General features: G+C 44.9%; 1 protein-coding gene across 1 annotated transcript; it reads right to left on the bottom strand.

Moving 5' to 3' along the window:
• Positions 1–8325: 8325 nt before the first annotated feature.
• SLC14A2 (solute carrier family 14 member 2) lies at positions 8326–64287 on the bottom strand (the record flags this gene model as incomplete). The annotated part of the gene is made up of 19 exons (XM_080919782.1): positions 8326–8526; positions 12358–12407; positions 16279–16413; positions 16997–17144; positions 18678–18870; positions 19877–20005; positions 20280–20469; positions 20929–21088; positions 21829–21911; positions 24492–24617; positions 43079–43253; positions 43664–43713; positions 44071–44205; positions 45227–45374; positions 52130–52322; positions 56151–56279; positions 60985–61174; positions 62114–62294; positions 64114–64287. 19 exons carry the CDS (start codon positions 64285–64287, stop codon positions 8326–8328), a joined length of 2790 nt encoding a protein of 929 aa, XP_080775908.1.
• Between the last annotated feature and the right edge of the window lie 79892 nt (positions 64288–144179).

The following is a 144179-nucleotide window of genomic DNA, read 5'->3' on the forward strand; positions in this document are numbered from 1 at the left end:
CCACCTCCTTCACCACCACCTCATCACCTGTTGTCATACAGCATTAAGGAATCGATAATGAACATGCTAACACTGCTTTGTGACTCAGGGTGTCAGGCTCTCAGCAGTGCAAACTGCTGCTTCCTCGTGGCAGCTCCTCAGGGAGCTTGAGCTTATTTCGCTGTGAAGATAAAGTCGGTCTGTTCATTCCTTCTGAGAGGAGAAAAATCTGCTTCACAGGACAGACTCCTCAGCCCCAGAGATAATAGGTGTGTTCTCTACAGCTGCACACTTGCTGTACCCGGTGTCCCTTTGAGAATCACTCTATCAGTGAAGTGGGGACAGACAAGCTCTTGAACAGGGACCTGGAAATGGCTTTTGGAGGTACTTTGGCGCCCTCTAGTGCACGGCTGCATGTCTGAGCCCAGTGATTGTAGGTAGCTTCTTAGGATGTAGAAGCCTTTGCTTCCAGTCTTGGGCAGTGCAGAGGCAGGTTTGGTAAAATAAAAGGTTTCTTGGTCCCCAGCATCTGACACCTCTGTCCCCACCTCTTTACAGACACTGGGATCCTTCTGGATGGTAGGAGAAACACCGTTCTTGAACTTCGATACACAGAGCACTCATTGGGGACTTTAGGGTCCAGTTTAGAGTGGGTTCTAGCCCCAGAGTTCATGTTCCTTGGTCTGAAGGGGCTACAGGAATTTATATATTTTTTAGGAATTTGTATTTCTGATCATATTAATTATGGCAGTTACAGGGGGAGTTGATGTAACTGGAGGTGATTGTGCTACATGAATGAAATAAACACTCGGAAAAATACCACTTTCCCACCCATACGTGGATTGTAGATAGACGTGCATGGAGTGTGTGTGTGTGTGTGTGTGTGTGTGTGTGTGTGTGTGTGTGTGTGTGTGTGTTTAGAAAGAGGTGTAAAGGGTTTGAGGAGGAAGAGGGAACACTGATATTTATATGTGGAAGCAGAAAGAGAATTGTTGAGACTGGAGAGGTGGCGTGTCGTCAAGAGTGCTTGCTGCTCTTCTCCAGGACTTGTTTGGTCCAGCACCCGTGTCAGCTCACAGGCATCCGTAGCTCCACTTCCAAGGGATCCAAGAGTCCCATCCTGGCCCCCTGTAGTCAGGTGCCTACACCCTCACAGAGGTAAGCATCATACACACACAGCAAAAATAAGAAGAGAGGGCTGTTGGTTGGGGGAAGATAAGGGTGAGATGGATCAAGAACGGCAGCAAGAAGTCAAATAAAAACAAAATATAGTGATAATATAAAATACAACTTTAGTATGAAGATGTCTGTCATAAGGAAACCCATGCCTTTGCTGACTGAAAAATTAACACCAGCAAATGCTAGTGAACAGCACCACACACTGCTTACTTAACACTTAGCCTCTAAATAATAATAATATTAATAAAGCAGGATTACTACATAAAACAGGACCCCTGCCTTTTGGAGAGGAAGGAGACTGAGATAGCTTGTAGGGGCACTGACTGCTCTTCCAGAGGACCTGAGTTACCAGCAACCATCTGTAATGGAATCCAACACCCTCTTCTGGATCCTCCCGGTCCATCTGTGCCCAGAACTAAGGCTGTCCATACCCAAATCCTGCCTGGAGAGAGCTGGTCTCCCAGGAGTGCTCTCCTAAGGTCACAGGCTCACAGGCCCACAGGAGTTACACCAACACCAGAGATGCTGAGAGGAAAGCGCAAGAACAGAAGCAACAGAAACCGAGGCTCTTCGGTATCGTCCGCACCCAGTTCCACCACAGCAAATCCTGGATACCACAACACACCAGAAAAGCAAGATTTAGATTTAAAATCACATCTCATGATGATAATAAAGAACTTTGAGAAGGGCATAAATAATTTCCTCAAAGAATTAGAGGAAAACACAACTGAACTGGTGAAGAAATTTAACAAGGCCTTCCAGGGTCTAAAAATGGAAATAGAAACAGTAAAGGAAACACAAAATGAGATAACCCTGGAGATAGAGACCTACGGAAGAGATCAGGAGTCGTAGGCTCAAGCATCACCAACAAGGGACAGAAGAGAATAAAATAAACATTTTAAAATAAGTTTGCTTGAGGCTGCTTCTGTTCTGATGCCTGACTTGGGTCTGCAGCCAACCCCATTCGTTAGGAAGGCAGAGGAATGCTCTTCTGTATTGGCTGCATTCATGCCTAGGTAACAGTTAGTGCCTACTGGAGTGGAAACCACCACAGCAGAGAAGTGGACACCACGATGTTCTCTGTAGTGTCCACCATGAGTGAGCGCGAATAAACCTTCAAGATTACCACTATTCTAAAACTGACATCATCAGAATGGATTTATTGTATTCTTGTTATTGTAGAGGATATTTTGTTATGGCAGTGAAATCTGTGGATGGGGATACCTTTAATTTTTCAAATTGTATTTTTTTCTCACCTAGTGTTTTTGTAAGAACTAAGGAAAGTACTGGTGAGTGTCACTTGATTTTGCTATTTTATATTTTATAGGATATATTTGAAAGATACCTTTTGGACTCTCAAGGGTCTTAATGATATAACTTAGACCTGATATTGTACAAAATTATGTAAAATACATTAATGTAGTATAAACTGTTGAACAGATAAGGTTCAAGTTTTATTTTTCTTTCTTAACGGTTACTACACACTAGATAGTAAGATTTTTATTGAATGGATTTGTGTGTGAAAAGCCATACCTCTTTATAAGATTGCTTCTATACAGATGAAAATTTTATACCCACACTTAGAGGTGCAAAAGCAATCTAGGAAAATAATTGTTCTTAGCCTGACCTGACTACAGAGCCCACTAAACAACACATCCAAATGTGAACATTTCAATATTTTTGGAAGAAAAATAAAACCTTACTTGCCCACAAAAACTACTCATTTATGTCTGTGTTAATCCTGGCAGGTCTAACAAGTCTGCTGTTCAGATAATCATTTGGTAGGGACAGCTGCTTTATTACCAAAGGCATCTACAACGAATCCATTTGCTATTTCCCTGTCACTGTTCTTTGGCAGAATGCTTGCACTGAGGAGGAAAGTGAGTTGGGTTTTCTAATTTCCACCCAGCAGTCATTCCTCTGTGACCAGCTGTCTGAGGACCTGGGATTGAAGGTTGGCTTCTAACAGATACGGCATCTTCCTAATTCACCCCAGAGAGAGGAACCACTTTCTCCTGACAAAAATCATGCTGCCCACATAAGGCTGCACCAGTGTGAGCCAGACTTGGTCCCAGTGCAGGAGAAGCAGAGACGAACTTCCATCCCTAACCCGTATCTCCAGCTGACAGCCACTTGCAAGGGTAAAATTAGTTTCTTTAAGGGAGTTTCGCTGGACACACAAACCACACTAAAACGCCCCATAGTAAATGGCCAACACAAAACAACTCGGTGTTTTGGATATTTTTTTCTAATAAAGCTTTGGGCATTTTTTTTTTCCTCCAAACTTACTGGTCTTTTGCTTCTATGTTAAGGTGGGGGAGAATTTGGGTAAAAACGAAGGAGGGGAAACGGCAAAATCAAGTTACCTGGGTTCGTCCCACTTGTCAACTCCCTCCCACTGTTGATAACAGAGAGAGGTTCCTTCTCACATTCCAAAGGCATGTGGCAACCTGATTGCACAGGGACACACTCTGGGAGCTTTGAAAACCATTCCCACCTGGGTACACCCTAGAGTTCAGGTGGGGGCCAGGTTGGGATGTGAACACCAGGACTTTTACATGCTCCCCACAAGCGCTGCCCGTCTGTGCATGACAAACTGTCTCGGTAGCACTCATGATTCGGACAGACCCTTCAAGAAGTTAAGTGCAGGGGAAGGGACTGAGAACCACCACCCTCTCTCTTCTCTGCAGCTGTCTGTGAAACAGGCAGCTCTCAGGAGGACTGGAACTCCTCACTCTCACATCAGAACAATCCGCCCCCTCCCAACCCTCCCCCTGCTTTTTCTCTGTTCTGGTCCCTGTCTCCTGTGTCCTGCCTGTTTCTCTCTTTTTCCCTTCTTATCTCAGACAATAGCACTCGAGACTTCCATGCTTGTCTTCCTGCGGCAGGCTCCCTTTCCTAGAGCAGCTGCCATCATCCACCTCTACAACCCTCTGGTCTTCAAGCCCCACCCTTGGGACAACCCTCCATTCCTACCTGCTCACAGGTGCTCCTGCTGTATCTCAGGGGCAGCCACGCCCTCCTTTGGCTCCCACTGTACCCCTGCACTGTGGCTGGAGGGACTTCTGACCACCCCACGGGTATACTTTTCTTTAGGTTCACTCGGCACACTCATCAGGCTTCTGGGGCCAATGTTAAACTTTGTTTCTTTTTTGAGCCGGATGTTTCTGGTTAGTGGTTTCTTTCTTCTTCTTCTTCTTCTTTTTTTTTTCTTACTTTTTTTTTTTTCTGGTTTCCGTTAGAGTTCAGAGTTAGCCCCCAACTATTACTGAGAAACTTCATTTTGGAAGTTTCTCGCTTCCTCCTACCTGTTAATGCCCAGTGTTCCTCATCATGACCCATGAGGGTGGGAACCGAGGGCTTAATGTTCTCCAGGAATGATTCTTTTAGGAGCAGATTAGGGACCAGGAAACAGAACCCAAGTTACTCGTAAGCCTGGGCACATACCGGAAGATACCTTGGGGAAATTCAAAACATGCCATGCTCTTGCCTGCTGCTGGCTTGCTTGGTTCAGGATGAGGCTTTGTGTTGGAGCTGAATGGTGCTCAGTGTATCTGACAAACCTATGCAGTGACCTCAAGGGCTGGACCTTGATCCAGCATCGTGATCTGTGCCATTCGAGAGTTTATGGGAGAGTTCAGATTCTTGGCTCCACCTGGATCTGCCGAACCCACATCTTTGGAGCTGGGGCTCACGGAAGCTCCGCAGAGAATTCCTACATACACAACAACACACAGCTAACACGTCACAGTGTGCCGCAGAAAGGGCTTATTGGAGGCAGGATCTCATTTGTAATCTTACACTAGAGTTTCTCAAAGTGTGGCTCTAGAGACAAAACATCCAAGACTGAGAATGTAAGAGAGAGACACCTATTCTCACCTCTGCCACCACACCCACATCGAATCCTGGGAGGCAGCCTAGTCATCTATTAGATGTGCAGTTCCAAACCAATCCCAGCACACACTGCATTTCAACTGGCCCCGGCCATCTACCTGTCTACCCAAGACTATCATATGACTCAGGGGTCCAAGGCATGGGGGACCTGGTGCCTTACCACCCGCCTGTAAGGGTAGGATGGTTGTGGAAGGCGCGGTACAGGGCTCACAGTTGTTGTGTGTGAACTGATGAGTTTGGGGTTGGTTGGTATGGAATGGTCTGAAGGTTGTTCTCTGAACACACACATATGTGTTAAGGAGGGTCTGGGCAGTAAGTTCCAAGCATGAGATTCAGTGGGGGCTGGGCCATTGGAAAGCCTTGTGTGTGCACTATGTATTTCTTACGAGTAAAACTGAGTTCAGATTCTACCCTGGATAGGTAAACAAACAGATGCTGTCAAAGGCAAGGGGGTGGAGACATGTGTCAGCCAGTCATGATGCAGAGTTACCACATGACATCAGCAGGCTAGTTTGAGGAATGAAAGCCACAAATAACAAAAAGAACAGTGTCTGTCCTGAGTGGCTTTTTTTTTTTTTTTTTTTTTTTTTTTTTTTTTTTTTTTTCTGAGAGAGCAGAATTAATCCCATGTCTCAGCCTTGGGTAAATCAACTTCATTGTTCCTACAAGGATTTTTTTTTTCATGAATGAATGGAAGTGTGCATATTTTTTATTTTATACCTTATTCTGTTGCATATGTTTCATGGTCTAATACGATGTTTTGTTTGTTTTACATGTGCTTACAAAATGGCACACACACACACACACACACACACACACACACACACACACATATATATATATATATATATATATATATATATATATATATATATATTCTCCATCTTCCATGGTATAAAACTTTCACCAGAGCTGCTTGCCAGTGATCAGGATGACTTGATGGCTTGTTGAAGGGCCACTCACCCGCAAAGCTACTCTTACTACTTGGTGGAGCAGGCTCCAGCTCCCGTGCGTTAGTGGACTGCTCAGCTTGACAGTCTGAGTTGGGATCTTATAACCATCGTATATTTCCATGGGCGTTTCGCCCCATCTGTCTCCACCTTGCTTACTGGGTGACGTCAGCGAAACACTCAGAACAGCTGACAGATTTTATTAGTGGTCAGTAATCAAAATGGCACAGGCACGGGAGGGCCCCTACTCTTAATAAAATCAGATTATAAAACTTTGGTGGAAATACACAAGGACCCGGTCTTTAATGGTTAGATGTCATCAGATCGTGGTCGAGGGGGCAGCTGAGTAAGCTTTGAGCATAAACAGCCTTTCGGTGAAATTCCTGAATGCTTGATCCTTGGAGAACCATAATTCTGTGGTCATTAAAACACAGCCTGGGACCTTCTTGGCCTCAAGGTGTGATCGAAAACTCAGAGGCAGCTCTGGAGTGTGAGTCATTTCCTTTTCCTATGTGGAGAACTTTTCTGCTTGGAGAAGGGCTCTATTTTCCTGGGAATGTCATAAGGGATTGGATGGGATCTGGAGGAGAAATAGATGTCTCTGTGCTCTTGGGCTGGTGGTAAAAACTGCCAGGGATCTCTGGCATCCAGAGGAATAAAAATACCAATGCAGAAACTAGCTTATTATATTTTTTGGATTTTGGTAAAATGTAGATTTTTTTTCTTAAACATACATTTATAGTTTGTTTTCTTGTTCTCACCTACCCTCTCAACCATATATGCATGCATATTTTCATGTGTGTGTGTGTGTGTGTGTGTGTGTGTGTGTGTGTAGGGGGAGGTTGCAGGTGAAGGCCGGAAATCAACTTTGGCTCTCTGTCTTAATCATTCTGTGTGGAATCGGGGGCTCACCGATTTGGCAAGATGAACTGGACAGCCAACTTCAGGAGTCGGCCTGCCTCGCCCCAGTTAGGATTACAGGTGCATGCCGCCATGCCTAACGTTCTCTGTGTGCCTGGGAATCTAAGCTCAGGTCCTCATGCTGGAGTAGTAAGCACTTTACTGACTGAGCCGTCTCCCCAGCCCCTGGTTACATCAGCACCTCATCATGCTTGACTGGAAGTGTGTGCTGAGGTCCCACTGTTGTTGGAAGAGCTTCACGATCCTCCGGAGAAGGGCTGCAATGCTGGGCCAAGTGGCTTTCTATGAAGGATGACGGAAACTCAGGAACACAGCGGGAGACACACCCAGAGTAACTAAGCGACAAGTGACTGGCCATTCACCAAGGGTTCAGTTAGTAATCTTGGTGCACAAGGCTGTATGCTGGAGACTATGCTGAAAGGCTGTGTGAGTTTAATCCTCCCAGCAAAATGGGAAGCAACGTGCATGGCCACATCTGCACAACTCTCCACAAGAAAACGGACGTCTTTTCTGATCACCCTTCTCCCCATTTTCTCTTTCCAGACACACACTTGGGTGTGAAACCCACCCCAACACTCTATCTGAATGGGTAGGAAGGTCCCGTTTTAAGAAAACCCAGATACCAACTTGCAAATTTCAAGTTTAATGACAGTATTGATTTTGAATATTACACAAGCAAAGACATTGGTTTACACTGTGATTGGATGGTGGAAAAGATCAGTCCTTACCATATAATGTTTCCGGAAGTGTTTCCATGGTGCAAAGAAGGTACATTGGCATTTTCACTTAATTCAGGTGTCTAGTCCCAAGTCTGGAGAGCATCTGCCATGTCTAAGAATAAACTCCCACGGACACTAACATTTTCCTCTCTCTGAGAACCATCCCATAAGTAACTCAAGTCAGGATAATTGCCTTCTGGTCATGCTAAGTTGATTAGTTTACAGAAGATGTAAAGGAATAAATGTTTCTGAGGTGGAAGGATTTTGGAGTCCCTCCTCATGGTAAAGAAATCTTTGGCAACAAAATCTCAGGCTTTGATGGGGTGTTGGGTAGGGAGAGGAGTGGCCTGACACAGTTGGAACTCAGTGGCAAAGCAGGGTAGGGACCCGGCCCTCTTGCCTAGCAGGCTAATGAGCATTTCCTGGCTTCATGCTTTGCTCCACTAAACAATTGAGAGGGGTGACTAGCAAGTTCCCCCAAAGAGAGTTCCCAAAGAGCCATCAGTGGGTCTTTAGTCTACACTGGCATGGCTTTGATGAGTCCTACACATCTTACCAAGGGTCCCAACTAGCAGCCACACACACATTAGAAAGAAGGGAGGTCAAGTGACCTTGGCTTCAGGTTGGGGTGCAGACAGTGTCCCTGAAGCTGCATTTACATGATGTGCTTTAGAAAGGGCAGCTTAGGAGACGTCGTAGGCCTGGTACTTTGTTATTGTTGATGCCCTTCTGTTTTTCTCCTGGGACAGGAAGTAGATGCGGTTGGCCTCTGGGTAGGTGACTTTGCTCAGTGGGAGCTTGTAGATGCCAGGGTTGTTGGTTGTGAGGAGGAGGAAGGTGAGAGCTGAGAGGCAGAAGGGCCAGGTGCAGGGTGGTAATCCAAACTGGAGGGAGAGGGGATAAGAGAAATTTATGTCACATCAGCTGTGAATGTTTAACTAGCCCTTGTCACCTATAGCTCCAGTTACAGGAAGGGCTGACTAGTGAGGGTCGCACTTAACTGAGAGCCGACAGAAATGAAATCCGGTTTTTAGTGTATACTGTGGCAGATATGCACACACCTTCCAAAACACGGCTATTGGAACCTTCATAGTTGTTTACACGTTTTTATGTATACGACTTGTTTTGTCTTGGGGAACCTGGTCAGTCTGTACTTCCAGTTCCAGGAACTGTGGGCATCCTCTGCCTTCTTCCATCAGCCTCCTCTGAAGGAACGCCTTTGGCAGCTACTTGAGAGCTGAAACCACATGGCTGGAGTTGACTGAACTAAAGAGAGGCACCTGATTCAAACAGGCTCCTGGCAGGAGGCAGTAGAATGCTTCTTTTGAGAATGTGAACTGAGGCAGAGGAGTGGTAGGCTTGTCCTTGCAGGGGGGAGGGGAAGGTTAGCTACCCATCTTAAGGGCTCTCCCACCTTCCCACCTACGCCTCACCATGCTGACCTGCCTTGCATTTCCCGAGGTGCTCTGCAACATTTACTACTTCTCCCCATCCTTCCCCCAGGTAGCTGAGCTGACAAATTCAATGATGAGGCAGATCACAGCATCCTCCCGCCCCCAAGCCTTAGTCCTAGTCACGTGATAGTCCAAAGCGCACACTGTTAGAAAGACTTGGAACCACCAGAGTAGCACTGGAATGGAGGCTGTAAGGGATATCCGTGAGTGATGGATTCCACTCAACAAGTCTTCCCAGAGCTCTAATAAGAGGCAATAGAGTGTTTTGGGAAGTACCCATCGAAGCCCCACTGTAGACAAATCTCCGCTCTGATTACCTTATAGTTTTTTAATCTTCCTGAGACATTTTCCCTCACCAGTGTTCTGTTACCCTCTACTCAGAGAGCTGTTGTTTAGCGCATGCCAAGTACCCAATAAATGGTCCTCAGGGCACAGTCATTATTATCAAGTAGATAGCGGCATTGTTGGGGGCCAGGACTTGCATGCTCATATGCTGGTTAGGAAGGCAAGAAATAACGGCTCACAGGGCATTTCTGAGGAGGCGCTGGATGGTTTTATAAATGTAGTTCAGTGCTTTTATATTGTGTTCCTCAGTGAAGCTGGAAATTTCTTCTGGGTTAGTTGATGGCTTTTTTTTTTTTTTTTTTTTTTAAAGTTTTTTAGAGTCCTTGACAATCATCAGCAGAGCAAGTCAACTTTCTTTTCTTTGGAAGAATGCCTACATGGAATTGAGCAGTCCTTAGCCTCTCAGTGCTGAGAGGAAGGCCATTCAGCACCATTCACCCCTAGAGCTGGGAAATGAAGTTTTCTGGATCCCTTCTAGGGCCTTGTCTGAGGCAGACAGCACATGGTGTGTTTAGTGAATGCTGGCTCGGAAGAATTGGCTCCAGAAATAATGGAGAGAGCCTAGGGTGGATGGGCCCCTGAGAGCTCACAATCTACCCTCTTGTCTCCATTCAGGGTTTCTGAGGGCCCTTCACCCCAGTTCCAGCATCCCTTGGTGTGCCTGCTCACTCCCTCAGAGCTCCATTCCCTCATTATCTCTTCCTTCTGTGTCCTCCTCCTGCTGTAAAACTCCAAGACTAAGACAAAAATACGGAGGATCCCAGCTCTGGTGTAGCACACAGGCTAAGTGGAAAGAGAACCGATGAGTACAAAGTTGTAATGCTGTGTGTTAAGTTGTTGTGAAGGCACACACAACATCACAGGAAGCATGGGGGGGGGGGGACTCAGTCCACTTAGAGAGATAGGATGGTATCAGGAAAGGCTAATTCAGCTTTCTCTCTTTTGCTAGAGGTAAGGGATGAATTTACACAGGTATTTTATGGAATATCTATACTGCCTCCAGATGTTGAATTTGTGACACATATTCTTGTGTAACCAGCCTGGTAGTATTAAATATATTTTTCTTTTTTTTTTAAAGATTTGTTTATTTATTATTTATAAGTACACTGTAGCTGTCTTCAGACACACCAGAAGAGGGTATCAGATCCCATTACAGATGGTTGTGAGCTACCATGTGGTTGCTAAGATTTGAACTCAGGACCTCTGGAAGAGCAGCCAGTGCTCTTAACTACTAAGCCATCTCTCCAGCCCAACTAAATATATTCTAAAGAGACACTTATGTCTCCCAATGTATTAGGATAGTGAAGGAATGGACCTCAAGAAATAGAAAATTCACATGAGTCTCATGACGGAAAAGATGCCAGGCTGGGCATGGGGATGGTGTCTTGTCTCCAGGAGAGAGATTTACAACTCGTTAGACCACCGTATGAGATGAGGCTAAGGCCCGGACAATAATGGGCCAATATTTGGGAGGACCACACCTTGGCGAGGACTGCTTAGATGTGTATATTACTGACCCTCTTACCTCAGGACCCTCAGAAGATGGGCTTGAGAGAGGGTCACTGGATCTCTTTCCCCTTCTTCCCGGTGTAGCCACATTGAACACATCTCTCTTCCTACCTTTTTACTATTTGGCTTTTAAAATTCAATTCTCAAGGATGGGTGACTGAACTCGACTTTTTGGGGTATACAGATTGTGACCCTGTAGATTGTCCTGAAGCTGTTTGTATTTTAATGTTAATTTCACGTCCCCAAGAAGGGCTGCCTAGTCATATGACTCCAACTGAACCTTCCCATTTTAATTAGTAAAATAAAGGAAAGCCAGTGACTGGGCGGGGTGAGGGAAGTAGAGAGGGCTGAGAGGTCGGAGGAGAGGAGAGGACAGTGGTTAGAGGTCATGGCAACAACATAGAGTTTCCCAAGGACCAGCTGGACCCAGGTGGGACTTATTGGTGTTAAAAAGCTATAAACATTAAGGATTTTACAGGTCTAATATCTCATATAGAAGGGAGGTTTGTATCTTTGTCTATTTGATGCAATCTTGTTGTGTAGAGGGTTTGTGGATTGAGAGTTGAATATATAAACCTGTATGAAAAGCTATTGGGCTGTAGAGTTGTGTTTGTGTGGGATTTTGGGGTACAGAAATACCCCATGACAGAGGCGGAGAACAGGTGGTAGAAAACCACCCAGGGAAGGGAGTTGCGTGGATGAGTTGGGCCGTGGTGTCGGCTTGGGCCCGGCTCCAGAGGTTCGTGGGGCTCCGAACTAAAACTGGGCCTGAGGAGTGAGACCTCAGGACTGGTAAAGAGATAAACCATTTATATTTTTTAAATATTTACTGCAACATAGCCTCACGTTAAATAACCCTTCTCTGTGTGAAATTTTGTTTTCACTGTTAGGTAGAGCAAGATAGATTGATGTGTTAGGTGAACCCTGAACACCGTGTACTGGGATTCTACTTTGCACATCATCCCAAACTGTGCCCAAGGCAAAGAAGAGGTCCTGGGACTATGTGTCCTCATAACCCCAAGCTTAGGATTCTCTTTGCATGACTGCCCATAGCTCTCTGTTCCCTGAAACCATTGCCAACAAATGTCCTGTGAACCATGTTAGCTGCTATGGGGTAAAATCCACAAGGCAGGTGAGCAGATAATTTATGTATGTGCACAGATTAAATAATAAAGATTTTAAATTAGTTCTATAGGACACTGCATTATAATGGAATTATATTTGAAAGATTTACTCTTCAAAGTGACCCACTGGCCACTGGTGATGGATTTGATTCACCCAAAGTTGGGGTCTAAGTTTTTGAGACCCACTTCCTTCCCAGCAGAATGTGAGCCAAAGAGCAAATGCGTGTGATGCAGCATTTGGGAGGTAGAGGGGGACATGTGGTTTGTAGCCTGTGTAACTTACCACAGACAGCATGTTGGCCAGGGCAGCACCCAGGTAGGCTGCGAACAGGGCTAGAAAAAGACACAAACGCAAACAGCTCAGGAAGGTTCAGAGCAGCTCAGCTTATTCTCCACACCCCCTCTGCATTAATGTTATGCCCCTAATGGTATCTCTCACCAGAACTGAGGTCCATTCTCAGTGCCTTGTAGCTTTAAAAGTGTTAAATTCCATGAAAATGCCAGCCCAGCTAAGACAGCAGATGAACTTTGTTTAGAAAACGGGGGTGGGGGAAGAATTTAATGGTGACAGTTCTCTTGGGTCCCACCACCATGCTTCCCAGTAAAGGAACATTTAATAGCATAAACCATAAATGAAAATTTTACAATAAAGCAAAGGCAAGTGAGTCTCAGAATTCCCTGTTGCATTATTCCATCAGGAGCTATTAGCATAAGTTGGGTTTCCAGGGAGAACAGCATCCTGTATGTTTCTGGGAGACCAAGCCTGCCTACTGCTTTGTGTTTTAGGCTGTGCAGAGAAGGCCATGAACAAGTTGACTCCTGGGAAGAACCAAGAACCAGGAGGAAGTGGGAGGCAGTAGAAATGGGCCATCAGAATTGGGCTTTGCATTCTCACAAGAGACTGTCCCAATTGGCCCAAGAATATTAAGGAGAGCTAACCTTTATTAGAGTTACTATATGCCCAGTCATTGACAACACCAGCCATGCTGTTCAGCCAGCATTCCTTCTAGGTAAGCAGTGGTTTTACACACACACACACACACACACACACACACACACACACACACTCACACACTCACACACCAAACAACCCCAACCCAACCCAACCCAAATGCCAGAACCAAAACAAAGAAACTCTAATAACAAAATACACACACACACACACACACACACACACACACACACACACACACCAAACAACCCCAACCCAACCCAAATCAAACCCCAAAACCAAAACAAATAACCCTAACAAACAACACCCTTCTCTCTTTCTCTCTCTCTCTCTCTCTCTCTCTCTCTCTCTCTCTCTCTCTCACACACACACACACACACACACACACACACACACAACCAAAACAGGTCCAGACAGAGTCCATTGTTAGAGGTGTGAGACGGCAATGTAGAACAGGTTAAGGTACAGATTATATGGTGCAGAGTTTGAAGCAGGGAACAGCTTCCGGTGTCCCTTCCACCTTGGCCGCTTGCTTCTGCTAGAGGACTTGGAGTCCCTGACACCTTTCCTTGTCAAAAGAACCAGAAGTAAACCTTCCAGGATCTTCCTACCTATCACTACTGCTCTTGCATTAGCCATTCATTTGACGTCATTGTGACAATGGTCAAACAGAGGGAGCACTATTTGCATCAGACACTGAGATTTGAGGTGACTTCCTAGGACTATGCATATGACAGAGGCAGAGTCCTGATTTTCTATCTGGCTATTGCGGGGAGCTTGAAACACTGTGGACTGCAGCTTCTCGGGATGCTTTGCCGTTAGAAAGATGAGAGTAGGGGGAACAACCAAGTACCACAGACACCCTAGAATGTGGAGAGGATGTGAGATCCACAGGGCAGTTCCAGTTTTGGCCCTTCCTGAGCCCAACCCGATCTGATTGATCCGTCATCCCCAGGGTAGATTTGCTCGTACACTCCCTTGGCCCTAATCTTATTTTGTTTTTACTCAAACTTGATCTGTCATATCAAGATCTCCGAAAGGCCCTGTGTGTGCTCATGTATGGACACGGGATGACAGAACAGGAAGGATGATGAATCAGAGAGTGTGCCTGTCAGGATTGTGGGGAGGGGGATCATCCATCCTGGGGTGGGGGGGTATATAGAATGGACCGAGGTGGAATGAGTCTTCCACTTTGCCCATCTACTCCTCCCCCAATGGGTCTGTCATTGTGGAAAGGGCTTTTCTTCTCTGTGCCTTTCACCTCAAGAGGGAGAAGGGTCTGTGGGAAAGAGTGGAACAGATTGTATGCTGTGCAGAGAGCACACTTTTACAAGTCTGGCTGGGCGGTCTGCTCTGTTCACGTTAGCTTTAGTTATCTACCTGTGAAATGGGCACAGGGAGAGGATCCACACACCGAGGGCTGCTGTGGAGAGTAAATGAGGAACATGTACCACGCTTGCTGCTCTGGTGCCAGTGGCAATCGGCTGTGGGTCTGGTTTGTGCTGTGCATTATGGGAGATTCAACATGATTACAGATAAGATGCCAAGGGCACTCTTCCCCTAGGTGTGGCAAATAAAGAAATGTCATCAGTTACTGCTAAATGTCCCTGGCTGAGGACACTGGGGCACGTATGACACAGAGCTACTTAATCTCTTTGGCAAGATTGGCACTGGACATGGAGAGGAGGCCCCTGGGACTTGTCAGTCCTCACCTGTATGACCCTGGCCGCGGGCACCATTCAAGCTGCCTCGCCTCTGTCACCCTGTCCTAGCCCTGCTCATCAGCATGTCCCTTGCAGAGCAGAATAATAACAGATTTTGGGGGACAGAATGAGATAAAGTGTTGACTTTGTGTTTTATGTAAGTACTTTGTGAATGACTACCTTTATTTTGTTGGTATTACAATTTCTTAAGCCAACCCTTTATTGATATTTTTGCTACAGCAGAAAAATGACTCTTAAGAAGACAGAAAGAAAAACTTCAGCTTTCCCCGTCACATCTCCTTTAGAATACATTTTCCCCATCCTTGCGGTGGTGGTCATAAGATGAGAAGAGAAGTATCTCTTCAAACTATCTTAAAGAAACAAATGAATACATGGGTCAGAAAGTTTCTCTGCATTAAAACAATTCTGGAATTTTTTATTGGAAATGATTTTTAAAAAAATCTTAATTTCAGCATTGGCTGTACTGAAATAGAAACTTTGTTTCAAATATTTTGGTCGGAAAGAGTTTTATTTTGTTTCCATTAGTAGAACATGAAAACAAAAGATGTTCCAGGTTGAGAATACATAAATCTGCCAAGTTACCATCAGTCATCTAACTTCCTGTGATGTTGAACAAATATGCAAGAGGCCACATCTGCAGGGTGTGTGCTCAGTGACTGATATTTAGCCCTGGTCACTGTGCATGCTGTGTGTAGCCCAATCCTACATATAACAGCTAATACTGGAGAGCTTCTCTCCCAGCATCATAACCAGCCAGGAGAGCAGCAATCCCAGGAGACAGCCTCTGAGCAACGAGGAAATAATATCATCTAAAAATACCTGTCCCCAAGTGGCTAAGTAGCGTGTGTGCAACTAACATAGCTGGGGACAGAAAGGACAGTGTCAACGCTTTTATGGGAACACAACTGCCCGTTATCTTTGGGGGGATATCGACTAGTAGGACCATCAGGAGTGGTTTTCTTGGCAGGGAACTACGCAGGTCTTCTCTGTGGTCAGGAGGGTGTGGCTGATGTCTATATGCACGTGAGGGCAGGCACAAGATAAGGCAAAGCCTGTGATTGGACAGAGAATAAAGTAAGGCAGGCACAGAGTTTTGGGAAGACGGGAGAGATAGGAGATGGGGAGATAGAAGAAGAGATGAGTGAAGTGGATGATCCGGACCTGCGTGACTTTAACTAGCCACAGGTAGCTATGACTATCTTATAAGGGATGGATTATTAACGGACAATCATCTTATCTAGGTGAGCAGTCCTAATCAATATCAATTGGCTCTGAGTTTATTGTGTGGACGCTTTGTGGTGTGAGAATTCCCTGATATAAATCTGATTGATAAATCACAAGCTTCTAGAGCTTTGGTCTTGCCGGGTTACCGGGAACTGTGACAGCTAACCACAGGGGCAGATGGTGGGAATGGAGGGAGAGAGTCACAGGAGGGTGGCTGTTGCTGGAGAGAGACCACTGGGGACAGCTTGGCGTGGTGCCCTGAAACCAAATGGCCCTTTCCACTGTTCACCACTACGGTACCTACCACAGGCGATGGCGAGCAGGTGGGTCTGCCAGGTGATGACATAGAACATGCCGCCGATGGCGATGCAGGCCAGAGTGCTATTGAAGCCACACAGGCCAAAGTAGATGGAGTCAAATGGCGTGGCAATGCTGAGTGCTGAGGGGAAAAAAGTAAAGGTTGTACAGGGCTCATCTGCCTTTCTGAAACACACCCATCCTCAGGCCAGAGTCAGATACCCTCATGGGCAGGTATGCCTAAAAAAGAACTTCAGTGCCATTCAATGGCAATCCATTTAAAGGAAACAAATGCACAGGACCATAGGAGTGGTAGTGGCTAATGATCGTTTAGAGTTGAAGAGACCCTTGGGGTATGGCTCCAATTTAAACAGTACAGAGAATGTCTTTTCTTTGCCGTATACCTAAAACTCCTCCACACAAAACCTTGACTGTGAACAGCGCCTCCTCTTTCATCACTGGAGAGCACCCCTAAATATCCTTGAACAAACCTCTCCCAGACTTCGCATTTAAACTTCAGGTTACATGCCTCACACCGCAGTCTTTCCCGAGGATGGCTTTTGCTTAGAGGAACAGAACGGCCCTAGCTCCGAAACCGCACAAAGCGGGCGGGAGGGGGAGGAATGAGCTTCCAGGATTCTCCTCTGTCTTCTTCTGAAGCTGACCAGGCTCTAACGCCCCCATAGCTCATTAAGGTGGGGTCCATGTAAAGAGATGACACACACCTGCTAACATCCCTATGGTGGATCCAATGGCAGCGTGCAGGCAAATGAGCGGCGAGGAGATGAACAGGGCGGCGAGGAAGATGCCGCCAGTCCAGGGGTTGTCACAGCCGTACACTTGGCCGATTCCCACGGGGATGGCTCTCAGAAGCTGTAGAAAGAGTCACGTGCTTGTAATGGAAGTCGGAAACGCTCACCTCTGCATTGAGACCCTGTACTAACTCCTTTTGGATAGGGGTTTATACACAGGCAGTGACGCTTGGCTGTTCCATCCACGCCTAGAGGAACCCTCTGGGGAGTCTCCTCAGTTGTCACCCAATATTATCGGGACCGCTAGACCCCTCTACGTGACATCCATCACTCGCTTTTTTGAAAGGTAAGTACAAGTTTTAGTTGGAAGACTCAACACACAAGTCCTGGTCATAGTCCAGCAAGTTATTCCTTCAAGAACAACTACCAAAATAACTGATTATTTTTCTGAATCTTTGCATGGGGAGTGTGGGTGGTCTATGTTTATTTGTATAGGATTATTAAAAATATTTCATTTCTATAAAAGTTTGAGATATTTCTTAATTGGGAGTATAATGAGACGTAGCTTCCGAGTTCTCACATTATCTCTCTGTATCGTACTAAGGGGAACAATTTTGCCTCCAAAAGATGGGGACTGGATAAACACCATCTGTGGGAAAGTGAGTCACCAAGGTGGCTTTTTTTCTTGCCTCTGGCTTTCCAAAGGCCCTCACACAACAATGGCCCAGGATAAAGCTGACAGAAAAGTTCTCTTTTCTAAATAATGGTGCTTCTCAGTGTATTCTGAGTCTGTCAACAGCCCCTGGGAATTCTGAGAGGCACCTGGTGTCCTTATGTCTGCAAATTTCTTTTAAAGCCCAAACAATCGGCTTTGTGGTGGGCAGTCAGCAATACCTGACAAGCTACGGAATGGAACCGGAAATCCTTTAATGTAATGGAAGGTAGGAACTCTTTGGGGGGGGGGGGGCGTTCCTAGTTCGATAAAAAGCCTCGTGGCCACATTTCCCCATCCGGTTTAATACTTTTAATATTGCTTCTTATTCACTGTCTTGGCAGGCTCCCAGAGTTCAGCATCATACATAAAACACTTATAAAAAGATAAGAGTCTCTGCTGCCCGAGCTTCTTAATGGAGGAAAACGTGCGCTTCAAAGCACACGCACAGCTCACGGAGAGATGGAGAGACGGGATAAGCTACGGGAACTTCTTAAGTAGGCGGGTAGAGGCTTGGTGTGTGTCCTTTAATGAGTCAGGGCGATGAATGAAGGGGAACACACAGGGTAATTATCTTAAAATGGGGCTTAAGCAGCCAAAGGGCTTTCAAACAAAAAAAAGCAACCAAGAGCCCGGGACCCATAACCAGGGTCAGAGTTGTAGGCTTGACTTCACTACCCATTAATTGACTGTGGAGCCTTGGACGGGCCTTTTTAACTTGGCTTTGGTTGCTTCCTCTGTGTGATTCCAGGGTGGGACCAGAAACAGAACTTTTAGCTCCGAGGAGACAAGGATGGTAACTCCCAGGCTATGTCTGCAGCGTCCCAAGTGCCACGCGATTGTGAATAATCACCGTTTGCTGATTTTTCGGATGTGTAAACTGAGCACCTTCAGTTTGACACTGAGTCTGTACACTGTCAACCCTTCCTTCGTGACACCTACCAAAGGCACTTGGACATCTGACCAGGTGATGTTGGGCGTGGCGGCCGCAGGCTGCAGAAGCTTCGTGGGGAAGAAGAGGTTGTGGTGGCCCGTGGCTGCCAGGTACAGGGTCACGGCGATGTTGAAGGGCAGTGTGAAGACCGGGAGGTCCCACTTGCTGAAGATGGTGCTCAGGGCACTGGAGAGGATGGGGCTGATGGAGGGAACAGGAGAAGCACCCGTCAGACACTGCTTGCCTTGGCACCGGGCCACACGGCAGCGGACAACCCCACTTTCTCCAGAGAAAAGCAGCTTGCTGGCTGCCGTTCCTTGGGTCTCTTTCTTGAGCAGGGCACAGACACGGGGAAGGGTTACGCTCAGCCTCAGAAGGCTGGTTTTAGGAGAGCCTTGGGCTTCCTCAAAGAGTCATAGAACTCCATTCCCTGGGCAGGAGGAATGGGGAAAGGTTTGGGAGAAGAATGGGAGGGAGTTAAAGTCATTAATATATTTTGAGTGTCTGAGTATTCTGACTTCATGGACAGACTACCCTTCATTTTCTGGAAACAAGGGAGAAGCCTGGTACTTTGAGGGTTCAGTCGCATGGCTGGCCTTCAGTCCACGCTGAGTAGTTGTCTCAGTCTGAGCATCAGACAACCGGATGGAGACACACTTGGTGGAGCAGAAGGGATACGATTTCCACACACTGGTGGGACTCTACACAGCTCTTAGCTTATGCAGCCAGCAGCTTCTTGCTTTGTACTCTGATGGGGCAAGACTAGAAACCCTTTGAGATTTGGCTGGTAGCTGACAAGATGCTGCACACAGATGACTTGGCACGATGCTCTCAGTTGCTTAGTAACTGCCTCCAGTCGGCATTCCTGACATTCAAGCTAAACAAACACTTTAGAATGGAAGTAAAAAATAATCACAGGGTCAGGTCAAGAAGGATGTTAATTGGGGTGGGAGGCTGGCTCAGTGGATAAAGCACTTGTCCTGCAAATATTAGGACCCGAGTTTGTATTCCCTATAATGTGAGTGAGTGCACATCACACACACCCACACACACACCCCTACACACACACACACCCCCCTACACACACACCCATACACCCCACACCCACCCCTACACACACCCACCCACACACCCCCCACCCCCCACATGTATACACACACACACACACACACACACACACACACACACACACACACGGTAAACTTACCAAGTCATAGACATGATGATGACAGGGAGCAGCAGCCACCAGTAGTAATTGCCCTTGTCTGAGAACACAGCCATCAGGAGCCCCACGAGCACCCCATTGTAACCATGGAGTCCTGCCGCAATGGCTGACCTGGGGGCACAAGGATGTGCTGGTGGAGTGGTGGCCTCTCTGTGAGTTTAACTGCTTTTTTCAGAGTCATAGTTCCCTAACAAGCCATCTTCGAGCAGGGTACCCTTCTGGGGAAAGAACCCGTCTGCCCTTCACCATCCAAAGAGGAGTGGTATTTAATTACCAGTGCCCTTGATTTGATGGGTTTGGGGTTAGAGGGTAGGAAGGAGACAATGGTCCTCCTAGGGAGGGGCCTTCTGGCCTTACACTAGAATGCTGGGCCTTGGGGACTTACTTGTCCTGGCTCAGGATGAGGGCCGTCAAGGTAGACACAATAGTGCCCAGGCAACCGGAGATGGCCCACCAGGGATTCTGCACGAAGAGGCCCAGAATGATGAGGATGCCGCTGAGAGGGTTGTTCACAAACATCACCTGAGACACGCCTCGGAGCACCCAGTCAAGGAACTGGAGCACTGGAGATTTGTCTGGAACGATAGTTGGAAACTCAGCAAATGCCCAGAGCGGGTTGGGCCTGGCCCAGGTCCCTGGTGGCAGTTGGAGTGAAGGTCTTTGGGGGATGAATTTTCATCTGTCAGAGAGGAGGCTAAACAAAGAGCCCAGGGGGTGCATTTGAATGTCTGGAGCACTTGTCAGCCATTGCTAGCCGGATGCAGCCTCTACTGGTCCCTAAGGCTCTTGGTGGGAATTAGGTACCCACTGTGAGTTCAGTTTTGCTTCCCATGAGAATGGTATACAACTTCCAGAAAATTCTCTCGATGCCCAGAGGGTAAGGAACCCATGAGCCATGAAACGAGGAGATTCTAGAGAGAACCCCCGGCTAGGTAGACACAGTTCCTCTAAACCACCCAGCACATGTTTGTCTAGAATGCTCACAGTATGTTTCCAGAGGGTGAAGGAGGAGACAGGGGGTTGAAGGAATGTACCTTTAAGTCCTTCGCCGCATTCCTTCATCTCTCCTGTGATGTAGCTGAGGGCTTTGCTGACCCTCTTCCCCCCAGTGACCATGGCGCTCTGGATCCAGGAAGTCCTGGCTGTGCTGGCTTCGACCTTTATCTCAGAGCTCTCTTCCATGGTATCCAGGTCCTGACAGGGGCCAGAAAGAGGTAAAAATCTTCCACCTTTAAGGTTGTCATGCCAGGTGACATTTGAAGTCTCTTGGTGGTGGAGGGGTTTCTATTTGGGATTTTGTCAAACTGCTATTTAGCCATCTCCTGTTTGCTATACCTGACCTCAGGGAGGCGGACTGAGGTGGTATCTCCGCCTCGGTCTGTGTGAGGACTCAGGCAGGCAGAGGCTCCGCCCTCGGTCTGTGTGAGGACTCAGGCAGGCAGAGACTCCGCCCTCGGTCTGTGTGAGGACTCAGGCAGGCAGAGGCTCTCATTTGCCAGGGTCAACGTCAGATGCTGGAGTGAAGATTTAGCTACCGGCGTCTAGATTTTCTTACAAAGCAACCGAAAGCTACTGTCTTCCACTCTTTCTGAAAGAAATTATTTTCCCCTGGCACGCTAAGTTTTCGAATTTTAAATGTGAGATCAAATTACAAAGGTTTTCTTAAAAAAAAAAAAAAAAAAACAACAAAAAAGGGCAAATCCTATTTCCTAAATGCAAACTGATGTTAGGTAATCCAGATGAAAAGGTATGACTTTCAACTAAGCAAACTGAGGAAAGTAGACATTTTAATCCAGGTCACTGCAGCCCTCAGAAGGAGCTCGAGAGATGTCTCCCTAAATCAGAGCCTCCTTGATGAGCTACGTTTCTCCCCCGTCCTGCTGTGGGCTCTGGGTTGCAGGCTGCTGTCTCTGGTCTGGAAGCCCCATACTCACAAAGAGTTCCACTGCGGGCTTCCGATATGGGTAGGGAGGCGGCTCTTTGGTTTGTCTCTCTTGGTGTTCACCTTTTCCAAACACTGGGGTTGGAAGGAAGGAGAGAACTGTTACTTCACACACAGTGACAGTAATGTCTCAAAAGTCTTGGATTAGACCATTTGGTATCTTGTGTGGGAAGCATAAAACCATGGAGTCTAATGGCTAAGAGCCTTCTTTTCTTTATCGATCAGGCCCTTCAGGAGGCGTCTGTTCAGGGAAGAATGCATATCTCCCTGTAAACAGGGCATGAAGGAATCCAGGATATTCAGAGACCACCGGTTCTTAGTCAAGATGCCCTGTTTTAGCCTGGCCCCAGTGTTCTGTATGAGGAAGTAGCAGCCTAGAGGGTTGGTGGCTTCCCTATGATCTCAGTGCCACATGAAGACCTGTAGGATGGACCAGCACAGAGAGTATCAGAGGAGTGCCTCCCCATAAGTGGGGCATCTGTATTCCACACCATCCCCCAAGGCTTGGAGACTTCAGGCACAAGCAAGTGGTTGGTCAAATATTAATTTATACGTGTGAGTGTTATTATTATTATTATTATTATTATTATTATTATTATTATTATTATTATTATTATTAAGGCAAGGTCTCCCTATGTAGCCTTGGGTGGCTTGGAACTTGCTATAAAGACCAAGCTGGCCTTGAACTCATAGAGATTCATCCACTCTTTGTCTAGAGCTGGGATTAAAGGTGAGTACAACCACTCCCAGCTATGAAGACATTTATTTTATTTTTAACCTAAGGGTAGCCACACATACTTTGTGACCTAACCACAAACTTCCTGTTTCTCTAGTAAATAACCTCCCACCATGCTTGGGCAGGAAGCGCTAATTAAACCCAGAAAATACAGAAAATTCTCTAATAATTTTTAAAAAAATCTTTAAATGTTAGCATTTTAATAACTGGGTCAGGGTAGATTATAACCATGTAGTCACATGCGATAGGTTTTGAGATGCCCTTTTGCCCTTGGAATTCTACAGAACTCTTGAAACGTGGCTCTAAGCATCCTCCATCATTAGGCTGGCTCGTTTTTAAGTTTTTAAAGATGATCCTTTCAGGTTCCTAGAAAATAGCAGGTCTTAGACACGTTGGAGTTAGTACTCTTTCGCCCTCTTGTGGCCAAATGTGAGAATGGCAGGCTGGGCTTGCCTTCCTCTTTAGTGTTATTCCCTTGGCATTTAAAGGTGTTTAAGCACTAGAAGGGACTTACCAAAGGCACCCTGCTCCCACTTGTGAAGAAGTAGAAACCCCAAACACTGGTGTGGCTTGGAAGCTCTTCAGCTGTTCTCAATCTGTGGGTTGCGACCCATTTTGGGGGTGGAAAGACCCTTTTTGCAGGGGTTGCTTAAGACCATTGGCAAAACCAAATTATGATTCATAACAGTAGCAAAATTACAGTTTATGAAGTGGCAAGAAAAATAGTTTTATGGTTGGGGGTCACCACAACATGAAGAGCTGTGTTAAAGGGTCGCAGCATTAGGAAGGCTGAGAACCACTGACTTACGGGAAATGAATAAAATGTGGAAGCTTTGGAAAGAGGAAACAGAGAGGGTGCCTCTGAACTTGAGGCTTGCACCTCCCTTCTGAGCCACCTCTGACCCCCTGCTTCTGTCTGGAACAGGCTGCCAGGCTTCAGCCGTCCCTATGGACTTCTCCATCCCAGACCCCTTTTCATGGGCTGCACTCCCTGCCCCTGCCCCCAACTCCTGGACCTCTCTCAGAGAACTGCACTGCCCTCTTCACCTTCAAGTTTTCCCCATAACCACTCCAGGCCTTTGATCATTGGCTTCGGACAGGCACCAGGGCAGCTTCCGGGAGGCATGGGACGTGAGGGGCACTACCCCAGGGGTCCCAGTGTCTGCACAACCAGCCAGTCAGCTTTGTAACAGCGCCATTTTTGCTTCCACCCTGAGGGCTGCGGTGGGACTGAGCTCTGTCCTATCTGATTAGGGGCTTCTCCACCCTTCAGCTGACTGGTCCTACCTCCCCAGGATCCTTGGTATTGGCTAGAATCTGACCTTGGTTTCTAAGTTCAAGTATCTGGTATTTGCGCAGCCCTGGCTGACTTCTCGGGTCCCTTTTTCTCCCCACCATCTCCTTCTGGTTTGGCTCTCTGGTCACTGCCACAGTGAGAATATTTCATCAGCCTTCTGAACAGGTAGATTTTTGAGAGTTTGTTTTGGGAGGGATTCCTTCTGGCTGTCCTCCTGCCTCAGCCTCCTGAATGCTGAGGTTAGAGGCAGTTGCACTGTGTATGACATGCCCAGGGTTTTATAAACTGGTGGCTAATTTGAATCTCATGAAGAGCTCAGAAAGATCTGGCTGCTAGCCCAGGCTGTTCTCCCAAAAGGTTAAATTTGAATCTTTGTGAATGGGATGTAGGTAATCCAGAGCCAAACAGAGACCCCTCACTGGCTCTGCAGAAGCCTGTCACTTGTTCTGGGTTCCCCATCAGCTGGGTGTGTCCAGATACAAGCGACCCATGGCTCTGGACAGTGGTCATGTGTTTGAAGGACTACTGTGTAGTGGGTGCTGCCACTGTGTGGTGGGTACCTCTGTTGTCTGCTGTGAGATAGGAGGCTGGGGCCTGGGTTCGAGGGGGAGGATGCACACACCTTTGCTCCTCCTCCGGATGGAAGACCACTCGATGTGGAACACGCTCCTCCGTCTGGGGAGCACGGTCTCAGAGCCCTCCTCTGCCTTCCACTGGCCTGCTCCTTGTGACTGTTCTCCACTGCCACCTAGCCAGGGGCAAGAAGAGACAAGTCAGTATGCCACCTGGGTTTCATCTGTAAGAGACAAGCTTTGGAACCGAGAAGAGCAACACCCAGAAGCTAGAGAGGAGGGAGCGAGGCAGCTCGATGCTGGGGGTGTGTGTGTGGGGGTAACTGCGTTAGTCTTTGTTGGAAATGCCCAGCGGCCCTGCTCTTCCCTTTTCAATTCACTTCCTTCCACACAGAAACCCAAGTTACGTCTGGCTCAAGAGATGGCTGCACCAAGCGTAGGTCTTTTCCCCACAGTCAAGTGGATGAGGCAGACTCTAGGCTGAGGATCACTCATGATATAGATTCTTCTGAAAGTCATAATTTCAGGTAGAACCAGAGTCCGAATTTCAATAGGTTCCGATTTGAGTTATCTTCATATTAAAGATTTGCATGTCCATCATAGGAGGGACCAAATGTCTGGAACACATTGAGAGCACCTTTCTAGGACCACACCGTCTTCAGTTGCCGCAGTCTGGGGAAAGCATTCTTGCATTAGGAACAAGACTTCTCATGGTGTAGCTTTAGAACAGACAGGATTGAATCACGCAGGCTCCTAGGCCTGCCTACCCAAGGTCTGTTAATGGGAGGCTTTGGAAGTCTCAGGGTATGAAGATTAGGGATGCTCTGTTTGGCCACTGTTGGTGCACTGGCCTGAAAAGTGGAATGTCCACACCATAACATCTGTATACTCGCCCTGTTCAGAATCATCTCAACATGCAAAGGGTGAGCATTGTTCCTGCAGAAAGCTGGAAATCACGGCTCACAGTGAATTCTGTAGCATTTTACAAAGTAAACTATGGGCCGTTTGGCTTTCAATCCTTTACTCTGTGTCTTTTCTACTTACGACTCAGTGTGTGGACTAGCTTCACGGATTCCACCAGAGAGCTTGCTAGGAACACAGGATGTCAGGTAAAAATCTGCATTTCAACAAACCCCTCTGTGAATTCGCATGAACATAAAACTTTGGAGGTACAGACTTAGGTCACACCACTGCTCACGCAGACAGGAGCAGGAATTGTGGGGCATGTGTGAGCAAGGAAGAACCTTTGTCTACACCCTCACCTCAAAAGGGAACTTACAGGGGTGGCTCCCCCTAGTTCAGATGGAAGAGCAGCCAATGAGCTAGCGTTGTGTCCCTGGCTCAGCCTTGGTTCCTAACTCCTAAGGTTGAGAAATTCCTATTATTCTGCCCTGCAGAGATTCCTGGTATGTTAGCCCTGGGACATCTAGGAAGACTCACAGTGTGAGTCCAGAGGGGATGTCTTTTTGCCACTTGATGAAGCAAGGTTTATCTATCCACAGCGCACGTTTATCCCCAGAAGAGCACCACTGTCAAGGCTGCTTCTGTTTCCTCATAGAGCTGGTACCACAATCCTTCCCTTGGCCAAGGTTTATATCGACTTCAGCATCATAAACTCAGAACCGGATGAGAACATCAAGATCATGCCGCCTCTCCTGTCTAGAGGGATCAACTCACCAAGACTGCTCATGAACCTCAGAAAACCCAGGGACTATAACAAGCTTCACAGATGCTAGTTGACTATACCCACCCCCACTGCACTGTACTGAACAGTGCAAGCCTGCTGGGTACAAGAAAAGGGCTTTCCCTTTAGCTTGGCCCTCATCGTGGATATCAGAGCTCACGACAAATGCTGTGTGCAAACCTGTCCTATTTTTCCGTATGAACAAAGACAGCGTATAAGCCAAAGGAACGTCCGTCTGGGACCAGCCATAGGAACAGAAATGTTTTTGTTTAGATGTTCTTTGTGTGTGTGTGTGTGCGTGTGGTTAAACAGCCAGAGAAATAGAGGTAGATGTTTATATAGGTTTTGGGTTGTGTAGCTGAGGGATGCCTGTTAAGAATGGGGTCTTTCATCAGGCAGAGCCTAAGATGACCTGGGCTCCTTGGGTTTAGGAACAGATTCTGCACTGGCTCAGAGACTGGAAAGTGAGTGAGTCAGGGTCACCTGTCACTATGTGTAATAGAGTTGATGGCCAGATGACAACAAAGAAAAAGTAACAAGTACTTCTCACCTGGGCTGCTGGAGGACCGCCCTGCAGCCCACAGCTGTGACAGCTGCTAGGCAGAAGACTTGCTACAAAGTAACAAGTACCTGCCACATAAGACCACCCTGCAGTCCACAGCTGTGGCAGCCGGACAGTTGAGAGGTTGAGTTGCTACAACAAAGACCTAACAGGAAGCAACCAACTTCCAAAGGCTTGAAAACAGCAAAAGTGAGAACAAACTACTCCTGGCTCCCGGGGAGCATCTTAGAATATTCCGGGCAGATGAAGGGATTACCAAGAGCAGCACATGTATTGTTATTGAAGAAACCAGACGTCCCATTTCTGTCACAGAAGTGAAGGCACAGAAGCACAGTCTGGAATTCGGAGACCATTACTTTCTGCTTGGCATTTTTCAAATCATGTACCCTCATTGACACTTTCCTTAATGGCAGGATGTAATTCTTCCAGAAAGAAATACAGAGTCCCGGTAGGGCTGCCCTTCTCAACCCGACACGTAAATGATGACGGATATCTCGAGTCTGTCTCCTACTTCTCCGTGATACTATGACAAAACCAGATAACGCATGAAACACTCTGGAAGAAACTGCAGCTGTTCACACAAGGCATATCCGCAGGGAGGCCACTTCTTTCTGATGGTACCAGGCTCCTCTTTTTCAGGATAGTTTCTTCTCCTTGGGGAACAGCTGCAGTTTTGCGCCCACCTGCACAGACTTTTGCCTAGCTGTGCCTTAATCATATGTCCTTGACTGGAGAGGGACTTGATTTCCTCCAGCACCTCCAGCATCTACCATACATCTGGTAGGTTGATGGTAGGCACTCGGAATGTTGTTAAATAAGTTAACGAGGGATTGTTATCCTATGCATTTTAACTTCTGAATGACATAAAGAAACAATGGCTAGATTGGGGTATATAATATTTGTGTGTGTGTTTGTTTATTTGTAGGTACTCATGTATATGTGTATGTGTGTGTGTATGTGTGCATGTGTGTGTCTAGAGACCAGGGATTGTCATTAGGGTTCTTCCTCATTACACTTCCCCAAAGTTTTTGAGACAGGGTATTTTCTGAACCCATAGCTTGCCTGTTTGACTGGACTGGGTGACCAGAGAGTCCGAGAGATTCTCTGTTCATGGCTGCACCATCCCCCAGTGCTGGGATATAGGAGCAAGTCCTGTACATGCTTCCTTGAACACGGGTGCTAAGGATCAAACTCAGGTTCTCACGTTTACATGACAAGCATTTTACTGAGCCGGGTCATCTCCACAACCCACAACTAACTTAAAAAATGTGTCTTATGTCGACTGTTAAATGCTTTATAAATGTTGAACTGGAACTGACAGGTTTTTTTATTGCCTGACAAACGCTACAGCTGGGCTGTGTGAGGTTTGGACATTAAAGAACATTAGGTGATCATTTCCATAATCGTCTGGATCAAATAGTAGTTTACAAACGGTTATATCATTGTTCGGCAATAGATGACCAATGTACCAGGAACCCAGAAGTCCTACAGAAGTGGCCAAAGACCTCTGTTAACAAGAGAAAGAGAACAGGCCACTGCAGACAGAGCTCTGACAGGACGTGATCTGACCATTAGATGTTATCTAGATCCGTCCTAGCTCAACGTGAAGCCCAGGTTGCTTGGAGATGAGACCCCACCTACTATAACGCAACAGTACATTATATGTCTCCATCCCTGTCCCCCACACCCCAGCATCATGGTGTAGTACACAGAGACTGAGCCCAGGGGCTCCAATGACCATGCCCACACCCTCAAGGACAGCTACCAACTATTTCATGTTTTAGAAGGTAAAACTTTAGTGGCACTTTCTTCCTGGTGGCGTTGAAGGAGACCAGTTTGGAGTTAGCTTTCATTATTTGTTTTGAAGCACTCTTTCTTGGGTACTAGTGACCTTAGAGTTCTCATGCCTCTGAAGACACCATATGATTCGCAGTGACAAAGATTTTTGTAGAAGAGCTTGGCTATGAAATGAAACTTTTAGCTTATCGAAATTTCTTTGAGGTATCTAAAACCCCACTTTAAGAAAAAAAAAAATCTCAAACCAAATTTGATATTTTTCCAGAGAGGAAAATTCATCTAGTGTGTCTTTTTAAAAGGCAGCCCACAGTGGCTCATGCCTTTAAAATCAGCCTGTGGCGGCCATGCCTGTGTTCCTCCACAAGCTGGCCTCTTCAGGATTGAACCCGTTTTCCTGTCTCCTGGAGGTGGGTTGATGCTGTCTATGGATGCTCACAATGTCCGTTGTACGGAGCATCTGAACCGCCAAAGTGAACCACTCGTCATTCCCCCCAGGTTCCTGGCTCTCACGCCGTGCCCAATGCACTATGGGCAATTCTCTAGACAGAATGGCAGGATGGCTGTTTTTGTAGTGCTATAGCATAAACAATGAGTTTGTTTATTTACTGCTGGTTACACTTTGGTTATAATTTGGGCAGATGCTTTCCCATGTTGAGCTTTGTGATAGGACTTTTCATTGCTAGATCTCTCTCTCTCTCTCTCTCTCTCTCTCTCTCTCTCTCTCTCTGTGTGTGTGTGTGTGTGTGTGTGTGGTGGGCAGGGGAGGCTTCTGAGTGCTAAGTGAGATGATTGTTTTCTTTTTAAAATTATTTTTTTGTATAGCTAATATTTGCTACCTCTGTGTCCGTGTGTCATGGAGGTCAGGGAGTTGGAGTTATGGGCACTGAGAACCACCTCACATGAGGACAAGGAACCAAACTCAGGTCCTCTGGGAGAGCAGAAAGCACCCTTATTGTTATAAAGAAAGCATCTTCTCTTTAAACATTGTGTCACACCGGGTCTCCCGCATGGTCACTTTCATACATGTGTCATACTGTGAACTTATTCTCTTCCCTACACCACCATCCTTTCTCCTCCTGCCTCAATCTCCCCAAATCCACTTTGGTTTTCTAGATGGCTTCTTTTGTATGTTTACATCATCTGTACACAGATGATTTTTGCAGATCTATAAAGTCTAGGAACAAATGAGAGAGTGTGGAATATCTGTCTTTCCAAAAATAATGTAATTTTCTTAGTATGATTATATGTAGTTGCATCTATTTTCCTGTAAGTAACATTACTTTATGCTTCATTATGTCAATGCATATATATATTTGGTACAATGTATACATATGGTAAGTGTGTGTATATGAGAATACACATCACATTTTCTGTACCATTCCTCTGCTGATGCTTACAGCATCTCTCTTGTGAGCAGCACTTTAACAATGGTGCGGTGACTTACGTTAGGAATTCTAAAGTCTGTTGCTCTTTCAACTGTTCCTTCCCTTGTCTCAAGAAAGTGCCTTCTTAAATCTTCCTGATATTTCTGGACTGGGCAGTGGGCTGAGAGACAGACTGAATAAAGAAGATTTGGTTGACGAGAATACTCTAATACATCAGCCAATGGTCCATCATTAAGGAATGTGGGGCACGGCTCTTTGTAACCACGAGATAAGTGAGTCTCCTATTAATAGCTGGTGCTCTGAGCATGATCGCTTTTTCCATTCGTATAGCTCATTAGTTAGCCAATGGACTCCCCTAAATTTTGATTTCTTCTGATCCTCTTGTGTCACGCCACAAGGAAGATATTAGTAAGTATAAATGAGCTGATATCTCATTTAGACTCATGAAATCTTACGACAATCTCGTCCATGAGACTAGCGAGTCAAAGGCCTGCTGTAACTTAGGTAATTCTTGGCTCGTTTCTTTCAGAGTGACATTGTACTGTCTCCTGTCCCCTCTACACCCCAGAACTGTGTGTCAGCACTGCCAGTTTTTCTGAGTTCAGTTTGTCTTTTCCCATTCCCTTTTATATTCCAACTATAAAACTATATTTTGATTTCACGTTGGTACCCAACAATCCGCCTAGCTCCACAGTGCCCAGATCCTCTGCCTGCTTCCTAGATGCTCCATTACAGGACAAGTGTTTTGATCTAGCATCCTAAGTTTTTCTTCTAACACATGCTCTGCTATGGAACTCTAGCTTGTCATTGCTTCTTCTCAGTGTCCCCCCCCCCCCGCTTGCCTTGAGATCACAGGCACATGTCACACATGTCACCCCAGTTCATAGGAGAACTGTAGTAGTTGTTACAGTTGCAACGCATGTGAACTATATTTGATAAATATTTTCCAACCCAATGAAACTACTTGGAGTGATCAATTCTTCCATAACCGAGTGACCTTTGACTCCAGGCGTTGGCAGAAAGAAACCGAGGCCCAGAGAGAAGGGTCTTACCTGGGCCACACGAAGGTCAGTTACAAAGCCAGGTATGGACTGACATCTTGTTTTGGATTTTGTTCCTGCAGTGGAGACGTTTTATAGTTAGCTGGAACTTTCCCCATGAAATCAATGGGCGTGTGACTTTTAAATGAAGGCACACTTTGTTTCATCTATCAAAAAGAGTGACAACAGGTTACAAAGATGAACCTCCTCGTTGGGAACAAATTGTCCTGGGTCACTGTTGTGGGTCCTTCCCTTACAGCGATATTCCCATACCCCTCTCCACACACCCCTTTACATGCTTTCCCCATATTATCTATGACACGTGTAGCTCATTGATGGTAGACAATTACCAGTAAGTTTAGATCCAGCCTCAGGATTCTTAACAACACAATGACTCAAACATCTAACACCAGTCAGTGAGACATGGCCCTTGAGGGCAAAATTGTTTTCATTCCTACCATTAGGTAAGTATGTGGGTTTTGTATACATTTGGGGGAGGTACCTCGAGGTACATGGTTGATATGAGGCAGAGGCCATGGGTAGATAGATCTATCTAAGTCTCAAGGGTGTCTTTTCTCCAGCATAGAGATAAAAAAGCTGCCCCCCCCAGGACAGAAAAAACCCCCAAACCCTACACTGTCTAATAAGACTCTAACCACCTGCAGCTAGACCCAGTAAACTTGTGATATTTTTATATAAACAATTCCAACCTATTTCCTAATGACGGCCGGAGCTTCTCTATAAATGGCTGGTCTCAGGAAGGACAAATTACATTATAAAATTTACTACCAAACAATATAATGAGCTGCCCACCTTTTATCTACTCAGATATGACTTGTGAGACCAATGACCCACAAGGAAAGGCCAAGTAAATTCCCTTAACTGTCCTTAAAGTGCCCCACTGTCCTGTAGGGAGAGGTTCTCTCTTAGAATTTGCCTGCTGGGTTCCTGTCTACAGTGTATGCTCTTTGTTAAAACTTTTCTCTCAGTTTGGTCTGGTGAACGCTTTTCACCCTTGAGCCTTGGGTTTGCCTTTCCTGGCTGGATGCTTTGGTGACTCAGCCAGGGAGTTCTTCCCTCATTTTCCTACGTCTCTCTTGACCCGGAGGCTTACGGTGGTTGGTAGAGTGACCCCACAGCACCCGGAAATCTCTGTCTGCAGATATTCTTCAGACTTTACGCTGCTGTCACCCACTAAGGTGTGAACTAAGGAGATCCTGTTAGCCACTCTTCAAGGGTTGGGGGGGGGGCTGCTTCTCTTCCTTTTCAGATCTCCCTCACTCTCAGGGTGTGATTTGGGGATGGTGGCAACTTGTTTGGCATGAGTTTACATGTGTGGGGAGGATGCCTTCATTCCTGTCTCCTGTCACCCTGTTTCGCGTCTGTCACTCACCACCATGGAGCTGGAGGGCAGCCATGTGTGGTGATGAAGGCGTTTGCACCTGCAGTTTTCCTTCCAAGACAGACTTCCTGCTCTGAGAGGCCAGTGGGCAGCCATGCTTTCTTACACTAGTTGGCTCAGTGGCTGGCTTGTCTGCTCCCTACAGCCACACCCCTGCTTAGTAGCTGCTTCAGATGCCTCCTCTGACATTTCCTCCCCGCACTGTTCCTCCTCTTTTCCAGTAGCACCCCTATGCGGCTATACCCACAGTCCCTTTGTACAGGGAATGTAATGTGGGGAGTTCAGAGAGCATTTAAGAGCAAGTCCTTCTCCATGGAGAACACCCTTCTCCAAGGGGCAGCTGATGGGAACTCTTGTACCTCTGAGGATGTAGTTCCTTCTCCATGCCTGACTTTTCCTAGATAGAATCCAAGTTAGGCTCTGTTAGCCAGGATCCCAAAGGCTCACCGTGGCCTGTGACAAAGCTGGCAGACCATCTATACCATCTTGATTGCAGGATACATACATGAAGGAGGAAAGATGCCATGTCTTGTCTGTAGCAAGCACCGGAGTAGCTAAAGTTCATGCTTGTAAGCAAATAGAGCCTGGTTAGGCTCTGTTACTGTGCCTGACACAGAGTCCCATTGCTCTTATTGGACCATTAGTGTAGGAGATGGAAGAGAGGGACCGAATGAAACCTGTAATTGTTTACCTATTGAAAAAGATGAAAAAGACATGTGTGTATGTGTGTGTGTTGTGTATGTTTGTATGTATGTGTGTGTGTGTGTGTGTGTGTGTGTGTGTGTGTGTGTCTGTGTGTGTTGAGAGAGAGGAGGACCCATGTGGGTGTGTGTTCCTCTATCACTTTCCACCTTATTCTCTTGAAACAGGGTCTCTCAGTGAACCTAGAGCTCACCTTTTTTGAGGGGCAGCAGGTTGGTTGGCTAGCAAAGCTCCATCTTTGTTCCTGCCTCCCACCAAGTACTGGGGTTACTTGCATGCACAACCATGCCCACTTTTACATAGGTTCTGGGACCCTGGACTCAGATCCTCATGCGTGCATAGCAAGTGCTCTTACCCTGAGCCATATAGCCATCCTGGGAAGGACCATGGTTACAATGGTTAACTATAAGCTATGGGAAATAACAACACAGGGGCTTCTGAGCACCCTGCTCTCTTTGAGTCCTATAACAACTGAAACTCGTGTGAAAGTAAACCAGTCTTAATCCCCAGAGCCCAGAGGGCCAAGCTACCCTGATGTAGCTTTATAAACTAAGACTCTCCAAGCGTGAACACAAAACTTCAGACAACCCATAGACTCCATCCTCTAGCGGTTACACACACACACACACACACACACACACACACACACACACACACACACACACACACACAGACTTTAAGTTCTTTAATAACTGGGACCTCTGACCAAAAGGGTCAAACTAGAAGAAGCAAGGGACAAGAGGAGGGTACACAGAAAGGCAATAGTGGTGACAGCCTCCTCCTTGCCTAATCTCAGGGAATCGTAGGGCTCCATCTAGAAGCAATGTGACCTAGTCTCAGTTCAAGAGCCTCTGTCCTGCTGGGACATTTTATGACTGGCCTAAGGCTGCCAAGGTCTCACCCTAAAGTCATGTCCAATCCACAAAGTAGAGGTCTGTTGGATACAAGATCGTCCCTTCCCCTAGTGAGAGATCAAAGCCAAAGAAGGACAAATGCCTCCAACTCTGTTCCTTGAGGAGCCCAACATGGAAGGAGGGAAGGAGGGAAGGAGGGAAGGAGGGAAGGAGGGAAGGAGGGAAGGAGGGAAGGAGGGAAGGAGAGAAGGAGGGAAGGAGGGAAGGAGATTCACGCTCCTTTGAGGGGGTATTCAGCTCTGAGTTTATACAAGCTCTTGTCTTCTCTAGCTCTGTGGATGGTCCTCAAATAACCCTATACATGGCAGGGAGAGAGACCACATTCCTCTCTGATACTGGGGCTATGTTTTCAGCCCTGACCATCTTCTCCAGTTTGACCTTCCTGTCTTCCAACCAGCTTTGTTTTCATCTCCTTTAACTTGCACGATAAACATGTCTTCCATTCATTCCTTATGATCCGCCCTAGTCGCCCCTTTCCTTCCCTAGATAGAGCTACCATGCCAGCATTTGGGGCTCTTCTAAGTTTCTGGAATTATAACTACTCTATAGCCTTTCTATCTGTCCCTGTCCCATAATGGTCCAGAATCATCTGGAGCCTTAAAGACTGTACCTGCAGACACCACCCAATGAATTCCTCTTAAAGTATGGAATACTTTCATTCCTGCCTACTGTTTGAAGCTGTGACAACTAACATTCAATCTTGCCACAAAGTTCTTAAAGACCCTGACAATTTTTAGAGCAAGAAACAGAAGGAATATGAATACAGATTTGCTTTGCTCTTACCATGATACCCACAGCCATGCCGCCATCTAGAAAGAAAGAGACGTGCTCACTGCTGATAATATTCGGTTAAACATGTCCTGAAGTCTTGGCCTTACTCACGGAGATCTGGCCTCCAACAAAGATGACCACTGTGTATACTGAATTGCAAAGTCCACCATAAAGACCACATTGACACTTCTCTGGGCAAAAGCTGAGTTGAGTAATAAGCCAAACAAGAGAATCAGCTTCCACTCAAGCCTGCCTTGGGTTTCAGTATTCTTCCTTCCATTAAATATATCACCTCAGTGAACTTTAGATCAGGGCATTATAGCCACTCCAGAGAGATGGTTACAGATTCCCAGAAAATAAACCGTGGCTCCCTCAATCCCCCCAATGGAAAAGATGTAACCGTCATCAGATTCCACACTCGAGGGCTAAAGCTCTCTGAATTCTAGCCTCCTTTTGTTGGCACAGACATTCTTTACGTAGTCAATTTCCAAAGTTTGGTCCACTTGTCAGGGAAATCCCAGAGGCTCCGTAAGGCTCCATCTCCTTGTGTAACATGTCCAGAGTAGGAGAACGATGCTGGTAGACTTGCAAACACACTTCACTGAAGTCTTTCCTCATGCAAGGAACTGAAGTATCTACTAGCTCCAATGCACACCTTAACTGGGTGGATGGAGTACTCCTCACAAGAGTAGAAAGGGCTCCAGAGGTGAGCAGCCATCACGGAACACAGTGGGTTCACTCTGGGTTCACTTGGTCCCTGCAGTCTGCCCTGACTTTCATTTCCAATATCACTCAGGGAAAGAGGGAGGCTCTCAAAATTAAGTATTAATTATGCAGGTTATTATCTTCCATCTTCTGGCAAGGTCAAAGGGCTACTCTAACATTTACTGCAGGTTCTTCCTCTCAACAGCCCTCATAATAGATCCAGAGGGTCATGACCTTCATCACCGTGTTAATATCACCAAAGACAGACAATCAAGGATGTCACTGAGACCTGGGAATACTGCCTCGAGCACATTTTTAGGATCACTTCATCACATTAACTTGGGAGACCAGGTTGATCTTCTAACCCTTCCACAGGATAAAAAGGCCATCGATATCTGTCTGAACCTGACCCTATCGTGTCCTTCTAATGTCTTCAACTGTAACCAAGTAACAAGGCCTGTGGCTGTTGATTCATCCACCCAGAGTTAAGGTTCCTTTAGCAATCCAAATGTAAGCAACTGTTCCAGTGAGCTACCTGGAGATGGCTCCCTTTCCACCTAGCTCCTGGGGAGACCTACCTTCAGATAACTCTAGAGTCCAATTTGTTAACTGACCTAGCTCATGACTTGAATTGTAACATCATTGGGCCCTATACTGAACACAGGGCTCCTTCTCATGATCATAATCACTATTCAATTCCCATCCGTCTTCCTTAAATCACTCTAGCCACCTGTAAGCACCATAGGTTTCGTTATTCTTTTATTACTGTCCATAGCTTCTTTCCTGTTGTCTCAATCCTACTCTGTATCATGGACCGGTCCATACCTCACATTCTGGTAGAACTGCTATCTTCCAGATTATAGGCCACTAGGATATAGATGACTTTGTCTCTGGGGTAGTAGCTACTGCCTTTTACACTGATTTCCACTCAACCTTCAAGTGATGTCCGAGCCTAACCTTCAGCTTTCTGTGATTACCCCTCCTCCCTACCTCATGATGAGGCTCAAACCTTTGTGTCTTAGACGCCTATGGTTCTGAGGCAGGACGGCAATGCCAATCACGGTTCCCTGCTGCTCTTTCTCAGCTCCTAAATATTTCCAGAAGAAAGAGGTCTTTGCTCTTTGTCAATCATTTGACACTGTTGATCTGTCAGAGCAGATCTAGAAACAAACAAGCAAGCAAGCAAACAAACAAGGGGGCCTTCAACTAAAACTAAAACTTCTTTACTCTCACAACCAGGTTCCCACTGCTTCAAGGTTGACATTGGGTTGTAAATTCATATAAAAACAATGGTAGCCGAATTCTCAATGACCTCTGGTACCTCACCCCAGATGAACAACCCCCAGGACAAATGGAGTTACAAAATTTACTATCTACCACGACAGAGTTACACCACTTCCTGTCTACTCAAATATGATCCAACACAAATGACCCAAGGGATACATCATGGTCACTTTTCTTACCTGATATTAACGTGCTTCATTCTCTCTCAGGGAGGGGAGGCAATCCTCTTTCTCGGAGAATTTACCCAGCGTGTTTTAAAACTTTGTAGTAAAACTTTTATGTTGGATCTGGGAAGCTGGCCCAGTGGATAAAGCACTTATGGCACAAGTAGAAAAATTAAAATTTGGATTCTTAGACCCACAGAAGAGCCAGGCAGGTGTGGGAGCCCTGTATCCAGCACCTGGAAGGCAGAGGCAGGGGACTGGGGCAAGCTGGTTAGCAGACTGGCTACAACTGATGATTCCTAGGTTTCGGGAGGGACTCTGCCTCGATAAATATAGAATGACTGTCACCTAATGACACTAGCTCTCCACACATATGCATATATGTCGGTGTGCACACATGTAGCCACACACACACACACACACACACACACACACACACACAGAGAGCACACACATACACACAAGTTTATCTCAGAAATGCCCCGGGGCATTTCTGGATGACAGAGACCATTGGGGGGGGGGCATAGAATGTATATGCTAATGAAATTTGTATCTGTGAGGGCACCAAGGAAATAGGTTGTTGAGGAGCTGGGATGTGTAGACATGCCTGGAGTAGGATGAGTCAGTTCTGGTGGCATGTCTACACGTCAACAGACATAGACAAAGGGAACAGAACACAGGCAGGCATCAAACCTGGGGCAGGTAATGACTTCCTGGAAGAAGGTGTTTGAGTCTATCTCATTAGCCAGAAGTTCGATCCCAGAGGCTCATTTCAACACAGGGCTTCCCTGAAGACTCTTGGATGCCAGAGCTCTAAGGCTTGAAGCTGTGTGGGAAGGATGCCAAACCACACAAGGCTCAGAGTGGTCAGGAGAGTTGGGAAAAGGAATCTGGTTCTATCACAAGGTGAGCAAGACAGGCCAGTTCAGGTGGCCAATTCGCACACCTAAACTTCAGCCCCTGCTCATTTATCACTGGGGCAAGTCTCAGGACTAGCTGATGTTTCGTCATTTATAAAACAAGAGATTTGAACTATAAATATTTAAGAGCCTTTCCAGCTGTAAGCTTCCAAGATCTAGTTTTTTTGTTTTTTTGTTTTTTGTTTTTGCTAGTATTCTTAATAGGTTTTCCCATTTCATAATGCCTTCCTCAGATACAGTTCAATGGAAATAAGAAGACTTTTCATTTGAAAAGTCACATGGTCCTGTAGGTTGACATGTACCAGGTTCACCGTTGCCCCCAGTGTCTCTTACCTGGGCTTCTCTTGATTCCTAGATAGGACTGGAGAAATCTAGATCATCAGACTTGAGAAGAAGCTTCGTGTCAATGTCTGTGGTCCTCAGCTCCAGGCGCTGTGATGTCTCCTACGCCTGAACCCCTCCACTGCCCTGTATCTTCCAGCCCTTCCTTTTGACACAACTAAGTTTTATCCCTGAACCCATGCCTGCCACAGGTCTGCCAACGGAGAAAGAAGAAACACAACTATCTCTCAGCAGCCCTCCTGCGCTCTGGTCTTCTTGACTAAAGATACTTCCCTAAGCACCTCAAGGAAGATGTATTCTAGCTGCCAGGGCCTCCCCACCAGCTGAATCAGGTACCTTCCCTGACAGGGAGGCCCTGGCAACTGTCTGGATGCTTCTTGTTGTCTCTTAGGTGTTACCCACTTCTCATTAGAATTCTAGCTCCAGTCTTTGAGCAATTACCTAAGCGTTGTCTCCTTGGGGGGGCAATTTGCCTTCCAACCTCAATAAGCTCACTTAATTCCCCAATTGGCAGGGCAGAGGCTGGGGACTAGTGCTTGCCATCGGTGCCTTAGTGGAAAGTTTTGTGGGCTTTCTGTGGAAAAATTCAGACCTTTCTCCCCTAACTCTTGTTGATCAGGGTCTCCTGGTAGCTGACCAAGGCCCTCTCAAATTAAGAAGGGCATGACCTAACCATTGTGGCCAAAATGCACCCCCGAGGTCTATATATTAGGGAGGCTGGCTTTCACCAGTCCCGTGAAGCCATGGGTCTTGTGGGCTGACCTGTGAGGGAGGGGCTAACAAAACATGCTTTGCTTGACTTCAAGAGTATAATGGGTCAACAACCTCACACTCACATCCTGCTCCCAGCATACACGTAGGGGTGAAAGGCGGCATCCTCCCCAGGATCAGAACGATACCTCACACCAAGGACATTAGCTCCACCTGAGTAGACAAACTCTCCTGCTGACGTCAAAGTTCCCCTTCCTACACCAGGTGTTTGGGACTCCCAAAGAAAGGCCTTGATCAAGGAGGATGAAAAGCAAACAAGAGGGGAAGGAGGCACTCAGGTGTCCCCACATTCCAGGGACAGGTTGGGAGCTGGTTGAGAGCAGACTGATTCCACGCTTAGGCCCTGTCAGGGTCCATGAGAGACCACCCCACATGCCCACATCTCCCGCTTTCATTTCTTCTGGCTGTCTAGTCCACCTTAGATGCCATTGGCATTCTTGCTCTGGCTCCTCTGGGCTCTTGAACTTTTCATAGTGAGCTCAGTCCTGCTTTTCAAGCATCCCTCCTGGTTAGACACAGCGTGGAGATGCTGGTTATGAACAGGAATATGGCACCAAGCTGGGGAGAAGAGTCACCCGTGAAGTCACCATGAAGAAGTCATCCAGGAATGTCACACTGGGTTCATGAGCTAAGCCAGAGCCATGGTGTGATACAGCATCTCTCAGCGACGTGTGTTCTACACATGATGTATTTAGGGTGAGGCAGCCTTAGAAAGAGGGCATGGTGGAATCTTTTACCCATCAGGTCCCAATAAATGCTGGGGCACACTACAAGGGCACCTAGATGTCTACAGTCTCTTGAGGGCTCGAGGACTTAATCAGAAGTCACTTCAAAATGAAGTGTCTTCAGAATGCTCTGGCTTGCTTCAGCTCTGCATTTCCATATTCGAAGAAGGAGAATGATGGTGAAATTAGTCCCAGGCCTATGCAGTAGTTGGGTTCTTTGGGGAAAAGGCCATGCTATTTGTTGAGTACATTTAAGTTCGAGATACTTGTGTTCCAGAGTATGTCTGTCTTCCTTGGCTTCCTTTTGTTCCTGAAGCTCCCCTCCCCTCCTGACTGTAAGAACAGGCCAGAGGCTTGGAGCTATCATTCATAAAAGGTTGCTTCAAGGGAACTTGCTGTCTTTCCTTCCACCTCATTTTTTAAGGTTTCAGAATTTCTAGTTCCACTTCAGGCAGAATGGGTCCCTATGGATTCCTCTACCTTCTTGGAAAGGCTAGAGGCAGAAACAAACAAGCAAACACAAAAACCACAAAACGCCCCCCCCCCCAATAAAATGTGGATTTTTTTAAAAGGAACTTTCAAATAACAGGGAATGTAGTTTGTTGGGTGGAACCTTTGTTGGTGGTCCCTGCGAATCTGCCACTCCTACTTGGTTTTAGATGACAGTGTCTCAAGTCCTCGAAGTTTTTGAGATCTGAGAGAACAAAGGCTCAGCATCATACAGGTGCACACTGGCACACGGGGGACACTGGTTGGGTATTGTCACAAGTGCAGTCAGAGAAGATCAAATAGTGGTTGGATCTTAGAGGGCGGAAGAGAGGAAAAACGTTCAGAGGGTGGGGGTGGGGAGGGTAGACAAAGGGAGAGACCAGGTGAGTGATACCCTCAAGTAACCAACACAAGAATCTTGGTAAACTGACCAGATGCCTGACTGGTCACACTCTAGAAAAATCGGCCAAGCAATAGTGGTCTGATTTTAATGACCTTTGTCTCGATGGTCTGCCACATCAGTGATGTCTCCTCTTTATTCTTCAGTGCAGGCTCAGGGTCACAGAATCACAGATACTTTGGGTTTAGAGAGGGACACTGCAGTGATCACTTGCTCTAGCCCCCTGCCCAGTACACAAAGTGCCCCAACAGGTCTCCAGTTGCTTCAGTGTTGCCTGCGTGGGAAACTGAGTCTAAGCAGCTACCATTGCTTGGACAACTGTTACAAAGAGGTTTTCTTCACCGACTCATACAGCTGCCACGTCTGTTCTGAGCTTCGGAGCCATCCACTGCACATAGCTAAGACTCCATCCGATTTTCTTCCCAAGGTACACCACCACCATTTTTGGCAGGATAAGGATCCTTTAGACCATTTACCCCGCTTGGCCACATCTTGGTCCCTTTCCATCACAGACAGGTTCAGAATAAGCATCTAATGCTTCTCGGTACTCTCCTCCTCTTAGAATCGAACCTATTCCCATAAATGATGCTGATGCCCTACCACCTAAGACGCCGGTGACTGACCATGCTTACTTCATTACCAGCCCAGGGCTGTTTATATTTTAACAGGTTCCAAACCTTAAATCAAAGGGATGGCTGGGGACTCTTGGGTAACAGCCATGGGAAGCTATGGGGACAGGAGGAGAAGAGGCATAGAAAATACCCTGGAGTCCTTAAAATCATATCTGAACAGAAGACCAAGCCTACCAGGTAACTGCCTCGATATGAAAACTGGTGCTGTGAGCTAGACTTCGAGCATGCTGTCCAGCCAGCATCCTCCTCTGAGGTGAGACCTTTCGGCTGGCCAGGCAAATCTCCATAAAATAAATTCCTTGAAGGCAGGGTCGGGTCTGGTTCTTTCCTGGTTTACTGTCAAGCCCAGGGTTGAGTAACATATTAATAGTTCCACATAAAGGAATCTTCTGGGAGAATGAACAGACATGGTCAGCGTTCAAGGCTGAGTTCTCAGGCTCTGTGTACTGGTAGATACTATGTGGTCACCAACATGAGAGCCCAGATGGGATGGGATGTATGAAGTTGGGGTCACATAGCTTTCAAAGGCAGCAGGAAACAGACACGAAGGATTATGCACAGTCCTACCTCTAAGGTTTTATAGAACCCAAACTGTGATTTCTGAAACCCCCAATCTAATAATGCATCTTCTGGATTGCAGGAAAGAACGCATACAATACTTCAAAGCAAAAAGGTAAATGATGGAAACTGAAGGGAAGGCAAGCCGGTTGGAACAGGTTGCAGGGGCCTGAGGTGGGTGGAGAGAGGCTCCAGGGTCAGAGGAAGAAGGAGAGAAAAGTGTGGGTCACACCAATGTCAGAGCAAAACCTCTGAGCGCCTTTGTGAGAACAGGCTCTAGGCTCGGCTTTAGAATCAAAGCGAACATCTGGAAAGGAAGGTTGTTTAGGAAAAAGAATCATGTTTCTCATTTGAAAGAGAGATAGGGAACGAAGACACAGTATTGATGGCCACCTGAGCAGATAAGATGCCATTCATTGACCAGGGACAAGACTCGGAGCCATGCTAAGATCTGGAAAATGTGTCACCAGCATTCTTTCAGGTCCTACTTGAGGCAGATCCTTAAGGAGGAGTTCTGAAGAAGGAACACACGGATGAGCACGGAGCTTGAAAGACAGGATGTTCAGAAGTCAGTGCTCGGTGCTAACGCCGAACTCAGACGGACAGGCTGAGTGTGGGTTCTCGAGAAAGGAAGAGGCGTGTTAGTAAGAATAATAAACAGCTCCAAACACCCGGGCTAGCGAGGCACCGCAGTTTAGAAGTGCGAGTTGGGGAGAGGAAGAGGGGAGGCTATAAAGGCTTTAGTGTCTCGGACTCGGAGAGATGGAGCATGCTTTGTTTTTCCATAATGGAGAGATGAGCTTTTATACCCAGTGCTGGGAAAAGCTGTTTAGCTGCTACTGGAAGGGAAAGCTCGAAGGCTCTAGATTCTTGGATATTTCCAGTGCTCCAGTTTCTTATATTTTGGTTTTCCATCATTGCCAAAGCCCTCTTCTTTGACAAGCTCCCTTTGCCCACCATGCCCTAGCTCTAAACCAGGGTGTGTTTCCTTCCTACTCCATGCCCTCACATGTCTACTCTATGCCCTCACATGTCTACTCCATGCCCTCACGTGTCACTACTCAGCCTGGTCAGTGCTCCAGCATCCGTAATCTAGATGTGTCACTATCATCCCTTAACCCTTTTCTCAAAACCCTAAGGAATGGTTCTGCTTTACACCAGCAACATGTGACTCAGACTCCTCACTCCAGCTCCAGCAAGGGCATGCCAGCTTCCTTTAATGCCAGAACGGTAGTTATAAAGATCTGGGCCGAGGGAACGACTCGGCCTCAGGGTTAGGGAGGAGCAGGTGGTTTGATTTGAAACAGGTGCAAGGGGAGACAAGGAAAGTGAGTGCGGGTCAGATGGCCCAGGGCTGAGACCACACGGATGCAGACACTGAGCTAGTCACCATTGGGGGGTTTCTGCTCTTCACTGCGTTTCACTGTCAGGAAGTAGATGCGGTTGGCCTCTGGGTAGGTGACTTTGCTCAGTGGGAGCTTGTAGATGCCAGGGTTGTTGCTTGTGAGGAGGAGGAAGGCGAGGGTGCAGAGACAGAAGGCCCAGGTGCCCGATGGCACGCCAACCTGCAAGTTGAAATCAGAAATGGAAGGATGCTGCTAGGCTCCTGCCTTGGACCAGAAACCTGGGGAGAAGGCTAGGATAGGGATTGAGAATGGGGAGCCCCGCCTTCTGCCTAGATTCAGAGTGTCAGAGGAAATCAAGGTGTTGCCCTCTTTGGGTACACTCAGAATCTTTTAATGCTGGGCCTGAGTGGGTCTTACTCCCAGACCTGGAGAGCCATCCGTCATCCATGTTCTTCACGGTTGTCTTTCAGCGCATGCACAAACCCTCACACCCACACACACACAGAGTAAAGGACAGGATCGTAGTACCCTTACACCCTTCCCCAGTCTTCTTCTATACGACCCCAAGTGCTTGCACACTCCGCTAGGGAAGGAAGACCTTAGGTCGTGATCAGACAGTCTGGACTTACCACTGCCATCATGTTGGAGAGGGCCGCTCCCATGTATGCACAGAACAGGGCTGTGGAGGAACAAGACCAGTACAGTCAGCTTCCCAGAGCCTGTCTTCTTCGGCCACTGTCCTAGCAAAACAGGAGCCCAGACCCAGAGCTGGCCTTTCACCAGCCTTGGTGTTTGATGCTAGTCTTTGCCTGACCTGGTTTCTTACTTTTCAGGTATTCCTCCTGTCACTGTGTCCTCGCTGAGGGCAGAGGTTAAAGGTTACGCATCCTTTTATCCTGGCTTTTCATGGGGTCGATGATCCTCACTTTGAGAGTGTGTGTCCTTATCCATCGACTTTGCTAATGAATTAGCACGGACATAGAACTAATAAAAGGCCACCCAGAGGGGCTTCGCTGTCACTTTCTTAAAAACCTACCACAGACAAGCGCCAGCAGGTGGGTCTGCCAGGTGAGCGCGTAGAACATGCCTCCAATGGCGACGCAGGAGAGGACACAGTTGTAGCTCCAAAGGCCCATGTAGATCGTCTCAAAGGGAGTGGCCACAGTCAGCGCTACGAGAGAAGGTGTAGTGTTTCTGGGTAATTTTGGACCATGGAGGAGAGACTTTCTCATGGCTGCTGCCAAGCCTCAAGGCGGCCTCTGTCCCCTCATTTGCCATATCCCTCCAGCGTATCAGAGGACCTCTGTAAATATCACATGATCATAGGAAACCAAATTGAGGAAGTCCTGGATTCACACAGTGGCCTCTCTCTCTCTCTCTCTCTCTCTCTCTCTCTCTCTCTCTCTCTCTCTCTCAGTGTGTGTGTGTATGTGTATGTGTGTGTGTGTGTGTGTGTGCGCGCGCGCGCGTGTTCGAGCATGTGTGTGGTGATGTCTGGGCTAAGGAGCAGCCTAGGAAAGGACATCAGTCCAGACACACAGATGGCTATGGAGAATGAATGGGCAGGTGTAAACAGTAGGTAAATATGGGTAAAGAATTCTTGCCTTTTGCATTACCGTTAAGAGGTTTTGATGAATTCAAAATTATTTCCAGTTACATTTTTTTTCTTTTTGGAAAGTTCTGTTCCTAAAAGTCTTTGCAAAACATTAGATTAATTCAAAAACTAGTCTTCTACTCCCAGGGTCTCCTACCCTGTTTTCTGACTCTATTGTGGGAAAGAGCATATCCGTATATAGATGTGTGTACATACATATACATATGTGTAGGAATATGAAATTACACTTGAGAAATGCCAATCCAATTTTAGGAAGCCTTTGGTTTTAGCTTGCTTAACACTTCCAAGTGCTGGACCACGTGTACCCAGCCTGGGCCATCACTGCTCCGGCTCTCCAACTCCCTCCACGGCTGGAATCCACAGTAAGGGCCCTTGCGTTTTTCTCCATGTTCTGTTACTTCAATCTGCTCTCTTTGGAGGAGGCTTAAGGAAGGGGAAAATAGATTTTCTTCCCCCCCCCGATGATGTTTGAAATGCTAGTGAAGACAAGTCTAGAATGGTTTCTGTGGGCTGAGGAGAAATAGGATGAAAAAAATGGTGCTAAAGATCCCCCCATGGGGCAGGGATTCTGTCTCACCTGCGAGCAGCCCCACGATCGACCCTATGGCTGCGTGCAAGCAGATGAGCGGGGAGGAGAGAAACAGAGCCACCAGGATCAGGCCACCTGTCCAGGGGTTGTCACAGCCGTAGACCTGGCCGACCCCAACAGGGATGGTTTGTAACAGCTGCAAAGTCAACAGAATGCAGGTCACTAGGCAGATAATACAAAATTCAGGCAGCAGGGCCAACACCAGGTCAGTGGTCAATGAAGGGGAACAGGAGGGTGACTGTGCCCTCCACCGTGAGTGAGAAGAGGGGCAGGCACAGGCTGGAACAAATAGTTCCTCACTTCACCACCTACCAGGCATCCACGGTCTGTCATGAGCACACAGCGCTGAGCATGAGCGCTTCTGGGGAGCACACAGCTTTTACTTCGAGAGGAGAAACTTTGAGAAGGCCAGAATGTACCTCCTTCCTAGATCCCCGCTGGGATATAAGGCACCAAGGTATTTCCTAAAGGCTTCCCCAAAACCTAGGATTGTTCTAGGAATATTGTGAATATTTTAGGTGAATTTCTTGGATAATTTGATAAATAATATTAGTGTAGAGCCTCTGAAAGTGACTCCTAGTCTAAAAGTATTTATTACCCTTCCTGTCTTTGCGTCAAGACACTGTTGTCCTCATCGAAGGAGCTAGCCAATGAGCTTGCACTTTTAAAATTCTATAATACAAATTGGCAACAGAAATTGGACTTATTTCTTCTTACAGAGGCGTGAGGTCACAAGGTGGGAAACTGTGATCGGGTGCATGATGTGAAATTCCCAAAAAATCAATCCGAACGTTATGTTGGAAAAATTATATAGTCCTAGGGTGCTGGGGAGATGGCTCAACAGTTAAGAGCACTTGTTGTTCTTGCAGAGGATCTGAGTTTTGTTTGTAACATCCAGAGGGTGGTTCATAACCATTTAGAAATCTTATTTCTTGGGAACCAATTCTGAATTCCACAGGCACTAGACATGCACATGGTGTATATACTACACGCAGGCAAAACACTCAACTCAAACAAATATAAACAAACTAATGCTGTACTTCTAGTGACAGCTCATGCTGGTGAAGAGGTGGAGTGAGAGGAACACTCATCATCTGCTGGCAAAACCACAGACTTGTACAGCCATGATGGAAATCAGTGTGGTGGTTCTGCAGGAACATGAGAATCAATCTACCTCAAGATCTAGCTATACTATTCTTGGGCATGTATCTAAAGGATGTTTCATCCTACCACAGAGACACTTTCTCAACCACATTCATTGAGTTCTATTCATAATAGCCAGAAATTGGGAACAGCCTAGATGTCCCTCAACAGAAGAATGGATAAAGAAAATGTGGTGATTTACACAGTGAAGTATTCCTCAGCTATTAAAAACTGAACGGATGAGATTCGTAGGTAAGGGTGGAACTAGGAAAATATAATCTTGAATTTGGTAACCCAGACCTAGAAAGACAAATATGGTGTGTATTCATTTATATGTGGATATGAGCTGTTAAGTCGATAACCAAGCTACCATCTCTAGAACCACAAAGGTTAGGCATGGGGTTAGGAGTACAGATAGATCTCCACTGAAAAGAAAAACAGAATAGGAGGTTGTGGATGGAACTGGAGGATCAAGTTAGGAAGGAGGAAAGAAGAGGAAGAGACTAGTGGGGGAGACAGCTAAAATCAAGGGCCATTAGAGGGGTAGTATGAAAACCTAGTATAGTAGAAGCTTTCTAAAATATATACATATATGAAGATGGTCTAAATGAAATTGTCAAATAATAGGAGATATAGAGCCCCAATGGGCCATTTCTTGTCACCAAATGACGTGTCTAGTATAAGGATTAGGTTACATCTAATTGAATTGTTGGTCAAAGGGGTTCCGTGGGAATCCTCAATCAACCCAGGCTACTCTCCATAAGCTGACAGCAAGGCCTCATTGCTGAAGACAACCCCCACACAACCCATTGCGTATGTGTGAGTTGAGCTGGTGCCCTCATAGAACCTTCGTCCTTACATTCCAGAGTCTTTGGTATAGAAAGGTCCTCTGCACACTACCAAAAGAGAAACATAGACACCAACCCATCCATAAATTATTTGATCTACAGTGGAGTCCTGCCTGCAAGATATGCTAGTGCAATAGTGTCACACACTTGTGGGAGTAACCAACCAATATCTGGTTTGACTCGAGGCCCACTCCACGAGATGGAACCCATACCCAACACTGATCGGGTGACCAAAAGCCTGAGACTTGATGGCTCAGGAACTTTGAGTAAAACCAAATACGACTCTTCTAAAATAAAATGTACCAATCAAATGACTCCTAGGGACAGTCTGCTGTACTCATAGGTTGGTGCCTTGTCAGCCATCAACAGAGAAGCTTCCTCGGCAGCAGATGGGAACAAATAGAGACCCAGACAGTATGCAGAGAGTGAGAGGCCTTGGGACTCTAAGAATGCTTTCATCAAGTTCCTCTTCTCGTGGCTCAGGGAACCCCACAGGAGAGGAGGCAGAAGGTATAAGGGTCTAAAGAGATGGAGGGAAGAAAACAAGTCCTTCTAAATCAACTGATCAAAGCCCATATGAACTCACAGAGACTGAGGCCACATGCACAGGGTTTGCATAAATCTGTACCAGGTCATCTGTGTAGACTATGTCCTCCAGTTCAGTGTTTTTGTGGGACTCCTGAGTGAGTGAATGAGTGGGGCTCTGATACTTGTACCTGCTCTTGGGCTCTTTTTCTTCTGCTTGTCTTATTCCATTCTGATGTGTTATTTTTGTTTTATCTGATAATGTATTTATGACTATCCCCTAGAAGGCTGTTTGCTCTCTCTCTCTCTCTCTCTCTCTCTCTCTCTCTCTCTCTCTCTCTCCCTCCCTCCCTCCCTCCCTCCCTCTCTCTCTCTCTCTCTCTCTTTCTTTCTTTCTTTCTTATTAGATATTCTCTGTATTTACATTTCAAATGTTATCCCCTTTAGCTGTTTGCTCTCTCTCTCTCTCTCTCTCTCTCTCTCTCTCTCTCTCTCTGTCTGTCTGTCTCTGTCTCTCTCTCCCTTCCCCCCCCCTTTCTTTCTTTCTTATTAGATATTCTCTGTATTTACATTTCAAATGTTATCCCCTTTGGTTGTTTGCTTTCTAATGAGAGGCAGAAAGTGAGTGGATCTGGATGGGGGGGTCATGGGAAGGCACTGGGAGGAGTAGAGGGAGGGGAAACCATAATCAGGAAACACTATGTGAGGAAAAAAATTATTAAAAAAAGAAAACAAAGAAAAATAAATAAAAATTCACAATTTAGGAAAAAGTCTGTAGTTCTTCTCTGTCTTAGCAGATCATGTGACTTTAAGAGATGTGAGCTCTTGGTGGATGAGCATAAACACTGAAAACCCTGGGGAGCTTTCAATAACAAGCCTAGCCTGGCTTCTCCACAGGGAATCTGAAGACAACAGTGTGCTTCACAGGCTGCATGTGACTATCACCCACAGCAGTTCCATGTCTACTGGATTCATAGATCACCTGCTTTAGATGTCAGCAGCCAAATGCTTTGTCCTTTCAGAACTTTGTGGTTATCAATAGAATTGGATTTTTAGAATATGTCTGATTTCTCTAGGGAGCAGAGAACTTTCAGGTGCTGGAACCTCTTGTTTTCCAGAGGGGCCTTTAATAACGAACTTTGCTACAAGCTATGGAAGGAAGCAGTGGGGCCTGGGGCCCAGTCTTAAGGACCCAGAAGATGTGGGCTGGAAGTCTCAGGTGCCCAATGACAGGGGGACATCTGAGGGATGTGGAAGGTAGAGTCCAGCTTCCATCTCTCCATCTGGTAACACAGGTTGTGAGCCCAAGCCGTCAAGAATGATAGGAATTTGGGGACAGTGTCCTATAGAGCCTGTGTTTAGAATGAAGCTCCTCCACCTGCAGGGATCCGTAGTTTAGCCTGTGAACTATGCTGGAATGCTCCATGCTGCTTCACCAGGCTACTGCAGACATCTGAGGTAAAGGGCAGTCAGGTGGACAGTGGAAATTTACAGAGCACCTGCCTCCCTCTCGTGATTCTCAGGTACCCACCGACTGCTTCACGAAGAAGAAGCCCATTCACCCTGCTTACCATTCAGGGTGAAACTAAAAGGGAACTAATTGATCCTTCCCGATTCAGATGTGGTTGGTGTCAGGGAGAGAACTGGCCAGTTGTCAAGAGTAGTGGAGTCCTCGGCAGGTGAGAGAGGGGGAGCTTGGGCTTCACGGTACCCAGATCTGTGTTCAGCCATGTTCTGTGAGCAGCCTGGCATCTTTTCTCTGTGACCCAAGTCACACTGGTCGCCACAGCACTGAGGCCGAGGCCTCTTTCTTAGGTGGTGCCTGTGGCTGACTGTGGACAGGGGCTCTGTCCTTTTTGCCTGTCAGATGGCTGACATTGGACAATGAGGTTTAGCTTTTCTTCCTGCTCCTTCTCACTATTGTCTTGTTCCCGGAGCCACGCCTTCCTGAAAGGCAGGGTTTTGACTTTTCCAACTTCTTGGGTTTAGGTCTCAACCCTGCTTCTAAGACCATGTGTTAACTTCTTCACTTAACTCTAGAACAAGGCAAAATTAAAAAAAAAAAAAAAAAAAAAAAAAAAAAAAAAAAAAAAAAACAGAGAAAACTTCCTGATTTAAAGCGAGAAAGAGGCACTTCCTTTCTGGAAAAGTATTCATGAAAAATGTAATGCCACCAAGGAAGGGACAGCCAGCCAAGTATTTAAAACCTCAAAATCCCAACAACTTCAAAATCTCTCACATCATTTGACCCAGCATTTGACAGGCAGGAAGTGGGCAGAAGTACTTCTTTGTGGATAGGCTGAGGTGTGGGGTGTGGTTGTCCCTGGAAGACCCTGGGACGGTGGAGCTGAGCGCCAGCAGCTGTGTTGGGCAGCGAGGACCCCGTAGTCAAACTGCTTTTATCTGAGGACTTGGGTTGTTTTCAAACACTGAAAAGACCGTGGCAGAGTCAAATTCTAGCTACTCTGGAAAGCAGAGTTAGAAGTGTGGGGTGAAAACCAGGAAGATGGGTTGCCATGGACCATGTAGAACATGTCTATGATTAGGGACCTGGTGACAGGTGGGCTCTTTGGAAAAGTAGTAAGTTTCATCAAACAACGACTGCCCTAAGCTGAGGCACACATCCTGCCTGGGTGTATGAGATGGTGGTTTGCAGGTAGAATTTGGCAACCACTGCCTGGGTATTAAGCTAGATACTAGCTGCGTGTTGTCTTTGGACCACTGTTTCTGTGCCTTAGCTTCCTCATTTGTAAACTAGGAGTAATGGTAGCACCTGCGGGCTTAAGTGGGTTAATGTAATAAAAGTGAGTGTAAGATAGTGTGGTACATACCCAGCTTGCATTTATACAACACTAAAGTATTTATACTAAAGAACTAGTTGGTAGCTACATTTGTTAACAAGGCTGAGACTTTATAATTCTATATGCTTTTAAGATCTTAGGGTAGGTTTTACTACACGTCTTCATCCTTAATGTCTAGAGATCAAGAGAGTAAATAAACACACACATTCATATGGAGGTTATAAGTGGAATTCTTCGACTCTGGCTTGGTTGGCACCTCAATTATTTAATTCTTTGCTGGGGGGAAGGGAGTGGTTCTGTGCTTTGTAAGGACATTTAATACTCACTAGACACTAGCACTCTAATCTATTACTATCTTCGTTCACAAATGTGTGCATGCCTGTGCCTGTGCATGCATGCTCACGTGTGTGCATATATTCACGTGTGTGCATGTGTGCATGGTAGGTATGAGAGTGGGCATCTGTGGTCCACAAACATGTGTGGAGGTCAGAGGAAAGCCTTGGGAGTTGGTTATTTCCTCCCAGTATGCAGTCTAAGGGTTGACTTCAGGTGAATTCAGATTATCAGACATGCATGGCAGACATTTTTACTTGTTAAGCCACCTCCCTGGTTCAGTACGTATTCCTAATCCCCCTCTTCCGTCTTAACTCCCTGTTTCAGTCCTTTCTATCTTTCTTCCTCTGTTTTTAGACTTGTACCCCCTGCTGGCCTCTAAGTTGATATGTAGATGAGAATTATTGGGTCATATTTTTCCCATGTTCCATGTGTCAGATTATAGTCATATGCCTCTCCTCTTGGAGTACATGGTACTGGGGAACCAGCCCAGGACTCCCCTAGTCTAGGCATGCACCCTACCAGATGAGCCATATCTTCACCACTGGCTATGTTTGACGATAAAAAATACTTCCAGACATCGACTAAAGTTTCAAGGAGTAAAATTACCCCCTGCTCGAGAACTATTGATAGTATGTGAAAAAAGTCTACCCCATCTTCTCTAGATAACACTCAATTCAACACTATGCTAAAGTATTGATTAGTCTCTTACTGGCTTATCAAATGGCCCATCTCATCTAATCTTTCCAGTCAAGGGCAGCTACCCCGAATCGCCGACTTCACACTCATTGTTTACTCTGGCCCGTCTCTGTTCTTGGGCTGAATGTAGGTTCGATGATTGACTTCTTTCGGGTATATCACTATCCGAAAGTTTCAAGAATGTGAAAGCTTTCCAGGAGAGATTTGTTGAATGTATGGATGGGGCTTCAAGCCTTTCTAGTTGGTGTGGAGGCTATCTTTTGGCCTCTTTCCCTCCCCCCTCTCTTTCTTTTCCATTGAGACAGGTTCTTATTATGTGGTCCTGGCTGGCCTGGAGATCGCTATGTAGACCAGGCTGCCCTTGAACTTATAGAGTTCCACCTGCATATACCTTCTCTGCATGCCATATTAAATGTGTGCACTGCCATGACCAGCGTCATCTGATTTCTGTTGAGGGACATCTGGTTAATCTACAAGCTGGTATGTTAAAGGACCCAGAGTAGAGGCCAGGGTTCTCGACTCACTGCCATTGGGTAACTTACCAAAGACATTTCAATCTCCGTCCAGGTGATATTGGGAGCTGAAGACGCAGGCTCCACAAGTGTCGTGGGGAAGAAAAGGTTGTAGTGGCCGGTAGCTGCCAGGTACAGTGTTAAGGCGATGTTGAAAGGCAGCGTGAAGACTGGAAGGTCCCACTTGGCGAAGACGGTGCTCAGGGCGCTGGAAATGACTGGACTATAGAAAGAAGACACAAAGCATTACTCACAGTGAGAATCCTGCAGCCGACCCTGTCTCTGTCTCTGGCCGTGAGAATAACTACCATCCCTGGTCTTCTTGCTTCCCATGGGATTCTAGAGTTCACCGGTCCAGGATTGAGAAATTCTCAGTTTGAGAAAAGCAAATTAAAAACACAATAATTTGAATGGAATACCTTGTAAAATAGTTTAAATACTTCTCCCCCCCACTTTCAATGGAGAAAACCAAACAGAACATGATCCTTATAAAATGTCATTATTGCCTTTGGCTCATTCAGATGTGTACCAGATGTGGCCTGGGGCTGTGGCAGCATTTGTAGGGTCTGACTTTCTAAACAGATAATACTATAACACGTATAAAGGTTGGCCTTTCTAGATCCACTCTGGGGACAGCCCAATCAGACACAACATCCAGCTGTTTGTACGTCTGCCTCCTTGGTCTCTGGTCCAGTCCTGGGAAAGAACATGGATTTTGCACACGAATGGAGCTGAATGCAAATCCAGGCTCTTAAAACTTAGAGGCTAAGTGAACAATGCTAAGACACATTTCTCCCAGCCTCAGCTTCCCCTAGAAGGGACTGACCACTCCAGAGACTCGGTACGTCTCTCACCCTCAGAGGCAGCTCAACGACACAGAGAGAACTCCATGACCCGGTCGCACAGCCTGTCTTTAATTAGGGGCCCCCGCTCTCACACGGGCAAACAGGCCTGCCTGAGTTTAACGCGGCAAGCTAGTCCATGCTCGCTTTTCCCTTTGATTCTTTCTGTCTGCATCCCTTTCTGTCTGGGTCAACCACAAGATTTTATTCACTTCGTAAAAAAGGGCTGAGATCTGTTTCATTTTCTAGGCCGTAAAAGCCCACACCCTGCCAGCTTTGTTCCCACACTGCCTCTCTGCCTCCCACAGTTGATGAAGTTGATCGCGGTAGCTCCTCCCCCTGGTCTTAGGTTCTGATCCTTCTCAAGGGCTTTACTGTTAATCATCTTTGTAGTGTACATCCCTTTTTCTTCCAGCTCATCCTTGCCCGGTTGTGATACATGAAGTCCTGTCTACTTTCAAATGCTTTCTGTTTCCCTTGGCGCACCCCTTTCCCATGTCTGCTGTTTCACTGAAGTCCTCCGGGCAAGGGCCGGTGGTCTGTTATCTTGACCGCTCTGCGCCTGTCATTCCTGAACCCCATCTAGTCAGGTATGTGTTCTCAGCTACACCACAGAAATGGCTCCGGTCAAGTTCACTGGATGACATCTCACTTGGCGAGTTTACAGTCACTCCCTTCCTCTTAAATTAAAATCGGAATCAGGCATTACATGGAAATACTTTCTGTGTGGGCTACCACGACATAGAACTTTTTTAGATTACTCTCTGCTTATTTCGTCTCCAGTTCCCTGCCGCGACGTGATCCTCTTTTCTGCCGCACACTTAATTATTAGGATTTGCCTTGGTTCTGACTTGAATCCTGTATCTTTTCAGCCTCCCCCTTTGGGCAGTATTTGCTAGTTCCCTCGATGAAACACCTATATACTTCTGCCTTTCAAATCGACTCCGCCATTCTTATAGATTTCTGTGTCCAGCTGCCATCCTGACACCCTTGCGTCGGAGACTAACACACACTTGTAGACAGAGGTTTTGTTTGCTTCCGGCTCCCTGCTCTGCTCTTAGACTGCTACCTAGCCCATACGCTCAGGCAAGTTATGATGGTGTACTGACTCCTCCTCCCTTTCGTATGACCAGCTGCTCAGAAAGTCTTGCTGCCTTCGTCTCCCTTAAACAGAGAGCAAGCTCAGTTTCTTCTGGAGATATCCATGGCTTTGTCTCTGTGATCGTTTTAGTGAATCTTAGGACTGTGCACCGCGACCACACTTGCTTCATCTAAGCTCAGTCTTCACTGTGTGGGCAGTGACACTATTTAGTTTGGAGTTCACATCATTGCTCTAATCCAAACCTTGACACTGTGTTCCATTTTATTTTTTTACTACAGATGTAACGAAACCCCCCATCTACTCTATTCTCTCTCACTGCTTCATCTCCATCATCCTTAGGGTCTCAAGCCTCTCTGCTCTTGCCTCTATTTCTTGGATCCATCCCACCCCCCATTTGGAGTTTTCTCTCTGAGGCATCCTTCACCCAGGCTGTTAGATGGCACATGACTTCCTGTCATAAAAGTAACAACTCAAGTTTCCCACCTGCAATGGGTTTCTCCCTGACCATCCATGTTTGGAGCCACTTTTACTTTTCCCAAAGTATTAAACACATCCTGAAAGAACTTTTATTTACTAGTTTATAAGTTTACCTCTTATAAACTAGTTAATAAAGAGAAGAAACCCATAAACCAAGAGAACAGCAGTTTCTCCTTAGCCACACGTATCAATAGTCCCTGAGCTCAGTGAATAGTTTCAGGCACTCAGACCTTTGTCTGTTGGGATGAATCATGAAAATAGCAGTGTAATCCCAAGGCTAAATGGACTGGGTTTTAAGGGCTGTATGGATGGGTTAACGAATGAACCAGAATGGAGGCAGTACAGAATTCTACCCAGAGCAGGACCCTGTGTTTTCTACATTTTAATTTGAGAATCGGGGTTGGAGTTACTGAACTCTAAACTCCAATTCAGTGCCATATGGCAGAGAGGCCCTGTGGAGGGGTTTGGATCTATGTCATTATAAAACAAAGCATGCAAATGAGGGTGAGCTCTGTTCCTCCCTGGGGGGACATGTGGGGAGCATTAAGGAAATCCCCCCCCAGAAATGACCATTTTAATTTTTTGTCCCAATGCATCAAGGAAGATAGAAACCCCCAAGAAAAATAAATTGCCCAGAATGCCTAATGCAGTAATTTATTTGCAAGCACCGCAAAAGAGCAATGAAACAGTACTTAAGCTAAATTGAACTAACTGGTTTTAGTAACTCCAGACTTTGAAACCCAAGAAAGACATTTACTTCTTGGAGATGTTAAAAATAAATCACTGTGTCTGATTTATTGCTGAGAAGAGGAATAAATCACCATGTCTGAGAAGCATGGTGAAGCTCCAAGCTGAGAGCATGGTGGTAGAGATGTGCGATGTGAAATGTTGGGGGACACAGGTTCATAAAATATCAGATGTACCATTGGGCATTTTGGACACTTTACTGACCTGCTTTAAATTCAAACAAAATTAAGATCATCTGTGTGAATGGCTAAGTGCACTCTGTGTTCAATGAATATTCGTTCCCCGGCTCTCTTGCCTCTTGAGGAAGCTTTCAACTGACTCCATAGTTCAAAGGCTGTGCTTTGCATACAGACCTCCTGGTCCAAGAAAGCCTTGTGGTCCTACTGTGTGCATTTGCAGAGCAGAAGGCTTAGTTAGGCCACACAGTGGATAATTCCCACGTAGCCTGGAGTTTAATACTGCAGATTCTAGAATCAGAAAGCCATCCTCGAAAAACTCTGAATGTACGACCTAGAATGTGGCTTCTCTAGGCCTCAGTCTTTTATTCTGCAAACTGGGAATAAATAAAATCACATATCACTTAGCACTACTGTGCCTGGTACTTACAAACTATTCAATAAATGCTGGCCTTTATTACTTATGAAGGAAGATTAACGACTCAATAAAACGTGTGTTTTTTTTATACTGTTTCAAAGGATCTCTGGTAATTTATACCTTCACCTAACCCTACTATATTGCTTCTGAAGTCATGAACTTATGGATTTTCATGGTGTCTTGCTAGACAAGAATCATCTATTTATGGAGACACTGGGTTATGCAAATGTGCATGTCTCATCCCAACCCACGGAGCATCTCTGTGAGCAGAAACAGGGAGGTACGTCACCAGGCCATGGATGTGAAGGTCACAGGCAACAGAAGCCACCAGTAGTAGTCTAACTTCTCCGAGAAGACAGCCATCAATAGTCCCACCAGCATCCCGTTGTAACCATGGAGTCCAGAGGAGATGGCCGACCTGGGTTGGAGTAGATGTTATTTTGCATTAACCTTCGATAGTTGAACAAGTTGAACTCTTTCTATTTGACACTCTAGAATCTGTGGGATTTAGATGATTCCTAATAATAGATGGAAAGTGAGACATGCAGTCAAGATGGTGGACTAGATGCCAACTATACGTGGCCCAGTGAGAGAAAAGTGTCAGGGTGCATAGAAAATAAAATATAACCAAAGAGAAAGAGGGGAAATGCTTTGGAGATAAAAAGAGTGTCAGGATAGCAGGGGTTAAGTGGTGGTTCTTGCTGACAATGACCTCTCAGGACAGGGCCAGCAGTAGAGAGGTAATTTCCCGGCTCAGTGGCTTATGCTGGGGGGCCATCTTGTGAGGAAACCCACTGCTTACAACAGAGTGAACTAGGGGGCTATAGACAGAAGGAAACATAATTCAGAAAGTCAGAACAGAATCTGTCCTGGCCCCAGCCCCAGGAGACAGTTGTGTAGTGGGAGGAAGGTGACGCAGCCAACAGGATAGTCAACAGGACTCTCTGAAGGCAGAGGTGTGTTTATGAAAAGGGTCCTTCAACCACACTGTCTGGGAGCATACTAAGTTGACTGAGAATCATTCTGGACTTTGAGTCCACTGTGTGGCTTACTGCCCCAGAGCAGTGTCCTCACATTCTGATGTTCCAGCATAATGTTTTTTTACGTTCTCTGGTCTCACTTCTCTGGTGAGATGACTACTGGTGGGTTTTAGAAGTAAATATATATAGATCTGCTTCTATAGATACTAAGGTGGCAGATGCTTCCAACTTTCAAAATATGTGAAGGCATCCTCCAGCTTTTGAACAACTAGAGCTGGTCAAACCTCAGACCAGAAGATGACAAGAAGTATTAAAGATCAGTGCAGAGACAAGTGAAAAGGGAACTAAGAAAAAAAAAAAAACCCATAACTCAACCAAAGAGTTTGTCCAAAACAACAAGATTGGTCAGCCCTGAGCTAACCCAACCTAGAGAGGAGAGACATGACTCAGAGAGATGGCAGCAGACAGGAAGCTACTGTAAATTCAGTGAAACCAGAGAGAGGCTATAGGATATTTTACAGACTTATATTAAAAGAGAAAGGTATAGAAAATCTGAAAGGAGTAGAAACACTCCTATACACACAACTTATTAATTTAAATCAAGAGAACCTAAGACCTGACACAGGCAATAAAAAGAGTTGAGATTAGAACAGTAATAGAGTCACCGACCCTAACCCTAATACTAACCCTAAACCCTAATCCTAACATTAACCCTCACCCTAACGCTAATACTAACCCTAACCACTAACCTTAACATTAACCCTCACTCTAACCATAATACTAACCCTAACACCTAACCTTAACATTAAGCCTCACCCTAACCCTAATACTAACCCTAACCTTTAACCCTAACATTAATCCTCACCTAACCCTAAACCCTAATCCTAACACTAACATTAACCCTCACCCTAACATTAACCCTCACCCTAACATTAACCCTCACCCTAACATTAACCCTAACCCCTAACCCTAACCCTAATCCTAACACTAACATTAACCCTCACCCCTAACCCCCATCCTCACCCTTAGGTTCAGACTTTCTGAGTAAGTCTGTTACATAGGAATTAGTATAAACAATGGGATTCCTGTGTGCATTTCTGCATCTTTATTTGCATTTGATGTGCTTTTTCTTTGGTTCTTTTTCTTGTTTGCTCGTTTACCTATTCCAATTTATTTGTTTTTTCTTTCTGTACTGCATTGTATCGCACTGAATCATACTCTGCTGTGCTGTGTATGTTGTATTGTATTGAACTGTACTGTACTGTGTTGTGTTGTTTTGTGTTGTATTGAACTGTACAGTTCTGTGTTGTTGTTTTATATTGCACTGTACTGACTGTATTGTACTGTATTATTATATCTTAGATGCCTGTGGATCTGGAGAGGAGGGCAGGAAGGGAGAGACTGGGAGAAGTAGGGGGAGGGAAAACATTGTATGAAAAAATATTTTCAATAGATTTGGGAAAAGTATTGATAAATGGGCCTCATGATTTTGAAAGCTTCTGTACAGAATAAGAAACACCTTAGTGAGGAAGAAGCCCACAGAATTTGGGAAATTAATTTCCATCTCTATATCTGATAGAGGATTAATATCTAGACTATACAAAGAACTAAAACTACAAAACATCAAGAAATTATTCCAATAAAAAGGGATTTACATGTGTGCAATGGCTGGGCTAACTAGAGCCTTCAAAGAGGTCTTAGTAAACACTATACATACATGTGCGTGTATGTTTGTATATATGTATAAATGTATACATATATACCTCATATACATATACACATCACCCTTAATACAAAAAACTTCTTGAACCATAATAAGTTTCTAAAAGTATCTTTCCAAAATGTAGCAAATGTGCACATATAACTCACAGTCACACTGTGATAGATAAATATTTTAAAGAATCATCTAGCAAGAGCGATCGTCTAAAGATAGGCAGGGAGAGGGTCACAGTGACTGTCACCAGAGGATATGGTGCTGTTGTGGTGGACACAGGCACATTGGAGTTTCCTCTGTGAAGAATATTTTTTTTGCATGCACCTTGTTAAACTGAACATTCAAATAGTAGATATAAATGTAATAAAAATGTGCATACACATTAATTACTTAGCAAAAATTAGCTGTTGAGATTTTTTTATCTTTCACCAGATCCACTGCATGAGGAAACTTAGAGGTGGGAGGAATGGGAGGGCAGCTGAGCTGAGCTTCTTCAACTCACACCCAGGGGGCGCTGAATAGTTTAGGGAATGTTGAGACAACCTATGACAAAGCCTGGAGAGTCAGTCAGCTTCTAAAAAATGCTGTTTGTTAGCGTTACTTGATTTCCCACCAGTCAGGTTGCCTCAATTCCTGTTTCTATGCTTCCCTCTTATTGCTTCTGTTTCCCCAAATCTGTGTTGCTCCTCCCACATGATCCTCCCTTCCCCCACATCTGTCATATAACATGCACATCTCTCTATGCTTCCCAATACTCAGAGATGTGAGTCTGTCAGTCTTCATTGAGATTTGCATTATATGCTATCTTTTTATGGCTTATTAATCTTGCCTCCTAAAAGCAGTTTGTAACTTCCTTCAGAAGGAGTATTTCCAGAAGGCTCCATAGCCAAACACTGTGCTGTTGTCATGAGCTAGGGCAGCTTAATTCTGTAGCAATCTCTACTGATCTTCTGAGAGTTGACACTAGAGCAGTTGCCCAGGTCACCAACCCATCATCCACCCATCCATCCATCCATCCATCCATCCATCATCCATCCATCCATCATCCACCCATCCATCCATCCATCCATCCATCCATCTATCATCCATCCATCCATCCATCATCCATCCATCCATCATCCATCCATCCATCCATCATCCATCCATCCATCCATCCATCCATCCATCCATCCATCCACCCATCCATCCATCCATCCATCCATCCATCCATCCATCCATCCATCATCCATCCATCCATCATCCATCCATCCATCCATCCATCATCCATCATCCATCCATCCATCCATCATTCATCCATCCATCATCCATCCATCCATCCATCATCCATCCATCCATCCATCCATCCACCATCCATCCATCCATCCATCATCCATCATCCATCCATCCATCATCCATCCATCCATCCATCATCCATCCATCCATCATCCATCCATCCATCATCCATCCATCCATCCATCATCCATCCATCCATCATCCATCCATCCATCCATCATCCATCATCCATCCATCCATCCATCATTCATCCATCCATCATCCATCCATCCATCCATCATCCATCCATCCATCCATCCATCCACCATCCATCCATCCATCCATCATCCATCATCCATCCATCCATCATCCATCCATCCATCCATCATCCATCCATCCATCCATCCATCCATCCACCATCCATTCATCCATCCATCATCCATCCATCCATCATCCATCCATCCATCCATCATCCATCCATCCATCATCCATCCATCATCCATCCATCCATCCATCATCCATCCATCCATCCATCATCCATCCATCCATCCATCCATCCATCCACCATCCATTCATCCATCCATCATCCATCCATCCATCATCCATCCATCCATCATCCATCCATCCATCCATCATCCATCCATCATCCATCCATCCATTCATCCATCCATCAATCATCTTCTATCTATCTATCTATCATCTATCTATCTATCTATCTATCTATCTATCTATCTATCTATTTTTCAATTTATTATTATTCAAGCCAGACTGTCCTGAGAAGAAGGAGCCATACTTGAGAAAATACCTCATAAGATGTGGATGTAAGCAGGCCTATAGGGTTTAGCTCACTGGAGGCACCACAGCCCTGGCCATGAGGTCCTGTAAGGTATAAGTAATCAGGCTGAACAAACCATGAGAGCAAGCCAGGCAGAAGTTTTCCTTTGTGGCTTCTGCCTCAGCACTTGCCTCAGGTTACTGCCTTGCCTTCCCTAGATGACAGCCTGTAGATAAACCTGTACCTTCCTATGTTGCTTTTGGCCTTGCTGTTGAATCACAGTGAAAGACAAGAAACTAAGACAGGGCATGTAGGTGGCTGATAGGATACGGTTGGCTGAGCACTGAATAAAACACCTCACCTGCCTGCTACATCATACAAGAGGCCCATAGGGAGCACTTACCTGTCCTGGCTCAAGGCAAGGGCGGCCAAGGTTGAGACCACTGACCCGAGTGTCCCAGTAATTGTCCACCAGGGATTCTGAATCAGGAGCCCTATGAAGATGATGAGCCCACTAAGGGGGTTGTTGACAAACATCACCTGAGCTGCTCCCCGCAGTACCCAGTCTAGGAACTGGAGGACCAGGGGTTTATCTGCAAGAGACAGATGGAGCCATCAGCACGGTACAGCTTGTGTATTAGACCACTGGTTGGCATAGAAACTCAGGCGCACAGGGATGTACCAGCCAGAGTATTTCTCTTTATTCAGCCTGGCTTGGGGTGGGAGTGTGAAGGGGTTGGGAGTGGGTGTTGGCACCCAGCCCAAGGCTCTGAGTGGCCTAGCAATTGGTCTACAGTGGGTGGTAGTTTTTGCCATACAGACTGAGGGACCATGCTGAGACTAATTTAAAGCAGTTCCAGCCATTGGCTTGGTTGGCAAGGAGCATTCCATGGGAAATTTATTGGTCCAAGGGAAGAAGCAGGGAGGGAGGTAAACTCTCTCTTTGTGTAGTGCCGTGTGACACAGTTGAAGGCTGGTATCTGAGCAGCAAAGAAAGTAGCTTCAAGAAAGGATGTTGGAAAAGAAATTGTTAGAGCCCAGCTGTGAAAATCATTATTGAATTGGGGCCTAGAAGAAGCCAGGTGTAGGAGAGGGGACATGCGTTCTGCCTCCTCCAGTTTGGTTTCCAGGACAACCATGCTGGTGGGGGGCAAGTAGGGACTGATGGTGAGAGTGTGGTGTTTGCTAAAGCATTCAAGTTCAGAAAGAGGTTAAAAGGAAAGAACCCTGGAGCTTAGAGAGGGTGATGCTGATCTTTTCTTGGCCCATAATAGGTATTACAAATGACCGTGGAACAAATGGGAGCACAGTCATGCAGCTATTTGGGAAATGGCTGGTATGTTACTACTTTGTTTGCTCTCTATTGATTCCACACAGGGATGAATGATTGGCGAAGGACTCAAAATTAATGAAATGTATCAATTATAAAAGAGAATGGCAGGCTAATTGGGTATACGACCACCTGGGGTCAGCTCAGCTTCCCTTTGCCAGGTCAATCCTTGCCTGTCCCTTGCTTCTCCCTGGACACGTACCTTTCAGCCAGTTCTTGCATTCTTTCATGTCACCAGTAAGATAGTTCACAGCGTTGAAGAGGCTGAAGCCTCCCCGGCCTGCAGAAGCCCGGCGGGGCACCTCGCTCTCTCTCCGTTTATTCCTTTCGCTGGGTTTTTCTATCTTCACTATGTGGCTGTCTTCATCCGATGATCGGAGATCCTTCATGGGAAAGACAGGAGAAAATACCAAATAATATGCCTTCCACCTATTGTTCTTTCTTTGAGACAGGGTCTCCTTTGTAGCCCAGGCTGTTCTTGAACTCTGTATAGCTCCAGCTGTACATCTCTTCCTTACTCTGTCTTCTGACTGCTGGGGTTATAAGTACTTAACCCCAAACATGGCTTCAAATGATATGTCATTTTGATAGTTGGGGCATTTGGGAACAGAGGGCATTGGTCAGGATTCTTGATTGAGATATGGGACCATGAGACAAAAGATGAGACTCTGATTGTCTAAAGCTGTACCCCATTGTAAACCCGCCCTTCCCGAGACGATTAAAGGTTCTACACAATAGGTTTTCTTAATGATTTGTGGCATGGATTCCTTTGGGTAGTTTGATGATGCCTATAAATGTCTTTCCATAATAAATATTCAGAAATGTACAAAACAAAAATAAGTAAATAAAAATTATATTGAAAGGCAGTGATTATTGCATTCAAAACAACCGTAGTCCCTAGATAAACATGTATTTAATGGCAATAAAATTTAAATCAGTGATGGGCAGTTATGTGGGACCTCCTCATTCCAACCCAGGACTGTTCTGTAAGGCTATCTCAGATCCCAAGCCCACCACAAGTTCAATTATGGCTTTTCCTGTTGAGAAGTTTACTGTAACCTTTTTCCCGAGTCCTGCTGCCCCTCCTCATCTGTGAGCTGTGTCCCCAGCAAGCCCAGCCCAGCCAACTTCTTACTTCCAAATCTTCCTGTGAAACTCCAAGTTCTGGGCAATCTGGTTCATGGTGGTTTGAATGGCTATCTCAGCTACTACTAACATGTCTGATTCGATGCATGTATTAGTCACAATTGAAGTAAATGAAGTCCATTGGATGTTAGCAAATACAATGATGGGTTATCTCCCTCATCCCAGTTCATCTGCTCCTCAATTTCATATGTGAACCTCTTGGTCAAGACTTCTTTCTCTAAAGCTGTGCTTTTCAGTATGGTAGCTCATAAGACAGGGAGCTCCCGAACACTTGGAAAGTGGCTGTTTTAAGATAAACTAAGAAGAGATGAAAAATTCCTGAGCTTGATAAAGGACATCTACCAAAGGCCTATGAGTGACACATCACATGACAGTGAAAGATTAGAAATCTCTCTCTCTAAGATCAAACACAAAGCAAGGGTGTCTGCTTTTGCCATGGCTACTCACCATTGTGCTTGAGCAGAGGCAAACAGGCAAGGAAAGAGAGCAAAGGTAATAAAATGTAAAGAAAATGGTTAGACACGGATTGCATCTCTATTTGCAGATGGCATGTCTTTTTGTATAGAAAATTCTTAAGGCATCTGCAAAGTTCTTACTAGAGATATAAATAAGTCTATAAAAGTTTAAGACCAAATCAAATTTATTTTTATGTCCTGGCATTCAAATTCCTAAAATTAACATTAAGAAAACAATTTTATTCATGATAGCATAAAAAAGTTGAACCTATTTGTGGATGAATTTGACCAAGGGTGTGTAAATGTTGCTCATTGAGAACAACAAACATCACTGAGAGAAAATAATGGTCAAAATGAATGAAAAAATATCCAGGCTCATGGACTGGAAAAGTTAATCTTATTACAATAGAAATCTTTCTCAATGTATCTACAGAGCTCATATAATTCCCATCAAAACCCAAGTCATCTTCTTTTTTTTCTGTAATAATGGAAAATTTGATCCTCAAATTCATATGAAAATGCCTCAGCATTGAAATCATCTTCCACCACCTTGGTCTCCGACTCCCCACTTAAAAAGCATCCTAGTGGGACAGGAGCTCACCTTTTCCTCTGGCATTTCCAGCAGGGGAAGGGCTGGGTGTGTATCCTGGGAGCTTGAAGGCCAGGTAGGGCTGCTTAGCTCTGACTCATACAATTTATATCTGCTGGAAAGAGGCTCTGGCAAGAGAGGGCTGCTGTTGCTGTCAGACATCTCCTTCAGGGGGTTGTCGCTCATCTGTCATATGACTGCTAAGAGAGATTTGGAAAGAACAGATGAATTGGGGTGTGCATGAGGGACCTGGCTAAGGTTAGACCAACACATGAGAAGACATGGCACATGACCTAGAGGGACAGGCAGAGGCATACGTGGGTATGCGTGTATATCTTTTTGTTTTTTTTAAATGAGACAGAATCTTGTGTCCCCCAGGCTGACCTTGATTTTGGCCAAGCATGACCTTGGACTTGTAATCCTCCTGTTTCTACGCTTTGGGTTCTAAGATGATAGAGCATGAGCCAGCGTTTAGAGCTTGCTAGTGAAACAGTCTACCAGCTGAACTATATCTCCAGACCCAGGTAGGACTTCACGTGCCTATAGGCAGTGCTGCCAGTGGGTCTTGAGGCCAGTCCTTCCCTCCATAACAGTGTAATCCTTAAGGTACCCCCATTCTTCCATGCCAAGAATAAAGTCCTTTAGTTGTTGTTGTAAAAATGTTCCTGACCACCTAGGCAGTCTCTTTTCTTTTTATCATATATATATATATATATATATATTCTCTACCATTCATGTTTCCCATTGTGCTATCTCAATGTGATAGTCAGTTAGAAACTTATTTTTACCATGGTAAATGCAAATAGAATCCAGCACTAGTTGGGGGCATCTAAAAGAAACTCATTTTCTATGTTGCTAGGGAAACCATGTTGTTTCATTTGGTGTCTAATCCCCGCTCTTTCTTCTGTATCTGCTGGGACTGTTCTTGTCTCTCTCCTCTTGTCTTTCCTCAGAGTGACATATAGGTACAAAGCCCTGGTATATTCTATTGGAAGCTGTGTACAACCAGGATGAGGGTCCTTTCCTTTCCATGTGGGCCTCCTTTCTCCGTCATGGCTAAGGCCAGGGTTTGTGCTATGACTTGCTCCAGGAATGTGCTTTGCTGGAGGCTCCTAGTTTCTCTTTTCATTTCCCTGGCTCTGGTAAGACTATGCCTCATTCTCCCACTAAATTATTCTAGCCCTTCTTTGGCATTTTCCACCATATAAATATATGCCATATGTATTTACTTTACTGTCTTCTGAGAGTGGCTTTGAACCTACACAAAGTCATCTCTCAGTATGGTTTAGCCTTTCCCTCATTAGCCCCATCTAAGTTATAGGAAGCCTTTCTTAGGACACAAACTGCAGATCCCTAACATGTGTGCTAGCTGACATTCCTTATGCTTATTATTACAGGTGCTACTCAAGGACTGCACAGACTACTTCAGGAGGGGATGATGACCTGACTGTCCCTGCATCAGCACCACTTCCTGTCCCTGCATTAGCACCACTTCCTGTCCCTGGATCAGTACCACTTCCTGTTCCTGCATCAGCACCACTTCCTGTCCCTGCATCAGCACCACTTCCTGTCCTTGCATCAGTACCACTTCCTGTCCCTGCATCAGCACCACTTCCTGTCCCTGCATCAGCACCACTTTCCTGGTTATTTCCTTTTCTGATCTCACTAAGAGGAATTCTTGCCTTCTACTGTTGCTTCCAGACCAATTCTCCTATTGGCTACTTGTTTGCACAGTAGCCATCTTCCCTGACCATCTCTTTTTGTCAAGCTGCTCACTGCTCTTACAAACTTCCCAGTCCCTGCCTCAGTAAGGGCTTTCGGTGCCCCAACCAGCCATTTTCCTCCCCACACAGATTTAATGCCCATTGTTCATTCTCTGGTTTCTTCAGGAAATCTTTTTATTCCATCTTTCCAGTCACCAGTTACCACAGTCAAGGCATGGGTTTGAAATTATTCCTGTACGAACTCTCAAACGTCAGCTCTCTCTTCCGGTGCCTACCTTTCAACTCAGTTGCCCAAGGGGTCCTTATGACCCAGCTCTTTGACTCCCCGGCGACCTCTGACCCATTGACCTCTGACTCTATAGCCAGATGCCATCCCTTTCCTTTGTGATTAAGTTAGATATCATGGCTTGTTATTTACCTCTTTGGTCCCCTTTTTCCTCTCTCCCTCTCTTTTTTATGCTCGTGTCACGAAACCCCAGGTTTGTAAATCCTAGTCTCCTTTAAAGACGCCTCCATCAAAAGAGTTCCAATTTTAGGCCATCCCGCAAAAAAAAAAAAAAAAAAAAAAAAAAAAAACAAAAAAACCCAGAGACAGACTTATTGTTACTTTCTTTGTTACCCTCCAAACATAGTAATTCTTTACTTTAAAAATGTTCTTATGTGAGCTGGAGAGATGGCTCAGTGGTTAAGAGCACTGACTGCTCTTCCAGAGGTCCTGAGTTCAATTCCCAGCAACCACACTGTGGCTCACAACCATCTGTAATGGGCTCTGATGCCTTCTTCTGCCGTGTCTGAAGACAGCGATAGTGTACTCATATACATAAAAATAAATCTTTAAAAAATGTTCTTACATTCACAGTCACTTGCTTTCATCATCTCTTGCCTCTTGTCTGGTTATTACCACCTGGTCATGTCTGCTTTTCTTATGATTCTGTAAGCCATGTTCTAAAGAGCAGTTTTATAAGAATGCCCCAATCTACCAAAGACTGTCCTATACTTAAAACCTGTGATGAAGCCAGGCATAGTGATGTATGTGCCCTTGCAATCCCAGGACATGGGAGGCTGAGGCAGAAGGAGTCTTTTGACTTTGTGCTTGGGACATATTACCAGGACCAGGCCAGCCAGAGACTATCCAGAATAACAAAACCTAACCAACCAACCTTATCCACCTCCTCCCTCAAAAAAAGCCTCAGATGACTTCAGATCAAAACTGACATCTTTAACACACAAGCAAGGCTTTATTTAGGTCCTGTGCTGCCACATGATTTAGCTTGCCTCAAGCTTCTCCACTCCATGGCTCAGGGCTTCTGTTGGTTAGTGGATGGTGTTGAGCCCCTTCTAATCACAGCGACACTGTAAGGACAGTCCTGTAGTTTCGGAAGGTCTGTCTGTCCTTTACTCTTTAGTTGGTGGGACTTGTTTCAACCTTGTCAGAGAAGCCTTCTCAGACCCACCTTGGAGTGGAAACAACTACCAATCGTGACAAGGGGCTTCTGCCTCCTGAAGAGACACAGCTGGAGGGTGACCACTTAAGCCATTGGGAGACTCCCGAGACACACAGGCTTTCTAAAGTTCTGAAACAAATACTGGTGGGGCCCAGTATTTTCCCTTATAGCCGATGTGCTGGATTTTGTATAAATCTCCTAGAGGTCAAGATTCATAAGAACAGTGATTGGTTCTCCTTAGTTCAGTGTCTCTGGCTCCTGGCACAGTTCTTGGCATAAGTAAGTCCTCAGTAATTAACACTAAGTGTAAAGAGGAAAGGAACGAAGAAGGGTGAGAGGGAAGAGAAAGAGTAAGACTCTACATGACAGCAGAAGTGAGTGTGTTTTCCCAGAAAGCATAGCGAATCCTGGATCTTGGGAGCCCCTGAGTGACTTAAGAAGAGGGTGGCCACCCCCCAGCTCTGCACTCAAAGCAGGCAGAGGCCTATTTGTGCTATCAAGATCAGTTCATTAAACCAGAGATGAGTTTTATGGACTCTACAAATACAAAGTCCAGCCTGCGCAGACAATATTGTCCATCTGGAGTGGGGTCCTCTCCTTGATCTGACTCTACATGTGGGTTTCCACTGAGATGTGCTGTGGAGAGGCACATGCTGGTTTAGGAAGAGAACAGCCATTTAGGAGAAAAAGAAAGCAAAACAAAACAACAACTTAAGGACAAGGGTATCTGTCCCCAAGTGTTCTCTCCCCCCCTAGTGGACCAAAGGTGATATAGCATCCTTGGGTCCTTGGTAAAAATTTCAATGGGAACAGTAACAAGGCAGACAGATGCCCAGCCACGGGAGCCATCCGCACATCTGCAAAGTCCACTAGTGGTCTTGTTGAAGAATAATCATAGTAAGGCTTTTTTAAAAAAACAACCTTACATTTTATTGACTTTAAGACACTATCAACTATAAGATATGTATCGATCATTCTGCATACTACCATACCAACAAAGAAAATCCTGCCGATAAAAGTGATTGTATACATTTTGATTGATGCTCATGTAAGGAAAGGACTTTCTAAAAGGTGCTTTCTTCTCTGCCCAAGTCTTTGCTGTATGCAGACAAGGCTCTCCTGGAAAGTCAGGCTATAGAGCAACCGATGACAATATTTTTGCACGTGACTAAGGGCTATCTGTAGTTGGCAGAGAATCCTCACCTTTAGCTGTGCTATCTTCAGAAAGCAGAGCTGCACAGCGCTGAGGTGTGCTGTGCTGTCAAGAGTAGATCTCACCCCTAACTTGAGCTCCCCTGTCCCTCTTATTGCTTCATTGGGACCTAGCTGAGGTCTTCAGAGCTGGTTCTGAGCCCCGGGCTTCATTCCAGACCCTCAACCCAGTTCTCGGTTTCATAAGCCCACATGGCCTCTGCGGGAAGGACATGCTTGCAACTCCTCTAGGGAACACAGCGTTCCTGTGCCATGGGATGTTTATCCCGTTAAAACACGGGGAATTTTGGCTTGAGGGCAGCGGTGTGATATGTGGCAAAAACGGCCCTGTAAAGAGAAAAGGTCCCGATGCTTAGAACGTGCTCTAGCCACTTACACCGTGCGGACCTTCATGATGCCCTCTTTAAAGGGCAACCTAGGATTCCTAGGACAATAAAAGAGCTGACTTTGTTCCTGGCACACAGTAGGCAGTCTGTGTTTTTAATTTTCCTTCAAGCGCGCTCAAGTTGAATCATTTTCTCTCTTCTTCCCTCCTCTCTCCCTCCTATCTTTCTTTTATGCTTTTAGCATACAATTCATTAGGTTCATCATGACAGTTTCATACATATGTGTCATGAGTTTTTCTCGGATTGCCCGTACTCCAATATTCTCCCCTCAGAGTCCCCTTCCTACTTTCATGGATATATTTAAGTCTAGATTCTGCATCTGAGAGGAAACACGTGGTGATATTTGTGTTCCTGGGTCTCAACGAGTCTTTCAAAAGTTTCCGTAAGGCGTCGCCACTTGGTAGGGCTGAAAGTGGATCTCTGCCCCAGCCATGTTCTGACTGAGGGCCTCAGAGACTGTTCCCAGCCCTGCTTTCAGCCAGTCCATTAAACTGGCTTCCAAGAACACATAATGATCTGTTTGGCATGTCCTCTCCCTCCTTGGCTGCCCCATACCTTCTCTTCTCCCTCAGAAGCACCGGCAGAAAGGCTATTTGGATCAGCCCGATACTGCTCTGTAATGCCAGGCTTCCCAAACAGAGCAGCTTCTCCATTCTCTTTGTAAGAGCCCATTTTATTTGGTACCTACTGTGATCAAGCCCTTAAGTTGAAAGGTCCCAGGACTGTCTAAGAAGAGCTGAGTTTGAATGGCGAGGAAGGGGCAATGGGTATAGGGCATCGAGAGGGAGTATGGGGTACAGCCTGGCCCCCGCTATGGGGGTAGAGGTCCAGTGTTAGTGTTAGGTCTTAGATTCATGGGCATCATACTCCAGGATAAAATTAATCTCTGAAAAGTGCCAGGAATTCCCTGGTGGCACAAGGGAAGAGTGTCCCCATCAAAGATGAAGACAGAGACTCTGGCTCTTTTCCCAGCATTTAGAAAGCGTGATTCTTACTCTATTGCTCTGGTTGTGAAGTCTTAATTTGGCTCTTTTCTTTAAAAGATTGTTCATTCCTCACAGAACTACAAAAACATACCCCATAGCCAAAGGGAACAGGCTAGTTCCCACCCAGACTATTGCTGCAGCCTGGTATGGGACTGAGCTTGGCCTTGGAGGGTTAGTGTTTTAGTTCTCTCCCCATCATGGTCTCTCTGGTTTAAGTGTAGTTGTGGGCTGTGTCTCAAATGGTCCATTTACACTGTTCTGGGGCTGCCAAAGCTCTGAAGGAGGAACAGTGATTAGGGGCTTATTAAAAAATATGTGTTGAATGGATTGGTTTTAAGATCAATGCAGGGAAGGTTTCCATACAATTTTACAACCTTAGGATCCAAGGTCAGGGGTGCCTGCTGCCTTTTCATTTAGAGCACTTCTCCTCCTAATGGCTAAGATTCCACGGGTCCCAGGAGGCTGCTTGTTTTTAATGTGAATAGCCCAATTAGTGGAAACCCTTGGATCTGTGAGGCTAACGTAGCGCCCCCTCCCTATCCTCCTGCAAAGCCTTTCTGTTTCAAGTTCTGTTCATCATGCTAATACACAAAACAGTTCTACTTAGAGAGAAATTAAGGGCTGATTGATCCTAAGCCTCCTTTTCTCAGGGAGCAGCCCTTTTGGTTTTCTTTTGGTCCCCTAGACGAGGCCACAGACCCTTCCATTTTGGTTGGTCACCAGGCAGGTAGATCATCAGGCAGGTAAAGCCAGCAAACAGTTTAATAACTGGGCCAGCGTGAGCTATACCTCTATCAGAGTGGGTTGTGTAAGAGGCTAGTTTGGTTCTGTATTTATTAAGGATGCTCTGAGCTTTTCTTGGCAGCTCCAGCCCACCAAGGCTAATCTGGACCGAAAGACTAACTCACTGGCCAGAGGTTCAGGCTGGGAGGGACAGGGTCAGATGCAGCATAGCCTTTCTGGGCCAGTTGCCCACTGTCTGGACTTAGAGGCAGTGGGGCCTATGGCCTATCTTTTGGTTTCTCCTGCAGGCCCTGGGCTGGGGTGCTGTAGCTGGCAGAGGAACTTTGGTTGTGGCCTGGGGGAAGAAATCGAACCCTGCTCCTGTGATTGATACTTTTAAAGTGTTCTCTCTGTATATTACACCCGAGCCTCACTGCATCCTTGTCAGGGCAATTACTAAACCGTTAGGTTTTTCTCCGCGTGTGCCTGCCCGTGTTAGCCAATGCTCTCTTTTGGGCCATGCCGCGCCATCCCAAGCCCAGCTCAGTTCTACTTTGACGCCTTCACCTCCCAGAGGTCTGCTCTGTGTTCCAGCTCACCACTGCCAAGTTCCCTGACTTCCCATGGGAACTCTCAAGTCGCCTGGTCTGGGGGCTGCTTAGGGTGTATCTGAAGGAATCTCCCTCCCAACTTTTCTTCTCTCCTTCCCTTGATCCAGGACTCTCAGCTGTGCCCAGGTGGCTTTGGGGAGTTAACGTTGTGGAATAGAGGTTGGGTAGTGCCAGACCAGTTCACATCTTGGGAAAGGTCCCAGTTTCCTCTCTGCCTCAGCTTGGTCATTTCATCCATGAGACATGTCCCATGGGGTTTTCTCTCTGCCTTTGCTGTTTATGCATCATCTCTTATTGAAACAGAGGAAGCCATTAAAGACAGTTTCCTTCTGGTACAGCGTTGTCTACATAATGAGTATACTGAGTGAGTGAATGAATGAATGAGTGAATGAATGAATGAATTACTGAAATGACCACTGGTGACTGAAAATTGCCACTGTCCAAATAACTCCTGGACTGTTTTTGGATCATCACGGGCATTGGGTTTTACACTCCACAGCAGTTTTCTCAAGTTGTCCTTACTACAGCATCCTCACAGGGTGGTAGCAGCTGGAGAGAGACGGATACTGTTTTGTTTTTCATGTGACAGGCCTAGAGAAAGGAAAGTACTTGGTTGAAGTCATATAGGAAGTTGTCCCAGGACCTGAACGGACCTCATGTTCAAACCTAGGCATTCTCTATAATGACATCATCAACTCCCTTTCCGTGGGTCCTGGAGCCTTCCCTGAGGATGTCTCTCATACAATGACTACGAGCCGATGGGCATTTGACGCTCACTGGAGCCCAGCTTCGTGCAGTTGAAGTGTGTGACCTTGGATTCCACGTAAGAGCGCCTGTCCCCACCTCATTACAGCGAGAAGTTTGCTTTGCGCATGTGCAAAACCCTTTCCTCCCTCAGGCCCGAGGACTTTGTTCTTCTTCCTGTGAAAACACCCTGTCAAGGGTGGAGGAGGGGGGCTCGTGGGACTTAGGAGGTGGTGAAAAGGTCTTACAGAAACTTGAGGATTCTGGAGAGCCACTTCCCAGCAGGAGAAAGAGTGGCAAGCAGCTGTTGGGGAGAAGATTCTGAGTGGCCGGGCTGCAGAAAGAAGCGGATTCTTAGACTGTTGAGCTGCCGAGTACTCCAGGGTGCAGCTTTCCTGAGCTATCGTGCGGGAGTGGGCTTTTCAGGGACCAAGTTGCTTGTGAGTCACCTCTGCTTGTAAGTCCCCCCTCACACTGCTGTTGGTAACACCGACTTACAAACAAAACAACCCCAAAACAATAAAACAAACAAACAAACATTGGTTCACTATGCTGAACTTTGTCAAAATCATGGTGTGTCACGGGTTTCCTTTTGTTGGGATGAGTAGAATGTGTTTGAGTGTGTGTGTGAGTGTGTGTGTGAGTGTGTGTGAGAGTGTGTGTGTGAGTGTGTGTGAGAGTGTGTGTGTGTGTGAGAGTGTGTGTGTGAGTGTGAGAGTGTGTGTGAGTGTGTGTGTGTGAGTGTGTGTGAGAGTGTGTGTGTGAGTGTGTGTGTGAGTGTGTGTGTGTGAGAGAGAGAGAGAGAGAGAGTGTGTGTGGTGTTGCATCTTCCCTAGGAAAAGTTTATTACAAAATAGTACCACCTTTAAAACCAACCAAATCAAACCAACCAACCAAACAAACAAACAAAAATCCTCCAAACCACTGATCCAATCTTCTGCACAGATGTTTGTATTGTAAAAGCAATGACCGGGTATTGTGAGGAGAAAGGGCTGACCCTGGGTGGGTCTTGCTTTGGGCAGTACTCATTATGTGGATTTCCAGGGCCCGCTTGTTCAGAGAACACCCAAGATACTGAAGGTCCTCTTTCAGGAAGCATGGCGGTGCTTATGACGGCGTAAGGGAGGCAGCCAATGGTGTTACATCTCAGGCTTCCCTTAAGTACCAGCAGGAGCACTAGGGCCTGATTAAGTTAGCACAGCATCCAATGGTTCTGTCCCCTCCCTGCCTTTGATTAGCATGTCTCAGCATGCTATGACATCAGCAGGAGTCCTCCTAGGCAGTGGAATTTCCCACAAAATCGACAGTTCTTCAAAACTGGCTTCAGGTAGCATTTTCAATGATGAGCTTGAATCATCCACTTAGCCTGACTTGGCAAGCTCAGTAGGTGACTAGTAGGAGAGGTTGCAGATCTGATGGCAATCTGAAGGTACCCAGAAGATCACGGTGAAGAAAATTAGACCTCCAGGGAAAGCTGGCAACTGTGTGTAGCCACACGTGGCTAGTCTGCAGTACAGGGAGCAATATAGAACTTAACAGAGTCTGCTGTTCCCAAATGCCTTGCTGGCCAATCAAGGGGAACTCACCAGCTAGATATGACTGGCCCTTATTTCAAGCTCCCGGAGGTGAAATCCTCAGTACTGACCAACAAGACATCTTTAACAAAATATTACGATCAGGTTCTCTCCTCCAGAGATGCTAACTTAATGGGCCTCCCCACATAGGGCACTAGGGTGGGATGGGGTTTCAAAGCACCACAGGTAAAGTTAATGCGCAATCAAGTCTGAAGAGTTTGACTAATGTCTTCCTTTGTTCTGGCTGCAGACATTTCTTCTGCTTCTGCTCCCTCGTGAGTGCTGAGTATCTTCAGCTCCACCTGGGAGGGCAGGCAGGCAGGTCCTCAGCTCTACGTCAGAAGCAGTATCTGTGTGAAGGGGTCAAGTGATTCCCTGCCTCATTGTCACAGGAGTTGAGGTGTAACCTGGGGTAGCTGCTACTGGGGCAGAGAGAACACAGGAAGTGGGATGGAGGGAGAGGCATAGAAGCAATCTTCATGGGTTCCAGAATTTATGCTCAGCCGTCAAATCATTCAGAAAGTAAGCAATAACCGGATTTCATTTAGCAATGACAAAACCAAAACACAACAAAACCTTGGTTCATGACTGAAAAGATTATTTACGTCCCTCCAGATCAAACAAGCTGGCAACACCCCAGCATTTTTAGTATGTCTTATGATGGCCCATAGAAGTTAAACTGCGCTTCCCTCACAGCCTCCTCAGGGCCACATCCACAGCAGGCTCCGAGGAAGCTAGCTGCAGGTGGCATGCAATCTCACAGATAAAGTGGAGCTTACGGAAATGGGACTCCCTCAGTAACTCACACATTCCATAATGGACCTCTCTTTGCTCTGCAAAGCAGATGCAGTCAGGGAGAGGAGACAGATGGTTTCTTGATTTTCTTAGCCCCGTGGAAGACAGATGCACAGTCCTCTGGACCTAAGTTGAGGGGAACCAAGATTGGTGACTGTCTTAATGATGTTTCTAGTGTAGAGATAAAACATTGACCTAAAGCAACTTGGCAAAGAAGAAAGGAATTATTTGGCTTGCAAGTTACAGTCTCTTACGAAGGAAGCCAGGGCAGGAACTCAAGGCTGGAACCTGGAGGGAGGAACTGAAGCAGAGACTGGAGGAATGATGCTTATTGGCTTGCTCATATGACTTGCTCAGCCTGTTTGTTTTCTCATACAACCCAGGACCACATGCTCCAGGTGCACCATCTACAGTGGGCTGGACTCTTCTCCCTTCAATCACTAATTAAGAAAATGGCCCAAGACTTGCCGACAGACCAATCGTAGGGAGGGAGGTGTTTTATTTTTCAATTGAAGTGCTTTCTTCTGAGGTGACCCTCGTTTGTGGCAAGTGGATAAACATCTAACCAGCACAGTGACGTTTATGAAGCATTGTTATAAACATCAGAGGGATGCTGGGAACTTGGATGGAGAAACACTAGTTAAGATCATTAGTAGTCAGACAGAGTTTGTGAAATATCAGAGAAGAGAGAAAGCACACCTGGAGTGGGACAGGTATCATGGCAGCGGTGAGAAGTATTGTTGGAATTGGCACAAAGGGATGAGAGACTCACAGAAAGAGGCAATAAGAAAGGGAAGAATAAAGAGACAAGAATACATGAAGAGATGAGGAAAGACAGTGGAGAGGTGCTTCTGAGAACTGAGAGTACTGATAGAGGGAATGCTGGGAAGGAAGGGAGCTGGGCTCAGAAGGAACACAGAGGAGCACAGAGGACAGTCTCTAAACCTTGTTTCCTGCTCGGGGTGGGGGGGTCTGGGGGGGTTGAGGGGGTGGGTTGGGGGGACAGCAGCCTTCCAGCTGAGACTTCCCAGACAGTCGTCTCTTCTCTTCTGACCCTTTCTCTGTGAATTGTCTCGACCACAGCAACAGTCTTTGCCCCCCCCCCACTGCCCTGTGGCTCCTAGAAAACCAGCTCAGTTCCAAGATAGACAAACCCAGAACACTTAGCCAAAGGGGGAAATCGAAGACTAGGAACGCAGCTGTGGGTCTAAAAGTTTCAGTTTTATCCAATCCCTTCTTCTCCTTTATGCCTTAACCAGATTTCCAAAGTGAGCTTCCTTCAGGTTTTCGAAGGAGCTGGTTAAGGTTAGGTTGCAGTAGTTATGAACTGAGGGTTGTTTACATTCTGGAGGTCTCTAAAGGCATTTCCCCATGTGTCTGTCATTTCACCTTTCAGACAGGACTGATAAGTTGTCTAGATCTAAGTATCAATGGCTATGAAACAGCGACATTATTCTAGACATCACTGAAAATAAATCGAGGGTTAAAATACTCAAACACATGTTTTCTAACAGGAGGGTGAGTTCTGACGAGCAAACCTACTGGGATAGTCACAGCAGTGGGATAAAGAGTGTGGGGCCAGGAGTACAGCCAAAGTTAGCTCTCTTGCTTATTGTGGAGCCATATTGGGCTTGGATCCCTCTTGGTCTGCGAAGCAGAGCTCTTGAAAAATGCCTCATAAAGAAGTGTGTGGAGGACCAAGTGTCTGCCACCCTTGTCTAGTCTTTTCCCAGGACTGTTCACCAGCTCTAAAGACTCCAGCTACAGAGATTTAATGAGAGGATTTGCTAGAATAAATATTTAGGAAGGCTAATCTTTTTAAAGCACCGATTTCTCCATAATAAATCCTGGGTTGGATAGTAGTTAGTCAAAAGTGTTTGCTGAACACCTATTAAATGAGCCAATCATAAGGTATTAGAGAATGAGCCGGAAGAATCACCTTTGCTGCAATGTTTCCCACAGGTGGATGGAGGGTGGGTAAAAGATGGAGGTAGACAGACATTTTTAGAGATAACCACTAGTATCTATTTGCACTAACATTGGGGTGCTAAATATTCTGCACTGTGTATGCTACATCTGTGAAGCACAAGACTGTCACACTCAGAATTCTGAATGAATATGTCATCAGTCTTTGTGTCATGGAGACCATCCATGTGGCAGGGACAATGGAAAGCAGAAAGGGTGTATTTCTTTCCAAGGTTTGATTTCACCGTGGCAGGAAGGGGTGGTAGACATCACAGCATAAAAGACGGAACAGAGTGAGAAAGGCCAGGGAAAATGTAGCTCTTCAGAACCAGCTCCTTGTAGTTTACAGCTTCCAACCAGACCCTACTTCCCACAGCTCCAAACCCTCCCAATAAGACTCTCAGAGTTTGAACCCATCAGTGGGTAACACCATTCTTTAGAGTACTCAAGATCTGGTAGTCCCCAGAAACACCCTCATAGACACATCAGAGGTCTGCCTCATTAATCTCCTAGGTGCTTCTCAATACAATCAACTTGGTAAGATCAGCCATCACAATGAGAAACTGTAAAAAAGTGTGGATGGGTGTAAGTTTGTCAAAAAGGTATTTAATATCATTACCTTAAGATTAACTTTTAAGAGAACCTTTGACCAGATAGTAAAGGTTCTTGTGTCCTATTTATCTATACTTTTCAGTCCTGATAGGCTCCCAGGGCGTTTCCTCCTATGGGTTGAATCTACTGTCATCTTGGTAACGTTCTTAATACCTTTTACTTAATACCCTTAATACAGTTGAGGCTGAGGCAGTTGGCTCTGAGCGAAGGAGAATGGAAATTCCACCAGGAGTTTGGAGGGGAAAACCCACTGATCAATGATGTTTCTCTAAGAGTGCTCCACCCCCAGACAGGAGTAAGGATGGGGATCTCGGAAATGGCAGAGATTTGAAATCCAATTAGATGGAAACTGGCCATCTTTGGGTTTAGGGAGACCAGCAGGACCCAAAGCATTGGACATAGTATGACGGCTTACCTATGGCATCTCTGCTGACACATGTGGCTTTAGGACAAAGACATTCTAGGGGATGTAAACTGAAAGCTAGGTGACAATGCAGCCCACCAAGGAGCCACTTTCTGCCTCTCCTGTCAATACTTCAGACACAAAGAAAACAAAGCTCATCACTGTCTTCTGAATTCAGAATTGGCCACCGTGAGCACTGGGGAGTTTCCTTGCAGACATCTCTCTGTTCATAATCCAAGCAGTATGAGAAGTAGACAGAAAAGCATAGTTTTCCAGAGACAGGACCATGCCATATGAACTGTTCTAATGTAATTTTATTTTGATACAGTGTTGCCCATCTGGCCTTGAACTTTCAGTAGTGGTGAATACATAGGCATGACATAAAATGTAGTAGATGGTCTGTGGTAGAAAGACTCTGGCTTATTCAGTCCTCTTTTTAGGTTATATTGTATACTCTGGGATTGAGTCTCTAAAGTTCATTAGGTAGCTTGTAAGGAGAAAATAAGGTTTGTCAATATAGTTAAGTAATGATTTATTTGTGTGTGTGTGTGTGTGTGTGTGTGTGAATGTGTGCATATGTGTGTGTGCATGTCTGTGTATGTGTGCACATGTATGTATGTATGTATGTATGTGTGTGTGTGCTTGTGAGACTTTAGAGGTCAGAAGAGATCTCTGAGTCACAGGCATTAGTGTCCACTGATTAGTGCTGGGAACCAAATTCTGGTCCTCTTTGCAGCAAGTGCTTTTTTTTCCCCCAGAGCCAATTGATAATGATATAAACTGTCCACCTAGATAAGACAAATTGTCTTGTAATAATTCATAAGTTATAAATCCTCTAGTAGTGCCACCTGAACCAGGAACCTCCCCTACCTACATGTTGTCTCGGTCTTCCTTCCTGCTTTCCTTCCCCTGCCTCTTCTTTTCTCCAACCCAGATGTTCTGCCTACTTCTTGCCCAGTGATTAGTCCTCTGAAATCTTTTTCACTGCCCAATCACAGGCCTTGCCTTATCTTGTGCCTGCCCTCACTTGCATATAGACAACAACAATTCACCCTTACTAATTAAAAAAAAAAAAAAACAAAACAACAAAACCAAAACCAAAAACCCCAAAACTTTCCTCTCAAATGAAAGCTGAGAACAAGTATTAGCATTTTGTAATTTACAAAGTATAAAATACACCTAACACCTAGTCCATCATTTTTGTCAATTAAATAGAACATTTTGTTATCTATTCCAATTTAAGGCTGAAAATCTATAAGTTATGTCTTGGCTAGCTTGTACCAGCAAGTGCTTTTAAGGGCTCAGTGTCTCTCCTGCCCAGAATCTAGTCCCTAAGGCAAAACTTAGAGAGTGGCAGTAAAGCAGAAGGCTTCTTCCTGCTCTGTCTCCTTTCTTGTGGCATTAAAAGGCCATGGATACATGTCGTTTTCTTGTATCTCACGCATAGTCACTGGCTCTGTGGGGTTCAGAGGAAGTGGTTTTGATTTTCTAGTCCTCTAATACATTGGCTGGAACTTAAGTGCAGTAAATAAGTGGTGGCTTCCCAAAACCCATTTCAAATTTGCTAAGCCTTTGAATACCCAGAATCCGTTCCTGCTAATAATACCTACGAACGGTTTCTGTTTCCCTATGTTGAATCCTGACTGATAGGCTCTGAGAAAGGATCTGGAAAGTGCTTTGTGAGATGCTGGAGGGAAGGAATAATTAGAAAGGCATCTGGAGGGAGTGGGGACAACACTTTTTAGGATAAGGGGACATAGATTTCAAACATCCCAGAAAGACAGATGAGAGTTCCCAAATGGGAACAACAGACAAACCTTTCTCCACACTTGGTGTTGCCTCCTCTCTAGCTGAAAGGCCTGTGGTTTTTATTAAGATCCAGACTTGAACAGCAACAACAACAACAAAAACAGAACCAACTTGAGTCTCTATTTGTTGTCACTGGGAAGCAAGTTAGGAACACTGAGAAGGTAGATTGTCATGTAGTCCCCAGACTGATCCTGCAAAGATAGATGCATCTGGAAAGGCAGTGCCATTTCCTTTCTGAATCTGTCCTTCATCACCCTGCTGGAGACCACAAGCTGCCGTCCTCTGCACTTCTCGATCACCTACCTCCCTGGGGGATGGCAAACCAGAGGGACCAGGTGTTCTTTGACACAGCAAACCAGAAGAAAAATCACTGCCTGAGGAGTGAGGAAACAGGGGATCTATATTTAGCTCTGCTGCCTATTAGCTATTAGCTGGGTGACCTTGGGGAAGTTTAATTAATGAGCATATGTACTAATCTTGTGGGTCTGCCTGCTTCTCTCCAGTCTGAGCGCTGCAACCTCAGCTCAGACAATGGTCATTTCTGCTGTTGAAACTTCTGCTACCTGTGTGTCCTCCACCATCCAGTCTTAGGACATCAGGAGTAATCTTGAGAAAATACATGTCAGTTCATATAATTTTTCCTTTCAGACTCTGTTTCCGGAGCCCCAGGACACCAGACCTCCTAAGCAGAATGTGCAGTCTATTTTGCCCCAGTGGTACTCCCTGTTTTTCTCACAGAGAGGATATAAACCCCAAAATCAGAGTTCTCATCCCAAGATGAATCTGGTGGGGTATGGATAGAAGCTAGCAGCTTGCTCAGTGTTATCTTTATCTCAAAATTAAGAGACAGATCAAGTCTTACTAGCATTTCATATAAAGCATCCTGGCTTGGAGCTTCTCTTAGATAGTTTTCTGTCACATATGGTTCTTGTCTATCATGTGTCAAGATAAGTATTGGAAAGTTAAGAGGATGATGGGAACTTATGCTCTCTCTGGAGTGGAACCAGGCTTCCTGGATAAATACTTTCTGTTGCTTAACAGCCTTATATGTGTGTGATGACCATTCTGGGGAAATGTGGAAATAGCATGATACCAAAGGATTTACCTAAAGTGGACAATCTACAATGCTTGAAGAAGACAAATGTAAGCCCAAAAACTGTAAGAAATTTGTGGAGATGTGTTCTCCATCTTTACTATGTGCCCATCTGAGGCAGCTTATGAAATAAAGCTAGAGTGAAAATTCTACTTCTCCAAATATATAAAAAATATGCAGTCTACCTTAAACAAGTACTCATAGACATTATTATTAAAAATGGCCTTCACCTGTGTATTATACCCTGATTCTTTTACTGGGTGATTTAATTGCATACATTCAAACATATTATGGTTCCTGATCAAATACTTTTTTTTCTGGTAGAATTGCACAGCAAAGAGTTTGTCAACCACAGACCTAAGTGGAGCCTTTGGTCTGGGACCTAGAACTACCCCCAACATGTATCCTTTAGTGTAACACAAGGATATGGGCATCTTGGTTATTGGTGTACATTATATAGATTGCACCCATGCAGCACCTTTTCTGTGGGCTCTAAGAAGACAGACTTTATGATTTAGAGTATTTTAGAATGATCTGGAATATTTAATCTGTATGTTTATTGTCAGATATTTATTTATCATGACAAAAATAGTTAAGTGCCATGTGCCATACAAAAGTATGCTATGGAGAGGACAGGTTATGGTGACATGCAGTATAAAATGGCCAATTACCTTCTGACTTTAGGACCAGTTGGATCACATGCAAATCTCAGTGTGCAGAATGCAGCAAAAAAAAAAAAAAAAAAAAAAGCCCCTCGGCACAAGTCACTCTTGAAGTCATCTGTTTTTCCTAGACACCAGAACTCAGTCAATAAACCATAGGGATTGACGGAGTGTCATAGTACAGGCAACAGAAGAAAATTGGAAAAGTGAGTTGTAGGCAGCAAGTGACTGGTAATAAATAACCGGCTTATTCCTGTTTTAGAAATGTCTAGGACCAGTAGAGAAATCTAACCTGTGGAACTGTACAAGAGCAGGCCACTTAATCCCACATAAATAGACTGACCATTTTCTGCTTCTTTAAGTGATATGACTTTTCAAGTGCCAATCAAAATCACATCTGCCTGTTATTAATCCTCTCCAGATAGTTGCCTGATATATAAAGTTATACCACAGGTGGTTCACTGCTTTGGGCTGACATAGATCTCTTTCTGGTGTCATCCTCTTTTATTTAAAACAATATTTTATCTATCTATCTATCTATCCATCCATCCATCATCCATCCATCCATCCATCCATCCATCCATCCATCATCCATCCATCCATCCATCCATCCATCCAACCATCCATCATCCATCCATCCATCCATGTGTCCATCCACCCACCCACCCCATCCATTTATCCACCCACCCACCCACCCATTCATCCATCCATCCATCCATCCATCCATCCAACCATCCATCCATCCATCCATCCATCCATGTGTCCATCCACCCACCCACCCCATCCATTTATCCACCCACCCACCCACCCATTCATCCATCCATCCATCCATCCATCCATCCAACCATCCATCCATCCATCCATCCATCCATGTGTCCATCCACCCACCCACCCCATCCATTTATCCATCCATCTATTTATCTGTGTTAGAGTGTGAATATGTCACCTGCCTAGAGTCTGTACCACAGCCCTCTAGAGTCTGACCCACAGACGTGCAGGTCAGAGGACAGCTTTCTGGAGTTGCTTTTCCTGCCACGTGGGCCTTGAACTCACTCAGGTGGTCAGCCTTGGTGTAGGCATTTTCACCTGCTGTGCTATCTCACTGGTCCTCTATCCACTTTGAAAGAGCATGTATCCTGCAAAGAGCACATAAAGCTCATTCATGGTAGTTTAATGTAACTGCCTATTAACCGATGCCCTGAAAGTACTATGGGTTAGCATTAGGGTCCCAGAAAGGTGAATTCCCTAAAAAAATTAAAAAATGCTCCTCAAAGTGCAAAGTGGATGTGATTGGATACTACGTGTTATGCATTTCTCACTTTCCCAGTTTTTACTGTTATTGCAGATGATTGGGCAGTGGGGATGCTGACAACTTTTTTCATTGTAGGGAGGGCCTCATGTAGACAGGTTGGCTTTGAAGTCATGACCCCCCCCCCCCCCAGCAAGCACTTCCAACTGCTCAGTGCCACCCCTCCTGGTCACTGCGGCTCAGCGCCATCAGCCCCTCCTGGCAGCTGATTGTTTCAATGGATCCAGCAAAGAAAGGAATCAAAGCTGTTTGACAAACTGTACTTTTCAGATAGAAGTTGTCAGTCACTTGCTAACTAAATTGAAGGGTTTTTTTTTTTTTTTTTTTTTTTTTTTTTTTTTTTTTTTTTTTTTTTTTTTAATCTTGATTTCGTATTGTGTTTTCAGGCAAATAATAAGTTATCTACCTCGAAAGACCAGGTGTCTAATGGATTTGGCTGGTGGTGCTGATGGGGTTTGATACCACACCAAGTGACTGAACTGATGGGGATCTGAAGGAGTTCAGTCCGAATGCTCTCAGCAGGGAGTGTCAACAAAGTTTTGCTCTGGGGAATTGAAAGGAGAGCTTTGTAGTGAGGAAAACGTCTTTCCGCAGTGAGACACACATGGAAAGAAATGCGGTGCAAAGGCTGAGCTCTTTGGAACAACCTGAATATATTTCTCCCACCTTCTGATTGAGTATCTCATGGTCCCCTGAGGTACAGCGGTGTGGGGTGAATGAGGGCGGCCATAGTTTTCACTTCACAACACTGACTCAATACTAGCCTCATCATGGTCTAGGTCACTTACAGAGAAAGCTAGAATGTTAGACAGGTAGAGGGAAAAGTACCTGCCAGAATCAGGACAGCGAAAGTGAAGTTGTTACACACAGACGAGGGAAATACAGTTCCCAGACATTTGAGCGGCAAACTGGTCCAATCCCAGGAAAGAACTATGGCAACAGGTACACTGTCTTTTCTACACAACCAGGGCCAGCTTCTTATAGATGGGTGGGAAGAGACCTGGAAAGATGCCTCATAGGTCTGAGTCCTGGGTAGGGACTTCCAGCTAGACATCAGATGTTCACTATAAATGATCCTTCCTGATCCTGTGAGCTTTTACCCACAGTCCCTCTCTGTGACAGGCAGAGCTAAAGTTCAGAGGGGTTAAGTGACTTGCCGAAGCTGAGCAGCAGTGGTTGGATTAGCCGGATGGTACAGGCTGACAGGACACGGTTTGGCTTTGGCATAGGAACTTTCAGTGCAGTACGTCACCCTGAGAGAAGGCTCTGGTGACTGATAGTTGACCAATATCAAGACACTTTTCTGGGTAGATTGCAGGGCCGTGTTCTCCCTTTTGCCAAATGAATCTGGTAATGCAACTGATTTAAGGTCGCTTTGCGAGCATGCAGCCAGTATGATTGCGTCGGGCCTCACGTGCAAGTCACCATCAATTCAAGAGGATTCAGAATTTCCAAGTATTCAAAAATCTTGAATGAATGTAGAACACAAGTCACCAAACCGTCAGTTCTGCCTCATCTGCTATCTCTAGTTCTCCACTATGCCTCTGATTCTGGTCCTCAGGATCCAGACCAGTCTCTACTTCTTGTTTCCCATCCACATGGCCTCTCTCCCTCCATGCAAATGTGCGCATAGGCAGCAGGAAGAGAGAAGATGGGACACATGTACCCTGTAGCATCTTAGTCTAGTGCTTTCTCCCTGTGCATCCTTGGTGTCGCTGTGTATTGTATAGCACGAGACAGAGGTGGACGGCACAGTTTATGTCTTCCGTTACCAGGTGACTATGGTGCATACATATGGTGACAGTAGCAACTCACATCCCGGTAGCTCAGTAGCCAGTGGCCTCTTTGCAAATGTACCTTTATAGAGTGGATCTCTGGGAGCCCATAAAGGGTTTCTGTGCTCCAGACATGCAACATTAAGTAGGAAGTGAGATGACTATGACAGAGAGTGAGCAAAGGAAGAGGGGTTGGTAGAGAGACAGACAGACAGACACAGAGAAAGAAAACTATATGAGGGAGAGGCATATACAAAATTTTATATTTTAGCATCTTTAATTACATCCAGTTCTCCTTGAGTTTTTCAACAGGTGCCTCACACTTTCACTTTGAGTTACTCCTCACAAAACCTGTAGCTATCCGTGTGTCTACCTCATGGAACGTCTTGGGGATTCAATGGGGAGGTCTTTTGGAATCTCTACACAGGATGTGAGTTGCTGCTGGAGCCAGAGCTGCTTGGTTTGCTTCCCTCACCAGACAAAAGGAGGGCTAGCCCACGTTCACCATACAAAGGGAGGGCTAGCCCACGTTCACTGGAAACACATTCCTCAGTCCACCAAACCCAGGATTATCTGCCCTGTTCCTCAGCCGTGCCCAGTTTCTTTTGGCTTACAGAGAAGAAAGCTACAATGTTCAGAGAAGGTTGGGTGAGGCTTAGGTTAGACATGTGACCGAACCCAGTAGTCCCACAGCTGGATCCACTGTGCTGTTGCCTTCGTTGCCAGCATGATTATGAATTCAAGAACAAGCTTCTGAAATAAACCTTCAACTGGGAGAGTTTATTATTCCAATAGTGCCGGTTATTAGTAACCCATCTTCCTGGATGGGTTAGGGCGTGAGCAATAGAATTAAATGAATTTCCTTCGAAAGATCTGTGGTGCCAAGTAAGAGATATAAATGCTACATTATGTGTTGAAAATACCTCCAGGGTTTCATTTATAGACTTGTTTATATTTATATATTTATTCGAATGTTTATGACTGTCATTTTCATGTTGGTATCCCCCCCACTCCCCCCGCCCCAGCTCATTATGGCTTTATGGCTACTGTTTGGAAGCCAGTGGCTGCGCACACCACCCCATCATTTGATGAGGGGAGAGGATCCAAGAGAGGAAAATAAGTTTAATTTGATAACTGGGGAAAAGTCTTCCCTTGGAGGGGAAGTTGAAAAATGAAGTAAGGGGGCCTATTGTGCTTTAGGGGGACCCTAGAGTGTGCTAGGGGGCGGGGGATGTCACCTCTTGTTGCTCCATAAAGACTGAGACTCAGTGGCCTGGGATGGAGGCTGTGCAGAGGTCTCAGAACAAATGAGTGGAAAGTCAGGACAAGATCCCAGGCCATTATGAATATATGAATACAGCGAATCCAGGCCCATTTCCTTTCTTTTACTTATGTAGGTCCTGCTGAGCCCTCGGGTGCAGCAAGTGCCCTGTCTGGAGCCCATAGCACTTCTAGGGGCCCATGAAAATGTTTCAATTTCTTTTTAAAACCAGAAGAAAAACGCATAGAATCCAAATGATGTTATATTTGTCTTGATATCAAGGAAGTCATAAAAATATAATGTTTAATATGATTTTTTTTATGGAGTAAGAGGCCAACAAAAGTAAAATGTCTGGGATTCCTCACAAGACATATGTAGGCCTGTTGGTATAGGCTACCTAAGAGAGTAGTGGGGGATATGGGCTGCCCCTACAGATGGAATTATGGATCAGAGTCTCTGAGTTAAGTTAGCATGGGTCAAAAGTCTTTCTCACCAACTCTAGAAAGACCATTTCAAATAGGGAATTGGGGCCTGTGGTGCACTGCATTGAGATGGATGAATAAAGAGACCCAAAGATGATCTATATTGGCAAATACATACTAAGTGTAGAGGCTCTGCTGGCCTGTTCACCTCATTTTTCTTCTCAGCCTCCCCCTTTAAGATACAAAGCCTTGGGCTGGAGAGATGGCTCAGCCATTAAAGGCTAAGTCTCACTGGCCTCAAACTCAATCTTCTTCTTACCTCTTGGGATTATAGGCATGTGCCATGGTGTCTAGCCCCGATGCACGCTTGATCAAAAGGCTTGTGAGGATGCTTTGGGTCTCTATAGTGGGCCACAGAGAGTGAGTAGGAGGCATATATGCATGGGTGACCCATCCACAGTGAGTTCCACGTAGTCATGGTGTATGGCACACATCTGACTGGGGTATATGGATTGGCTTGCATCTCCTTTTAACCTGGTCTCTTGGGTCTTAGGAAAGGATCCTCCACTTCCTAGCTGCTTGAGCTTCTTTCCACTGTCACTGACCTTTACACCAGTTCTTCTCCTTCTCCTGGAGCCTGCCTTCCCTCTGATGTCCACACAGCAAGAAACCTGGTCCTTTGAATATGTAGCTCAAATCTGTCCTCAGCTTCCTCCAGGGATTTCCTGTCTACGCAGACACAGCGCAGTGTAGATTGGAAACAGGAGTTACCAGATTTTGTTGCCTGCCTCTCGCTAGTTTTCTATATTGTACCTCCTGTCACTTTAGCAGAGTTGAGCCCTTTATAACTATTGTTCCCTCTGCTTAGAAAACCATTCCTATTGCTGGTTTGTCCTGCAGCATCTCCTGAGAAAGGCTGCCTCTTGCCCTTCTCTACCACATCATTCCCTTACCTTTCTCTCCCCAGTTCCAAGCCCTTCTACCATCTACCCCTTTAGAGCACTCGCTACTGTGTGACACCCTAGAACATGTTACTGGAAAGAAGGAGGCACCATGTCACACTCATCATTCATGGCCTATATCAAGTGACACAATCCAGTAATATTTGCTGAAGAAATAGGCAAGACCATGACTGCCATCCATGAAAACCCTCTGAACACTTGCCCCAACAGGCGAACTTTCCATTCTCACTGAAGAACTTCTGGGCCCCTTGCAAAGCTCTGTCCCTTGAAGCTCTGTGACATGGCTCTCAAACAACCCAATCTCTAGCCTCCCCATCTCATGATCTTGCTGCCTTTGGAAGGCAATCATTTCTAAGACCTACCTGGGTCAGATCATCCCCTGCAGACACTTGCAGAGGCTTCCATGGCCTCAGGGTGACTCACATACTGTATCCTACTCAGGGTATCAACTGCTGCCCTGGCCTGCCTCATATCTTAGCCAGCCTGAACCTTCTCAGCTCTCACAGACATAACTCGTATATCATAAATTACCATGATGTGATTACTGCTGAAACTAGCCTTCAAATTGATAGGAAAAGGAAAGGGGGAAAACAAAATCATTCTCTTCAGTACACTTCAAACTATGGTATGAGAGGGAGAAGCAAGGGGTGGGGATTAGAAGAGCTGGGAAGGAAAGGGATGCTGGGATACATTCTCCACAGACATTCTGTCCACAAATCCTTTCTGGAATTCATGGAACTCCTGCAATCTTGATGCATTCATACAAGGAAGGGGCTGCTACAAAGGGCTGTGATGCTCATCTGTTGGAAGGGGTTCCACACAGGCATGTTGTTACACACAGAGGCTGGGGAGCGAGTCCTGAGCCTGTCTTCAGTAGGAGGAAGAGGCAGGAGTGAAGTTCAGAGCAATATACAACCTTGGTGCTGAGGAATAAGCCTGCGTGGTTTGGTTTCTAAAGCCCTAAAAGTGCGAGGTGGTTGCAGCGAAGGGGTAAATGTGGGCTCAGAGAGAATGTGGTGCAGACTGTTCTGAAGAGCATGTGGTTTATTTAGAAGTGGGTGGTCAGACCGTGGAGGGGCCTTGGTGAAGATGCCACAGATTGGTAGATTAAGTTTAGAAAGCCTCTCTTGGCCGTGTGGGTTTGGAGGTGGGAAGGCCAAGATGGAGGCTTTGCCGACTGGTCAGCTGAAAAGTGTTAGTCAACGGTAAGGCAACATGCTTTCAACTTTTCCTAGAGACCTATCTGAGGTTTGTGTAGGGTTGGCATACAGAGAGCACTGGGGTCACTCTAAACGGGATACTGAAAATTCATGTGAGGATCAGCAATGTCCCAGTTCCTTGACTGACGCTAGATGATAAAGAACTCTGGTGGCAATTTTATGTGTAATCTTGGTGGGCTGTACTTTCTCCCAAAACCCTGTTATATGATTAACTCCTAACTCTCATGTTTTGGTGGCAAAATTTCTTGCATGTGCAAGGTCCACAATTAGCTAGCTTGAAGAAAAAGAAATTATTCATGGTGATGTAAGACGGACCTGACTGGATCGTCTGAAAGACTTTGAGGTCAGCACAGAAGCTTTTCGGAGAATAGAGAAATCTGCTTGTGGACAGCAGCTAGCTGTGCCCAGATGGGCAGCTACCCTCTCTGGTGAACAGCTAGTGGGCTCCAGACTTGCCTTGCCTGTCCCCCACTGCACAAACCGAGTCCTTCCAGGAAACCCCCTAACACAGAGCTTTCCTACTGGCTCTGTGTTTCGGGTTGAACCTTGATCACATAACAACTGCGACAGGATCCGAACCCAGCCCCTGACGGGCCAGTTCTCCTGGATTCATCTAGTCACATCACTTTCTGCTACTGCTGCGTTGGGAAGCTTGCAGAAGATCGAGCAGCAAGAGGAGTCTGGGGATAGAGAGGTGTCTGTGCTGAAGTGTATATAAACTTGCACATCTGATGGTGGGGCTTCACTCTTACTTCTTGGAGGAACCAGAACCAAACAATCCATACCCAGCTCTCACTTCATAAGTTACATATCTTGTTCTCTTGTCTGACCCCTGGGAAATTCCTTTTGGGGTCAATAATTCACTAGAAACTCTCATTCTGGCTCTCCCCTTCAAGTTCTGGCATCTCTCTGCTCCCTATCAAGGGTTCAAAGTAGACCTTCATTGTGCTGAAAGAAAACCCTGCTCATGCCTCCATTAACCTAGATTCAGCCCAGGAGTCCTGGGAGCAAGGCAAATGCTGTTCTACGTGGCTGAGCCAAGATTCACTGCTTCTAATTGTCTTCCAAATTTATGGACAGCTCTTGGCAAGACAGGCATTTCCACATGGTCCCCCCACATTGATTAATTTAGCCTTATGTTATAAGGGCAAGATGACTGGAAGGCAGTTCAATGGGAGGTCAGGATAGGTGTTCTGTATGCAGAGAGGGACGGTCCCTATGGGCAGGTATATCTCCCTCCTGCCTACCATAGGTACTATTCTTGTTTTGGATGGCCTCTATACCAGCAGGAAAGGCTTTAAGAAGCATGAGTATTGTACATTCCAAGATTCATTTCTGTGTTGTTTCTTCCTGACTGATTCATGGATTTTGAATGTATGTGTGTTACCTCTTTAATAGATAGGCTGGGAGCAGTTGACTTGGTCAGCTGTTACTGTATAAGGATGTGCAGTGTGTGTGTGAATAGAAGGGAGGCTGGGAGGACACTATAATTCTAAACCTTCAATGACAACCTGGTTGCATTTGGAATCACTTAGAAAGATAGAAGTCTGGGTGTATTGGTGAATGCATTTACAGGGAGTTTGGTTAGAGACACCATGCTGAATGTGGGCTGCACCCTTCCAGGCACTGGAGTCCTGGATTGAACAGATAGGTACAGAAGTGTCCCAGATCACCCTGTTTGCTGCTTTGTGATGGTCCCAGACATATGGAATCCTAGTTGCTTTAAATGTCATGAACTCTGCTCGCCAGGATAGATGGTATTTTGTTAAACAAAAAGCCAAAATAAATTCTTTTCTCCTTAAGTTGCTTTTGGTCATAGCAAAAGCCCTAGTGGAGAGTACTAGGGTTCTATTTCTTGGGTAACAACTAATTAATTTATTCAAAGTCTGAGTGCTTCAGTTTAGTTAATGGTTAAAATGAAAGATTAGTTTATTGTAGCAGTAAAAGTATAGAGTTTGAAGCTAGACTGTATTATACTCTTTCTAAAAGACTTAAAAAAGAGAGAGAGAAAAAGAGAAATCTATGAGATGAGACAGTATGTTATATACCTGCAATCCCAGCATTTGGGAGGCTGAGGCAGGAGGATTTCAAGTTTCAGGAGCTTGGGTTATATAGCAACCCTGATAATCTATTTATCTGCCTGTCTGTCTATCGACCTATTTATCATCCATCTATCATCTATCTATCTATCTATCTATCTATCTATCTATCTATCATCTATCTATCATTTATCTTTCTACCTATCTATCATTTATCTTTCTACCTATATATTTATCCGTCCATATATCTATTTATATCTGTATCTAGTGGAAGGAACACACACACACACACACACACACACACACACACACACAACACACACACACATTTTTTGATAACACAGATTCCAAGGGTCCATTTGAATTCCATCAGGGTGCAGAGCAAATCTAGTCACTGAAGACTCTAAGGAATAGCTTTGTGTAGTTACCTACTTGCTCAGTAACCACTCCTATGAGAAATACCACCCATAGTAGTGCTAAAGACCACAGAGACTGAACATTCATAGCTCAAATATGGAATGGTGAGGCCCCAGTCCAACTGTGCTGGACTTGAACTGTCTCTGAGCTAAGCTAGCTCTCATTAGAACAGAGTGCTTTGCATTCTTTGGACAGATCCATCAGACAGAGCTGAGCAGAGTCAAGTGTGGCCTCTTGCTAACAGTTGCGTGTTTCTTTTGGCCTTCAGAGCTGGTAGGACCATACTGTTTTATGTTTTCGTTAGGAAGCAAAACCCAGGAGCTTGGAGTTTCACCTCTAAACCTCAGGTCTCTGTCAGCATGCAGACGAAACAACCTACCTATATCTGCTCCTTAAGGTACAGTCTGGAAAGGGGGCAACTGAGCCCGAATGGAAGCTGTGCTATTTTATGGCTCTTAGCCTCCAGCTGGGATAGACACTGTCTCCATGTACTATCCTGATGTGACTCCAGCATCAGCAACATCAGAGTATTTCAGCATTCAGATAATTGGTTGCATTTTATTCACTGTAGAGGTCTTTAGGTACTCATAATTCAGAGTAGGAGTAAGGGAGAAAGGATGAAATATCATCTAAAAAGCTTGTTTTACTATCAAATAAATGGCACCAGAGAGGTTAAATGTTTGCACGAGTTGACAAGGGAGAGGATGGAAATGGCATCAGCCAGCCAACGCGTTTTGGTCAGCAGCTCTTCCTCCAGGATTTAAGAGAGGCCTTTGGTGCTGACTGTTCTTGGCCTCTCAGCGCTGTTTATTAATTACCATCCCTGCCAAGTATGTGTAGATATTGGACTCTTTGTTCTGTGCTGTCTGGCTGTTTTATGCTGATGCAAAGATTTAATATCAAGGAGGCTCTAACATCCTCAAGGACCATTTTTATTTTTCCCAGTGCCTGATACTTGCATTTTAAAAACACAGTTGACCCACTGGTAGGTGGCAGTCAGGTTAGCTTCAATCATAACTGTGTCATGGGCTGCGTGGATTTGATTCTCTAAGTTGACTTCTACACCACAGATGACCAGGACTTGTGGTTCCCTGTGTAGGAAGCCACCCGGAGACACTTAAGGCCTGGTCTCTCTAGGTTGCATCACCGCCCAGCAGAAGTACTCAGAGCTTTTTAGCAGTGTACAAAGTTAGGCTCCTCTACAGTCCAGATCTACATTTCAGTAGGACGTCTGGGAATGCATAGTCTACCCCCACACAATTGGAGGAGCTTTGGGTTAGCTTATTAGAGGCTTTGGGTATTACCATGTACAGGAGGGTTTCTGTATCAAAAAGGGAAGAGTGTAGTACTTGATAGAAACCAAACAAAAACCCCTTCAATAAGCATAAGGAGAAGGATTAAGACTTGGGTGGCTGGTGTCTGACCTTCAGGTCTGTGCATTAGGAATGGAGGTGAGGACCTTGGTAGTCTAGGAAGTCAGACTCAAGCTCATTGACTGAGGTTCAAAGACTGGCTCTGACACTTACTTATATCAGCTGTGTGACCTTAGCTGGCCAGAAGACCTCAGGCAGCTTGGCTCATTTTTCACATGTGCAAAATGTCGTAAGAGTATTATGAGTTCATAATGTTGTTTATAGAATGAAATGTTTTAATTCATGTCTGGCCCATAGGACAGAGACTTAACACATTGTAGGTACGCAGTCAGTGTCAGCTTTAATTCTGATCACATTCCATGCATGAGACCACCCGTGACAGCTAGATGTGTGGCATTCTTATTCCAGGGAATACTATATGGGGGGGCAAGTGGATCATGTTAGTAGGTCACACACACACACACACACACACACACACACACACACACACACACACACACTCCACAAGTGCCTATGTCCTGTGGTAGTTTCCAGAAAGCAAAACCAGTTCCCCCTCCGGGAAGTCTTCACACTGTTCTGTTAGAAAATCAACATGTAATAGTTTTATGATATGAGTTATGGTTCAATAGGAAATGAGCAAGTGTGCCTAGCTCCTTTAGGAAGGGTTGTTCCATAGCTGCTGAGGTGAGGTAAATCTGGGCCTGGGAGGGAGTTCATGCAAAAAGTAAGTCAGCAGCTCTGAGCTGAGGCAAAGTGAAGGCCTTCATCTGGCTTACTCAGGGAAGTGGTGTGTTCCAGGGGAAGAACCAAATTAGGATCCAGAAGCCCTGGGTTTTCAATTTGCTGGACCTTGGACAACCCTCCCCCGCCCCCTTTGCCTGCCACCCCTTGATCCCTTAGCTGTAAAACAAGGGAAAGAAAGGGTGGAGCCTACATGTCTGCCAAGGATTGGTGGAGCTTCCTGAGCTCTGAAACCAACATCTCAGCAGCTGAACTCCTTGCAGCAGGATGCTCACCAACCTTGACCAGAACTGCGGTGACAACCCCGTTCTCCTAGGGAAAGGTGGACCCTGATGCAGCTCAGTTACTCTGTGCTCTCAGGCCCAGACCTACAAATCTGCAACCTCTTTAAAATTCTTAAGATTTGTGCTTCCTTCCTAACAGCACCTCATCTCTGCCCTCTTCCCTGGCTGGCCTCACCACCTCCCCCCCTTCTTCAGCAAGTTAACCAAACTCTCCCTTCATGGACAGTTCACTGGAAATTTAGTCTGAAACGACAGTGTATCGTATTTCATGAATTTAATAGGGTTTTCATGATTTTACAAAGCGCCTCCACCAGACACCCGCAGCTGGAGGCGGCTCAGCGGGAGGCTGAAGCCCCGCAGCTGGGTTTTTCAACTCTTGCCAAAATCCATTGAATTTGATCCGGAATGACTATGAATCTTTGGAATGTACAGTCCCCTTTCTCCTGCCTTATCCAAGTTGAAAAAAAAAAAAAAAAAACAAAAAAACAAAAAAAAAAAAAAAAAGAAAAACAAACCAACAACCAAGAGACAAAAAAAAAAAAAAAAAAAAAAAAAAAAAAAAAAAAAACCAAACAAACAAAGCAAAACAAAAAACCAAACAGGGATGGGGGAGGGGAGAGGGTGTGGGGAAATGTCCTAAGAGAGTTCCATCTGGAAGCACTGAACGTGCATTAAAGAGGATTTCCTATAAACAAAATCACAGGCAAGGATGCTGGCCCCTCATCATGCTCAAAACAAAGAGCCCTTGTGTGTGTGTTCTTGTTCTAAAACATACACACAGCTTCATTCAGGCCCTCTCACAGCCCCCCTCCTTTCTCTGGCTAATTTCTCCCCTCTTTTCCCTGCACCCATCCCCAAACTAGCCCCAAACTCCTAACAAGAACAAACTTTAATCGTTCTGCGCAGTAAATCCTCTACAAATAAATATCCAGAGCGACTTCAAACACACTTAATTGGAAGCACATGGGAAGAACTCTGCAGCCCTGGCTGAGGCTACAGAGCTGTAATTTAACGTTATGATCTGCCATGAATACGGGCCATAATGAACGCCGTTTGGGCTCCCCTTCTGTGTATCAGAAGACTGCAGGTTTGAGAAGCTGTTTTCTTTTCCTCTCTCCACATTCTTTTTTTTTCCCTTTGCTTTTGTTCAGTCATCAAACTTCACATTTCACACCCTCTACCTACCAACTCAAAATGAGAAAGAACGGCCACAACTAAGCCAGCCCTGTTCTCCCTTTAACCTTGTTCCCACAGCCAGTTCACTCCAAACCACTTCCCCACAGGGGAAGACTGTCCTGTCTTCCCCTTTGCTGTAAAAGAATTATGGTTTAGGGTTATAGGGCTTTAAAAAATGTGTTTAATCACCAGAACGGGAGAAGTGAGGTTAAGTCTTTCTGGGCCCCCTAATGCTTTTATCATAGAATTATAGTTGGGATGTATGGTTGGAATGGTAGGGTATCCTTTGCTTCCAAAGTTGCCTTAACTAACATTTTGGAATGCCTAGCTCTCCCTTCAGAAATCTCTTCAAGAGGCACTTTAGAGAAGCCCCTGACAGTTGAACTGTATGGCTATGCTCACATGAGAGGGGGTCTTCATGGGTTCAACAGCAACCACGTGGCTCAAGACTTGAGATCACTTTTAATTCCAAAATGAAGATCACTTAGGACATTATGATGTGGGATGACCTCACTGGAGAGAGAAGATGCTCTAAGCTCATTTTGGTTTCATGGGGACTGAGCCCAAATGCCACATTCTCTGTGCACAGAATTGCTGAATTTCAGACTTAGAAGGAAACTCAGAGGCTACCCAGCACAGCTGCTCCCAAAGTGCCACAGTCTTCTGCAGTGTCCCTGATTGCTGATATCTAGTCTTGGTCCATGTCCTTCTGTGGACCAGGAACCTACGGGTTCTCTGCCAGCCCCAGTTCCCTCCCTTTTAGAAAGTTTAAACAACACCAGGAAGCTCACATTGCTATGGAGACAGATTCTCATTCTTGTTCCTTGCTTTTTCTGGTCCCAGTGTCCTTTCAAGCAACACAGAAAAGTTCAATTATTTTTATATAAGGAAAAACATTGCCACTATCATAGTTAACCCATTATGCCTTTTCAAGAGCAAGAAAGAACCAACTTAGACTTTTCAATCAGCCCTTACTGTTCATTCAACATAGTCAAAACATTGGCTTTGCTAGGGATAATAATACCATTGGTTCCTAGATATGAGGATTGCAATGAGATGAAAGAGTTATTTCTTTATCAGGATCAGAGGACAGGGGACTTCACAATACAGCTTCTCGTTGCCACTGCCTTTCCTACCTATGTGGCTCTGGGACTGTTCTTACCCCTATTGAGAAGTTGGGAAATTAGAAGGCTGGATTCACTCTCTGTCCAAAAATCCTTTCTGGCTTACCAGTTTCACAGGCACAGGTATCAATAGCCGGATCTGAGACCTAGGCTTCCGTGTCTCGGATCCTACCACCTTTTGCTCACTGATCCACTGAGGGTGAACATGGAACTGGCTAGAAGATGAGGCCGTGGTTCTGTCTCTTAGGAACCTATCAACTAAACAACCATCCAAAGAGTACTCAGGAAGGGACCCATGGCTCCAGCTGCACATGTAGCAGAGGATGGCCTGATATGGCATTAATGGAAGGGGAGGCCCTTGGTTCTGTGAAGGCTTGATGTCCCAGCATAGGGGAACGTAGGGTGGTGAGTTAGGAGTGGGTGGGTGAGTGGGTAAAGGAGCACCCTTATAGAAGCAGGGGGTGGGGATGGAAAAGAGGGTTTGCGGAGGGGAAACTGGGAAGGGGGATAACATTTCAAATGTAAATAAATAAAATATTAACCCCCCCCCAAAAAACCCCACCTATTTTCATATCCATGAAAAAAGAAGATGGAACCAGACAGAGGGTTAGGTGAAGTATTTTACTCCCATGTAATCCAGAGAGTCCTGCATGAGAGTTCTATCCCTAGTGTTGGTATATTGGTGAAGGCAGCTAACTGTGTCTTGCTAGGTTGTAAGTCATGTACAATTAGTAACATTAAGGTACTGGTACTGTGAATGTATAATTAAAACTAAATCAGAATAAATATTGTTTTCCTAACAATATCAATTTCATTTATATGCATTTTATTATAGGTTTCTAAATTGATAAAGATAGGTGCTGTCTTGGGGTTTCTAGTGCTGTGATGAAGCCCATGACCAAAGTAGCTGGGGGAGAAAGGGTTAATTTGGTTTACACTTCCCTATAGCTGTTCATCCATGAAGGAAGTCAGAACAGGACCTCAAAGAGGGCAGGAACTTAGAGGCAGGACCTGATGCAGAGGCCATGGAAGGGGTACTGCTTACTGGCTTGCTCCCCTTGGCTTGCTTAGCCTGATTTCTTACAAAACTGCCAAACCAGGGATGGCACCAGGCACAATGGGCTGGGCCCTTCCTCATCAATCAACAGTTAAGAAAATGCCCCACAGGCTTGCCTATAGCTCCATTTTATGGAGGGATTTTTTGTCAGACTGACATAAAACTAGCCAGCACAGGTGCAGAGCTTCATTTGCTATTTATCTACCCCATTTCTCACGACACAGGGCTCCCACTTCAGCTTCTGTCTATGCCTCAGAGTCTTACTTGGCCGACATACAGCAATAGCCAATCGCCAAAGGGTTCTGGCAAACTTGCTTATGGGCAGAGGGATGGAAGAAAGAGACCTCGCTGTTCTGACAGAAGAGCAATGGCTCAGGAAGTGAACACGCTTATGCTGTGTTGGGCCACATTCAGGGCAAGGGGCCACAGCCTGGTCCAAGCCACCAGTGTGGGTCATCTGTATCATGCAATGCCTGCCAGTCTTCTCCTACTCCTGAATTGTGAAAAACAGAGGGATCTTCTCAACACAGAGAACCTAGTTATATAAAAAAGTAGGGATCCCGCATGTGAATGAGGTGCCCATTGCCTTAATGAGAGGGCAGAGTGAGGTTGCCCTTTGATGACTATAAGATGGGAAGACTCCTGTCTTCACTCCCTCAAAGAGGCCTTAATAACACCAATGGGTAAGACAACAGCAGTTGTAGAGGTTATAAATGGTCCCGGGAGTAGGTGGTCTTGAGGTGGCTCTGACAGGTCTCACCCTCATACCCACAGTGGGCACCTGCTGATAGGTGACTGTTCAGCTCTAACAGAAGTATCAGCAGGAAATATTAGATACGGATCTATTTGGAACTGAGCATCTTCAGCTAACAGAAAATCTGCATAGTCGGGCAGACACAGTGACAGCTGATTTCAAAGGCGTGGGGAGCAGGGGTGTGGTGCTACTAGGTGTCTGGATGGTTTGATTGTCTTGTTGATTCAGAACATGAGGCAGGAATGAGGTGTCTTAGGTAGGAAAGTAGTCTCTAGGAAAGAGAGCTGTCCACAAGGCCTGCGGCCCAGAGACCTCTGTAGGTGCTTGGGAAGGGGACTGCAGACAGGGTGGCTGATCGAACCTAGCATACTGTACAAATGAGGCAGCTCTTGTTCTTGTAGGGCTTTGTGGTTCTCTGCCACGATAAGGTGAGGTGGTGTTTGTAGCAGGGCACCTCCCACCCCCTCTGGCTTTGCCTGGTCTTTTTTTTTTTTTTTTTCCTTCTGCTATTATTCTTCCTTTGGCGGTCATTGCCCACTCACTTGCAAATGTGACTGCTTATTTCAGCCTAAAAATTGGTCCGTGGGCAGTGTCCTGTTCAGTTACAGTCTTAGCTGTCTTTCCTCTGCCACCACGTTTGCATGTGGCCTCTGCTCTTAGCCGTATTTTCTAGCCCCTACATTGGATTCTCAGATATTGGCACCTGTGCCATTCCCCATTGTTCTCTGATCACTCGGTATATCCTCTTTATCGCAATATAGCTGATTATACTATATGTATGAGTGTGTGTGTGCGTGTGTGCTTGTGGTATGTGTGTGTGTGTGTGTGTGTGTGTGTGTGTGTGTGTGTGTGTGTGTGTGTGTGTGGTCTTCCTTTGGCTTTGCCCCTTTCTAGGTTTGTGGCCACAAAGAAATTATATTACTTCTTTGTACTTCAGGTTTCCTATCTGTAAAATAGGAGAGTCATCAGAACATCAGAAGAGGAGTTGTGGAGAAAGTAGAGTCCTAAACAGGCCAGGATTTTAACGGAATGTGGAGAAGATGGAGAGAGTCTTTCAGGCAGAGGAATGATAGAACCCAGAGAAAGGAGGAGTATTTTTATTTCATTTGAACAATGAGGATAAAAAGCCTGTTGTCCAGTTATGGAATGGATTAACCATCAAAGTGGATACAGGCGTTCAGCACAGCTCATCAATGATTTTATTACTTTCCCCTCCATGAGTGTGTTAGAGATCAGTCACTTTATGCCTTGAGTCTGAACTGTGGATGTTGACTAATGTTGGACTCCACTCTGGACTTTCCCCTGCAGCTTATGGGAATACGAAGGGCACTGGTGTCACCTTAAAAGACACCAAGAGACAGTGCTCACTGAAGCATCTTGTGCGGCACCTTGGCCTGGGGAATGTGGATGTTAACAGGCAGGCAGCTGGAGTGGCTTCTGAGTCAAAGGCTTCTGGCTGTAAAAAGGGAGGACTGATTCATTGGTCATCAGAGGCATACTGTGGAGGTTACTGTGGATGCTGACTTAAAATATGCTCATCCATTCCTTGGCACATATCTGTCAACAGATGCAATCCAGGTACCTCCTCCTGGCTGGCTTTAGTGACTTGATAGTTACAAACAGTAACAAAGGTAATACAGAGCGACTTAGAAGCTAGCTCATGAGAGTCAAGAGAGCTTCTCTTGGCTCTCCTGTAGCTTTGAGAAACTCATGGGGCTCAATATGCTTTGACATCTAAGGCCATGGTGATCTCGGGCTACCTAACTCCTAGGAGTAATACGTACCTGCCCTGGTGAGTGTGCCTTTCATGTGGGTCAAGCAATCCACCATGAATGCATCCTCCCAACCATCTCCTGTGTGGAGCTCTCACACCCATGACCACTCTATCCACTGCCCATGACAGCCCAGGACTGTGTTATGTAGCAGCTAACTTGAACTAGCCCCTTTGTGCCAGAGCCAAATGTAATTACTCGAACAAGCCAATCTCTAGCCTGCACACCTTTCTAGATAAATATAATGAAGACTCACATTCCAAACACTTCCTCCCCCAGTTCAGATGCCATGGCTACCTTATCTGGCTCTGCACATTGCGAGAGCCACTTGGCACTTGTGAGCATAACAGATTTTAGCAGTGTCCATTGTCTTCTGGTTCACTGGGGATCGCTGGTGAGTCATCTCTGAATAACGGAACCTGTATTTCAAGACAGCAAGTGTGAAGTCTACTATGTGGGCTGCAGGGGACACATAGGGAGAGCACAGTGAGAAGCAGGGGGACAGTGAACACCACTAATTTGGCCTTTTAGCCCAGCTGCCAGATCTATCAGGAGGGTCTCAAGCACATGTCCATGGTCACTCATTCCGGCCACTCTCAGGACTGCAGCTGAAAACCTCAAGCAAGAGCTGCCGGTCACCCCTTGGAAACACCAGAGACAATTGAAATAAAGAACCATTGTTTTTAACACTACATTTGCAGAGTTTGTTAGGCAGCCATAAATATCTAAAACAGGAGAGACAGTCAGTGTTAAAATTCTGCTGATTCCATTCCATTCCTTTGATGCCAAATCACTGTTAGCATTTAAAACTAAGCCTCCCCCCAGTTTTAACAAGATACTGTAGCTTGCCTCAGTGCCCCACTCAGTGTGCTAGTAATAGCTCTCTTGTGTCACTTGGTACAGTGCCTAAAAGAAAACACCTAAAACTACTTGGAAATATTTCTAAGGGCACCATGATGGGTTTCAGAGCTCTGCATGGCCAATCAGAAGAAGTGAGGGAGGAAAGAAAAAAAAAAAAGAAAGAAAGAAAACAAGACAAATCCGGCTTTCAAAGAAAATTGAGGATCTGGAGAGCCTTCAACTCTTTTGATTTATATTTAAACATTTCTTGAGATTGAAGTCTTGATTAGCCTAGTTCTCTCAAGTTTTGCCTTAGCCTTGATTTATGGGGAGGCCAGGCTGGTGCAGAAGGAGAGCAAAATGAGGTGTTCTTTAAAATTACCTTGGCTCCCTTGAAGGAGGGCACGAGTGCTCACATGGAGATTAAAAAGAAAGCAAGGAGATGAGCTTCTGAGGAGGCTCTCCATCTGTGACAAGTGGGGAGGAAGCCAGTGAAGGATGAATGCAGTCTTTGCAGGTGAACCCCCTGCAGGATGCCGTGGTTGGCTGGGCTCCCCTGGGCCAAGCTCTCCAGCAAAGGGGTCATCTGAAAAAACTAGACTGACATTGTCAAGGAATGATCTGTGGCTGGAAGGGAGGGACTTCCTGTGAGACAAGAACAGAATGGGTGAAGACTCTGGCTGCTCTGGGTTTTGGCTCTGGCTTAGTGGCTGAATCATTCTCTATCCAGGTAGAGGTAAGTACCCGATCCAGACTCTTCACTTTAAGTCCGTTCTTGCTATGCTCTCCCAACGCCTCAAACTCAGGAAGACTAAGCAGATGGGTTCATTTGGAGACCACTATCCTCTTCCTTTTTTTTTAAAAAACCTGGCCAGGAGTGCCCAAAGATGAGCGATTACCTACGCAGATGGCTATAAAACCACTTCCATGGTCTTCGGACTCCCTACTTTGTCTGCACTTCTTGGGAAGACTTGGTTCATATTCCAAGATTCAAGTGACAGTCAAGTGATGGCTATTTATAGGAGATGTGGAGGAACATGATCACATGGGGTCTGTAGTAGTTACATGTATGTGTGTACGTCAGTTAAGATGGGAGTTCAAGCTAGCTAAGTTGTGTTGTGTGGTGAGACAGAGAGACAGAGTGACAGAGAGAAACAGAAAGAAACAGGGAGAGAGACACATACAGACACAGAGAGAGACTCAGAGACAGAGAGACATAGAGAGACAGACAGAGACAGAGATGTAGCTGCAAATCTGAGGATGTTGAGAAATAGAAATAAAAATTTGAATTTACATATTAATGAAGAAGGATGAATCAAATGATATTTATTAGTTGTCATCTTGATTTGTAATTGCCTATGTTGTACTGGTGCCTGGGTCTGCAAATGTTAGGGAAGGGTCTATGTAGAATGTGATGGCTTCGAGGTAAAAAAGCCTTCAGTGAGGCTTTTCTCTCTTCCTCTCCCTTGAGGGCAGGATGGAATGTATATTATGTTATTGCTTCCAATCTCAACTCTCTTCCCTAACATTGTATATTTAAGAGTTGGACTGTGACTATTGTATGGGAAAATCCTTGAAGACACATGGAGAATTTTGGGCTCAATTTGTGCTCTTAATCCACTGTGATGTCTTGGTTGACAATTTGACTATATCTGGAACTAAAAACTCCAAATGGAGGACAGATCTGAGGGAGATTTTTTTTTTTTGCTTAATTTGTAGTAGAAAGATCCAATTCTATTTTAATCTGGATCTTTGAGTTATGAAGACATAGGCCTTTAATGCAGATCTTGAGGTGGAAGACACACCTTTAGTCTGGGTCACACCTCTTGCTGGTAGCCTATCTAAGGACTTGGAAGAAGGACAGTTTTGCTCCTTGACTACTTTTCATCACTTTGCTATCATGTCCATTCCTTCACTGGCATTAAAGCCTTGGGAGTCCAGCATATACTGAAGATCAGTTCAGATATCCAACCTTGTAGACTGAGCAATTACTGAATTCTTGGACTTTCTGGTTCACAGTCATTGTTGGATTAACTTTACTGTAGTCTGTAAATTATTGTAATAAATTCCTTTCCACTACTACCATCCTTCAAGAGACTTCTGTGTGATAGATAATATAAGCCTCTTTATGACAACTTCATGTTCCTTTACATTGATTGTGTCCCCTTGCAACAACCTCTCCACCCACTGCAAGCATGTATGTACATATACATATGCACTCATACACACACATATATACATGTATGCCTGTCATGACTAGGTTTCTTTATCACAATTCACTCTTGACACTTTGAGTACCATTTTCTCTCCTCTTCATCCAACCCAGTCATGTCCTTCTTAAATCTATTGGTTCATTAACCTATTCAGTGCCTAGTAACTGACCTTTTGGCTTATACTTAGCTCTGGTTAGAGACAGAAAGACATTTTTTCCCCTTCAACTCACTGTGTTCTTTATTTTCCAATTTGGATTTGATCCAACCAACCACTATCAATATGATTCCAACAAAACCTCAACATGGAACATATTTTCCAAACTTTTCCAGTTGTAATGTAAATGTTGCCTCTAATATATATATATATATATATATCACTAGCAGGTACTCTATGGGGCTGCCTCTTTTTTCTATTCATCAGCCATCAGAGAGTTTAGTGATATAAAGCTGATATGAAGCAAATACCTACTGATTCAATGATAGACCATTTGATAGAGAGACAGATTGATTTGTTGTTAGTCCCACATCCACATAAAAAAGTTTCAGAGAACATTGGTCTGGTTTTCAGTCTTTTTATTGCCAGTCTTTATCATCCCATTGGATTATTGCTAATCTGTTATGCATCTATGATGCCTGGGTTTATATAAATGTCTTGAACATATCGATACTTTGGTCTGAATTCTTACCAAGAATGATTTCTATTTTATAATATTTTGTCTGTAATTTATAACAAATTACTCTTCTAGACAACGTTTGTTACAATGAATAGGTTCAGCTACTTTTTATTTTTTATTATTTCCATATGACATTTGCTTTGCTTTTATAACATTTCTTAGAGTAGGCATAGCATTCCTGTTCTCATTGTTTTCTCTAGGAAAGAGTTTGTGTTAGAGTAGTGGTCCTCAAAGAAATGGTCCACAGAGCATCAATATTAGCAACCCCTGGAAACTTCTTAGAAATACAGTTATCATGACCCAGCTCAGAGCCATTTGAACAAGCCCTGCAGGCGATTCTGACACAGGCTTAGATTTAAGAGCCCCTCTGTCAGTCAAAAGAACATTGAGTACTTAGTATAGATCAGTGGTTCTCAACCCATGGGTCATGACCCATTTTGGGGGTTGAAAGATCCCTTTTCAGGATCCTAAGACATGTATTAGAAAACACAGATACTTACACCATAATCCATAACAGTAGCAAAAAATTGCAGCTATGAAGTAGCAACAAAATAGTTTTATGATTGGGGGTCACCACAACATGAGGAACTGTACTGAAGGGTCACAGCATTGGAAAGGTTTAGTACCACTGGTGTACATTTTGAGTCTTGCCGTTGGTGTGGGACTCTAGCTGAGTCTTAGTTCCTCATATACATTCTAGGGTGGGCGTGTTTGGGAACAATGATTTTGCTTTTAAAGTTTTATTTTTTTTACCCTGTGAAAATCACATTAATATTCACAGCATTATTCTAAAGATTGGGTAATTCATTGTTTGCCCACCCTTACAGAAGTTTCTTTTAACCAACCAGAAGAAAAGAAGCTTGAGTTCTCATGACTTTACATTAAGGTGCACAATGAAAACATCTTGACTTCTACCATATGTAGGTAGGTGTTGGGAGGCAATTCCATTTGCCCACAAGATATAACTAAAGTGCTTGAATAAATGGCACATACAATAGACAATATCTCAGAAGAGGAAAGGACTTCCAAGAGCTGTAGTGGAAACACACAGGAGGTAACATATCAAAGACAGATGTCTTAGTCAGAGTTTCTATTTCTGCATAGACATCATGGCCAAAAAGGAAGTTGGGGAGGAAGGTGTTTACTCATCTTATACTTCCACATTGCTGTTCATCACCAAAGGAAGTCAGGACTGGAACTCAAGTAGGTCAGGAAGCAGGAGCTGATGCAGAGGGCATGGAAGGATGTTACTTACTGGCTTGCTTCCCCTGGCTTGCTGAGCCTGCTTTCTTATAGAACCCAGGTCTACCAGCCCAGGGATGGCACCACCCACAATGGGCTGGACCCTCCCCCCTTGATCACTAGTTGAGAAAATGTCTTACAGCTGGATCTCATGGAGGCATTTCCTCAACTGAGGCTCCTTTCTCTGTGATAACTCCAGCTTGTGTAAAGTTGACACAAAACCAGTCAGTACGAGTCTTGAGCTGGAACTTAAAGATAGGTCATGGAGAGATGAATGATCATCAGCCCAGGTGGTTTTGGGGTCATTTCTAGTAGATAAACTCTGAGCTTACGTATTCAGACTAAACTGAGGGTGTGAAGTAGGAACAGTAAGTAGTTTAGATATTAGGAGTGCATATGTCTGTCGAGCAGCTTGATGGTAAGAATCTGAAAATTCCAAGAGAGAATGCTGGTACTGTGATCACTGGCTGTATTTCTTCAGCACTAGGAGCGTAGTTACTTTGGAGTCTGGAAGTATCTCACCTCATGTTTCCAGGAAGAAGACACATGAGATCTGAACCCTTGCAAATCTGTCTTGAGAATTGCTTGGCCTGCTCACTGTGGCCATTTTAAATGTACAGATGTTAAGTAATGCTCAATAGCTTTAAAGGTTAGTGCAAACACAATGTTTCAGATACCCTGGAGTGATGGAAGCAAGCCTACCATGGTCTTTGTCCTTCATTGTAGCCATATATGTTAAGCTCACTAGAGGCTTAACAAAAACCACCTAACAATTCACATCTGAATTCTGTACCACAGAGTTTGATTTAATTAGTTCAGGGGTGCATATGTGGTTAATTATAAAGGTGCTCCTAAATCAGACAATTCTGACGTGCAACCAGGGCTGAGATTCACTTCCCTGAAGACCCAGAAGATACAACTGTGGATAAAAGATAAGTTTTAGGCTCCTGAACACATACTGTGTCCTGTTGACTCAGGAAACAATTCTGTTATGTCAGACAACACCAGCCTCTGACTTTTAGTGACCCTTTAGCTAACAGAACAGATTGACATGATTTGGGTAGGTTGAGAAACCTGGAAGACATAGCTAATCTCAGTGGGAACATTAAAAATATATAGACCCAGAGAAGAAAGCACATTGTGAGCCTTCCAGTGGAGTGATGCAGACTCTGGGGGCAGTTTCTGAAGAACTGATGCCCAGCAAGGAATCAAGAACTGCAAATTAGGACCAGAGCTCCAAAAACATTGTCTGATTTCTTAGAATTTCATAGCCATGACATGTTTATTTTTTTTATACTCTCCTCTGCAGCCCCAAAGCAGCTACCAGTAAATCCTTGGATTTATAAAAGGACAGCAGGCTGGTTGCCAGGGCCTGAAGGAAAACTGGAGGGCTTTTTGTGGCATGGTTTCTGGAGGGAAGAACTCCAAACACAGTCTGGGTGGGGTCAGCCTTCCAGAGGAAAGAGCAGAGCTGATGGAACAAAGCCAGCTGGATAGAGTCCTTTGTGTCTCCATTGTGTTTAAAAATGGAACCAACAGAATGCTCAGCACACAGAATTTATCAAATAAGGGTTTGTTAATATTGACATGTATTTTGTCTGGTTTCCATTCCTGTTGGTTATGTATCATTAAATGTGTTGTTTATTCATCTCTAGCTTAGTTTATCCTGGGTAAAGTGGGATGTCTAACTCTCCAGGAAGTGTCTTGGTGGTATAGAAGAGTTACACATCTAAAATGGCACACCTTTAATGATGAATTATTTCCATAATGTTTCTCTCAACTCTTATCTTAAAAAATCCATCCATTATCCATCCATCCATCATCCATCCATCCATCCATCCATCCATAATTTATTCATCCACCATCCATCCATCCATCCATCCATCCATCCATCTATAATTTATTCATCTACCGTCCATCCATCCATCAATCCATCCATCCATCAATCCATCCATCCATAATTTATTCATCCACCAATTATCCATCCATCCATCCATCCATTATCCATCCATCCATCCATCCATCCATCCATCCATCCATCTATATATTTATCCATCCACCATAGTTTTACTGAGTACCTGATATGTACATACCTCCAATATAGGCAATTGGCATTGAATTCAGAACAGTAGCCAAATATCCTAGTCTCATGTTGGGTGTGGTCTAGTGTGTGGGGACACAATAAACCAGATAAATTATCCATGTTTGATACTGAAACACTCTGTCATGTATATTTCGGCACACGGAGCTGCAAATGGTGTGCTTTAACATCTACTGGTTGTGTCAACAACAAGCACAGCGTCCAGGAAGGGCTTTAGTTCAAATCGAGAGTATGAGGAATCTGCAGCCTGAGTCTTTGAGAGCAGGTAATATGTAATGGAATGTTAGAACTAACATAGTTAAGTGGCAGGCTGAAGGCCACAGAGCTCTTAAGAACTGGGTTGGGCTTAGAGCATAGGGCCACCCTCTTTCCCTGCCCCCTTTCAGTTAAAGGCCAATGTCACACCAGTTCACAGAAAGCCCCTCAGCAGCTGGTCCTCCTCAATGGCACATACTTGCTAAAGGCCAAATACATTTCCCCCTATATTTATCAGGAATAAAATTGAAATAGTTTCAATGCTTTCTTCATTTTTGCCAACTCTATAACAGCGCAGAGAAGAATAATGACAGGGAGTCAGAGAATCCTGCTATCTGAAGGCCCTTTCCGACAGAGGCTCATAGACGGCGAACTGAAGACTGAAGATGGTTGTGACTAATCTGAGCACTGGTCAGGAAGAGCCAAGGATGGCTGACTGTCCATCCAAGTGCTGTCTTTTATTGTCACTTGGAGCCATATTGGCTTGTGCCTATACTCTTGGTAGTTAAGCCATTTAATATGCCAAACACCTTTTCTATAAAGACACGAGTACTTCACAGTGAATCAGGCCTGTTGTCGCTAGTGCTTGCCTAATTATCCATATGTAGCCAGTAATGGATGAGCTTTCCCCTTGAAATCTCTATTTCATAGGATATTGATTTCCCAGATACATTGCTCTGAGATGTAATCAGTGGCCAGGGATGAGATAGGAAGTCTGAAGTAAATTCAGGTTGTTTTTTTTTTTTTTTTTTTTAATAGCAGCAGATCCCTAAATCTTGAGTTTTATTTTCTCAGGAGGAAGTTCCTAGTGGACTCTAAAGCTGTAAGAATCATCAAATCAGTCTATTAATGAATCAATCAGAGCAGAGTAGCGAGGTCAGGTCAAGGTTAAGAGATAAGTTTTATTTCAAATAGAGCAAATTAGGGGATGGAGGGTTCAGAGAGAATCGGGCACCATGCTTTCTTAGACTCGAACAAAAAGAAAACAGTAAGAGGAATAATGGAAGCTGAGTGCTGAGATACAGGGATGGGGAGGGCACTCAACTGCCTGATGCAGTATGAGAGGGAAGGGGGCTCAACTCTCTGATTTCTTCCTAACCAGCACAATGTCTCAAATGCAATTCAGGCTGTTAGCAGCACCCAATGTTCAGGGAGAAATGAGAAAGGTGGAACTTCCTCCTACAGTTTCCTGGGAGTATTATCAAGCCATGCTACATAGAACAGGCAACTCTGCTGTTGTCATATCAAGCATTTACCACAAACTGCCCAACATCTGGAATGTGACTATCCACATCATCTACCCGCCTCACAGCTCTGCCTCCACCACAGAGGTTAAGATGCTGCTGTGGATTCTAATGACCAAGCCTCAGTTCTTGCTTACCCTTAATGTCTGCGGTGGTTTATATTGTCATTTGGAAACTCCAGCTGACAAGGGTCTAAAGATAAACTTTAGTACTTTCAGGAGGATCTGTCTCAGCAATTGGATGCTTCAGCTTAGGCATGGGGTAATAGTGTGCCTCCGAGCTCACACACGTAAATGTGTGTGTACAGCATACAGGACTCATCTTCCTTCATTTTATGAATCAGGGTCTCTTATGGTTTGGGGCTCATTGAACAGGCTAAACTGTGGGTCCAGTGAGTTCCAGGGGTCTGCTTGCCTCCTCTTTCCCAGAGTTTGGATTGTAAGCAAGTACCTGGCTTTTTATTGTGGTTCAGGGGTTGAACTCAGGTTCTCCTGTAAGTAAAGACCCACCTCCTCAGCTGAACATGACTTTTTCCTGTTCAATTCAATGGCTGGGAATACTGCTGAGGTGCCATTCACCCTAAGTGGGAATGCTCCTTTCTGGGACCAGCAGAAAATGACGTCTATGCTTTTCTAATAATACAGACACATTCCCTCAAGGTTGGACCACACTGGTCTCCTGCTTCTCTGGTAGGGGCCATACTGGGCAGACAGAGGCCTGGCTACAAAGTAGTGGTGCACTGGCCGTGTCTTTATAGTCTTTATAGCAACCATCAGCCCTGTCCCCAGACCTGAGGACCTGGCACTTGTTAGGTAGACCAAGTGAATCATGGGAACGGTTGTGGATGTGAAGAATCACTTTGTAAGATATAAGCACTGGGTGCTGATGTTGCTTTGTTGAATGTCCAAGGACCCCATCTGATTCTCAGGATTGGACAGGGGGCACTTCTACTACTGGCCTCGGGTTAGCTCAACATCTGACTGATTGGATTGCAAGGAACATAGTAGGATCTAGAAAAGATGAGGCCAAGCCAGGTGAAGCCTATACTGCCTCCTCTGAGCCAGGGCCCCAGGCCTGTGAGCAGCCAGGTTGCCCTTCTCTAGTTATACGTTTATACTCTTCTCTTGATAGGTCTGTTTCCCCCATGAAACTGTACTGCCTTGTTAAGCAAGTTTTCAAGCTTAACAAAACCATCAACAACACATACCCCTTAGTGCCTCCCGTGACTTTGAGCCCCAACATTCTCCAGTGAAGTTGTCAGCAAAAGTGAGACAGTGAGGGTCAGGCAGGAAGTTTACTCAATGCAGGGGTCTAATGACTGGGAGTAGCTAGCCCCCACATGCTCCTCAGGGTGCTGTAATCCTTGGACATATACCAGCTTCTTCTGAAATAGAACAAAAATAACCCCATGCTTCTGAACTTGAGGGGCACTCTGACTCCTTTCTAAATTTTTAGGCATCCCCAGATATTAAATAAAGTGGAGATACATTCTTCTATCCAAGGACAACAGCTTGAAATCAACAGACAGATCTGAGCTGTCTAGCAGGCCTGTCCTCTAGCGGCCAAGTTCCCTTTAAGATGCAAAGAGCTGGGAGGTAGAGAGGTCAAAGGCAGGGCAGTGGAAGTTTCCACACTCTGTGTCTGGGCCAGTGTGTCTATCTCCACTTGGAAGGGTGGGTCCTGTTCCCACAGGCTAGAGGTTTATGAGTTCAGCCTGGGAGGAAGTTTCAGCCTTTTTTTCTGAAGAGCAAGTGGGTTTCTCTTTGGCTGTAAAGAATTAGGGAGAAAGATGATTCAGTGCTGGTGCTCTCATTGTAGCGATGTTTTGCTGACCCCCTTGTCTCCTGTGAGATGCATACATACACTCATGGGCATGCAGAACATGTGTTCACATGTGCAGCCACAGAATGAGATAAGCTCACAGAGGGTCATGCTTATAGATCTTCTCTAAGTCTTGCTCCAATCAATCAACACACACACACACACACACACACACACACACACACACACACACGCACGCACGCATGCACGCACGTATGCACGACTTTATCTTCCCTCCCTCACCAGAGCATCTCACAAGCCTGAGCAAAGTTGGAGGTGCCCTGTAGTTATCTGTTAGTGAACATATAATCCTCCACCCCAAATCTCCCTCTAACGCACAGAAATACTGAGAGGCAAGAGCTGTAAATACTCAAGGTGTACATAGAGATTAAATACACAGAGATCAGTAACATGCTGGCTGAAGTCTAAGTGCTGGAGGAGGGACGGGGACAAGAAAGCAAGATGTCAATGGGATAGGCCTGACCCGAAGAACAGTAGTTTAAGGCTGGGACTGAGGAGTGCCCAGTATAGGACATCTATTTTCACTATCCTTTGATTGCTTTTAACCTGTACAGTTATTGTATACATGTCTTTACCCAAGCAAGTATAAAACATATAGAATTCTTATTTCTGCAGCAGGCATGACTCCAACAACTCTTGATTTCCACAAGCAAGCACAATTCAGATGGCCACTGAAGTAGATTAGCCATTTTTCTTTCCTTATGTTTCTACCCGACTCTCTAGCACGTTAAGACTTCTAATGGGGACAGAGGTGGAGCTAAGGGATCAGAATAAAAGGCCCGGGAAAGAGTCATAGCTGGCTGAGCCAAGTGACCTTTCTGAAGGAGCAGAGAGGCTATTCCTTAGGTTCATTGGCTCTGTGTGGGGACAAGTTGTCAGCGTGTACTGATACAGCCCTGGAGGGCAAGCAGAAGTCACCTGTATGTGGCAACAGACGCATATGGTGTGTGGAGTTGCTGTCAGTGTGTAGAGCAGTGGTTCCCAACCTTCCTGATGCTGTCACCCACAAACACGGCTCCCCATGCTGTGCGGATCCCCGGGCACAAAGCTGTTTTGTTGCAACTTCATAACTGTAATTTTGCTACTGGTGTGAATCGGAATGTAAATATCCAATAGGCAGGACATCTGATATGCAATCCCGTGAAAGTTGTGACCCACAGGTTGAGAGGAGCCCAGGGAGCCACTTGAGCTCTGCCACTGAGCAAATAGGAAAATGGGCAGACCTCCTTGCCTTCCGGGGCTTCAGTGTCCTTTCTCTTTGTCAGGCTAATGCCCACGGTGACCCTAGGGAATTTCTACTGCAGACTTCATACTCTTCATACTATTCCTCATACATGCACACGTGCACACAACATGTATGTATATGCATTTGTACAGGGTAGTATATGTATATATAATAAGCTACACTCTTACATGGATGAATCCTGTGCATGCACACACATACACACATGCATACGAACACATACACACATGCACTAACACATACACATGCACTAACACATACACATACACACACACACACACACACACATGCTCTTCCTCAGCAGTCTGAATCATACAGTAGCTCTGCCTCCTGCCTCCCTGGTCTTTCTTGTATCACCCTCTTATCTGATCTTCAGGGCTGCTCCCCACCAAGACCCACTTCAGTTTCCTTGTCCTGTACAAGTTGATTGTAGACAGAGTTTGGGGCACAGATTCAGATAATTCTAAACCAGGATGGTGTGTTACCTTCCACAGCGGAAAATAGGACGATTCTCAGAACCCTAGCCAAACTCCCCCAAATGCAGACTCATATATTGTCTCCAATACAGCCAATTCCCAGATGGCCTATGTTCAAAGGTCTTTCCTCCAGGTCATTGTACGTGTGTAGAGGTGAATTAGCATGTTGTGTTTACATGATCACCAAGCTTTTGTGTATTTGGTGAGACATGTCGGCCATAGTCTATGCCTATGCCATGTTTCTTTCGCTTATGATTTTGCTACCTCCTTCATGTGTCTGAAACAGAGATGGCATTTTCAAAACTATCAAACAGCTGCTGAGTTTGGGGTTATACTTGATTGGCAGCTGCCGCCAGTTGTCAAATTTCATTCAGTGTTCAAGAACACCCTTGAAGCTCATTGCGTTGACACCCTATGTACTGAGTCGTAGGGGAGTAAAATGATGGGCAGGCCTGTGGGTTGATGTTAAGGTGATATGTGATTGGACAGTGGAGAGATAGGTGGGGAAAAGTCTAGGAAAACAGAAAAGGAGGAGAGGACGAAGAAATTTCGGGAGGAACAGAGATGGAGGCAGAGGTATATAATTCTCCTGGTGCAGCTCTAGCTTGATGAAGTTGTTATTATTATTTCTAAGGGTCTTTTTATCTCATGTAGAAGGGCAGTTTGCATCTTCATCCTTTGGTTATAAGCATATTGTGTAGAGGGTTTGTGGATTGAGGATTTAATATATAAGCCTGCTTGATAAGTTACCGGGCTGCGGAGCCATGTTTGTACTGGGCGGTGGAGGAAGGGAGCATGCTGGAGTGTATCCACCCGGGACAGAAGCAGCAGGGGCGGTGGAGTGAAGTGTGCCTGAGTTCATAGAGGTGGCGTAAGGCCACCAAGTTAGAGATCCTACAGAGCCAGATGGCCCTGCGTGGGAGCCAGCAAAGCACGGTATACAGCCATCAGTCCTCATTTTAATATTTACCGCAAGAGGCCCAAGTGTGAGTTTGTGCTACAGTGCCCCGCATCAGAAGCTCGTGGGTGATGGAGGAGAAACAAGCCACTTGGTGGGGAATCCCTCCCGTCATCAGGTACAGAAAGCCGAAAGCAGGCGGTTGTCACCATTGCTCCATCAAAATCCAAGTTGTCTCTTGTCAAGAGTATATTCGATCATGCAAAGTAACATAATTACACCTGTGCTGTTCATCTTGTTTCTTTTTTATGATGGGAATTACTGACATAGAATTTATCAGAGTCCCAGTGTTTAAACGTCTTGCTGATTTGACAGGAAATACCGACATTGACAGAGATACCATAAAACTCATTATACGCCACTGAGGCAGAGACATCAGTGACAATCTGGCTAGGAAGTTTCATAAATTCAAAGAGCATTTTAGATTTGTTGCTATAAAAGAAAAGTTAAAATGCCCTGAATTCTCACAGCTCATATATGAAAGAAACTTGACAGAGGTTTTTTTTAACAAAGTTAATAGCAACCCTGAAAACTCACATAGCATTACCAGGGAAGAATTGTGTGGCTGAAAGAGAGGTTTCTTTTTCAAACCCTGAATAATAAAGTACCAAATCTGATCAACTTGTTAGATGAGAGACTAAATTATCTTCACATCCTCTGTTTAAAAATAATATTGAAAAGATTACAGTGGCTTACAGAGATGATCAAAGTGCTTGCTGACAAAAATTGTAGGAAGAAAAGTATTACAGATGTGTGCCAATTATCCCAAGGTTTGTGGTGCCTGAGGAATCTGTCAGCTCTTCAAATGTGCAGCTTGTTGTGACTTTCCTCTTTCTCATCCAAATTTTACTTTCTGACATAATTTAGTCTTTGCAATTATTCTTCTTCAAGTAAGTTGGCACAAGAGCCTCAGGTCCTACAAATTTGGGTCTGATGTTTGTTCGGCCTCTGCTGAAAGCATCCCCTTCTGCTAGCTGCTTAGTGGCCTGTGGGTACCAGCTGGGGCTTCGAGGACAAGGTCTGGGTAGCTTGCACCCGGCACCAGCTAGAAGCTGGTAAATCTGCTTGTGGGAGGCATCAGGGACCCTTGGCGACCAACCTGCCTGTTAGTCTATCAGGGGAAAACTTTTGTCACACTACCTGAGAGGGCCCACGCCTCCCCGCCAACCATCTTGTCAGGGCCTGGCAGGTTCCTGCCAGCCCCCTTACATTTCCTTTTAATAAAATTTAATGTTTTCATTTTCAAAGACCTCGAAAATCCAAACACTTTTTTAAAAAGCCCCGAGGGACTATAAAAATTAATAGCTCAGGGATAATTTCTTTTTCAGTGGCGACTCAATTAAATCTGCCAAAGTCAGACTGTGATTTAAATGTGCCACTCGCAGAGAGACCAGGGCAGAGTCGGCACAGGGAACGAAACAATAATATTTACCAATTACCCTCTTGGATGTTTCCCTCTCGGCCCTTTTCCCTCAGGGAGGATTTTTTCCCTCCCTCCCTCCCTCCTCTGCAGGGCCAAGGCCCAGCATTTCTAATTGTTTTCTCCTTGAATGGTCACACTGCTATCAACAAGTGACTGAACTTTGCTTCCCAGGGTAATGGAAAAATACCACCCGGGTGGGCTGCCTGAGGCCACATGGACACCGGTCTGCTTGGAGGGCCGAGTTCAACATTGAAGACCAGCGTGGAGATCCAAGTTCATCACAGACAGATGCTCCTGGAAGACCAGATATCTCAAATTCTGTGCTTAGTCCTGCTCCAGGGCTCTTGTTCCTGCTGCTCTGTCTACCAGAAAGTCCTCTGCACTCTAGAATGTTCTCTGTGCCAGTCACTGAACACTGAGTACTTAACTCTTACACTGTCTTTGAAAAGCTTCTTTTTAAAGAAGCTTTCCTTATGCCCATGTGGATTTCTTTCCTTAACTACCTTCAACTCCTTTATGTTGAGATACTTCATCTCTTAATTTCATATAGGCTATTTGGGCACTGCCTTGTAGATCTCTTAACATACAGCTCTCCAATAGCTTCATTCCACTGCAGACTGTAAGCTGCTCATAGGCAAGGACTCCTCTGTGAATAAATACCCTTCCCATTACTCCATGCGTTAAGTTTAGAGCTCTGTACCTAATGGAAGCTTACATTTGAGAAGGCTTGGAGACTTTCAAGATTTCTCTGTGTTGGTGGAAGAGCCGTGTGCCTTGAAAAACAGGCAAAAGAGTTCTTGCAATGAAACCCAGGGTGTACAGGAGCTCAGTGTTCACCAAGTGGGGTCACGCTAAGAACACGGGGAATGTGGGGATTGGCACAGAGTAGGTCCAATACAAGAAATGGAGTGGAGTCATGAATTTGATCAAGGCTGTGGGCCTGGGGCCAGAGAGCTGACGGGGAGAAGATAGGCTTCATCATCATCTCAGGGGGCTCAAAGTGAGTTCCAGGTTGCATTGTTTATCATTCCTCCAAAACTCATGGCTCCCTGCACTTAGCATTTTTGTTCCCACTTTTCATCCTCAATGGGCACTCTAGACAAAGCCCTCTAGAATACTCGGGGGTGTTTATGCCAGAGGCAGAGGTGTCCAGAGTCAGCATACTAATCTTTAGTCTATCCTAGGTCAAAGGGTTCTGCAGCGAGAATGGGCCCAGGGATGGGGATTTTACGCACAACCAGGCCAAATACCTGGGGTTCATGTGTAAAATGTAGGTACAAAATGGAAAAGGGGTTTTAGGAGGGTAATGATAGAGCCTTCATGTGTGGTAGCAGCAGTCAGTTGCTGAGATTTTGGCTCAAGCAAAGGCACCGAGTCTCCCTGAGAGCCAGATTTTGTGTTTTTAGAAAGGGAACGATGAGACTGCTACATTGCTGAATAAAACACGTAAAAGAGTTTGTCAGCCACTGCATGTTTGCTAAAAACATACAAAGTCTGTGGCTGGCACAGTTGATGCCACGCAAATGCAGGCCAGTTTAGATGAATGAGAAGATGGTGAATAGATGAAGGAATAAGCTGCCTGGGGAAAGGGGTATGTATGGACCCATTTATGTATGGGTCCAGTGGTATGAGGTAAGGTTGTGTGGGCAGAGACAGGATCTAGAGTATAAGACACTGGCTTCATAATCAAGAGGTCTCTGCCCCAGGACCATAATGTAATAAGTAGATCTTTTATCATCTCAAAGGTAGACATCAAGCATCCTCTTTCTCAGAGGACAGCCCTTGGGATGAAACTCATTGCTTGTAGCAAGTGGACATCTTTTTAGATTCTGGATTAATGAGTACAGTCCACACTGAGTCAAAGAGGATACGGGGAGCAAAGTAGTCCCTCTGTTGTTAGTGATATAGTGTCTGCTGGTTTAGCCAGATGGCATACAGGAAGCACCAGGAAGCACTAACTATATGCTTAGAAAGCGACAAGACAATTAAAACCCAAAAAGACTCATCCAAGAAGACTGATCCAAATCCAAGATGCTGTTCTTTGTAAGAGAGAGCAAGGACAGCACACTTACATACTACAGGGTACCAGCTACTTGAGGTGCCCAACATCCCAGTTCCCTGGAAGTGAAGTCTGAGCATTTGATTTGGACACTGGAGTTTTCTTCTTCCTCTTCGGCTGATTTGAACAAACCTATTTGCATTTGCCAACCTCTCTTAAAACATCTTGTTTCTCTCTTTCTGGCCAGTTCTATCCTTTCCTTAGGGCCACAGTCAAATCTGTTCTCACTGGACTAAAACGTTTAACTTCAGCTGTGTCTTTTGTTCTCCAGGCTGCAATTTCTAATATCTCTCTATCTTTGAACTGATCCTCTAGCATTCCTTGCCTTACACTGTGATTATCTTGTCTCTTTTATTTCCATACTTTGAACCTCTCTCCCATCCCCCAGAGAACTACTTTCATTTATCCCATAATTCCTTGTGTCCTCCAATTCAAATGCTCATTGACTGGTTGGGAAGAGAGTCCTTAGTGATCCAGTGACACACATCCCTTAGTACTTCGTGTCAAATGGATGCTTGTGGGATTAGGACTTTTCATGCTCTCCAAAGTACGGGCATGATCAATGCTAGCTTTAGTGTTCATTTCAATATTCCTACCCACACCCCCTGCAGTGAAACTAGACTCATTTCTATTCCCTTTCTTCTGTGGGGATGATGCTTTTGAGAGTTCTTCGACCCTCCACCTTTTCTACTCCACACATCTTCTATTCCTGGGACTCAAACACACATTCCACAGTAATGTTCTCATGATGCTATTGTCACCACAGCCATTGTTTTTTCATTTTCTACTCTTTCTGATTGTGCCCACCACTTGAGTTCCTATGGTTCCAATGGGGCAGTACTAGGGTTTGAACCCGAAATATCTCCCATGAGTTTATATTTGTGCAGCACTGCTTTGGGAAGGTTTGGAGACTTTGGCAAGCATCAGTTAACTTGTAGAAATAGATCTTCAGGAGGACCTTTGGAGTTTATACCCACTTCTTATTCCTATCTCATCATCTGCTGTGATGCAAAAAGTTTTGTCCCACAGTTCCACCACCACCAGCACTTGAGCTGCTCCCACGTCTTCCTGGCTATGATGGGATGACCCTCCTGAAATGATGAACTGAAACGAACCTTTTATTCCTTAGGTTGCAGTTGTCAGGGATTTTGTCAGAGATCCACAGTAAGTGGATAACATAGGCGAGATGCATCTGCATCACAGAATGAAACCATAAGGAGTGATAGCTGTGTGCGTACCTGTGTGTGTGTGTGAGAGAGAGTGCTTCTCTCTGGGCTCAGGGGTGTTTCGACGAGGTGGCATTTGGTTGGAAACTTGGAGGATAAGTAGGATTTGAGGTAGAAAAGAGGAAGGGAAAAATGTCAAACTGAGGGTGAAGAATGCTGGAGAAAAGTAATTGACCAAGTGGCTAGAGAGAAGAGGATACAGAAGTCAAGAGAGGATAGGAAGAGGAGGGGCCTGGAACTAGAATGACCAGAAAGGTTACCTGGAAGTCAGCTTGGACGGCTCACAGTAAGTCAGAAGCATTTACATTAGAGGCAGATTTCGAGTGTCTGTGAGTGCCTACTTTGTGGCTGAATAGACGGTCTGGTAGGTTCATACCTATTCCACTCATGGAAATGACAAGATCCTTTGGCAGAGTGTAAACAGATCAGGAGTAGGAGGGAGAGCATCCTCACTAGTTCAAACACCTGCCAATCCAGGAGGGATATCTCCCAAGTGCTTCACCTGCTTTAGAGTTTCTAGTAGACCTTAGGCAGAAGTAATTAAAAGTAAGAAATTACTGCCATAATCTCTGCAAGAATCAGGAAAGAGTGCTTGTTAGGATGGTTAGCCATCAGAGAAGTGGCCCTGTTAGGAGCAGGGCTTCTTAAAGACCCCAGTCCCCAAACTTGAGGGCTCTGGCATGACTGGAGGTCTGGAAAGAAAAACTCCTCATGGTTCTAACTTGACTCAGAGAAGCCAGGAGTGGGGATTCTGAAAGAGGTGGGGTTGGGAGACATTTTGGTGACATGTTAGGGGAATGTGAACCAAACCTAATTGTTTAAGGTGATTTCCAAATACATTAATTTATATTTGAAAGTTTAAGAGAATATAGGTACAGACTTTGAACTCGCCATATGACAGGATTCCCAGGAATACAAATATCACTTAGACATATCAGTGGAGCTCTGCACCTGCTAAGTATCTTTGCAGAGACCTTGGAAACCAGAGACCATCTATGTCATCCAGGCAGAGGCTATAAGGAACTGACTGCAGGAACTAATAGGGAAAAGGAACGAAAAGATGGAGGAGATGGTAGATAGGGATGATGGAATGGCAGCAGTAGTCAGCCAAGTAAGTTGTCAGCCAGTTAGGCTCAGCCCTGCTGGCTAGTATAATGTAAAGACTTCTGTAAGGCCAAATAGAGGACCGATGTTGTGTGGTACAGTCAGATGCTCATGGTGACCACAGTTAAGTGTACATTTTAAAGTAGCTGATAGAGAGGACTTCAAATGTCTCCAATACAAAGAAATCATAAATGTCTGAGAGCAGGGACAGGCTGGTCACCTTGACCTTCTCATTCATCACACAGTGAACTTGTATTCACACACATCATATACTATGCTCATAAATGTGTGCAATTACTGTGCCAATTAAAAGTAAAAGCATTAAGATAGACAACAGCTCAGAATGTAGACTACAGGTTCTCAATCCTTGAAGACAGTTTACCAAGCACAGGCTCTGTTTGTGTTGGTGTTGTCCATTCTGACCCATGTTCTTGCACGCGTGTGGCCTGATGTTATGATGTACTGTGGAAGAAACCTGGCTAACCCATGTTTGAGACATATCATTTTGAGTTTATCTAGAACACATGGGCACGGCATCCTAAAGATACCTTGTCCATATAAAGTTTTTATGTTTACTATTGACCCTAGCGAGTTAAGAATGATGTGTTCTCAGAAGCAGAAAGATCCCAGTGTGACCTTCTATGTGTTCTCTGTGTCAAGAACAACCGCCCACATCAGTTTGGGAATGGATTCTCACCTGGTGTTTGAATTTAGCTCTATACACACTGCATGCGAGGTCATTGGTCACACTCATGGAAACAGTATGATAGAACTCAAAGCAGCTGGGAAATCATATTAACAGGCACTGTCTCATCTGTTCTTTATGTGAATCTCACGTCATAAGTATCCTTATCTTCCTCTCACAGAACAGGAAACTTTGCTTACTTGTACGAAGAAATATTAATTGTTCCTGATCACTTTGCTGGTAGTTGATTCAAACCAAAGTCTGGTCGAAGGTTCTAGTTTCTGCTGCCTGCTGCAAGTATCTTAATTCAGCGAGGAGGATTGTATGTCAGGGACACTAATGGGAGAATCTCTGCCTCAGATGTAGGCGGTCAATTTTTATGGTCTGGTCTACAAAATGTGTAATAACATGGGCTCAGTAGTCTGAATGCTGTATCTCCTCAAGTTTGTATCTTGAAATCCCCACCTACAAAGTAAGGTCTTTTGGACAGTGGTTCTCAACTTTCCTAATGCTGAGACTACAGTTCCTCATACTGTGGCAACCCCCAACCATAAAATTTTTTGTTGTTACTTCATAAGTGTAATTTTGCTACTATTATGAGACAAAGTGTAAGTATCTGATATGCAGAATATCTGACATGACTCCTATGAAAATGACCTTCAACTCCAAAGGGATTGTGACTCACAGATAGAAAGATGAATGCTGTAGATCAGACTTTGGGAAATGGTTATGAATGAGGTAAGTGTCTTTATAGGAGGGATTCTATATAAGGATGGATATAAGGAGAAACTATGATAATGTACATCCCAGGGCCCATCTTCAAACCCTACCATGTCCTGGTCTCAGATGGATAGCCTCTATGACTAACAAAAATAAATTTATTTTGTTTATAAGCCACCTAGCTTATGGTAACTTTTTGAAGCAGTCTGAATGGACTAAGCCTTCAAACTCCTAGTAACGCATAGTGGGTAGCGTTATGCAGGCAGAGTCTGGCACAAGGGCAAAGGGGATGATGATCGTCTGTGCCCTGGCATCATTGTTTCCTTTGTAATTTGTCCTGGCTGTCCTTTTACAGAACCTAGCTTCTGGGGACCCAGGTGACTGATCTGAAATAATGAACTGGCAAGTGGAATAGGCTAGAGCCACAGGTCTCAAGTCCATTGTCAGCATTTCATAGCTCACACTTCCTTCCTCTCTCCCTCCCTCCCTCCCTCCCTCCTTCCCTTCCTTCTGTTCTTTTGTTTTTTGATACAGGGTCTCTCTATTGTGTAGCCCCGTATGCCCTAGAACTCACTATGTAGACCAGACTGGCCTTGAACTCACAGAGATCCACCTGCCTCTGCCTCTTAAGCACTGGAATTACAGGTGTGCATCATCAGGCATGCCTTTACAGCTCTTCCCAACCTATGAATTCCCTTCCTCTCTCTGAAGTTCCACATATGCCCAGAGTTCTGCTGAGATGGGGACCAAGGGCCCTCTTTTGGATTTGGTTGGTTTATTTGCACTGAATTCTCTTCAGCTCCTTTATCCATAGCCTGCATTAGGGGGGTTAAAGTCTGACTGAGAGCATTCCTAAGAATGAAAACACGCTATACTACTGAATGTCAGCTTTCAAACTATGAATACCCCCATCTCCTTTTCCACTAGGAATTAATACCTCCCTAGGAGGACCTTCTCTTCCCCCTCCTGAACTTGTACTTACAAGTGAGTCTTTCTGCCCTTATGCAGTTCTTGTTGTTGAGAAGTCAAAGATGGGCGTTAATTCATTAATTAGGTCATAGTCACAAATGACTCATTCAGCTAATTCAGTTTGGGACTAGTTAACAATTATTTATTAAGCATGTTCTATGTGTCCAAAATCCTAAAAGCAATATGCATTTTCAAATCCATCTAAGGGGAAGACACCCTGCAACCAAGGGATTGAATGTTGGACTTGGGGAATTTAGGTTCTGTTGGCAAATACTCTGTTAGTATAGAAACTTCCAGATATCACAAATATCACACATGATGGACACATGTCAGCTAAACTTAGTGTGTAAAGGACCAGCTCTGCATGATGTTCAAGTTTCAAGGTGGCACACATGAAGAGGTTTAGAGACATGCGCCTACAGTAATGGTGACTCTGCAACTTGCTCTTGTCAACACCCACTTGTCCCTAGATTCTCAGTCTTTTACCCCATCTGCTGTTCTCTCTACAGCCTTTTCATCTCCACCACACTGGGCAGAAGGGCACCCGTTTACTTCTTCCTTAACTTCTCCCCAACCAGTCATTTCTAGCACAAAGTCCTATTCTTCATTAATGCTGTTTTAAAGCCAGCACGGAGCTGTTTTCCAGATGTGGCCGAGCGCAGACAGCAATTGTGCTCTATGATCCCTTCCAGCTGCTCCTGTCGCTTGCCAACAAATCCCCCCACCCCCACCTGGGAGCCCCAGGAGTCCATGTTTGGGGGCTGCAAATTAGGACAACCATTGTAAAATGATCACGTGCTACACACAGCCTTCCCTGCAAGAGTTATGGACTTTAAAACTGAGCTAATTGGCATTAGGTCTTGCCCGAAAGGTCAGCAGGGTGGCAGAGAGGCAGGATCTTTGGAAATTGATTGGCTGTCTCCCACTTCTTCCTCCAGCTCCCCTTCCCCCTTTTGAAATATGGCCTACCTGCCCTGCAGAGTTGCTGACTCTTGTAAATTACTGCTTTGGCGGTACGGGACTATGACACATTGTTTTACATGGAAGGCCCTGTGGATGCTGAAGAAACGCATAATTATACCCTGCAAAGGCTTCTACATCACCACGAGCTGCAGCCCTTGTGTCTCTCTGTGAAGTGGGGCATTGTAACTTTCCTTACCTCTAAACCACTCATGATTTATCCAAGGGTAGTATACCACCCTCGGCTTCTTCTATATCTTCTCCTCACGCGCCCGGTTTATTTTGAATCATCTCCTGGTACACAGACTCTACTGGTCTATTGTTTCTCACCTAGGAATGCTAGCATGGTGTTTTTACATTCCACAAATTCTTACTGGGCATCTTATAGTTGCGATGCAAGGCTGACTTTAGGAAGGGAAAGAAAGCCATGTTGTGGAATAAGAAATGTGTTTCATCTGCAGACTGTGTGGTTCCCTTCCTGCCTGGGGTGAACTGATGTCTATGGCTTTAAATGTCTGCCTTTCTTCACCTTGCGCTTTCTACTTGGGATTAAACATAGAAAGTCTTTGTTGAAATGTACATGGTTACTGGGTGGAAAAGCTCTTCAAACTGGTGTGTATTAACACCTCCCTCACCCTTTTTTAGTTCCTGAGAATCTAGTGAAAGGTGACCTCATAGTGCACACTCTGGTGTGTTTTGCTTATGATTTCAGGCTGATCTTGGATCTTTTGATTTTCACTTAGGAATTGATTCTGGCTGATAATCTGTGCTTGGTTATCATTCACACCCACTGGTACTGGAGTGTGTAAGCTCCTGGGACCCATCCTAACAGAGAGGCTGAAGAAACAAGGCTTGGTCTGGTTGAAGGAATGGGTAAAGGGAAGGAGAAAAGTCTCAGTGCATACTTTGGGGGGAACAATGTGATTACTGGGTCCGAAAAAATTATTAGTATTTATGTGTATAACTCTTCCAAATGCATGAACACTTGGAGTACAGAAGCTGAGGATTTGTTTAGTGCTCCGTCGACCACACCAGTAAGACTGTGTTGCCACAATGGGAGAAAATGACAAGGTTAGTATTGTCTAATGCATTAGAGGAGTCTGCATGGGGAAATATGAGCGCTCCTGGTCTACTGTGTCGCTTTGGGCTTGGTTTCCATCATCTTTCATCTTGGTTGTGACAGTAGCTTAAGAACACATCTTCCTTCTGTCTCTCCCTGGCACTGTCACCTGTGGTCCTTATAAATATCAGGCACTTTCAGGTCCCTGTAAGGCTGACATCACATCACCCTCTTACTTAACGCCAAGGGCTTCCCATGGTCACCTGCGCTGGTCTTATTTTTATTCTCCTTCTTGTTTAGCATATTCTATCTCTTTAGCCCCCAGACCCTTTGCTGTGTCTTGACAATATGGAAAGTGATTGGCATTCCGGCATCTCTTTCCTGCTCGCTGCTCTCTACCCAAGGTGTTCAAATACTCAGTCTTCACCCTTCCAGGTTGCTGCTCTCCAGTTGCCATCCCACCTTGCCTTGTGTGATCCAACTTCTTCCTCTTCTCCTTTAGCCCATAGCACCTGATACCGACTCACCTACCAGTGACTCATTTTGTCTGTAAGTTCCCATCAGAACATCAGGTCCTTGGGAGCAGGAACTTTGGGCTATCTACCTTTATAGCCACAGAGTAATTCTGTGATATTTGTGAGCACATGGTGAATGACCAAAATAGGGACAGCAACCGGGCCATGGAGGTCAGGATGGGAGTCACGGTGAAGGGTCTGTGAACATTCACTCCTCCACTTTGCTTTTCCTCTTTCGAGCATCTGGTCTCTAGCATTGAACTGTATTTAAAAGGCTGTGCACTATTTAGCATGTGGGACCCAAGTGATGGACGTATGCAACACTGCCATGGTAGGTTCTGTCTTATAACCCCTTCAGCTAAGTTTGCCAAAGATTAGTGATCAAGAAGATGGCGTTCCGATGAAAAGGTGAGTTTCTACAGTCCTCCCTTAACTCTGGGGTATAACGTAGATGATACCGTGAAGCTAATCTGGCAACAGCCACAGTTACTTAACATCTACCAGTGTCAACTTTCAGAGTTAATGTCTTGCCTTCCTGTTGACCAGTCTTCCCTTTCATGAGCACACACTTGCCACTGCCCTATTCTAGTTCTATTGTTCTCTGTTTAATGTTTTCTTCACAGCAACCATATTCCACAGGCCTTACAGCGTTCATCTCACTTCATATCTGTGCCAGTGTCTAGGAAGAGACCTCAAGACTGTGTTGCTCAGGTTGGGCGGAAACCTAAGGCCAGTCCTAGAAATGCTCGGGTCCAAAGGGAACTTCTTAAATGCATGACTTCATTCTTGCTCCAACAGTTTCTTACTGGCATGTCCAAACTCAAAGCCCCCATCTGCTGCCCAGGTGTACCTTGTAACACCATGTTGCAGTTTTTTTTTCTGTGAGAGTTGTCCCTGGTACTGGGAGTTGACATTATTTTTTCCATGTGTAGCTGAAGCAGTCATCTGCCAACACATTGCCCACTTCTCCCCACTGTGTTTAAAATCTGTCTGGACTTCTCTCTCTCTTTGTTTTATTTCCCCATATTGAAAAAAGAATCAGCATCTCAGGGCAAATGGGGGTATCATTTCCTCATGTCTGTTTCGACTATGATAGAATTTATAAGGATGGACTTAGGACTATGTGTTGCTTATTCCAAGCCATATTAATTATTGGTTTCAGTCTGATAGTTGCTCTTTGTTCTAGGAATGTCTATTTTTATAGATGCAAATATAATCCAGTTCCAGCTCTTTTCTCCCTTTCCTACCACAAAGGCTTCCTGATTACTCTGGCTTTCCCTTCTTTGTCATCCCCATAGAAGAGGGGCTTGAGCTGGTCTGCTGTTGTATCTCTCACCCATGCAGTAACTGCCTTTCTCCTATTCTAGAACCCAGGCCAGAGCGTTATGCTCTTCTCTGAAGGCCATTCTTTAAGTAGCTGAGATTTGCATCATGCTGAGGCTTTATAACACAATGAAATCTTTGGAATTCAACATAGTTAATGTGCTCCTCCTGTGTTGCTAAGTGTCTCCAGAGCACTAGACAGTGGGGACAGAATCCTCGACATCATTGCCTATATAATAATGTACAGCCGAAGACATTCTCAACAAATGTCTGTACGTTGGTCATGGGGATTGAGCACACAAACATACTGGTGAGTGCTAGGTGCACTGGCAGATGCTGGGAATGCAGGGATAGAAATATCACCACCCTGGCATTCAACAAGCTCAAGGTGGAAGAGAAGAATGAGTAAAATACAAGAATTTTAGTGATTTCAATGGAACGGTTAATTACATATGGAATTTTCACCAATATTAAATTAAAAAACCATGGGCATTTAAACTTCTGGCTTTATAGAGAGAAGTCACTAGGGTCTGGAAGCTGGAAGAACTTGCTGTTCTCAGGGAGCAGACATGGTGGCTGTGTAACTTTAATTTTTTCCCAAATTCTACTTTTAATGATGGCTCTTAAACACATCAACTTGCCTTTTAATCCACCACCCACCAGAGGTAGTGGGAAAGAAAGGATACAGGGGAAGTGAACCTGTTTAGAAATGGTTCTTTGAACCAAATCTTATCAGGAAATCAGTGGTTCAGTTTGTAGGAGTCAGCAGCAGCAACTTGATCCAGTTTGGTAGAGTTGGGGTTGTTGGGATTCTGTAAACCCCACCCCTCAATTACCAGGCAGTAGCCAGGTGTGCTCCGCCCCAATGACCTGACACTATCAAAGGGGCTGCTTGCTCCCTCCTCTCTCTCTTGCCTCTCTTGCTCTTGCAGCCTTTCTCTCCCACCCCTACCCCTCCTCTTCCTCTTCCCTTCCCCCCTCTCCCTCCAAGTGCTCATGGCCTGCCTCTACTTATCTACTCCTCTCTCTCTCTCTCTCTCTCTCTCTCTCTCTCTCTCTCTCTCTTTCTCCCTCCCTCCCTCCCTCCCTCCCCCCCCTCTCTCTCTGCCTCTACCACCCTCTTAACTCCCCCATGACCTGAATAAACTCTATTCTATACTATACCATTGTGTGGCTGGTCCCTCAGGGAAGGGATTCCCAACATGGGACCCCCCCAGAGGCATCTCCCTTGCCCCTAGGCCTTGCCGCACCTCCATGGGCCATATGCCCCCCCCCCCCACTCTCTTCATCCTTTCCCTAACATCAGTGCTGAAACCCGGGACATCATCTTTTCACAACATTGGTGCCCTGTGACTTTTCCTTTCATTGGTAACTTTTCCTTTCAATAATGCCCCGTCATCTTTTCCTTTCAGGGATAGCAAACACAGATCAGCATTAGTGGCACTACCTAGCAGAGACAGCCAGGCATCAGCCTCAGCATTAATCAGCAGGAGGGACCAGGGCTAACAGGAATGCCAGGGAAAGTTCTTGGCTGTGCCTTTCTCAGCAAAGAGAAGATCAGTGAAGACACAAGACCAACAGGCACTGCACAGCTAGCTTTATAAGCAAGCCAAGCTCAGCCTCCATCACTGTCCATTGGGTACTATCTATATCCATCCAAACATCACGAGTCCTCACTGGGTCTCACCTCAGCATGTGTCTATTTCAGCTGACATCACTCCACCAATCAGCCGGAGTCTGTGGAAGCAGCAAGAAACATGTAGCACACCTCCAGAAATTTTTTGGTGCTTTTCTCTCTATGGAGTTCCAACAAATGGATCTCAACATAATGTAAGGGGGGTGGGGCGGCAATGCACAAAGTTAGCAAAGAATTCTTCATCGAATGTCCTTTCCTGTGCTTGCTTTAGTAGAACATCTTTTCTCTAGTATCTGCTTCAGCTAAACAGTTCTTCTCAAGTCTGCCTTAGCCTCTCACCCGTGTCAGCTTCAGAAAAACACTTCTTCAGGTGTTTGCCTCAGCAAAACACCCAGTACAACCAACTTTCCAAAGAAGCCTTAAGTTTCCCCTTCAGTTCTGTGTGGCCAAGGCATAGGAACAGCGGGGAGTGTTTGTCATGGAAAGGCAGGACCCTGGAACAGGGATCTCTGAACAGTGGAGCCCCAGACTCCCATCTCAGGGATCTTTAGTTGCCACTCAGATTGCAACGGTTGACTTGCATGTACCTTTCCCTCCTAAGGAGGCTTATCCATTTGTCTCTATGGATGTGAAGTAGGACTTCTTTGGACCTAACTTAAGTCTTACCCATTTTCATCTTTCTACAGAGTTTGGTGCAGCTGATATCCCCTAGATGGCCTTATTGTCTTAGCTAAGTTATGTGTACCACACTTATTGTTTTATCTACTACTTAAAACTTAATGGACATATAAGAATAGAATAAAACTCCAAGAAGATATCAAAACCTTAGGGAAGGTTAGGAAATAAATCCATCTCTATCATTGTGACTTTGGAAGTTAAATTCTTCTGGGCCTTAGTCTTGTCCCCTGAAACATAGAGACAGTGATACTAGACCCGCCTACTTCACTGATTAGGAAGCTCAATCTCAAGGACAGCTGTTAACGAGCCTTGGAGCATCAGCACAAGGAGACAACAGCTCCTTTATCCCTTAAAAACTCCTTCATCAGTATTAATCTGGGGTGGGAGAGTCTCTTGGTCTTCCATAGCAACTCGCCTCTGTGTCCCACTGGTGGTTTTGTCTTCTCATGAAGAGAGACTGCCCATCAGGCCTAACAAACCATTCACACTCTATTGGGCCATAGATGGGAAGTTGTGAGGTGGAATGGCCTTCCCCAGTTGCTTCTTAAGCTCACAAGCCCCTCTGAAGCACATTGCCTCCCACCTGGGGAAGGCGGAGCCTGGGCCTAACAGGGGTGGGGCTTAGATTTTGAGAAGGACGGCTGTTCTTTCCTTCTCTCAAACATGATATTTTTCAGTTTGGCTAGATCTGGCCTCGCCACGCTTACAGCTCACCTGCCTATCAGTTGTCACAAGCTTTGTGATCCTAAATTATCATAACTTTTCTTTGGGGCTGTTAGAATTTATTGGTTTTAAGACTCCCTTGGGGGCGGAGCATAAGTAGACCAAATTCTTACTTTATTCCATGCTAGAGAATGGTAAAAGAGTCCCTTGTGGTCACAATCCCGGCTTTTGGACCATTTTATTTTTACCCAAACAGCACAACATACATATCAAAACCTGGGGTGAAACAAAGGAAGTTGGTAGAACAGGAAAGAGGAGGGTGGAGATTAAAACTGTGAGCAACACTGGGGTTGATCACAAGTGAGGCCTTTTTATTTTCATACAAATGCACAAGACCTTCTCAGCACTTGCTGCAAATGTCCATCCCGTTACCCAGAGTGCAGACACTGCAGTGCCATGTCCTGATCTCATATAGCATGAATTTAAAAGCTCACTGAATGAGACCACAGGTTTGCTTTCCAGTTCTTTAATCAAGAATCATCTTTACTGTAGCCTGTCCCCTCAGGGTCTTCTTCCTGGGTCAGATCAGTACAGACTGCATTTCCATTTCTTAATAGAAACTCCTCATAGTAATAAATAATGTAATTCTTAGCATTGGTAGGCTTATCGTTTTTACTCTGCCCCTTGGAGACCATCTGGTGATAATCTGGTGATACTAAGCTCACTGAGTCTCTAATTCTGTCCACTGAGCTTTAAATTGAGGGTGATAATGTCTCTAAGATGATAAAATGAGAGATGTGTCCCATGGAAGTGCTCTTAAGATGCCAATAGAACAGGTTGTGGGGTTCAAGGCTTCACAGGGCTTCTGGGCACTTCTTGGTCTGGCTTGGCCTGTTCTGGGGTGGTTTTCTTATGTAAATCACAGTTTCATTGGCTTCAATGACCTAGAAATTAAGCAGAGCTTCTCCAGGAGGAGCCCAGGGCACCTCAGGAGCAGAGTCCTTTAAATGCCCTTGAGGAAATCCTCTCAGAAAGAACACGATAAAAGTAGGGTTTTGTTTCTATGATGTTTAAAGTAAGGGGTTTCTAAACACAACAGTGGCCTTTAAGCCAAAATCAATATTACATTTTCCCTTTTGCTTGGTGTAAATAGTTCCATTTCTGGGTTCATAAGTACTGGTTGACTCTGGAAATCAGTCTGGCGGTTCCTCAGAAAATTGGACATAGTTCTATCTGAAGACCCAGTTATTCCACTTCTGGGCATATACCCCAGAGATGCTCCAACATACAATAAGGGCACATACACCATAATGTTCATAGCAGCCCTATTTATAATAGCCAGAAGCTGGAAAGAACCCAGATTCCTTCAGTAGATGAATGGATACAAAAATTGTGGTATATTTACACAATAAAGTACTACTCAGCTATCAGAAACAATGACTTTATGAAATTCCTAAGAAAATGGATGCATCTAGAAAATATCACCCTGAGAGAGGTAACCCAGTCACAAAAGAACAGACATAATATGCAGTCACTGATAATTGGATACTAGCCCCAGAAAGCTCTAAACACCCCAGAAACAACTCACAGGCCATATGAAGCCCAAGAAAAACAAAGGCCAAAAAATGAAAGCCTCAGTCCTTCTTAGAAAAAAAATAAATGTATGCCACCCTCTCAGAGTGTGGTACAGCTGGACCCTAAATCATTAATAATCCGAGAGCTAAGATAATAATCGCCTTGAGGCAATTTTGGGTGTTCACAGATCACTATGCTTAATCTGTACTCACCAAGACATCTGTTTCCATGTTACATTCTGTCCTATATGTACTTTATGCTTATGGTAACTAGTGGGATTTCTATGCATGCTATCAAACCTCTAAAAGAATTAAGTACTGACAAAAATATTTACATAGTGTTATGACAAAATGCCTTTAAAAATCTGTATATGTACCCCTCTTTTTTAAAAATAAAGTTGTAAGAGAGATAAAAAAAATAAGTACTGGTTGATTATATAGAAACTATCCCACAGGACAAAGAAAGGCCTATGGCCTGATCAATAACCCTGATCAGAAAGGGGTTGAAAAGTGCTTCCTACTTGGGTTGACTCAGAGGGTCTCAAGGACTTTGGGCTAGTACCTAGGTTGAGATGGTCTAATAGGGCTTCTCTATGCTTTCAACTGCTGGCCAGAAAAGCTAGGTGAGGTTATGGAATAAAAGTCCAAATGGGTCTTGCTTTGGAGATGTCTGAAAGCATCTAGGCAAGCAAATAAAATTAAAATAAAATCACTAGAAATGCTGCAAAGTGTTTGTGTGGTTTGCATATGCTCGGCTCAGGGAGGGGCACTATTAGAAGGTGTGGCTTTGTTGGAGGAGGTGTGTCACTCTGGGGATGGGCTTGGAGACCCTCCTCCTAGCTGCCTGAGGATGTCCAGTCTGTTCCTGGCTTCCTTTGGGTGAAGATGTAGAACTCTCAGCTTTGCTTGCACCAGGCCTGCCTGGATACTGCTTTGCTCCTGCCTTGATGATAATGGACTGTACCTCTGAACCTGTAAGCCAGCCCCGATTAAATGTTGTCTTTTATAAAAGTGGCCTTGGTCATGGTGTCTGTTCACAGCAATAAAAATCCTAACTAAGACAGTGTTTGTGTACATAATTTAACTTTTTTTTTTCAGAACAACTTCCTAGGGGTAGGTTCTACTATTATTTTGATTTTATATATGAGGAAACGGAGGTTTAACAGTCACTGGTGGATTTGAAGTCACTCCGGCATCAAAGCCAATCCCTTTGCCGCAAAATGCCAATGTTCTAGAGCTTAGATAGAAATTCTAGAAGATTGTTTCTATCCTTTTCCCCTGTGTGTGTTGGCATTTATGCCACATGTGTGCAGTGTCTACAGAGGCCAGAAGGTCTGCTTTGGAGTTGGAGTTGCAGGTGGTAGAGAGCCAGTCAACACACGCTTTGGGAACCGAATTCAGGTCCTCTGTATTAGCAGCAAGTACTCGTAGCCACTAAAACCTTTTCCCAGTCCCTCAGGTAAAAATTTTAAAAACAGTTGCCAATGCCCTTGATCTTTAAGGAGATGGCATCTGTGGTGATGTTGTCTGAATTAGATCACACCAGGGAAAAGAGAACAGAGTTGGTTGCTTGCAAAAGGCCAGTGCGACATGTTTCTATTCAGGTTGTCTGCCTCAGTTCCTGTGTTCTGTTTAGTATTACTCCAATGACAGGTTTTATTTGTTTGTTTGTTTGTTTGTTTTGTCTTGTCTTTAGGATTCTTAAATGAAGCAGAATCAACACAGAAATCAGTTTGGAAAAGCTTTTACATTTGGGTAGCTCCTGACTCAGCCGCTTTTTTAGGCGTTCAGGAAAGGTGTCTTGAATTTAGGGAAAATTAAGTTTGAAGATGCTCATCTTGGTTTATCAAACAGTAAGAAGCAATACAAACGCCCCGGGGATAACAAACAGGCTGCTTACGATACAGATGTTCCACAGCTTAAAGTTATGACTCAGTAACAAGTTGGGAAATACTGTCAGTCAAAAGTTCACTTAGTACATAACCTCCCTGAGTTTTCCGCTACATACCCCCTTCTGTGTATTCAGTCTAACCCCAATTTCTTCATACTTTTGCAGACTACTCTTGAACACCCCTGGGCTGGCATTGCTGAGTTGCCAGGACACTGTTTCCTCCGGCCTATCTTTCCAGAGCTGCAGCCCTTGGTGGCAAACATTTGGTTTTGACCATTTGACCTGGGCTCTGTTGCGACATCCAAGCCCACTTAGCACAGTTCTCGGCTGTGCCCTCTGAGAATTCCAAGCCCAAAGAGACTGGGAAGTTATTACCCAGCTGAGAAACAAACCCTCACAACAGCCCTGCAGGCTTCAGGCATGTGGAGGTGAAAACCTGAGTCAGGCTTTTTGCTTGTTGATGCCTAGGGAATTCCGAAATTAAAAAAAAAAAAAAGAAAGAAAAAAGAAAAGGCCAAACTTTTTTTTTTCATCTCCCAAACCCTAGGATGAATCCTTTTTCATAACGTCTATCAAAGAAGTTAGCCTACTGTCAGAAAGAGGTCTCTGCCTTCTAAGAGTATGTATATACTCATAACAATATTAACTTTTTCTAAGACTCTGCTTTATGCGTCAGGGATAAACCAATACGGGGCTATGGCTCACATGCAGGCTATGGCTCATGTAATCTTAGTTACAGGCAGAAACAGACAGCGCTGTGACTCACCCACTGTCACCTGTCTCTCCACTCCAGGCTAATTCTCCCTCTCTCTAAAAATCTGGGTCATCTCCTTCGTATTACCTGGCTGCCCAGTGGCCCTCAAGTCACACCAGGCATGCCTCTGATTCATTCATTGATTCATTCAGGACTGAAAATCCAGCTACATAATTATATTTTGGCCAACTTTAAAGGTTCAAATTAATCTAAACTTCTCCATGAAAAACATCCTGGATTATAAGCTACTGGAAAGGCTGTCTTCCTTCAGCTCCCTGTTAGATGAAACTTGGTGTTTGCCTTTAACTTAGGCTGATGTGTATAATAAGTCTTTCTCTTGGAGGTTGGAGAATGGGCCACCATGGGCACCTGGCCCCATGAGAGCCATCTTGAGGATGGCTGGGTACCTGTGAGTAAATCCTGATGAATATTTGCCTAAAGGGATGAAGGGGTAATGACGGTTCATAGGATCTTAGAATAGGGTCCAACAGACATTGGCAACACACGGGGTGAAACGTGGCAGTGAGAGGTACAAATGGCCCTGGATCCAGCATGGCCTTGGACATAAAAGTGCCTAGGTGCTCCTTTGTGGTCCTTTGTTGAGAAGAGGCCACACTCTGCTTCAGACATCCCCATTTCATATTCCTTCTAACTCAGAGATCTGAGACTTTTCTTCCCCTTTTTTTTTCAGTTCCTGCCTTCCCATACCCCAAGGATATTTCATGTCTCTTGAATCAAACTCCACCGAATCCTTAAGTCTTAGCTTCTTAGGGGCAAAGAGAGGCTCTGTGGAGTTTCTGTCTCTGTACCAGGCTTCACAAGCCAGGAGGCCTTGTCTTAATTCTTGGGTAGGGCAGTTACATTTGCTTTTAGACTTGCTAACTCCCCAAAGAGACACTGGCTGTTCCCAGTGGGGTGTGCTTAAGTGATGTATGAGCATAGTAGAGACCTTGGGTACCGGAGGAGAGGGAAATCTGATGGATTAGAAAGAGGTCTGGTTACAGAGCCGAGTGGGAAGAAGTATAGAGATGAGAATGAGGTGGATCGGGGGCTATGGCGGCATCTGAATGGGGAGCTATGCCAGCCTGCAGTCCTCCTTTTGAATACCATCTTCAGAAGCCACCACGTGGGTGTGCCAGCCAACCTGCCCTCTTAGTCACCTCATCAGGCAGGAAGTGCCAGGATTTTAAAAAAAAAGAGAGAGAAGGAAAAGAAAGGAAAGGTCTCATTATATGGTTGGAAATCCTCACAGCAGATATAAAATTTTATGAGTTGCCTATTGCTCAGCACCTTGTATTTTTGACATCCCCTGCTTCACATACAGTATTTTAAACATATGAGACACAGGCATTACTGATTAAAAAATTTTTTTTTACCCTTTTCATTTTTCCCTCCTTTCTGTCATGGCTTAGTGGGTAGCTCTGAGGTTTTTAATACTGAAGGGCCCATTTCATGTTATTTATTGCCTTGCTTGTGTGAACGCCGAGGCCTATAAATCGTCAACGCAAGCTTTCTAATCCCAGCAACAGCAAGGTTTCGTCACATGTAATTAAAAGATCCCAAAGCCATTGGAATGTAATGGATTTGGAAATGACACCATAGGGGCATGGGGACCAGGCCCATGAAGAGGGAACCGTATTTCAAAGGCTTCCTTGCAAGGTCTGGGATCGATGGGGCTGCCTGGCAGGGCTCCAGCAGAGCTGGCTGATGTGGGGATGCAGGCTCAGTCTGGATTTGCTCTCATCTTTGGCTCTGAGACCGAACCTTTGTGATTCTCACCTACACAGAGGTGCACTGAATATGTGAACTCACACATCCCTGCAGCCTGGCTTGACAAAGCTAAAGCTCTGATGATTCTATGCAGCTGCCATCCTGGAAAGAGGATTTCTAGAGCAAGGTGATTACACAATCTCACAGGCAGAAAACCAAGCCTAGGACAGTCCATAAGTCTGGATGGTTGCATACAAATGAAATAGGAGTCCTGTTCTTGCTCGTCCGGTTCCCTGAAACTGGTTCTGGTTCTTGTAGCCCCAGAACTGCTTGTTGGTGACTCCTGTTCTGCAGACAAATAAAAAGTTTCCTAACTTTTTACACACAGCCCCTCCCTCTGAGTTCCCTGGGTTTCATCTCTAGTTAGTTGTTGGAGCATGATGATGCTGTGGTTGTTCTCATCTGTTTTGCTGACTTATTGCCTCCATGGGTCCCTCACAAGCAAGGATTGGGGACACACATATTTTCTGGCCTTGATGGCTCTCCACTGACCTGATGACTAAGAGGTAATCAGCAACTTCAAATGTAAGGGAGGAATAAAGAGAAAATCAAAAGGGGAAAGGAAAAGAAAACTTAGAAGGAAAGAAATTGGGGGAAAAGGTTTTTGTGATCTCTTATTGTCACGTGGCTTTAAAAATAGGGGTAACCTGATTCTAGTATGATAGCCCCCATTTCTCATATTTTCAGAGCCCATATCTCTCATAGGTTGTGTGTGATTTTGGGAGAAGTAATAACCTACCTATGGAGATTAGTTTATTAAAAAATTAGTGGCTGTCAATTCTCCTTCAATGGCCATGACTAACACTGAGTAGTTAGCTATGTTTCCAGCACCAGGAATAGTTTCCCTCTTGTGGAACAGCTCATTAGTCCAATTAGAGAGCTGTAGAGAGCTGTTGGTTACTGCCAATGTAGGTACACCACTACTGCACCCTTAGTGTTCCCGTCCATGCTGGTCATTGATGTGGTTCTCAGGTGTCACAGGGTAGCTGGATCGGAATACTGGTTGCCTTCCCCCTTTGGAAGGTTGCATACCAACTTCTGGTACTATGAATGCTTTTGAATCAGTTCAATCTCATAGGCCTTGGGCCCTATTTCTGAAGTTCATGAATGGTGTCTTCAGCAATAGTGAAATAAAAAGCGACACCCATAAAATCGCATCAATATGAATCCCCAAATATGAGCTGAACATGGACAACACCAATCAACATGCCAAACTGGATGGAGAAAAGCCCATACACCCTCAACCCTATACAAAAACATATCAGCAACCAAGGAAGCTTGGAACGGGAGAGGTGGCCTTTCTCAGAAAAACTACACCAATTGGTTGTCTAATAGTAAGCCTTAAAAACATACACACAAGTGGCATTTTGCAAACTGAAAAGATTATATTTAGGAATATACTTGCACATTTATGTACTCATATACTTGCAAAAAGGCTGTGAATTCGAAGGAGAATTGGAAGGGGCAAAGGGAAGGGAGAAACTAGGTCAAATTATAATCTTAAAAACTATTATGGCATATGTCTTGTGTCCTCTTATGAGGAAACAGGTGACCACCTGTGAAGAGGCCTGTGGGGGAGGTCCACATGTGAAGGAACTGAAGTTTTTGGTTTTAGCTAACTAGAAACTCAGACATGCCAACAGCCAGGTAATGAACTTACAGGTAGGTTATCAGTCCTAAGTGCACATTGACACGGCTTAAATCATCTTGACCAGCAGCGTTAACGCAATCACACGAAAGCCCTTGAGCCAGAGTCACTCAACAGAGCCCCCCTAACATTGCTGAGTTCCAGAAACCAAAACAGAACAAACAAATATTGTTCTAGCTTTCTATGACCTGAAGTAATGAACACAGCAACGGACAACTAGCAAAAACCTATATGTCATAAGTTTTAACTTTTATTTTTATTTTATATGTATGGGTGTTTTGCTTACATGCCTACCTGTGCACCACATGAGAACAGTACCCCTGGAGGACAGAAGAGGGCACTTGATGCCCTGGGAACGGAGCCACCTAAGGTTGTGAGTTGCCCTGTAGATACTGGGAATTGAATATTGGTTCTCAGGAACAGTAGTGCTTTTAACCACTGAACCATCTCTCCAGTGCCCCATCTGTATCTTCATTACATCAAAGCTTCATTCTGGCCCCTTCAGCTGAACTCCAGAGTTGTCTTCCCAGCCATCTCCTTCACATGTCTTCCCTATAGTCCAGCCTCCCCTAATCATTCTCCCAATGTGCTTCCCCGTTTATTAGCTTAGTTGTGGTCACTGTTCCCTGGATTTTTGCTCTATCCTTTCATTGGTTCCATGCTTCCTCCCTTGGCCAATACAATGCAGTCTATTCTCTACCCAGCAGTCATTCCCAGTCACCGGTAAGTCACAGTCAGATGTTCCTTTGAACGAAATTCACCAGTGGCTCATCTTGTCCACAGAACAAAAATTCTTCCGTAACCCGTAAGCCTTCCCCTTGCTCATTCTCTCTCCACTTCTGCCTTTCCCTCCCTTTCTGATTTGCCTATTTTTCTTCCATGTACATTATATACACTGTTGCTGTAGGGCTTCATTATGGCTCTTCTCCCTGCCATGGTCACCCATACCCTTTCTGTGTCATTCAACTCCTCATCTTAAAGTTCTTGATTAGATGCTATCATCTCTGTGAGGTCGGCATTGGCAGTCTTATGAATGTTTGTAGACTGGGACTGGAGAGATGGTTCAATGGGAGAGAGCACGTGTTGCCCTTTCACAGAACCTGGGTTCAGTTCCCAGCACTCATGTGGTAGCTCACGACCATCGTCTGTAACTCTAGTTCCTGGGTATCTGACACCTTCTTGTGACCTCCATAGTGACTGGGCACACAGATAGCACACATACACCACTGAGGCAAAACACAAATACTGAAAGGATGGGGTGGTGGAGTAGATTAATCCCCCTGAACCTGCTGAGCTCATTACTTGATTCTCATTCCCCACTCTTTACATAGGGATAAAACATTCTAAATCTTACATGACTTACACCTCACTTTCGCTCGCTGCTCATGTGTGCTGGCAGGTAAGCAGCTCTGTGAGAGCAGAAAGCCTGCCCTGTGTATTGTTCATTAAAGCATCTCCAGCATCTAGAACAGAAAACCCGGAAGCGTGTGGTTGGAAGGTAATGGTGCTCAGTAGGACTTGTGGGAGAAAGGAAGGAAAGAAGGAAAGAGGGAAGAGGATGCTTAGCCAGAGGAGAGGCAAAATCACCTATAGAGTGCTTGCTTGCACTTGGTTAAGTTGCAGTCTAGCAGGGCAGCTCCTCTCTGAGCTAGACCATACGCTCCTTGAAGGCATTCGTGTCAGCCCCCAGTGGTAGGCCCTGCTGAGACTAGTCCCAGGAAATCTTCAGTTTCATTACATTTGACATTGGGAAAATCTAGGTATCTTCACTCGTCTGGATTTCTGATGATAGTCTCCTGCTGATTCTTTTACTCTGTCATAGGGGAAGTCTCATTATCTCCTAGAATATGACTTGTTTAGAAGCAGGACTGTTGTGGATATAGTAAACTAAATGAGGGTAGATCTTACTCCTGGAGGAGAGTAGACAGCCAGTCCTATGTGTCTGGTCTCCCCTAAGAGGACCTTTTATGGATGGAACCAAGATAAAAGGATACACATCCTTCTTAGCCTATTGTTCCAACTCAGACAAATGATGTTCATGCTATGAAACAATTTACAGACCTTATGAAGCTCAAAAAGAAGGAAGGCCAGACTGTAGATGCCTCAATCCTTCTTAGAAGAGAGAACAAAACACTCATGGGAGGAAATAAAGAGACAACTAGAGGGGCAGGAGTTGGAGAAAAGATCATCCAGAGTCTGCCCACCTGGGGTCCATCCCATATACAGTCACCAAACCCAGTCACTATTGCTAATGCCAAGAAGTCCTTCGGGCAGGAACCTGATATAGATATTTCCTCAGAGGCTCTGCCAGAGCCCTACTGATACACACGAGGATGCTTGCAGCTAACCATCTGACTGAACATGGGGATCCCAATGAAAGACCTAGAAAAAGAACTGAAAGAGCTGAAAGATTCTTTAACCCCATGGGAAGAACAACATTATCAACCAACCAAACCCTCTACAGCTTCCAGGGACTAAAACACCATCCAGTGAGCACACATGGAAAGACCCATGGCTCCAGTTGCATATGTAGCAGAGGATAGCATTGTCTGGCATCCGAGGGAGAAGAAGCTTTTGGTCCAGCTAAGGTGTATTTTTCCAGTGTAAAGTAATGCCAAAGTGCTGAGGTGAGAGAGGGTGGTTGGGAGAGGGAACACCTTCATTGAGGCAAGGGGAGGTGGAGGGGGAATGGAAGTGGCAGGGGTGGGGGGGGGAAGGAAAGAGGATAACATTTGAAATGTAAAAATATAAATGCAGTGGATATTCAATAAAAAGGGGGAAAAGGTGTTCATGCTAACAAACAAAATAATCAAAACTATTTTGTAAGGGGTTTGGTTATATTGTTTTACAAATGAAGAAATCTAGGCCCAGGCTGAAAAAGTGACTCTGAAAGATTAAAGACAAATAAAAGCCTTCAAGTTGTGCCTACTGGGCATTTCTGACTCTATTGGCTGCTCTTCTCCCTGTCCAGACACCCTCCCCACCTTATGGAAGGGTGGGTATATTGTATTTTAGTTTGTGATTTCAAATGATACAGTCTATCACAATGGGGGGAGGCATGGCTGCTGGGGTGGGATAATGGGATCTTGCTTATTACATCTCTGTGGATCAGGAATCAGAAAGGCATCAGGTAGAACAAGGGCAAAGCTATTACCCATTAGTCTCTGCCCTAGTGACCCATTTTCTCCAGTCAGGCCCCACCTCCTGATGGTTCTACATCTCCTCAAATAGCACCAGCAGCTGTGGAGTAAGAGCTCAAATATGTGAGTTGGTAGAGTATCCGAACTATAATGCTGGCAATGGGCTTTGTATTTAAGTCAAACAAAAACCTACTCAGAGCCCTTTGCAAAGTCAATCTGATCAGGAAACCACAGTAGGCTCAAATCACAGTCTTGACATTCTTTGGTTGTACAACCCTGGGAAGTTACTTAATCTTGCTCAGTTTAGATTCTTTATCCAAAAATTATGATGGAAAGATATATTTTCCAGGAGGCATATTTTGAGAGAATACCACACAAATAGTACCAAGGTATGGTGGTCCTAGTAACTGAATCATCAGGACAGTTTTACACTCTTGAATTATAAACTGTCACTAAAAGGCTGCATTCAAATCCCACAATTCATTTTATAAGAAAGTAAGGAGAAAATAATCTGTCAGAAAATTACCCACGAACAATTCTTAAAATGATGATTATTGATGAGATTCATTTGAACACAAGAGCTTCAATTTATATTTCAGTAGATTTCTCAGTGTGATCCTCACTCTTGATTTAAATCCATAATATCTGGCAAGTGCCCAGTACCCAGCAGAGGCTCAATAAATACTTGATTAATGAGTGAACAGGTTGGGGTGGGGGGAGCAGTTTGAAGGATTGTGATATTTGATTCCCAAAGAATTCACTTATGTAAAGTATCATGTTTTCTCATGAATCACCGAGTAAAATCTTTAAGAACATCACTAAGGAGGCAGGCTGGGCCCCCTTCTTTGAGAACAGTGATGGATCAATGTCAATGTCTTGTAAACAGTCAGGAGCACTATCTTTGGGGCTTACTTTAAAGCCTGGGGATTCTTTGGGATCCTGGGCAGGTTTTGCATCTATTGGGAGAAATTGAAAACAAAACAAAACACAAAAACAGAGACGTTCACTCCAGGCACCTCTTTACTGGAAACCCTCAGACACAAGATGCACCCCTCCCCTCCCACAAAGGCCTTCAGAGGGGGAATGCCACACAGAAATGCAGTGCTGGAAAAAGCAAGTAAGGAAGTCATTTCACCGCACCCTCCAGCACTTTGGTCTTTTATGGTAAATCAAAACCTTTTTTCTTAGTGGACAACTGGCTCTATTCACCCCGAAGTTTATGCTTCAATGTGACAAGAGTGAAGGCTGGGAGAGAGAGCAGGAGAGAACAAGATGAGGACTGGTACATGGTCTAGCGAGGAAGCCATCTATGTTTATTGGTGATCTAATGTGTGCCTGGCAAATATGGAGGTCTTTCCAAGGAGGAAATCAAATCAGTAGGAAACCTATCATTTCTTTAAACCATCCAAGTTACCAGATTAGATTTGGAGATGCACAGATTGTATATCTTGGACTCCTTACAACCTCTGCGGCTTCTTAGACAAAATTGTGTAGTCAAATAGCATGGTAGTATACAACCAACCAGTCAACAAGAAAGTGGACCAGGGGGAGATATCTGTTTTACTTTTTATTTCTTGGAGACAGAGTCATGCTATGTAGCATAGGCTGGGCACAAATTCATGGCCCTCCTGCCTCAGCCTCCTAACTATTCTGCATTGATTTTTTTACTTTAGGTTTCCTGTTAGCTACCATTGACACCGTGCAAGCAAGAACTTAATGCCTCTCATTTTCTTATATCAGGAGTATCAGCAAGGCTCTTGGATGAACGGACCTTAGATGGGGTACCTGAGCTGCACTCAGGAGCAGATGGCCAGGCTGGATAGTATAGGAAGGCTTTCATCACATGTTCAGTATCCAGTTATTATTCCGGAGAACCTCTTCCTCCATATGCTATCTTAAAATTCTGTAGTCTAGCCTATGCTTTTCCCCCCAGCATAGCAGCTGTGCCATCCAGAAAGAAGATAAGTGGAAAATTTTAGATTAGGCCTGGAACTGGTAATATCAGATTCACCTCAGCTTGTTGGTCAAGAATGCCACGTGTCTACATTAGTGACTGACAAGTGGATCATTGAAGAAATCAAGAAGGAAACAGAAAATAGTGAATGGAAATGTAAACCTAATGTACCCAAACATTATGAGAGCACTCCCCAGAGGAACGTTTATAGCTGGAAATGATTATATTGAAAAATCAGAGAGATCTCAAACAAATAGCTTAATGACTTGCCTCAGGGCCTTGGGAAAACAAGAAGAAGTCAACCCAAAATCTGTAGATAAAAAGAGACAATAAAGACCAGGGCCTGGGGAGATGGCTCAGTGGGGAAGACCACTGCTGTGAGTCCCTAGTAACTAAGTAAAAAAGTCCGGCAGATAAGCTCCACATGCCTGTAATCCCAGCATGAGGCAGAGATAGAGACAGGAAGATCCTAAAGAGCGCAGCTGGCAGACACAGAATGGAGACAGACACCCATAGGTGCGTCCTGAAACAAACTTGGCTGCTTGCGAATTGCTCGGTAAACTCAGTGGATTTTGCGGCTTTGATGGTGAAAGTGTGAGCATTTGCTCCAATGTCTTCCATGGGTCTGGTTTAAACTGAACTGTACTCTCTCTCTCTCTCTCTCTCTCTCTCTCTCTCTGTGTGTGTGTGTGTGTGTGTGTGTGTGTTCACTTGCCTGTGTATTTGTAAGATTCGAAGTAAGGGTAAAAAGATAGATTCTTTGCCCAAATGGTTAATCCACGAAGTAACTCAATGTAGAATACAGCTGTTTGTGATTTAGAGTTCTGTGCGGCCAGAGCTTCCAACAGCAGAGTGCAGCTTCTCCAAGGTTAAGGTAGCATCCTAGGATGTCAGGTTTGGTGAGTCTTTTTCGCCAGCATAGATTTTTGTAAACGAATTTGAAACGGCAAGGATGATCTTTCGAGCACACTGGCAGCTTTTGATTGCAACCTGGCTGCTTACACATGCCTCCCACACACAAAGGATTCAATTTTAGGGAGAACTTCTGAGATGCATTTCAATCTTCACAAACAGACACAAGCAAGTCCAAGGAAGCCTGATTCGTCTTAAGGCCCTTGTACTGAGGATATTTTATGGTCGTAACTTTCCATCGTGAAACATCTAGCAGCCATTCTGATTTTCAAATTCTACTTCCTACTTAGTTTCTTCTGTTTCAGTTGAGTTTACATCTGTGTTCCGTGAAGCATCATGATACATTTTTTTTTTTTTAAATTTTGGGTAGGAGGAGCAGGATCTTATTATGTAGCTCTGGCTGCTCTGAAATTTGCTATGTAGATCAGACTAGACTAACCTTGAGCTCACAAAGACCCTTTAGCCTCTGCCTCCTGAGTTCTGAGATCAAAGGCATGTGTTACCATGCCTGCCCCATGAAGAATTTCTTAGCACGGCCTCCCTTGTTTATAAAGCCCCTGCTTCACATTATTACAAATATTCAGAATGTTAAAATTTATACCATCTTTGTTAACTTTTAGCTTCTTCTCAATCTTTTTGTGATTGCTCTAGTCTTTGTTTTTCTATCCCAGGATCTTACTATGTAGCCTAGGGTAGCTTAGAACTCACCTCATAGTCAAAATTAGCCTTGAGTTATAAATCCACTCTTGCAGCTTTTGGAAGCCTTTGCAGTTTTGTTAACCTCCTCTGTACACTTACATGCCTCCCTCCTCTGTATGGGTTTTCTGTTTAAGCCATGTTAGACATTCTCCTGGGCTCCCTTTCTTTATGGCTTAGTTCTTTAATACTAGACACTCTGTGACCCCAACCTCCCCCACTGACCCTCAAGTTCAGGCCAATGTCATTTCTTATCTGAACACAAGCAGGGTCCTACTGCTTTCTATTTGTTGGGTTGTCTGGTTCATTTCTTTATCTTCCTGAGTAAATTATAAGCTACTTGACTCAGATGGTCTATGAGTCTTTGTTCTGTGTCTCCAAGTGTCCCCAAGCATAGTTGGGCTTTACCGACTCCCTGCGATTTCTGACAGCCAGCCTACTGGTTAGCTTTCTCCAAAGAGCTCACCCCTCAGTTAGGGATGGGAATTAATGATTCATATTTTTCAGAGTCAAGGCATCCTGACAATGACTTGTGACTATGTCACACACAGCGACTTTTCTAGCATTACACTGGCAAAGAAGCTATTTTTATTCCTTTCAGCTGGTCACAAGTGACTGTAAACCATGAGGGGTCACTGTTGGGAAGAGAATAGAAGTGCAGGCCTCGCTGTATGATGCTAAAGAGCCTCCCTTGCATAATTCAAGTCTTTCCGGTTTCAATGGATGCTCCCTTTTTGAACCTGTTTCCCACAGGGAGAAGTTCTTCACAAATACCTTCCACTTCCTTTTTTAGTACAATGATACTTTAGTAGAACAATTAGCATTTACAGTTTTTTTTCCTGTATTTTTGCTACATTCCTTGAACTTGTACATCTGTTTAGATGATATCTGTTTCCACAGTAGAAAAAACAGCCCCGTAGTGCACCTTCAATTTCACTGTCTCTCAGCAAATGTCCAGAGACAAAATGGCTGCCCATAGATTGCATATATGCTGAATTGGCACATCAGTTAATTGGACTGTTCATTTAGTGTATTTGTGGACCACAGTCCATCTTGGATATCAGTGGAAAATCCAGCACCACAATCAGAAGTGTAATCTAAATATGTGAAAATAATTTTGAAGCGGATGTACAAGATGCTAAGCACAATGCGCAACAAATAGCTCAGTGATGTTTTGGACTCATCATGGGTGATGTAAGCTTATTTTTCCCATCATTATTTAATAAAAGTGTTTTTTGTGCTGAGGCCAAGGGCTTTGGCACATACTAAGTACAAGTCATGGGACCTAACAGCCAGTGACAAGGAGAAGTGAAGCCAAGGAACATCTAGGCTGTGTATCTTAAGGATTTTGGAAGCACAAGAAGAAAGAACATTGTTCAAGAAACATGCATTATATCAACAGCACCATGGCCATGCATTTTAAGCTCATTCCAGCTAACCCTTCCTAGGAGAGGAAGACAAGGAAATGACGTCAATGTGGGTCTTATAGTTTTTATTTCAGTTGCTTAGTTTTGTAATTAACTGCAACATATTTGGGCATGGTGCTCACTAGTTCTGTGATCTTGGTATTATTAACTTGTTTCTTTTTAATTTAATTTTTAAAGGAAATGTGTGTATGGGGGACCAGGAAAGGAGGCAACAGCTGGATTGTAAAAAGAAAAAAAAAAAAGATGGACCAGACATTAAGAGAACAGCCAACCAATGACTGCCCCAACTTAAGACCCATTCCATGTGGGAGAGCTAACCCTGACTCTATTAATGATACTCTACTGTGCTTGGAGACAGAAGTCTATCATAACTGAGAAGCTTCATCCAGTAGCAGTTAGAAACAGATTCAGAGACCCACAGCCAAACATCAGTTGGAGCTCTGGGAATCCTTGTGGAAGAGTGAGGGAACAGAATTGAACTAGTCTGAAAGGTTAATGGCACCACAAGAAGACTGACAGAATCAACTATGGGCCTGTGGGGGCTCAGAGAGATTGAATCATCAAGCAATGAGCTTGTAGGAGCTGGACATAGGCCCCTGATATATTTGTAGCAGATATGTAGTTTGGTCTTCATGTGGATCCCCTAACAATTGGAGCAAGGACTGTCGGTGACTCTGTTGCCTGCCATTGGATCCCCTCCTCTGGCTTGACTGCCTAATCAGGACTTACTCTTGCAGTGACTTGATGTCTCAGGGTGGGTGGTACCCAAGTAGAATTCCTCTTCCCTGAGGAGAGGAGGAGGTAGTGATGGAGGGATTTGTGAAGGTGGGAGGAGAGGAGGAAGGGGGGCTGCAATCTTGATGTTAAGTGAATAAATACGCACATCAATGAAAAAATTAACATGTTAATTAGTAACAGGGATACCTACTTTGTGGCTCCCAGGAAGGTGTAGAGGTCTGAGGGCAAAAGCACATCAACCTATGAACACCCATCACTGGGGCAGGCACTTGATAATGGTATTTTCAAAGATACATTATTTCTGCTTTATTTATCAGTTCTATTCTGAACTCAAAAAAAAAAAAAAAAAAAAAAAAAAAAAAGGTTAAGGAGCTTGCTCAAAGTAGAACCTTTGCTAAGTGGCCAAAGCGAGGTTTTAAACATGCTTTGATTTATCTTTATGGTGTACTGCATTCTGAAATGGGATAACGATGACAGCTCTTCGGAACTCATGAACGATTACCCTAATGTTACAGGAGCTGGTTAGTGGTTGACCTATGGTTCTAAAATTTGGAGCAGGTAAGCCAAAGAGCATGGTGAAACAGAGAAAGTGTAAAGCTGTTTAGTAAGAGCAAATATAAAACCTAAAACTTGTTATATCCCTTCGGAATGGTCTAGATCCATTTGGCCATTTAATCATTAAGCACATATTTCACGTATCCCCCAAATGGCCAGGTACTGTGTGCTACGAGGCAGGCCGAAGGGGAGGCAGAGAGTAAGCGGGCAGTTACAGGATGCCTGAGCATGGTTCTCAGAGGACAACAAGCCAAAGGGAGAGATTTGATGTATAGAGCCTGGTGTGCAAGGACTCTGGAGGAACAAAGCTACAACACTTGCACAGCTGAGAGGCACGTGGAGAAATGTTCAGGAGCAATCAGGACGGTGGGGGCCAGGCATTTCCAAGTGAATTTCTGGAACTAGTCTGGGTCTTCCCAGGACCTTTTTAGTAGGCGAGACAGAATCTATCATAAGGAAGCTCAGGATTGTCCAGATCAT

The sequence above is a fragment of the Micromys minutus genome, assembly GCF_963924665.1.
Source record: "Micromys minutus genome assembly, chromosome: 8".
Lineage (NCBI taxonomy): Eukaryota > Metazoa > Chordata > Mammalia > Rodentia > Muridae > Micromys > Micromys minutus.